Raw genomic sequence first — 144179 nt, forward strand, 5'->3', positions numbered from 1 at the left:
TTCAGTGTATATAACCCAATGATGTATATTAAAACCCTGCAGAGTTATTTTGAATGAATTTAAAACGTAAAAACTAAGTAAAAATCCAAAAAAGAGACTGTTATGAGAGTCGTATCAACCAGCAAAATCAGTGTTTTAATTTACATCATTGGGTAAATTTCTGAGGATAGTGATATTACGATCAAAAAAGTCTATTTCATCACAAAGACCTTATAAAGTTACCTCAAGAAATTCTAAACTAATTACAGTGACGAGGTTAACAATATTTCATTTTTGAACATCTTAAAAGAAGATCCAAATTATGCACGTCACAGATTTCTTTAGGGGTAAATCATTGAACAAAATTTCCCGTAATTCGTTCTAATAAATTCGGTGTAAAAACTGTGTCACTAACTATAACTGAGTAGAGGCATGGAGATTTATCGGACTTTTAAGTTGTGAACAGGAGTAATCACGAACACTCTGGATCAACTTAAGGTCTTGAAGAAGAAAGCAAATTCAGTCGTTACTGTCAAGCTTGCGATCTATTTTACGGTCATCATCAGGGCAAAGCAATCTTAAATATGTCTACATATTGACATATTTAAGTTTTTTACTGTCGATCTTTTGGTAATAACACCTCGGTCTTTCAGGCAGAGGTCTGGGCCATCAATGTTTGCTGCAGAACATTTATGGATAACAAGATTAAGGGAAAAGATATTAAAAATTTTTCCGACAGTCAGGCCAGTCTGAAATCATTTCAAAAAGAACTATCAACATCTAGACTGGTAGAGGAAACCGTTGAACTCATTAATAGGACTATCACCAGAATAGGGTAACCCTCATATGGATACCTGCTCATAAGGGGCACTATGGCAACGAGGAGGCGGACAGTCTGGCAAAGGAAGGATCAAATACTGCGTTTGTCGGGCCACAACCGGTATTACCCCACTCTTTAAGCACAGCGAAAGAGAGTATAAGTAGCTGGGGCATGAAACAATTCCTTAAGGAATGGAATATGTCCCCCGGATGCAGGCAATCGAAGGAGTTTCTGAAGGAAATCAAACCTAAAGAAACGAAATGGTTACTCTCTAACTCTAGGAGGGGAATAAGGAGGCTGATAGGTATCCTAACGGGCCATTGCCCCTTGAGAAGACACCTCTTCATAATGGGTACTCTACCAGACCCCTTCTGCCGCTTCTGCGAAACAAAAGAAGAAACGGCTCGACACTACCTCGCAGAATGCGATAGGTATGCTAGGGAAAGATTTAATACTTTCGAAGGAGAGGACATAACCAAAACACTCCCCAGGATAAAATGGTCCACAATCCTGGGGTTTGTGAATAGGTCCAAAAGGTTTATGCAGGGCTCGTGAGCCGACCAGGTCCCGGACCTTTTAGGAATGGGGTACGGGCCTACTCAGGCTTTTAACCCCTCGGGTCCTGGTCGCTCGCCCTGTGTAATATATGTATTCTGTCGATCTCAAATTTCTTTGAAAACCGACCCAGTCGCAACATTTTGCCAAGGTGCGATCATTCGTCATATTCGTTATTATCCCACTGAAGTCCTAGCTTGTAAATTAGATATTTAATAGGTTTCCTCTAAACACCTTCAAGTAGCGAGGTTGGATGCCCAAGGGATACTAAACCAAGGGACAGTACTCTAGTATGCTCTGAACCAACCCAAAATATAAACATTTTAACACAATGATTTCCGGAAACATGAAGTATTCCTCTTGAGAAACCCCAAATTTATATTACTTTAGGCTAGAACTAAATTAACATGCGGAGAAAATGAACAAGCAAAGTCAAAAGTTACCCCCAAATCGCCCATTCAATTGCAGTAAAGAGTAAAAAGAGTTGATGTTTCCTCTTATAATAACATATAACCTGGTATTTGGCAACATTAAGAGACATATACCATCTGCCAATAGTAAAAATTCTAATTATCTGAAACAGGAGGACACATCTTTGATGAAAATTAAAAACAAAATTAGTCCAAAGTGAGATCCTTGGGGGACACCAGATGTTGCTCTAATGGTTCTGGAAAGTCTAAACTTTACCTTAAGATTTCTATTGGACAGATAGGATTTAATCCATGCCAAAAAAAATGCCACAAAACTTAAACTGTTGGGCTTACCCAAGAGCACTGCGTCTAGTCGATCATCGTTCTCAATGGAATTAAAAATGAGTTCCTTGTACATTAACAGGTTAGACTTAGTAGTGCGTCCATTCAAAAACCCGTGCTGCTCGTCAATTATAAATGGCCTGCAGAAGTCCTTGACGGTCAGTAATAATAGACTCGAAAACCTTTGGCATTGCATTTAAGTTACATACCTGGCGATAGTTATCAATGATCCGTTCACCCTTCTTAAAATAAAACAGAGCTTCGGTGAATATTAGATCAGTATGTTGTCCCTAACGTTAGTTGTTTTGTATGTTCAGTTAAAAGGCTAGCCTATTCTGCACCTTGGCAAACGCACTAAAAATCTGCTGATAAATGTTTTTTCAGGTTGGAAAACAACTGCCAATATTTGCCAGTATTCGAAGTTGACGGACTTTTGTTAGCAGTGGAATCAAAGTTATGGCCTTGAAGATTAAATTCGTAAACGTGGAACCTTAGACTTTAGGAAAGGGAGCGAGTTCAGGCGGACCAGATATGTATATATCGACGACCATTCGATTAGTTCATATAATAATACCGAACCGTTCCTACGTTTTAGCGATAAAACGCATCCTTTTATCATCGCGTAACATGAAATAATGATTTAAAAAAAGTCGTAATTTCTGCACCATCAGTGTTCTGTTTAATTCGTTCTCTGTTGCAGGGTCAGCAGCCTCTTTCTTGCCACTTGTTGCTTGCAAATATGAGTCTCGAGTTTGCTGTATGCAGTCGATGCATGACTTGATTATTATAATTATATCTTTATGGATCTGTAAAAATTAAGGAAAAACGACCGACCCCAAGCTAAAATGCTATGATTCTCCCTAACGCTTCTTGTTTTCAGTGCGTAGTAGCGTACGACAGGTGTGGTTTGGACTTCCGAAGCAAACGACCACCGCTCCACCTGTCCGTTTACGCACGTTGCTCTGAGGCTTCACACTCATGATCATTAATTCATGATTCATTCGCCAAGATGAACCAAGGACATCCGCGGCCAAGTCCGTGACCGGCGGGCATTGACGGACAAAACCTACTAAAATTTTTCTATTTGTGTCAGTTTCACCAATTTTAACAGATACAATAGACTTTAGTTATTTAATGTTAAACTAATTTTATATTCATATGCACGGATATATAGGTCACTGCAAGTTATTTATTTTTTTAATATACATATGTAGAATTTTTTTCAGTATCCTGTTTGTCCTTGATTTTTATATTAAGTTTATATTTATTTTATGTTAAATAATGAACATAAAAATTGATATATTACATACACAAAATTCATCAACAAAGCCAACAAAGATTTTCTGCCCTACAACAAAAAGTAAGACGTAGACGAAAAGACAGCAGAGTTTATAGTCGATTAGAAACATCGAATGATGTCCATCATCCCAGGAAAAACAAAATTGAAATTGGATACTCGATGTTCAAAAAAATCGAAGGTTCAACATAGATGAATTTAGCCTAAAAATAGTACATCGAGTAAAAAACATGGTAGTTTCACAGTCTAAATACCAAATGCTGACAATCAAAAACAAACACTACATCGCATGTTGACAAACAACAACTAATAGACCACAACTGGCAAACAATCAAAGGTTAAGCGTCGAAACAACGTGGAAAACTATCAAAATGTGATGACATTGAAAATGTCCCTCAATGTGTATTCATTGCTATGCATTTTTTATTATTTTTATAATCAGACGAACGTATCGAAGCATATTTTTGAGAGAGAGAGAGAGAGAGAGAGAGAGTGAGTAAATGAATGAGTGAGTGAGTGGCTGAGAGAGAGAGGTAGAGAGAGAGAGAGTGAGAGAGAGAGAGAGTGAGTGAATGAATGAGTGAGTGAGTGGCTGAGAGAGAGAGGTAGAGAGAGAGAGAGAAAGAGAGAGAGCGAGAGAGAGTGAGAGAGAGAGAGAGAGATGAGAGAGAGAGAGAGAAGGAAAGAGAGAAGAGAGTATTTTGACCCACTGGCACAACCGAGGGCACAATACACATTGTTCTGAAGCGTCTCTTGACAAGCAGTAAGAATAGGCGTCCCACAAGTCATCGGACTTGATAAGTTCAACTATCTGCCGCCCCCAATTCAACTGACAATTTTTAAATAAACGCAAAGCTGATTACTATTTTTGGTATATCTCTATCACAGAAATGAAGTACAATTCTGCTGTAAATTTTGTTCGTGCGTTGTTCGGTGATTTCGTCGGTGTCGAGGAGAGGAGTTCGGAAAAATATTTCCACCCAACGTATTAAACAATAGCCTGAGTCGGCCGTTTTTCAAATTTCCTCAGCGGAATGCCTTTTTACGGTTTGAACATTTCCAAGAATGATTACAGTCGGAGTCATTGCTGCATTTTCCAGGAAATAATGTAAATATCCAACGGAGATTTGTGTTTCGAATTAAAAAGGCCACGCGTCATACGGCCTCCAAGCTTTGATCGGTGCTTGACCTTCACGGGGCCGTTTAACATATTTCGCTACCCGTGGAACGATGAAAACTTTTGAAATATCTTTTCGACACGTATACATTTTCTTCGGTAAAGGAAGAAAATATACAAGCGGCGTTGTTTTTCATAAATTATTAAATATCCCACTCTCCGCGCCTTAAAAAATAAGCAAAATATTACGATTACATTACTCAGTAAATAAGCATCCTGTAAGTTTCAGAGTGAAACAAATATTCCGAAGATATAAAAGAAAAATCCCGTTCCTAGTCAAGGACTAACATCCTCGGCAACATCCAAAGACAGAATTCCTCGGTGGTCGACTAATAGAAATTCTATACACACTTATATAAAAACTCGAGATTTGCAATCAATTAACAAATCTAAAATGCCGCCCGATAAATAAATTTTAAATGGTAAAAACCTAAGGTGAGGTAAGTAAATCGGCATCCCAGATCACTGAGAAAGGCAAATTCTATTAATGCGGATTACATTTGATCGTTTCCAAGGGTTTTTTCTATAATCCATGCAATTAAATTATATTACTTACATCAATAACAATTTAGACAATATAAGAGGAATGACTTGGGCTCGGCTAACTATCCTCTTAAATCTATTCACCTAGTAAATTCACTAATCGGAAAAACTCGGGGGAACTGGCAGTTGACCTGTGAAATCAGGCAAAATGGAAAAAAAATGAAAACTGGTGCACATAAAAGGTGAGAATATGCTGGAGAATACCGCAAATCATTTTTTAAAAAATTTAAAAAGAAAGCAATCGATTTATGTAATAGCGAAAAGAACATCAATAAAAGTTATTTATTTGGACAAGTATCTAGTCGAAAGGCAAAATGGAAGCAAAAAATTAAAACTAGTGTACATAAATGATGAGAAGATGCTGACAATACCGCAAAAGATTGAAGAAAATATATAAAAATGGAACAAAGAAAGGAAAAGTAATTAAAAAAGCAATTTCATCACCGAAAAGGATATTAAATGGAGAACGTTTTCTGAAATATGCTGGTCTCTAGGTTTGGAAATATTAGTTTCGAATCACCATAGTAAGTTTTTCAACTTTGAAAAAAAAATTATTTTTGACAGTTCTCGCTACTAAAACGCTTATTTCACGAAGGTTTACAAGTTTAGTATTGATACATCTTATTGTTAATTTAATTAATTTAACGTAGTTTTCAATCGTATCAACGGATTTGTCCAAAACCTTTTAGTTTTGGAGTTATCATTGTTTATTTCAAGCAAGGACGTGAAATCTTAAAAAAGAAGATTCGGACCATAGTTAATTATGACCTTTTTGGTTCTTTTTTGAATGTAGAATCTACTGGCAAAGTCTGTAACACGAGTAGCCGAACACCCTGTATAAAAATAGAAAAAAGAAGGCAACCGATTTTTATAATAGCGAAAAGAACATGAATAGAAGTTATTTATTTATTTGGACAAGTATCTAGTCGAAAGGCCAAATGGAAGCAAAAAATAAAATAAAAAACTAGTGTACATAAAAGGTAAGAATATTCGCTAGAATACCGCAAAAGGTTTAAAAAAGATATATAAAAATGGAACAAAGAACGAAACCGAAACCGAATTTTATAATAGTGAAGAAAAACACATCAATAGACATTATTCCCTTATTTGGACAAGTATCTAGTCGGATTAAAAGAAAATTTGATAAATAAAGGTTGAAGGTCGGTGAAGAGAAGTAGGTGGTTGAACACATCTCCATCTCCTATTCTCGCGTTTAATTTATTCAATCGGATTCTTCATGTCAACTTTTGTATCGATATACTTTTAGCATTAAAATTAATATAGAATTGTATTTTATTTAACGACCGGTTGTCCAATAATTTGCAAAGGGGTGAGGAGCCGTCAGGAATGAGGTATTTTAGATAAACACCTTTTTTATTTTTCTGCCGACGTTTCGTCTTTATTCGGGTCATCATCTTCACCTGGGTGAATTACAATGTTCATTGGACAAAAAAATTATACAATAAATGTGTAAATAATATATATTTTGAACCAATTATTTCGTGTAACTGCAAGAATAGCATCACACTTTATGTGAGTACGAAATACTTAAACAAATTAATATAGTATATTATTAAAATTACCGTTATTCGTTGAGGAGTAAGGGTCAAAAATTCGATTGTTTCATTGAAAATTTGAAGATTTAATTGCGCTTGCGTATTTGAAAATAATTTTCGACCAAAGCCTTCAACAAAAACTGCTTCAGAAATCAACAAAACTGTGTTTATGTCAGTTCGTCCTTTGCTCTGACCCAACGTTCTTTGTATTGTGCTAGACTTATAAACAAACTGTAAATACAGTGGCCGTCTCGGCCATAAACCAAAGCGGTTTCGTTTAAGGCACGAACATGCGGCGAAATATTTCTTTTTTTTCCGGAATCGTTTACAATTCTAACAGACAAGTTGCAGCAAAATAATCCCGAGGCGTATTAACATTTTTCAACTCGATAAAACTATCTTTTAAAAGCATTAACCTTATCGAGAGTGGGGTCAATGAGGAAAAAAACTCATTTGTTTTTCATTATAAATGTTTTTCTTATCCCGAGACGACGAGAAAGGAACATTTTTTATTTGTATTTTTATCAACCGATTCATGGAAATTTGAGAAATAAATATAGACGTCATACATAAAATGTTGCTGTGTCATCGTTGTTAGTTGATCAAAATATTTATCACTTGGAAAAAAAAAAATCCTAACTTAGGTCACTCGCCCATTCGTAGAAGGCTGTCCTAAGGTCGAATGTGACCTGGTACTTTTGGCATTTCCTTCACGATCAGCCGGTGATTAATGATTTGGAACGGCGGTTTCCTCGTTTCAATGCCGCTTTCCAAGTTCCCAGGAAAAAATCTTGACTTTATCGACCAATTTTTCCTTATGAAATACTCCAGAAAGTAAATCTAGTGTTTGTGCTGGTCTGCCTATTAGACCTCTTCAAAATTGGCCTGGGTATTATTTTAACAATAGCGTCATCGTGTGAAAAAACGTAGCAAAAAGGCGAGCTATTCATTTTAAATAGTTTTTATTTAGAGCAGGGAGGTGATGAACCAGTCTGATCATCTCCGATCATCCTGGTCGGCCCGTCCAATGCCATCTTAAAGTGGTTGGTTGGTCTGTGCCCTTTTTCACACGTTTATCCTTTTTATAGGTAATTCACTAAGTTTGTCCTTTTGGATTGATTATCTACGCATAAATACGCTGACAATCAAGTTTTTATTTCTACTTCTCGCAACGTTGTATCTTATTTATGTATTCTCGCTCGTTTCTTCTGTCAGACGCGTTTGCGTTTCACCATCCTCATTGGTTGGTCAGTGCGTTATTTTACTAATCCTGCCATTTTTATAAGTTTGTAAAATGTCAGTAACCGACCGATTAAGATGGTGAAATGCCTAAACGCGCCTGACAGACGAACTAACGAGCATAGGCGGACAGGATGATGAAGCACAGAGACGATCACGACTCGCTGACATCAACAAATGTTAAATGTAAAAAAATTATAAAGACCACATCAAAAGTGTTCAATTGAGAAAAATACATGATACAAAAGGATTATTACATGTGGATTAATTTTATGCTACTTATTACAATTATTACATATCACTATTTTATTGTAAGTCCTTTTCCAGAACTTTAATTACTTACTTCATTTACTTTCTACTCTTTGTTTAATTTACTTTTTTTATTTACTTACTTTTTACAATAAACTTGCAAAAGAACATTACAAAGAAAATTATAATTTTATAAGTATGAACACAGTTATATTTGATTTCTGAATGTGCGCGTGCCATAAAAAAAAAGGAAAAATAAATATATACAAATTACTTAAATAAAACTTGCTGTGTACTTATATTATAACTCTATTATATTTCGTGGTCTATTGGCCAAATTACTTCGTTCAATTAATTAATCTTTTTATGTAAGGTTTTGGTTGAAATGAAAAACTTAGTGTCACGAGCGGGATTCGAACCCGTAAGTCATCAGATCATAAGCCACAATAGCTTAAGTGGTTAGAGCAGCGGCGTATTGAGCCTAAGGTTGTAGGTTCGAATCCCGCTCGCACCAACTTTTTCCTTTCAACCAAAACCTTGCATAAAAAGATTACATTATAACGTAGAACTTTAAATATTTTTCTTCTACCTTTTGGAAAGAAAACTATTTAAACTGAGAAGGCTGATCAATCATCAAAAAAATATTAGTAGAACTTTAAATTAATTATACTTTTAATCTAAGGCCTAAATGAAAAAGTTAGTGTACTCGTGGGATACCAGCTTTTTTGTCTCAACCAAGACGTTAGATAAAAAGTATAATTAATTAAAATTATTAATAGAACAATTATGACTTCTAAATAAGTATATGGAATAATGTAGAACAATGCACATTTGTAGCTCGGTCGTTCATAATTATTCCGGTCTGCCTATCCTCGCTGACTTTAGTCTCTCAGATTTACAAGCAGAACGAATCAAATACAATTCACGGGCAAAATTTGGACAAATAGCTTAAATGACTTGCTTTTCCATGTAACACTGGCCTAACACTGTACATGGGAAAAAGCCAAAAACAACGAAGATACACCAAAATAATCGGAGGCCCACCTTGACAAGAAATCTGATTATGAACAAATTGGACACGTCATAATTTTTCACGTTCATAATTTACTAATATGTAGTTTTATCAGTACACAAGCCGTAGTTTCTCGAATCCTCGGACACGTCCTGTGCCTTAAACGTAGATACCCAGGAATGATACAACATCGTCTTTTGTAAAGCATTTCTTTCACGTTTTCGTTATGCTGATTGTCAAACACTTTCTTTGCTACCGTGCTAAATGGACCTGTACGACTTGGATATGTGGAGTATTATTACAAAATGTTATAATTTCACCTGATTGACTCGATAGTATTTCACCCTGTGTCACTGGTCAATCAGCGTTGCAAGAGCTGGAATCATACTCGGCAATAAATAAAAAACAAATCTCAATACTTGGTGATTTTATGGTTTTATGAGTTAAACATTTCTACCTTCCACTCGGACTAGTGAAACTATCGTAAGGAACTTTTATTTTTTTTAAATGGTACGAAATAATTTTAATATATTCTAGTATTATTTCTGGGATGTAGTGGAGACAAACACGCATATTTTTATATTTATTGTTCATTAATTATTATTTGGAGATCGTGAGATGCGGTCTGGTGTGACGTAAGTTTTAGAAAAACATTTTCTTTGTCGTGCCAACGTTTCAATCTTGATTGAGATCATCATCAGGGCTCAAAGTGTTTGTTTTCTGTGTTTATATTTATTGTAACTAGCTCGCCATTAATTGGAGTTTAACGTTATATTGAAGTATTACAATTAAGGTTTTCTGTTGAGATAAATTGGTCAAGCGGACCACGAAACTAGTGAAGAGTTATATTGAAGTTAGAAATTGTGACTTTTCATGCTTGTCATTAATAATATCAATATTTATATCACTCATTTTAATTTGTAACTCAATAAGGTGACGAAGTAATTACTGTTTGTAAGAAAATATGTATGTAAATATATATGCGGTCCAATTAATTATTCTTTTATTTAAGGTTTTTGGTTGAAATGAAAAATTCGGCTATTCGAAGTTAGAGCAGCGGCGTATTAACCTTAGATAGAAGAATAATTAATGGGGATAATTAATACGGTCAATTATGACCACTAAACAAATATGTATTAATTTATATATGTAATTTCAAAGAACGTTCGATTTTAAAGTCTGGGGATGTTAAGAAAACCTCACATGGACCGGGCCTATGTAAAAATCCATATGGATTTAACCATGAAATTATAAGAAAAGGTTTGAAAAGAAAGGTCACGCTTTGAAACGAGAAGAATGCGGCGCTGCGTCCCTCCAGGGAGCGCTGTAAAGAGAAACATTCTCGTTCCAAGACAAATCCAAGGAAGTCTCGAGTTTTTTCTCACAAATTCGTCGATAATCAATTTATTGAAATCTGATTTTAACTGATGAACACTTTGTTAACGGATAAAACATAATTTCGAAAGGTAGTTAAGTTATGAGGCCACGTTGAATTTGTGGCGCAGCGAACAAAAAACAAATGGGACAATTCCACTGGACGATTTAGAACATTTTTTTTATCACTACTACATTTATTGAAATGATTCGGTCAAAATCATATAGCTTAATGATTTATTTGATTCTTTTTTCCTTTTAACATGAGTATACACCTTGAAGGTCCTTAAGGGCTGAATAATTGTTTTAAAAAAATTGCCGCTTAGATATTTTTTCCCAGTAGAAATAATTCCCTTTAGAGTTTAGCGGAAGAAAAAAAAATCAGAACCGTACCTTATCACAGAAAGCCGATAACTTCTACAAACGTGTCTTGACGCATTGGGTGAAATCGGAGATAACGAGGGCCTACAAACTCATATCAATTCTGAAATACCAGAGAATTTTTTTTTAATTTTGACTCAAGAATAACGAGAGCAATTTTACTATTATGATACAAACTCCGGATGTTGTTTAAAACTCGTTTGGGCGACCGGTGTGCAGAATTCAACAAAATTTGAAGCATTCCAGTGGGTTTTTTCTTTCCTCCAAGATGTCAAAATGGCCTGAGTTTTGCAATCGAGAAGGCGAAGCGTTTTGCTGATTCGAGTTGATGAACTCTCGGGCTCAAGGACAAAGAGCAAAAATAGACGCGCGCATACATGATATTTCTGTGTATATCTACAAAATACATCAAATGTACACATAAGTGCATTTCTAGGGAAAATTCCAAGGTTAACGACGAGAATTGAACCTACGACCTATGACCAATCCAGATTGAAGGACAAACAAATACAATTCTATTTCTAGTTCATTAATTCAAAGTGTGTGTGTGTATATTTCATAAATATGTTTTATGGCATAAGTATTGTTCAAACTCGATCCACCCGAAAGAATAAAATCTTTACAGTTTGTCTAACTTCTGTCAAATAAATTTTCTTGTTGGCGAAATTTTTACACACAGAATAGAGCAAACTTTTATCGAATGTGTGTAAACTTTTCCATCAGTTTGATCATACCTGGGCAGGTGCTCCTCCATTTTCGCATGTTCGTGAACAAGCTCATTACCAAAGGTGAATGAATTTCTTTTAATTCGAAAAATATCGCAGAATCCAAAAAATTAAACCTTTGCTGATTTGAAAAGTATTTCTGTTGTTTGTTCTGAAAAGCATCACGTTCATTTAAGCCCGTTGAAAATTTCTTAAATTTTAAAACTTACAAGTTCCTTTTCAAAAATATACACCAACGCCACTACGTTAACATCATAAATAACTAATAACTATTAGACTTTATTTCTATATTTATCTTTCTTTCGTTATCGTCCATAATAATTTCTTTTCTAACATTCAATAACTGATATTATGAATACACCCCGAATCACAAATCCAATGCAGAAAATTCTCATTCTCGATTGCCTTTGAGTCAAATAAAACCGCCTATGATCAAAGAAAATTTTCCAGGTTTAGAGTTCCACATCCTGTCATAATCGTACAAAAACAGCAGAATACAAATTCACTCAATTTTGACACCACAAGAATAGCACCACCCTCTATGGGAACATGGATCATGGAACATTTGGTTTAAAAGTTATATTATTTACATCTGCATTGTATAATTTTTTTTCCAATGACCCCCCAATAAAGATGGACACGTAGGCACAAAATCAAAAAGGTAGTTTTGTATAATACGTCATTCCTGACCGCTCCTCACTATTTTAACACGTTATCTTGTATAGAACATTTAATATTTCAAATGGAACATGTTGAATAAAGTTATTTTAAAAAAATTCAGACATACATGACGAGAAAATAATAAGCATATTGGGCAAGATACTTGTTTGTCACATTTTTTTGTGTATGGCCGCGATTCCCCAGATGAAATATTCTTTCTTACATGCTTCGTTTACTAACACAGTACCTATGTCATACAGTCATTAGCAAGTACGTATTTATTATCTTGGAAAATTAAGTTTTCTAACTCGATACATTAAAGTTCCACAATGTTGAAAATCTAATTTAAACGTCTAACGTGTACGACCGTTGGATAAAAACTGGACAAACTATAGATACACATCTGTACGTTATGATTATAAACAGTACCTGACAGTATCTTATAAATTGAGCCTAGACGTTGTTTTAGGCTAAGGTTTTTATTTGCATGAAATTTGGTTACTTATAAACTATTGTTTGGAGATCGTGAGATGCGATCCGGTGTGATGTAGGTTTAGAAAAATATTTTCTTTATTGTGACAACGTTTCGATCTTTATGTGCATCATCTTCAGAGCCTGGGATATACAAACATTGTTTGGATTCATTATAGTTCGTGGTTTATTGACCAAATTACTTTTTTCAATTAATTAATCTGTTTAAGCAGCGGCGTATTTAGCCGAAGATCATGGGTTCGAATCCCACACGTGGTACCAGCTTTTCCATTTCCACCAAAACCTTACATAAAAAGATTAATTATTTGAAATTGTTTAGATTATTCAAATACATGTACGATGTGAAAATGAATTAATACAATGATGTACACGATATAAAATTTTTAGGTTTAATCTAAGTCCAAAGTCAATCAAGTTCAATAAGTAAAACGAAGCATAATTTCACTAATAATTCCCCGTGGCCACTTTTTAAGTCGCCGAGAATCGAATCCTGATAGAAAAATGGCAAAAAGGCGGTAAAATTTGAAAGTTTGTACGTTGAGATGGGGAGGTGTCTGAATGGATTGAAGTTGATAGCTCAAGCGGTTAGAGCAGCGGCGTTTCAGTCGAAGGTCGTGAGTTCGAATCCCGCCCGTTCACCAACTTTTTCATTTCAACCAAGACCTTGCATAAAAAGAATAAAAAAGAAAGAAGAAAGTTAATTGGTCAATCAGACCACTAAATATAATGGAATTAATCAAAGTATTTATACTCACTCTATGTGTGTTTTCTGTTCTACGTTGTGTACATCATTGTATAAATTCATTTTCATTTCAATTAACGGTCACTTAATACTACACATTTACATACGTTGACGATTTTTTTTATCTAAATCTTCCTTTTAATTTTTGTATCTTTTAATCTGTTCTTCTCCTCTCTCCTTCTATTTTTATTGTTAGCATTTTAAGCAATAAGAAAAAAGTTCAATTGAAGACAAAATGGCGACAACTCACAATTTTTATACGCTTGTACCAAATTACACTCGCTGGCCTACATTGCGTAAATTTAATTCCATATACACTGACAGGCAAAAAATTCCACCCAACTGATTTTTTTTTTTTTCATTTTCTCGATAAAAGAAAATTCTTCCCTTAATTTGTCTCATTGTTTTTATCAATAAATATTTGTTTCTGCTATGTTTTAAATGGGGAACATCAATTAGAAGTAAACTCACTTAATCCTTAATCCAAAACCAGGATAAAGGATTTTTCAATATTTAATTTTTACGTAATTTAAAATGTTTATTCAGCTTTAGTGATTATTTGGAGATGGTAAGATGCGTTGATTAACTGTTTATTTAGTTTTCATCTTTGCTTTCTTAATTTTAAATTTTTAACTTAAAAATGCCACTTAGTGCTGAGGATGTGGTGCGTGGTATGGCATTTATTGATGATGGACGTAACATCAGTTATGCGGCTATTGCTATCGGAGTTCCCTACAAAACACTGCGACGCTGTTATAGGTTTTCGAGAAACGTCCTACCATAGATGGGCGGGTTCTAGACGCTCTAGGGTAACAGAACCACAGCATGACCGCTCTTTGACTTTTTGACAATTTTGCGAAACCGGCAACTAACTGTATTTCAAGCGATTCATCAGCTCCAGGAAGTTCGACGTGTCCACACTTCTGAACGCACTTCTCGAAGAAAATTAAATCAGCATGGACTTATGCTTTTCGTCCCGTAAGAAGACCAGAACACACAGAGTTGCACGGCTCGCATTTGCTCAAGAACACAGCCGTTGATCTTTGGACGATTAGACTGCTGTACTTTTTACAGATGAGTGCAGATTTGGTCTACGATCTCCAGATGGGCGTGAAAGAGTGTGTAGAAGGCGAAATGAAAGGAACGAAGCTTGTAATTTTCTCCAGAGCCAACCTTTTCAACGAAGCTCAGTGATGGTGTGGGCAGGAATTTCAACGGAGAATAGCACGCAGATTGAATTCGTGGAGAGTTTTGACGGCCGTAGCTATGTGGATGAAATTCTGAGACATCATGCGTTGCCTATCCTTGATGAAATCTACGATCCTATTCTAATGCACGATAATGGCCACATGCCGCTCGCATAGTACAAACGTACCTTCAACAGCATAACATGTAAGTCTTAGCCTGGCCAGCCCATTCTCCATACTTGAACTCCATCGAACATTTGTGAGATAACAACAAAAGACGAATAAGTTCGTCCATCACTTCCTGATACACACCAGGATCTTGAAAGGACACTTCGTGAAGTATGCCGAGGTGTCTTAGAGATGTACTTACGGCAAGAGGAGGAAATACGCTATATTGAAATGTTAATTAAAAATCTACAACTAATTTTATCTGTCCGTCATTTTTATTTTTTTTCAATTTCCTTAGCAATTTACATTTTTTTAAACTTTTTAGACAAAGACACAATTATTAAAGGTTAAAAAACGTGAAACTTCGATTAATATACAAAAATCAAGTTATGTTACAAGTGGGTGGAATTTTTTGCCTGTCAGTGTATTTAAGCCATTCTTTTCATGTTTAAGATCAAAAAGAATCAATCCTTTCCGCCAAAATTTTATCCTTTTATAGATCAGATTAGCCGACAATGTGCCCGCAGCCCGTCCTATCGACAACCACGACGCTCCACATAAAAAAAGGGGAAAAAAGAGAAAAAAACGGAAGTCCGAAAAGCCATTACCCAATTCTGGGAGACACCGTCGACGATGCGATAAAGGATATCTCGGTGAGTCAATAAGTGAGCGTTGTGCGATGAGGACAATGGTGCGCTTGTCCTCCGACGACCAAGGCCGAGTCGGCCCCTCTTTCGTAGAAAAAAGCTAAGAAAAGAAGCCCGAGGTACCAGGTGCCCCCTCTCGTGAAGGAGCTAATTGCAAGGCACAGGTAAAAGCGTTCCCACGGGCCAGGTTCAACCCCGGAGAAGGGGCTGGAGGCGGGTAAAAAACGACCAACCCTCGGCCGGATTGACGAAAGAAAATGGACGGAACCCCCTTCTCTTTCAAGTGAGGTTTTTCCATCCTATCTCACCTCTCGCAAGACGCACGCCGGTATATCAAGGTTTTTTGGCAACAAGGATAATAACAACATTCTTGTTTAAAAAAAAAATTCAATCATGATCACGTCAAGAATAAAAAGTTCTTAAAACTAAATTTTCCCGTGAATCATGAGATGCGGGGCTGGTGTAACGTAGGTTTTAGAAAAACATTTTCTTTACCGTGCCAACGTTTCGATCTTTATTGAGATCATCTTCAGGGCTTAAAGTGTTTGCTTTCTGTGTAGATGTGTCATTGGGTATCGTGTTGGGAGTGAGCATTTCAAGCTTCCGTAATCAATCAAAGAACGTTTTGTTGAAATGCAAGCAAAACAAGGCCCTGAAGATGATCTCAATAAAGATCGAAACGTTGGCACGATAAAGAAAATGTTTTTCTAAAACCTACGTCACACCAGATCGCATCTCACGATCTCCAAATAATGTAACATTGCGGTTCGGCGATTCTCGCTTGTTTGAATCGTCATATATCGAATCCAGCAAATTAAGAATCTCATTCTCGAGTTGGAAATATCAATTTGAAAAACTGACTTGTGTACTCTTCAAACCAATAAATAATTTACCCGATAATTATACATCCAGCAAAGAAAATAAATTAGTATAGAGTACAAATACATTGACTGAGTCTAAAATTTCTATCATTGTATAAACTCATTTTTTGACATCTTACATGTATTTGTATAATTTAAACAATGTTTATAAATCCCAGGCCCGGAAGGTGATCTCAGTAAAGATCGAAACGCTGGCACGATAAAGAAAATGTTTTTCTAAACCCTACGTCACACCAGACCGCATCTCAAGGTCTCCAAATAATCAATAAAAGAAAATAAAGTAGTAACGTAGTCATCGAGGAGCGGTCAAGAATGAGGTAGTTTAGAAAAACACTTCTTTCATTTTTTTTTTTGCCGATGTCTTGACCTTTATTTGGGTCATCTTCAGAGCCTGGGTTCACATAACATAGTTGATTGGAAAAAATACAATTTAAGATGTAAATATAAATTTTCAACCATGTATTTTATAGTCACATAAATTGTGGTGCTATTCTTGTCGTGTCATATTGGTGTGTGAAAGTGTTTGAAACGTGAATTCATACACTTTCACCACCAATATGACACAAGAATAGCACAATGAAATACTTGGTGCAAAATTTATATTTATATCTTAAATTGTATTTTTTTCCAATCAATATTTTGAAATTTACCCAGCACCTGTAGATGACCCGAATAAAAATCGAAACGTCGGCAAAAAAAAATGGAAAAGGTGCTTTTCCAAACTATTTCATTCTTTCTTGCTCACTCACGACTTGAACAAATTATGAAATAGCAGGTCACTAAGAAAAACACATAGTCATAGAGATTTAGTTGAAGGTCATAATGTACAGCTTTCTTTCTATTCAATTTAAAAGAGTCAAGATGCATATTGTCATGTCGTAACGAATTATGATAAACATTAGTTCTTTCCCAATAAATATTCTTACAACTTATTAGTAAACACTTACTGTTACTATTCTCGCTTGTTTGATACAAGTAATAAACTGTATGTTTAATGACTGCTGTTGATTTCTCTCAAACTCGCAGTACTAGCCGTGTTGTTTTATTTTCTCCCCAAACGTCGAACAATCGTGGATTAGGAGTTTTCTCACAATATCAAAAATGAAACTTGTACAAGTGATGATCAAAAACCAAATTTACCCGTTATAATATGAAAAACCTAAGAATGATTTTACATGTAATTCTTTTCACTGATTTAGTGTACGCTGGGGTTCGTCTATACTCGCTTGTTTGTAACGCGTTATAGGATCGTGGCAGACCTTGCCAAAGTCCATAAACCTATTTGTCCCCCTAAAATTAGTAAAAGTGGCTCACTTGTTTAACATGACGCCAATGAGTCTGTTCATCGGCAAGATTCTTTCAAGATTCATTACACAATCATCAATGGCAGCATTTATTTTTTATTTTTTAATGTGATTAGAAGAATACGGCGTTGTGATTCTTTTCAAAATGGCGGCTTCTTGGCCTCTACTAATAATACGAGAGGAACGTTTAACGTATTTACCTATTTTACATCTTACTTATTTACACGTATGAAATCGATATTTTGTCATGATCGACAATCTTATCGGTCCAGCTCACAAACTAGCCTTTCCATGGTTGAACGCTTAATTTTTTTTTCGCTCCACGACGATCCTTCACATAATTTATCACTGTCACGTCGAAATATATAGATATATTTTTTTCTTTTTTTTAATAATTTACCTACAGCAGTTCCAAATCGAAGAAATGCGGAATGGCGATCAACTGTGTATAATGAAGTGGTCAAGAACCAACACCGAAAAACAAGACGACTAAAATTTATTATTTAAACATTCATCTTGTCTTTAAAATTAGACTACATTACGAAATTGTGACAAAAAGTGTAAAATTTTGATTTATAAATTTATTGAGAAACTGGCCCAACTGTGATAACAATTGTACAGTTGAGGAGGCACTGTTCCCAAGACTCTTGACGTGTAAATTATTTTAAAAAACTGATTTTACTTATTTTGTACGTTTTAACTTAAAAAATAAATAATATTTATTGTAATGAGCTAAAATGGACAAGCACCTTGTAGGCACCGTACAAGAAGTACAGTTATAGTTTGTATAGTATTATTACTCTAGTAATAAGTAGTACTAAAATATTACAGGCTCATACAATTTTGGCGATGTACATGAAAATAAAAGATAATAACAAAAATATATAATAGCAATTTTGCAAAAGTTGGTTGCGTGGCCAACGCGTTAAACTGGCTCGTCAGCAGTTTGGGTCCGTCCATTCTCACCGTTACAGCTCTGGCGCTTTTAACGAACAATCAATTTAAATTAACCGACAAGCTTATAAATGCACGAAGAATCTTTTATTTAATTTTTTTTTTAAGTTAAAAAAATACATTTTCTATTAATATTTTTGAGTTCTGGAGTCCACTTCGATCAATTAACCAAATTTTATAATAATAATTTCACCAAATGGCCCTGAAATTTGATTAATTACAATTTAACTTGTGACTAATCGTGGACTTTTTTCAAAATAAATACTACCCAGTGCTGTTTGCTCAGAAGTTTCATTAATTTAAAAACCCTTTTCACTCCTATCGAAATATATGATTAAGAATTAAGAAGGTTTTCAGTGTAAGAGATCTGATTAAAATCAGTTGTATCATGTTTTTCGGTGAAAAATGTTTGTAAATAAAATTTGTAAAATAAGATATTGGCCGTATCGATTGTTAAGATAACTAAAGAAAGATTTACGGTTAGTATTTATCATACAATCCCCAATTAAGCACGATTTAAAAATAGAATAGTAGAAAAAAACCTGTCAAAAATTTCATACTAGTGTTCATCTTTTGGGGAAACTTCCTAAACACCACAACATTATTCCATGTACATAGAATTATATTAAATATAATTGTTCTTCCGCAGAAAAAATGTTTGTTTTGTACAATAAGTATGTGGAATGTTCATATTTGATAAGATTAATGGATTAACTCTACCAAAAAATTAACCACATCCACTAATCGAATTTAATGATCTCAAACCAAATTGCGAAAATTTCTTTGTAAGAATTATTCGTCAGATCAAAAATTAAATTGTAAAACCTTGTCAAGTGAATATCGTAATCACATTTTCTTAACGACTCAAGATACATATTTATAACTTAAAAATACACAGCCTGTCCAAACTTTAATTCTTAACAAAATGGCGGACATTCGAATCTACATGTATAAATGGTTTCTTCAATAAACAACATAATATAATATTCAAATATGTATTTAGTCACAATTGACCGTATTAACTATTTTAATCAATTATCTTTCAATCTAAGGTGTGTAAGCAAGTGTCACGAGCAGGATTCGAACCCAAGACCTTCGGCTCAATACGCGGCTGCCCAAATCTCTTGAACTACCGAGACTTTCATAACAGGCTTTCAGGTCGGATCAAAAATTAATTTGAGCAAATAAAACGTATACTTCATAAATTGAGTTTATTACTTGTTTTAAAATGTCAACATACTCAAAACGAAAGCTTCAGAGAACACGGTCGAACTAAATGGCAATTCTTTACAAAATGGCGGCTTTTCGTGGATTTATACAGTAAAGTTTGGTTTGTGAATTAATACCAACATACGTCCATAATTATGTAGACTTTATTTTAGTAGATCGTTTAAAACCGTGAGTTAAATCGATTTAATCTCATAATCGAGTATGCTGATTAATAGTTTTTAAAAAGGGCTTGTATAATAAATAATTAAAAATTTCCAGGTCGTTAAAGGTCGGTTTCTAAATTAATAAGCAGATAAAATTGTCATACCTATATCTTCACAATATAAATCCGAAACGAAATGTTAATTTTTTTAATACAAAATTCGTTTTTTATATATAAATGTTTGGCTTCCAAAATAAAAACATATTAATCCTTATACGTATTAGGTAGTCATAATTGATCGTATTACTTAGTATGATAAATTATATTTTTGATTAGTCTTGGTGGAGATGAAAAAAGCTAGTGTCACGGGAGGCACACTAACTTTTCATCCCAACCAAGACTAATAAAAAGTACAATTAATTTAAATAAAAATATACCTATTATATTTAGTGATCCGATTGACGAAATTACTTTCTTTGAATTAATTATTCTTTGTATGTAAGGTCATCGTTGAAATGAAAAAGTTAGCGACACGAATAAGACCTTATATACAAAGAATAATTAATTGTATAGAAATATACGTTGAAAGTTCACATTAAAACAAAAATTATGATTAAGGCCTAATTGTGTATTTAAAACATTAACCCCATCCACCAATTGAAGCTGTCTAAAGTGATGATGTGTATAAAATTAATTTTCTTAATGTCAACTGTTTTAAACATAAAATTGGAAAAATACGACATGCCCAAATGAAATTTTGTTATGGCACGCACAAAATATTTTTGGTTGTATTCATTCACAGACGACAATTACAATTTTTCGCATATAATATATGTAAAAAAAATCCTTCGTTCGATCCAGATGAATGATGATGTTGACTTTTTACCCATAACAAAAACCACATGTCCTGGAGAGGCCCTCTAGGTACCATCAACAAGGGACAATGAATCGAATTTGTTATGAGCCTTTAGAAAGAATATACGTACTACACCTAGAAATTGTACAAATCAGTAGATCCTGTTGGTCGCCGTCCGTCGAGGGCCGCTCCATCCCTGGATGAGTGTGGATCTAGTCATGGATATGGAAAACATGGACTAAGACACACACCCATCGAGGGCCGGAGGGAATTGTCACGCTTGGTCAAGATGGCCGCCGAAGACACCTACGCCACTTTTATCCAACGAAGGCGCGCACACCGCCTCAATCCAATTCCCTCGAAGGTAAGAAAAAAAAAGGCCGAGCCACTTATTTGCGCACCCTTCATTTCCTAGTACTTTCGACAAAACGGTTGGATCGACAAGAAAAAAGTTTCGTCTTGGGAAAAAAAGGGGGGGAAAGAAGTGACTGGGCGTCTGTCTGAGGCGGATATGACGTGGAGGCTGAACACATGGCGTTGAAAACCGGGGATGTGTACAATGGCATCGTTACATAACATATCAATCGCGACTTCAAATCATCCCGGTCTTAAGACAACAAAAAAGACGTAAATTATTTCACTTTTCACACACTCCAAAAATAAAGACGTTTTCTTTTTTTTATTAAAAAAAAACTTAAAATAGATACTCACTCTTCATCCCAAGAGATATGAAAGAAGGAAATAATTACGAGCACACCACACAAGCGGTTGAGGCACACCAAAACACGAGGCGTCTCAAAACCAGGCTCATTCTTGACCCAGAAAAAAAAACTTGGCGTGAACCATACACAAAGAGAATTGAAACAGAACTAGTGTGCGGAGTAGGAGGTTTGGAGGGATGTCTAACCGAGGACAAAGAGTGGCCGGGGCACCGGTTGGAAGGGGCGAACGCCTCATGGGGCACCAATCCGACTTCGCCCAGCCCCACCAACGACGAACGTTTTCTGGCCTCGGACGCCTGGTGGGGAAGCAACCGCCGCCGCCGACCGCCGACCGCCGCCCGCTGCCCGCTGCCCGCCGCCGCTGCCCGCCAACGAAGCAAGGCGAGACTCACCAATTTCTCAAGGCCTGACAGATCGACCGTAAGAAGTTTTTGTTGTGAATATGCTGCCCATTTTCCAGGGGCGAGAAAAACTTGCGAACGTGTTTTACTCCATGAAATGAAAGGCGGAGAACAAAGGGAGGCAAAGTATGTCCTAGTTTTAAACTTACACGACTAGGGAGTTAATTCAATTAATCCATTACTGGAAAAATGACTCATAACTACACATTTTTCAAAATATTGAAAATTCCCAGTATCAGTACTCAGCGTTTCCGATCATTCATTCATCTGCGATTTGTATCTTCGTCATATTAATTACACAATCAATTGATAGAAGTAATTTGGCCAATTAGACCACGAAACATAAATGGATTTTAGTTTAATGTTTAATCAATCACAGTGTGATCAATGTTGATTGTTAAAGAGATTTTTGATAAGTATAATTCCCATGAGCTCAAGACGCCATGGCAATCCGGATATTTTTGAAAAATAAAATGTTAAAGAGCCAATAAAAAAATTCCCATAAATAAATTTCTACACCTAACAGGGAAATTATATTATAAAGACGAATACAATAAATATAATACATTTCAATTTCACGAAGAGGAAGGATTTATGAGCTGAATTTATACACAATTACGTCGAGGAATATCGAGTAATCTGAGGTAGTGTGAATCATATATGAATGCAAATCATGTATGAATGTAATTTATTAGCGTGAATGGCAGGGTTTATACACAATTACCCCGAGGAATAACGAATTCTCTGAGGTAGTGTGAATGAATGTGTGAATGTAATTTATAAGCGTAAATGGCGAGGTTTATACACAATTACGTCGAGGAATATCAAGTACTCTGAGTAGTGTGAATGAATGTAATTTATTAGCGTGAATGGCAGGGTTTATAAACAATTACCCCGAGGAATAACGAATTCTCTGAGGTAGTGTGAATGAATGTGTGAATGTAATTTATAAGCGTAAATGGCAAGGTTTATACACAATTACGTCGAGTAATCTGAGGTAGTGTGAATCATATTTGAATGTAAATTATGTATGAATGTAATTTATTAGCGTGAATGCCAGGGTTTATAAACAATTACCCCGAAGAATAATCGATTACTTCGGGCCTTGGGTAATGTGAATGCTGACCAGATTTGTTTTTTTCTTGCCTCTGTTTATCTCTTTGTAATTTGTGTTATTGTATCCACAATTGACGAGAGTACAGTGGGACCAGCAATATGATAAAGAAAAGAGAGAGTTGGTTACTGTTACATCATAAATTGGCTGCAGAAACAGTAAAAGAAATTAGTATATTTAAAACGCGTGAAAAATAAGAAAAGAAATGCGAAGCTAGGAGAGACAGGGTGGACGATTACCAATGTAGTTTATCCGCCATAACACTACGAACGAAAAACAGAGAGAGAGGAGAGAGAGAGAGAGAGAGACAGAGAGAGAGAGAGATAGAGAGAGAGAGAGTGAGTGAGTGAGTGATAGAGAGAGAGGGAGAGAGAGAGAGTGAGAGTGAGTGAGTGATAGAGAGAGAGGGAGAGAGAATTAATAAACATAATAGTTTAACTTATGATTTTTCCTTGTTGAAGGTGGGATAATAGGAATAATAATCAAGAAGGAAAAATCATAAGTTAAACTTGAGGTCGAAATATAAGAAAATATAATAGTGTAAAGTTAAGGGGGACAACTTTATTTAAGTTCACAATTTTGAAAGTTATTATTATTAATTACCTGGGAGACGTTAACCCGACCCCTTCAACCATTTTTTAAATTAATTTATTTATATTTATAACATTTATTTATATATAACATATCCTTTAGCACATTTCAAAGTATGAAAGCCAAAGGTCTTAAGCTGACATTTGCAATTTGAACACGATTAAGAACAAGATATGGCTGAAAATACATATTCACTGTTCTTTCTCGAGCGATTTATGTTCGTAATCTACTGTGTATGTATACAGACGCAACATATTTACTATTACACTTTGGACCAGAGGAGGGAAAGTAATACTCACGTAAAATTCTATTATTTTTTGAGGGATTTCCTCTTTTCTTTTAATTGAATCGAACGTGGAATTGTCCCGATTAAACAATAATTTTTTATTGAACGGAAGTTCTTTAATCTTAAAAAAACTTATATTGACTATCACCATGGGAGGGAAAGTAGGAAATTTCCAAGATTTACTGTTAAATTATCTCGTTTTCCATTCTTCAATTTGTACAGTTATAAATTACAACGTATTCTTGTGTGAAATCTTCTTAATTAACAAGACTTATTAAATTATCCCGAATTTAACATAGTGTAATAAATAGATGAGTTTTTCCGTTGGAAAATTCTAAATTGTCGTTTATATATTTTGACACGAACCCTTCAAGCGTTAATGTGTCATGCTGATTGTTTACACGATGTACATAATCAATTTAACATTGCTTTATTGTCGCGAGTTGTAAAATGTTATAATTATACCATTTGATATGTATGATCAGCGATGAGTGTTACAGCCATTATCAATGACGACGGACCTCCATTGTTTTTATAACAAGGTGCGAAAATGTGTGGTGTTTAGTGACCGTGTTTTCCACATCCTACATGTATTTGTAAAATTTAAACAATGTTTATAAATCCCATGCCATAATCCCCCCATAATCATAGGTGCAAAATATATATTTTTTTATATTTTTTTTTACAGGATAATTAAAAGATAGGTACAAATATAAACCACTAACGTTCCAAGAGTGTTTCTAGATAATAAATATTTAATCCCTGCTAGTTTTGTCAATAGTGGATAACATTATCGTATATTCTGTTTTCCTCGTTTCTTATCATATTCTCATAACCTTCGTACGAAAATTCATTTTGTAATAAGGAATAATTCGAAAAAAATTGAGATAAATATACAATTAAAAAGTATATACCTGAAAATTTAAAATGTAATGCCTACATAAATTATCTATAAATGTGTACAGATTGTTAGGATTTGCATATGGAATCACGCTTAGAAAGCTATGTTGCCCTTTTGAACAAAGAAATAATGTCCAAATGCAGTATCTAATAATAAAGCTAATACGCTTTTCAAAAAATACTTTGCGTATTGCTAAACACGATTGAACTAGTATTGAAAGGAAATCACTTTCATCTCTGATGGAGGAGGAATTTCATCCCGACCCCCCATCGAATCCCATACATCGGAACAGATAAAAAGCTGTCCGTACCTATTTCCTTTCCCGCCACACTTCGTGAGGAATGCGGGATGAGAATTTTCTGCGGTAGGGAAGTCGGCCCTGACCAGCATAAGTCGGGGAGACGGTCCCGAATCCGAGGAGGCGTAGGAAGGGAGGCTGAAACCAAAAGGAACAAATAACTACATCAGGGTCCTTGACCTCTTACAACGATCTTTCGTTCAACAGAACCGGTCTCGACGGCCGTTTTCAATAATTCCATCGGGCCCATCCTTCTACGGGGATCGAAACCAATCTCGTCCCGAGAGGAAAATCACGGCCGGACACAGTTAATCCGAAATTGGCGGGGGAGGGCTTTACGTATCAAGCCTGAAACGATTTTAATCTTCCACGGTCTCTCGCTCATCCAAGGCTGCTCGCCTTCGGGAAATTTTAGGACAGAGTGGAGCAAATCAACATGGGCTACCGTGGAGTCTTGTGTTTCGACTCAACTCGTGTGTTGTGTTGAGGTTTACAATGTGATGAACTTGTAACTCAATCGAACGCGTTTTGCCATATTCATTAATTAGCCTGGAAAGTACCTATAAAAAGGGCAAACGGCATGAGACATCACAGACGAACCACTAGGCGGATGATCAGAGACGAGCAAACTACAAGTTCATCCATCACCTCAACACAAATATATTATATTTACATGTAATAAACATAAAAAATATAGCACATTACGGTTGACCAAAAAAGAAAAACTGAAAATGAAACTGTTAGATTCATCATTAATTAAATTTTATGTAGGTACACTAATTTGTCGAGTTTTTACATAATTTGCGTAAAAAGTTATTATATAAAACCATTGCCGCTTTACAATTTAATGCTCATATTACATAATTATTTGTCATAGCTTTATAATTTTAAGTTTTATGTGTTCGTGAGTACATTAGCTCAGTTGTCTTAAGGACATCCTGGTCTGCCTATTCTTTTGGGCGGGGAAATTACCGACCTAATGTCTAAATGTTATTTACAGAATTGTGTCCTTTGAGCATATCTACTTCAGACAAGGTCACCTCACCTATTTTATAAAAATTAAAATAGGATAAAAATATGAGAAAGAACATACTTCTTTTGGTACACTTAAAAACAAATCTAAAATCTGTGTTGGCGTGTCGATTTGATCTGTAACGCTATATAATATAATGCATTGTGAATCTAAAACGCATTTTTGTGTTTTTATAAGCAGTTAATTGTTCTGTGCTCATCAAACTTCACTTATTACTTGTTTTATACCCTAGAAACTGAGTTTTTCTCTGGGAATTTCTTGGCCAACCATCGTTTTCTACCTACTCTATTCTTCGATTTGGCCGAGAAGAACGACTGCGGAACACCCGTCGGCGCCTAACAGTTTTAACGACCGGCCCAAGGGGGACTGATTTATTATACGATTTTCTCGGAAAACGCCTAAACCTATTTCCGGTATATTGTCCGGTTTGTTAGCCCCCTCGGGCTTCTCTCGGCCCCGCCGTACAAAGCCCGACTAATTGTCCGCAGTTAATTTACAATTAGAACACCGGGGAAAACAATTGGAAAAATTGTGGGAAAACAGAAACGGAACGGAATTAACCGGGGGGCCCCTGTATAAAAGAGGAACCGCATTTTTCATTCCAGGAAAAGTCACCTTTATAAAATAAAACCCACTTCCACACAGAGTAGTTTTCAACATTTACATTTTATTTAGCATTCAAAGTAGTAGTAACATACTAGATAGTAAAGATTTTTTAAATAAATAAAAGTTCACTCAAAACTAACATTAAAAAATAATACATTGTAGAGTTTTAATTACAAATTAAAACGTCATATCCTTGGTGTGGGAGGGGAAGAAAAAAGTAAATTAGTTAAATGCATTATATTTAGAGGTATATTGACCAAATTACTTCTTTCAATTAATTATTCTTTTTATGTAAGGTCTTGGTTGAAATGAAAAAGCTACTGTGACGATCAGGATTCGAACCCACGACCTTCGGCTAAATACGCCGTTGCTCTTACCACTGAGCTTCGATTCACTAGGACACCATGCGTTTCTGATGTGGAGAGCGTTTTCTCAGCGTCTCAGTAGAATGTAGGCATGTCATAGTCGATGGCTATTTTGCATCTGTCACAAGTTGCAGGTTGCACAAGGCACTCGTAACGTTTTGATTCGCACATTTCATTATTCCCTTAAAGGAACATTTCAAACACTTATCCTATTGTAATGCCAGTGTAGAAGGCACTTATAACCTCCAACGTTTTGGTTAAACTGCTTTCAATTATCTAGGTTTTGGTTTCATACTGTCAGAAAATTGATATGGTTTTCTTATAAGTACATTTATGATTTTTTTTTGAACAGACAAGATCTAGACGAATCAATCAAAAACTGTTAAAGAGCAAAGTACAATAAGTCTCTGTCTCTCTCTCTGTCTCTCTCTCTCTCTCTCTCTCTCTCTCTCTCCTCTCTCNCCCTCTCTCTCCCTCTCTCTCCCTCTCTCTCCCTCTTTCTTTCTGTTTTTCGTTCGTAGTGTTATATGGCGGGTAAACTATATTGGTAATCGTACGCCCTCTTTTCTACCTATCTATCTACTTCTCTTTCTCTATTCTTACACAAGCGGTTACAAAGAAAATTGTTTATGAAGGATGAAGCAATTAATGAATAATGCCAATTCCTGCGATTATATGTTGACGATGAATGAATATATTTCGAGAAATCTGAGTCACGGGTTGTACCATCTTAGTTTCAGATCCGGAACAAGGGGGCAACTGAAACTGGTTTCTGCCCTTGCCCACAAGAATAGGCCGTTTTCAAAGTGGGTCTGCATGGTATTGTAATTCTCATACCTCAGCAATCACCACAGCATGCAAAATATAAAGAAATATTCACTATTTTTCGTGGTCCGCTTGGCCAATTTATATCATTCAATTAATTAAGGTTTTAAGTTGAGATAAAAAAGTCAGTGTCACGAGCAGGATTCGAACCTCCGAAGTCACGAATTTCAAGTGGTTAGAGCAGCGGCGTATTGAACCGAAGGTCGTCGGTTTGAAACCTGGTCGTGACACTAACTTTTTCATTTCAACCAAAACCTTATATAAACAAATTAATTGATTGAAATAACTATTCGTAAGATAGAACTGGTAAAAAGATACCCTTTAAAATCGGAAAGACCTCCGTCACAATTCCTTTGCACCTTCAATCATTGAGTAAATAAATCATTTAAAAACAAAATTGCACTTTCGAAAAACATGCTGAACTAATAAATGAGTAGTTTAAAATTTAAAAAAATGTTATAAACTAACTTTTTCCAAAATATAGTTACGCGGCTAAACGTTAATGAAAAAGTTTTTTTTTTTTTTTTTTTTTTTTAAACCTTAGAGCAGCCAGTCATGAAATTTTAGAAATCGTAAGTAGATCTTTACGCCATCAATTTAAATTCATTGTTGAAATTATTGGATGAAAAGACAATTTCAAAATGTCTCCTTTTTTGCTAATTACGGAATATTAGTGGTAAAAGTTCATGTTTGGAATTACGACTTGGTTGCAAGCTTAGAACTGGCAGCAGTGTCCACAAATGTTGCTGAATCAATTCATTAGACACGTAAAAAGTTAAAATTTCTTAAGCAATGGTAAAAAAAATTATCATCCACCTTGGCTTAGTGAAGAACGATAGCAGTCTCAATAAATTACCCACAAGCTTAGGGATTAATTTTAAAATTTTCTATGTATAGAAAAATTTGAAAGTAATGACTGATGAAACTTAATTTTGCAAATTTCGAAATGTTGGTATTGAAAATAATTATTTAAAATTTGAATGTCACGTAACGCGTATAATACGAAAATCACGCACAATTTTCAAGCCTATTCAACGTACCATAAATTGGCATTACCTATGTAAATGCACTTGGTTTGATGTGGGTGTCAACATAAATAAATCATAGCTTAATCTATGGTATTTACAGAAACGTTCTATAGTTGTCTTGCTGTGAGGAGGAAGAGAAATGATCTTATAAACAATTTTTGAATAAGGAACGCATTGTTTTCGATCAAAGGAGTCTGTTTTAAGTTGTAAGGCAAGAAAAAGAAAAAAAGGCCTATAGCTTCTGGTTATCCAGACATTGACTTCCTGTACCAGTCAAATTTTTCTTTCAGTTTTATTTATCACCGATTTCCTCAAATCAACGTGTTTCCATCAAATTTGCAAGAAATCGATAATATAAATATAAGGTATTTAGTAATCATGTTTGAAGCGTATGTCAGCTGGAATGAGCAAAAAGTTGGTTAAAATGGAAATTAGAAAAGTGATCTATTGACAACAATCTTCGTTGATAATAACAAAATTTAAACGCATTTTTATTAGTGCTTTAAGACATAGATGGCGGTCGTTTCTTCGTACTTTTATTGCGTTGTTAACGTTGAAATTCATAAGCATATAGAAATCCCCATTAGCATACAATCTGACGGATTGTCGACCATTAAGCCCTAGGGACTTTACAGCCCAATTCAAGTTTGGAAGAAATAACACGTCCCCCTTATAGATCTAAAAAACACCCGCCTCTTACCGAAGAGCATCCGTTTTGGCCAATTGGTCACCATTAATTACCGAGTTGGATCAACAGGGCCGATTATAGTGCACGAGACCGGAAATATATTGATTGCTTCCGGATGTTTTTGGGGGCTGGTTTGTCACAGGTGTTGAATATCTTCGACAGGTGTTTATAACATACATATGGTTGGAATAGGCAACTTTACACAGTGGAGGGTTTGGGTTCCATTTCTGGATCACAAAACAAAAGAAATTAAAAGTTCTTTGAAAATCCACTATCGTCGAAAAATTTATTTTATTTCATTTCCACTTTTCTTTATTCCTGTAGGAGATGAAATTAAATCCACATCTCTTAAAATAAATTTTGAATAATAATGGGTTTAATTGATGAAACAAAGTGTAGTGTTCAACAAATAAAAAAAGAAAATGGTTGATTAACCAAGTACTAAAGAGAACTTTGGACTTCAATTTTTAACAAATTTATAAAACTGTTAACAAATTGTAATTCCAAAGTTTAATGTATCGAAGTTTTTGATCAATACGGTCTGGAAGAAGTCTCACGATTTCTAAATAAATATCGATTACTAGTTGATATTGATCGACCTCCGTAGTTTAAATTGATGTATTGTATCTTCTTGAGGTCATTTTATTTATTAAAAATGACATTAAAATGACCTCAAGAAGATCCAATACATCAATTTAAATATCGATTAACGGTCACTAATCACCACACAGGCCCTGATGCTGCGACTATATGACACGAAAGCTCGGCGAATTGTAGGCATAAATGTGTGATGGTTAGTGACGTTAATCGATAATTATTCAGAAATCGTGAGATGCGGCCTGGTGTGATGTAGGTTTCAGAAAAACATTTTCTTTATCGTGCCAACGTTTCGATCTTTATTGAGATCGTCTTCAGAATTTGGGATTTACAAACATTCTTTACATTTAACAAATACATCCAACATATATAAACACAAAACAGCAATATCTTGCTGGCACTCTCAACACAACACGCAAGAATGGCACAATTACACAGAAGACAAACACTTTGAGTGAGTAGAAATACTTTGGTTGAATATAAAAAATATACTTTGCATTGTATAAATTCACTTTTTTCCACATCCTACATGTATTTGTTAAATGTAAACAATGTTTGTAAATCCCAGACCCTGAAGATGATCTCAATAAAGATCGAAACGTTGGCACGATAAAGAAAATGTTTTTCTAAAACCTACATCACACCAGACCCCATCTCACAATTTTTGAAATTTTTTGTAGGCATAAATTTGTAACTTCATTCAAGACCATAAACCTGACCCTTTTCAACATCGAAAAAACTGGTCGATCCTCTCCGTAACATTTAAACTATTATGAATAGTTTTAAAAAATCCTTTATTAAGTAAAATTATAACATATTATCCACAAATAACTTCCCTGAATAATTATATTTTGAGGAACTATCTTGTTATTTCATAAGCGTATTAGATTTTCAAGCGAGAATTTATGAACAATTTGTTAAAGTTCAGCGATGAAGTAATTTGATTTGACAAATCGAAAAGTCTTCTAGGGTTGATTAATGGTGGTACGACGCCCGTTGAAACGGTGACATGGGCGATGATCTTAGAATTTTTTCTCCCTTTCATCCATCTTTCATTTACAGAACACAAACGGGGTCAAGAAGAAAGGCGAATTGCGAAATTAAGGGCCGGGGAGCGGTAAACGAGGATTTAATCCCTTGGGCCGTTTTATGCGAAGAAAATCCGACGAGGGGTTTCGTTGAGGGACCATCCATCGGCCCTGCTGGTGCGACCGTCGTTGAGTGTGGGAAAGTCTCTGCAACCGTTAGGGTCTCCTTGTACAAAGGGAGAGCAGGTGCTTCTCGAGCCGTTATTCTCGCCCCAACCTATCGCAAGCAAAGGAGCCCTTTTCCTCCTCAAACTACGCCTTAATTCAAGAAGTACACGTTTCCAACATTCAACGTTGGATTCCTCGATGGAGGAAATGTTGGAAACGTACACGAACGAACGGTAAAACCGTTTAATTCTGATACTTGGTGGTTAAGAAATTTTACAAATTGTGCACCAAAGCAGTATTGTAATGTAAGGAAACTCTTAGATTAGGTTATGATAGTAATGCATAAAATTCTACATGAGACACATTCCGTTCTTTAATGACAGAAAAAATCACAAAATATTCCGTCTTCAGCAGTTTAGAACTGCTCTGCACTCTAGTTAACTCATCAACTAAAATCAAAATAAATTTACCATCTTCCTTTGTCCACATTACTAGAAATCACTGCGATATATCAAGGTAGACGTCTGATAAAGAATTGTTATATACAAAAAATAAAGCATTTACTTTTACGCTAATGGAGAGTTGTAAGCAATTCAGGAAGTCTACAAATGTAGGATTAAAGCATAAAAACAAAATTTATAACAATAAATAAAACAATTTATAAATGTGTGGTGTTTAGTGACCTTAATCAATGATTATTCGGAGATCGTGAGATGCGGTCTGGTGTGACGTAGGTTTTAAAAAAACATTTTCTTTATCGTGCCAATGTTTCGATCTTTATTGAGATCATCTTCAGGGCCTTGTTTTGCCTGCATTTCAACAAAAATTTGTTTGATTGATTGCAGAAGCTTGAAATGGGCTCTCAACACTACATCCAATAATGACACATCTACACAGAAAACAAACACTTTGAGCCCAGAAGATGGTCTCAATAAAGATCGAAACTTTGGCACGATAAAGAAAATGTTTTTTAACACATACGTCTCACCAGACCGCATCTCGCGATCTCCGAACAATCACAATTTATAAAACTAATCTTTTTATGTAAGGTTTTGGTTGAAATGAAAAAGTCAGTGCCACGAGAGGGATTCGAACCCACGACCTTCGGCTAAATACGCCGCTGCTCTACCACTTGCGCTACCGTGGCTTCGATCCACTCGGAATGGCCAAAAATGGCAAAAAGGAGGTAAAATCCGAAAGGTAGGTTCAGATGGGTACTCGGACACCAACTTCGGACGTGGGTTTATAAAATATATTTTATTTATCATAGAAGTTTCAGCTCATTAACATTTATATTTTAATAAGCCAGAAAATGCTTCATCAAAAGTTAATAGCAGGTAATAAATCATTAAGTATTAAATTGGGGTAAATTCAATCGTGATTTTTGATTTATGATTTCGAGTGATTTTACTTCGTCAAAAACCTTTCCACTTATTTACGTTCATTTTCATGCCATTATAATATTCAATTTTTTGCATGTAAGCTTGCCTTTATTTTTTAAATATTTCATTAAAAATAAGATCAAATTTTATATGAAGTAACTTTAATTACAGATGCAAAATTATCATATATCTTTTAAAGATCTTGAAATTTTTGGAAGGTAAGCTTTGTAATAAATTGTTGTAAAATAACAACTACTAATAACTTAGTGATATTTATATTTTTCAATAATGTGGGTGATAACAAAAACAAAAAACTTAAAAAAGAAGAATTAGTTTTAAAAATTTTCATGTTATTAACAAAACACCTATAATTAAAATTTTTGTGAAATATAAGTTAATATTGTGTTAAATTGGGAATATGACTATTATTGTGTTGATTTTTGTTAATTGAACGCAATTATTAGTAAAATTTAAAAATAAAAACCCTGTCTGTCCATAAATTGTGGAAGTCTATCAAAATCAACTGAAATGTTCGGTTTTATTGCCTTACTAATCGAAATGTGACGATCGGATGTTGCATAAATGCCCCACTTGCAAGACGAGTTTTGAAAGTTTATCTTTCGCTATGCTAAAATACGATAGAATCACGCAATTTAATTCAATCAATCAACCACTCTCTGATTCAATAAAATACAAAGTCAATTTCTCCATTTTCTCTCTCTCTCTCTCTCTCCCTCTCTCTTTCTATATCTATCTATCTATCCATCTATCTAATCTATCTATCTATCCATCTGTCTAATCTATCTATCTTTCTTTCTCTCCTTCTATCTCTCTCTCTCTCTCTCTCNCTCACTCACTCTCACATTTAATCACTTATTCACTCTTTCACCATACTCACTATTTTATTTACGCTTAGGTTGAAATTTGTTCGTACATTCAATCAATTCCATTAATCTATTTTTTCATTCGCTTTATTCTGCATCAATCAATCACCAAATCCGTTGGGCAATCTCTTTACCATCAATCCATATTCAATACCTGTCGCTCACTCGCTCTCATTCCCATTCAATCTTTCATCCACCCTCTCACCTACTCCTTCAAATTAAAGCTTACATTGGATGAATCACTCATCAAATCCATCCCAAACTTTTTTTAAATGTTTCACTTGTACTCCTTTTCGTACCGCCTCTCACCCTAATCCACGCTTTCAATCACCCAATCAGTTTTATATTTTTTTCTCGTTCACTCATTCATTCATTAATTATTTAATTCTTATTCCCCCACTCATACTCTATGATAAAAATAATTATTATTCCTGCGCCCTTGCAATATCTTACACTTTTACTCCTTGGTAATTTCAATCAACCATCCATCCAATTCCACGCTCTCACTCATTTCCTCTCCATCTTTCTCTTCTCCTTATACACACCCAAGAAATATTGGAAGAAGTACCATGCTCTTAGGTTTTAGAACATTCGTGAATTTAATATATTGTTGCAATAGTTTAGTGAAATTAAAAAGGAATCCTACACATGGATTTGCGTTTGATGTCTCGGGACCAGACTCGATTTGTTCTGCAACTCTCGCCGTGCAGAGCAGCGAAACGGGCTCGTGAAAGCGAATTCCCGATAGCAGAGTGGAATAAACTTTCTGGGTCATATCCCCTGATTACACTTTCTCTTTGGCAAGGAGAATTTTCGTGAATCAGAACCCATTTCTAAAGAGAAAAATAAAACAAGAACAGGAAAGAAAATAAAATGTGGCTCCAGTTCCTTTTGAGGTAGCCATCGCGATCTCTAAAAACATGGGAACAGAAAACAAAGAAGAGAAGGAAAGATCAATGAAGGTAATTCTCAGATCTCAATACGAAATCCCCTACCCGCAACTTGATCTACAATCTCGATATTCAATAGTACTACAATTTACACGCAATATACTAAAAATTAAAGATAATTTCAACATAATTAAGCTTTTAAAATAATAGAAACGTTCATGAATTACAACTACAGCCAACCGTAGCTGAAAATTTGAATTTCCACTAAATCCAATAAAATAATATTTTAGCATAGTATTTATTTTTTTAAAAATTCGGTTTTGTCAAAACTTTTCATGTTCAACCTCTTGGATATCATATTCTCGGCCCAAGAACAATGAGTGAAATTTGATCAGTCGTCAAAGAAAAATAAAACGCAAGACGCTGGAACCGAATTTCAACTCGCGCGTAGTACAATAATTCTCAACTTGTACCGAATTAATTTATTATTTTTATCTTCCTCTGCTGGTTTGTAAAAAGGAAGTGCTGTGCCGGATGACGGCACTACACGCAAACCTGGTTACCCAATATCATATATAAAAAGGTTTGTCTAACACCAATGCTAACGAGCTAATTTATAATCTAGAATAACTTTCTCTCTCTCCTTTCCTACACCAATTGACTCACTAAAGCTCTCTCTCCTCTCTCTCACTCACTCTCTCTCAGTCACTCACTCATTCATTCACTCTCTCTCTCTCTCTCTCTCTCTCTCTCTCTCTCTCTCTCTCTCTTTCTTTCTTTCTCTCCCTCAGTCACTCACTCACTCTCTCTCCCTCATTATCTCACTCTCTCTATCTATCTATGTACCTTTCTACCTCTATCTCCATCTATCTTCTTAACTATCTATCTCTTTGTTTATCTCTCTTCCTCTGTCTACCTCCCTAACTATCTATCATCGACCTATATTTTCATCTCTAACTCAATCTACGTTCCTAACTATCTTTCTCTCTGTTTATCTATCTATCTCTCTAAATACCTATCTTTATATATGTTTTGTATCTTTACCTGTTTCTATATTCCTATCTTTCTACCTCTATCCTCATCTATCTTCCTAACTATATATATCTGTGTTTTCTCTATGTTTCTATGTTGTATGTATAATTATTCAGATACAGTTGTATGTTTGTTGGTATGTATGCATATTTCAAAACTTAATTCTACTGTCGGAATGGACCGGACAGCCGGACATAAATTGTTAAGGAGTGTGTACACACTTACAGCGAAAACCCTTAATACTAATTTATAAACAAACAATTACTTATTCGTAAACTACTAATGTTAACTGGTAATTAATGTGTATTATTGTTCAAAACGTTTTTTAAATGTTAGCAGATCTTTTTTGCTGTATTTTTGTCCAATATAGTACAAACACGAAAATGTATTAAGTCCATCAATAATAATAGAATTGTGTGGTGTTTAGTGGTACTCTCAACATGGCACACAACAATGACACATCTACACGGAAAACAAACACTTTGAGCCCTGAAGATGATCTCAATAAAGATCGAAACGTTGGCACGATAAAGAAAATGTTTTTCTAAAACCTACGTAACACCAGACCGTATCTCACGACCTCCAAATAATTAATAATAATAGATTTAACTGGTGTGAGCCATCGACGAGCAGAAGAGTTTGGCTTTTTCATGACAACCGGTCCTTGAGTTCTTTGAAGATTATTTTCATTAACGGCCGGCGTGTTTGGCCGTTGTGAACCGAGATTTGGCCTTCGGTCGTAAGCTAGGAAAACGAGTTTTTTCTTCTTCTCCTATTCGTCCAATTGGCCTTTTTGGGGCAACGACGGGGCGGGACGTTGCGGACGAAAAGAGGCCGTTGTTTTTACCTGTCCCACCCTCTCAGGAAGGATTTAACGTCTTTCCAAATGCCGCCTTTGTAAATTCGATGAGGTAAATCAGGACGGACAGGTACCTAGTACCTATACTCTACAATTCCCCTTAAAATCCCGATTATCGAAAGCTTTCCTTACTTAAAGAAAGAAGTCTTTAGTTTTACGGCCCTTACTACTAGATATTCACAATAATTCTTGGTTTTCCTTGAAAAGGTTTGAATGTTGTACTGTTATTTAGTGTTTTTTCTTATCTAACATGAGGTTTTTATTTCCTCAAGCTATCTGATATTTTTTTAACGAATTTGCTCTTTTTTCATCATGCGGTCATCACAACCTGTTCGATCGTCCTAAATTGGGATGTTCAACCATGACATACCATTACAAAAGTTTGCATATACTTTTAAATGATATCGCGATATCTCCTGTTTCTCATGTGAAAGCGGTGAAACTCGTGAGCACGACAGCCTCTCGCGTTCCTGCGGTTCACGTGGAGGAAGGGAAACTTCACCTCCCACCTTTGCCCGGACAGGTATAAACGACCCTGGAAAAATAGTGGAAACCAGATTCCTAACTGTAGAAAACAAGTGCTGCAGAAAGGAATTTGAAAATTTCTTCAAATAGATCATGCTGGACAAATTGGATTAGCAAAATTGACGAAATGGCAGATCGTAAACTCAAAGTAATATTTATTAAATTCACTAATTTCGTGGTCCGCTTGACCGATTAATATATTAAAATTAATTAAGGTTTTTAGTTGAGATAAAAAAGTCAATGGCACGAGCGGGATTCGAACCCACGATCTTCGGCTAGATACGCCGATGCTGTACCACTTGAGTTATCGTGACCTCGATCCACTCGGACACTAACTTCCCATCTCAACCCCACCTTTTGAATTTTCCCTTTTTTTGTTTTAACTGGTGTCGGGTCCTAAGAGGCTGGTTAATAACCACAGAAGGACAGGATATTTGGGAAATCCAAAAACCCAATTATCTTTTTCTTTTTTAATTCAAATCATTATGGAAAGATTTAGCAATCACAATTTATCTCTGGATGTGGTCCCAGAAAATAATTTTAAAAGCCGTTTAAAAAAATAACTCAATTTTGTACAAAAAGAAGAATATTTGTTACAAAATCACATCGATTTCGGTTGCTGGCTGAAATGAAGTCTCCTACACTATACCTCAGTAAAGTAAAAACCCAAATTTACCCTGCAGAAAAGTGTCCTACGTGTTTTGAGCATGCGCAGGATTACGTGGTACATTTTTTACTATATTGCTATTTCTACTCTAACATTATATCTCGATGTATGTACAGGCAAGAAGCATTACATCCCACTTTGAGATAAGAAATGAACAACAAACAACAGGCCCTGAACAAAAGAAATTACTTACTTAAAATTTTAAATCTGCCCTAAATATATAAATAAATATAAGGAATAATACAAATTTGCATTCGAACCCGACATACTTACAAATGTTTTTTTTTCTAAAACACCGGCACTCTAGGGTTCATATTAACCTTGTAGTTGACATACCCGCGTAAAGAAAATTATAAGCTTTTTTCTTCTAAGTTATATGAATTAACTTTATTAATAAGTCTAAACAGTTGAGCTCAAGTCTTAAACATTCTATACATAATATAAAAAGAAGCTTCTTCTTCCATTGTTTCTTATCTTACGAATGTGCTTGCATCCTTGTGAAATACATGTGCATACATGTATAATATTGTGAAGTTTCCCATTGTAAATAAATACATTATAACAATTTCCACACCGACGGACTTCATTTGATGTCGAATGTTATTTATAAGTGCAAATGAATCAATAAAAAAAAGAAGAGACAAGTTCTTCTTGACCCTTGATTAACGATTGATAGATCGCACATCATTTCTTGTTCAGCAATTGTCATTAATCATTACCTTTAAATTTTTGATTAATTTTTTTTTCTTTAATCTTAGTCTTGATAATTTTATTCTCTCGTAACTTAAAGTCCTTATCAGGAAAATTCCCTAGCTTTATCCTTTCTAATCAAAGAAATTTAATCCGGTTTATCCATTGATAACAGAACTTTCTTGACGAAGGTCACAATCCCATTCCAAACATTTTTAGATATCGTCAATGTTTATTTTTTCAACATCATTATGAGTAATTATTCGGAGATCGTTAAGTGTGGTCTGGTGTAACGCAGGTTTTAGAAAAACATTTTCTTTATCGTGCGAACGTTTCGATCTTTATTGTGATCACCTTCAGGGCCTGGGATTTATAAACATTGTTTAAATTTTATAAATACATATAGGATGTGGAAAAAAATTAATTTATACAATGCTAGAAAATTTTAGATTAAAAGAAATAAATGTGTACAATGCTAGAAAAATTTTTGATTAAAAAAATCTAGCATTGTATAAATTCATTTTTTTTAATATAAAATTTTTTAGCATTGTATAAATTCATTTTTTTAATCTAATTTTTTTATGTAAAATTTTCTAGCATTGTATAAATTCATTGTTTTTCGACATCCTACATGTATTTGTAAAATTTAAACAATGTTTATAAATGTGTGGTGATTAGTGACCGTTAATCGATAACTATTCATAAATCCTGAGACCGCATCTCACGATTTCTGAATAATTAATGTTTATAAATCCCAGGCCCTGAAGATGATCTCAATAAAGATCGAAACGTTGGCATGATAAAGAAAATGTTTTTCTAAACCCTAAGTCACAACAGACCGCAACTCACGATCTCCGAATAATCATTCACTAACGGTCACTAAACACCACACATTATGAATTATGTTGTTAGTTGTTTTCAGATATGAAAAAAATATTTTTCCTCAAAATAATTTTTAGAAATGACCACATTGTAATGAATTGACAAACTTGAACACAAACTGGACCTGCATTTTGGGGAGTCCACTATCCTTAGGGAAAAAACTGAAAAAACTTCGTCATTCTGTAATGTTAATATGAGAAATAGGATGCTGCCCTGATGATGGTCTTATAAAGGCCGAAAGCTTGGCAAGTGATCACAGAGTCTACTTCTTTTCTACCTGACCAGAAACCAGATCCCAAAGACATTAATCGTTATGATCAATTTCTTCTTCATCAATATGCTCTTTATGTAGCAGACGTACTGAGTCTCCTAATTTCTCGGCGAGTGTCGTGTTTTGGCAGCATTGAAAGGGCGTCTTTTACAAGAGAACACCTAATTTCCTCTTTAAATAATCTCTTATTGTTTAAATTTAGTAAATTTTGTGAAGGACACTTGGAACTACAGGTCAGAATTAGTTATTTTACCTGGAATAATATTAGAATTTTCAATTATAGGTAATAATCGTAAGAGAAGTAGTTATTTTAAAATTTTGACAAGGATAGATAGGACTAATGGGCCGATAGGAACTAAGAAAAATCAGAAGGTTTATTTAGCTTATGAATCATTTTAATTATTGAGTACTTCCATTGCAATGGAAAATAGGTGGTCCTGAGTATAGTGTGCATAGATATGTTAAGTAAAGAAAGTCTGTGAGGCTAATTTTATAAGATTTGTGTTTTAATTAAACCATATATGGCTCTTTTTGAGGAGATAGTTGTTTAATAGTGTGTCGAATGTCTGATGGAGTTAATGATTTAGGAAGAATAGTTGCAATATTCAAGTGTATCATGGTGTAGAGTGCATACTGTTTAAAGATGCTCTGAAAGCAATTTAGCTATGTCGGAATACCTACCTATAGGGGAAGTGTGGTCATTACATCGCAGGATCTTACAGGTACAGTACCATAAGGATTTGTCTGTTTTATAAGCGAAATAGAGTATTTGAATTGATTTTTTCGTCATTGATCGAATTGGTTACCATTTCTAAAACTTATCATAAAAGTTCTAACTTTTTTTTTCAAACTTGTTTACTTGTTGTAAGGACATTAAGGGAATCAATGAATTTATGGTTTTAGATGTGGATACGTTAGATTTGTGAGGCATTCGAGATGAAGTTTTGTTTAGTAGGGACGAAGGAGGACGCGGTCATCACACACCACAATTTTCCTTTTCCTTTTTTTTTTTTTTTTTGTCGCACCTCCGAACGTGCAGGTAAACAGTCTAATGACGACTGCCAGAACGCGGGGCCGCAGCCGTAGAATTATATATTCATCAAAAAGGGATTTTCAAGTCAACGACACTTGAAGGATCGTGACTTGCCGAGGCCCGAAAGGCGTCCCGAGTGGGGGCAAGGACTGGTTATTGTAATTGTATATCTACAACTCACGGTTGGCTGCCCTCCCCGGCTCCCTTTCCCACGCAACATCTTCCACCCGATTCACCCTAAACAACGCATTTTCAGCCCGTTCGAAAACAACTTTTTCAATTTCGCTATTGTCCGCTTTCCGAAGAGCTGTGACAAACAAATAGGAGCATAGCACTGCTTCTCCATCTCGGACTCTTCTAAGCAAGAACATTGGGCTTAGAAAGTCCAATAATCATGCTTTAAAGATACTTAGACACATAAAGTTACTCAGATACTCAGTTTCATAGCTATATACGTACTAAAATCCAATAATCATGCCTTTTATACTTTAAAGATACTTAGACACATACACAGGCACACAGTTTCGTAGCTATATATTTACAGTCATAGAGAAATGTACAAACACATGCATAGATACCTAGATGAATAGATGAAGAACTTTGAGCTTAAAAGTTCAATAATCATGCCTTTTATACTTTAAAGATACTTAGACACATACACAGGTACACAGTTTCGTAGCTATATATTTACAGTCATAGAGAAGAATATAAACGCATGCATAGATTACCTATATGAATAGTTGAAGAACATTGAGCTTAAAAAGTCAAATAATCATGCTTTTTATACTTTAAAAATACTTAGGCACACAAACAGATACTCAGTTTTATAGCTATATACTTACAGTCATAGAGAAATACATAAGCGCATGCAGAGATAGCTAGTTGAATAGTTTAGATTTATGTGTGGTGATTAGTGACCGTTAATCGATAATTATACAGAAATCGTGACATGCGGTCTGGTGAGATGTAGGTTTCAGAAAAACATTTTCTTTATCGTGCCAACGTTTCGATCTTTATTGAGATCATCTTCAGGGCCTGGGATTTACAAACAAATACATTTAGGATGTGGAAAAACAAGAATGAACGCTTATGAAATAACAAGATAGTTCCTCAAAATATAATTATTCAGGGAAGTTATTTGTGGATAATATGTTATAATTTTACTTAATAAAGCATTTTTTAAAACTATTCATAATAGTTTAAATGTTACGGAGAGGATCGACCAGTTTTTTCAATGTTGAAAAGGGTCAGGTTTATGGTCTTGAATGAAGTTACAAATTTATGCCTACAAAAAATTTCAAAAATTGTGAGATGCGGTCTGGTGTGATGTAGGTTTTAGAAAAACATTTTCTTTATCGTGCCAACGTTTCGATCTTTATTGAGATCATCTTCAGGGTCTGGGATTTACAAAAATTGTTTACATTTAACAAATACTTGTAGGATGTGGAAAAAAGTGAATTTATACAATACAAAAAATATATTTTTTATATTCAATCAAAGTATTTCTATTCACTCGAAGTGTTTGTCTTGTGTGTAATTGTGCCATTCTTGCATGTTGTGTTGAGAGTGCCAGTGAGATTTTGCTGTTTTATGCTTATATACGTTGGATTTTGAAATACTTTGATTGAATATAAAAAATATATTTTTTTGCGTTGTATAAATTCACTTTTCCACATCCTAAATATATTTGTTAAATGTAAACAATGTTTGTAAATCCCAGGGCCTGAAGATGATCTCACTAAAGATCGAAACATTGGCACGATAAAGAAAATGTTTTTTTGAAACCTACATCACACCAGACCGCATCTCACGATTTCTATATAATTAGTTTAGATTTATGTTTTGACTTAGATGCATAGACAAAATAGTTAGATACAGGAAGATACATAATATGTCCTAATATATAATGTATTATAGTGAAGATAGGGAAATGTAGATTGTTATACATTAAGATGAGTAAATAGATTCCTATATAGATTTAGAAAGATGGTTCAAGTCCTCCCCATAACACTAATTTTTCAACTCAACCATACTTTGCATTAAAAAAATCAAATAATGTGATTTACTTATTTACTCCTATTACTTTGTTTATGGTAGCAACTGAGACATATAACATAGATTCATTCATGAGCACTTTGATGATGTGATAAATAAATACATTATTATATACATCGATAAATACTTTTATTCAAGTATAGATAGACATTAAACAACAAAAATTTCATGCTTTTATATCATATCTTCAATTCTCTGTCTAATCATATTCCCAATTTTTGTAAATTATCATTCTTGTTGTTTTGAATGCTTATTTAAGACAATTCTGCAAAATCTTTTTTGAATATCTAGTCTGTTAATATGGAGTATGGATGGGTTGTTGATCTGTAGAATTGAAAATCTCTAATTTTATATCAACAAAGAAATGTGAGGTGTTTTGTTAAAGTCTACAACATCCTGTGTAATTTATAAGATTAAAGGAACCCTGAAATCTTAATTGTATTTAAGAGGTAAAGAAGAAACTTGAAAAATTAAGTGACTAAGCAATAAAAGTAATATAATTTTATATATTAATAAAAGGATTGCATTTTTTGTATGTGTAAAGAAATACTGGTATTCTATAACTGCAGGCAGTACATTCCAATCTGATGCTATCTATTGTCACTAAACAATACTAGCGGAGGATTTTAGCAGTCATCACCCTGCCAACAGAAACAGAAAAATTTCACAGTTCAAATATATTAATAAAAATAAATATATAAATACTCAATTAATTATACACAATTTTTTCATTTCAAAACAAATTGTGTATAATTAATTGAGTATTTATATATTTAATAAAAGCTGATAAAATGTAGTATAAAAAATAAATATATACATCCACCCTTAAAAAGTATTTTATTAAATTCTAGCAAAATTACACTCAGAGTTGTAATAAACAGTTTATTTAGAATATTCATTAAGAAAACCCTAAATTTATTGGTAAAATTATTAAGAAGCTACTAAAAGAAAGGAGAGAGAAAGTAACAAGAAAAAACCGCCGCATTTAAGCTTTGGTCAAAACCACAACATATGTTATAGCCTTGTTTTATTGTAGAAAACTTAAAAATATATACTATAAAATAAAGTATAGTACAATTTATACATAATACCTATCTGTATTTTTGTTAAGGCAAGTTATACATTGCAATGCTATCTGTTGTCCCTAAGCTGTATGAGCAGCATCAAATATTGGATTTATCAGTCTAACAAATATTTACATTATAAAGATGCAAATTTGCATTTTACAAGCATAATAATAATTGTTAATTAACAATCAGCTTCTTATAAGACTTTAAATACATTTAATCCCAATTGGGGAGAATTGTAAATGAAAAATGGAATAAATCTGATTTTTCTTTTATTGAGGAAATTCAAAATTCTTTTATCAGAAAGGAAGAGACTAGAAGAATAAAGTGAAAAGTCAAATAGGAAACAAAAACTTTACTCAAAATTTACCTTCGATTAATTACAAAGGATTTGCATTCGGTAGAATCAAAAAAAGTTATTTATGCAAACAGCACGGTAGCTATTATATCGATAAAGAATTTTAAAAATCATAGCTTCTTGTGCAAGGACATTAGGGTCCAAGCAAAGCAGCACAGCAGTGAGAGAGAAGAATTGGCTTTACATTGGGTAAAATTGCATTCAGCATTCAAGACAATGAAGCTAAGGGGTTGTGCAAGAACATCTACTGGTCGACTACAACTGAAATCCCTCATTCCTTATTAGAATACATTTTTTTGAGGAGACTGTTAAAAAAATGGAATCTTGCATGGGGTAGTTCAATAAAAGGGGAAGAAACAAGAACATTTTTTTTCCATTTTTTGAAGACTGGGTTGGGTTGACCTTTACAAGCGCCACACCTCAGCTAATGGAAACACTCACCAGATATGTACATAACATGAAATACATACACAGATTTGGACTTGCAACATCGCCTGCTTGCGTTTATAGCCCCATTCAAGGATCAACTCTTGATCCACTGCCCAGTGTTGAGGGATGCAAAAGTGAGGGTCATTCAGCACCTCATCCTATCGGGCATAGTCCGCACCACTAAATTCACCTTGGTTCAAAAAGAAAACTTTTTTTATTTACTACAAAATTTTTCACCATTTTATCAATATGTAATGACCTTAATCTTATTTTAAAAATAAGATAAAAAATGTATAAGTACTTCTATTACAGGTTATACTATTTGCGAAGTATGTAAGGAAATACAAAATAATTAATTTAAAAAAATTCAAAGGATGTGAAATGAATGAAACTCAAAAGAGTGCTACCATCTCATAGTACTAATAAATTAAATATACAAAAGGTACTAAGCTTTTTGCATGTTAAGCTTCAAAATAAATATTTAAATCAAGTAAAAATTCTGAAATAGAATTTTTAATTGAAATCATATAGTTGCACATTTCATGATTTATTAATTTTTTATTTAAACCATGTACTCTACTTTTAATTTGAGATTGTTTTTGAAAAATAATCACTTTTCTTGACGCTATAAGTACTCTTCTTATTATTATTATTATTATTATTATTATTAATTTTTAAGGGCGTTTTAACGGCTAAGGTCATCTTATTATTAATAAAATAACCTTTGGAATTATGAGTAATAGAGTAAATTTCTCAGATAAATAACTTATCAATTTTATTTTTTTTAAACTAATTCTTGTTTTATTGAATGATTAATTGAATATTGACAAATTGAAGTGTGTAAAAAGTTAATTAATATTCAGCTTGATAAATTATAAATTTGGTTAACCACATTATTAAACAACTGTGAAAATCAAACTATTTACTGAAACGATTTTCAAAAATTAACATTCTCCGATTATGGGAAAACATGATATCTTGACCAAATAAGAAAGAAATAATAAGAAAAAATATTTATTTGCTATTCAGGAAATATTTACAATTAAGAATGACAGACAAATCATGAAAGTTAGTATTGTTATAAATTTTAAGGAATTTAAAAAGATATATAAACCCTACATTGAACTTAAAATAACCTTATATACCAATTTTATCAAAAATAAAGTTCAACAGAATTCAATATTTTTTTTTAAGAGACTAGAAAAATGGGATCAGTATGTAAAATAAAATTGGACACAGAAATAATTATTAATTCATTAGCCCTTCCTATGTAAGTTCCCAATCTATATAATTTAAATTTATTTGCTATTTTTTCTGGTGATGTCAGTGTCTTTCTCAAGAAACTTCAAATTCCGTGATGACTGGAAAATACATGAAATGACAGAAAATATATAATTTATATATCTGTGAGCAGTAAATAATTAAATGAAAATATGACTGGTGGGCAAAATAAATATATTTGTCTGTTTCTTTTTATACAGAAAATAGTTGAAAACAGTTAAGAGCAACAATTGTAAAAAGAGTTTATCACAGAAAAGATTACACTATTTAATGAAGTGAATTTTATAAAAAAACAAAACAAGATTTAATATTTATAAATTATGCAACTAAAAACAGCTATAATCTAGAAATAAATTAACAACAGGACTATTATTAAGAGTGTTACAACCATTAAAGCTATTAGAATGTATTTATCTTCTATTGCTCTCTTCTCTATAAGGCGCATAGTCGTATTTGAGAGGCCCAAAGTACTCGCAATGTCCATCATTCGCTTACGCGCCCCCTTCAGGGTGTTTCTTTGGTACCTCATGTTTTCAAGGATTGAAGAACCAGAGTTCAGCATGTCATCCATGCCTCGGTGGGCATTCTAAAAAGAGAAAAACAAGCGATTATAATATTCAATATCAAATGTCTTGTTAATGTTGCACACCTGAAGTGACATGTTATGTTGAAGACTATGATCAATCATTATTGTGGTGTCTTCTTCGTTCAATTTACTGTTATGCGTGAACCGTCTGCTGAGAAGTTCAGCCCTTTCGTTCTCTACTTGCTTCCGTTTGTATGCTTCATACTGATATGCCTTTAGGGCGGTCTGAAACATTAATTTCCATTATGAATATCTGTCCGATCAAATAAACTAATAAACGAAATTGAGAATTTTGGATGATGCCTGTATTTCTTAAAGACAAGAGGTTAACTCCTCTGCATAATCTCAGTTAAAAACAGATGTACTGCCTTTAGAAGAAACATTTGAAGCATTTTTGGATAACCTACTTAAAGGCAAAAATAGATTTCAGCTTCATCACAAGTTAAAATCCATGATCATAAAAGACAGATTCAAGAGCTTCTGCTTCAAACTGCAAAAAATGAAAGAGTAGCAAACCCCATTAAGGATTGGCCATAAGTGCTTGACACACAGGTCAAAGCCCGCACAGGTACCCCTTATGCAGAGAAAGGTTGCTCCATGTGTCTCACAAAATAGAGGCGTGTCATTCCTTGACTCCATACAGAGAGCGTGCAGGCATGCTGCCAGATATAAGAATGGTCCTCAGGCACAGTAACGTGTTTGTAAGTCCTCTGTTCCGTTTTTAGAGGACACAAAGTTTTTTATTGTATATAGTTACAAGCTTTTGCCTGCGACTTCGTCCACCCAGAACTCTGTTTTAATGTACCTGTATATGAGTAGGTTGACAGAGGAATATCCAGTACCAAATGAGTGCAATGCATGAATGTATTTATTTGTGCGACTAGTATTAGGCTAGATTATAGTTTGAATGAGTTTAGGGCTGAAATGGCCTAGTTGTCGACAGCCCCCATCAGAGCCTAATGACGCCCATTGGTAGGAAAACAACGATCTGGGCATCTGGCTTAACGGGTATAACAACAACCCAGCACATAACAAGGTGGGTTGGAATTTGGGCATCATCTGCGTTGGAGCGTCGAAAAGGAACCACACGAAGGTCTTCCTGAGCATCAACAGTCGAAAAACCAGCCCTCCAGCAAGGTTAAACTTTTACACAACCCAAGCCCTTAGCGGATACAGAAAGAATAGGGCTTATTTACACCACTTTGGCATCATGACCGATCCCATCTGCAGCTGTGAGCAGGTGCCTCAGACCAGAAGCACATTTCATTCGAGTGTCTTTTGTTTAAACGTCGACGTTCTGAGCATATTAAAAGGTGTGCCCAAGAAGGAATATTGTGGCCTATGAATAACACATTTCTATTATAACAAGGCTTATGTAAATATTTTGTTTATTTTCTTAAAACTATTGACCTTCAGTTTTTGTAAATATTACTTATGCACTTAGTAATTATATTTTTGCTTAATTTAAAATAAGTTCAGTTTGTTTTATATATAATTAAAATAAATTAAAAAAACCTGATGTCTAGACAATAGGGACAATACATCGGGGAGTAACAGCCCTTCAGAGTAAATGACGTAATAGCATCTAGGAAAGTGCTTAAATTCTTAAAGGAAAGCCTACTTTCTATGTAAACTAGATTAAAAGCGACTCCAGACATGTAGTATTCACCAAATGACGGTTGCCACCGAATATTTGCCAAGTCTAGAGATGCTCGTCTTGTCATTTGCCAAATAGCATGCCTATGTGTTCACACATGCGAAGTTTGCACAACCATCCTGTTTGTGCGGAAACAGCAAATATTCACTAGGAGTCCTCAACTTAAAACCAATCTTAATGGACAACAGTGAAGTGGTTACCGTTCTTTGTAGTAGCTACAAACTAGACCACAAATCAGTCACAGAGTGTGACTACATCTTACTTTTGATCCGTTTCCAATGAACAACTTTCCAATTTTCGCGATTCGGAAGATAAGCGTTCCAAATTATTGGTTCACCTTGATCAAGGAACTCCAAGACTGTTATGTTGTGCCAACAGAAATAAACCTATGCTGTTCTTTCATTAATACATCTATACTAGTTAGAAATTGTTTATTATTAAAAAATAATAACTGTTGATTGATTATTACCGTTGATTCTGTACAGTACAGTTGATGACCGAATATTTTAGAAATTTTCGTGCACTTTGAAGAGGACAAGAAAACCGACAATTAGCTGATCAAGTGAGCACCGAATATTGTTGCTTAACAAATCACCAAGCACCCATGGCACAGACCTTTGCTTGGCCTTCGGCGAATCCCGCATGTCTGGAGCCACCTTAAGTCATAACTAACTTACATAACATTAAGAAATGATGTACCTAGACTCAATAAAGTAAATATAAAGTATGACTTAATAGATTACATGGACAGAAAAGTTTTTTTAAAATCACCAGAGACACACAGAATTATAAACAGCATAGATTGTATTCTGTGTCGCAGATGTGACATACTTTTGCAAGCACCGTATAACATCAGACTTTGTTATGAAACACAGGCAGGGTCAACGACGTTACCTGCAAGTGTTTGTTGTCATACTTGAGCTGGTCAATCCGAAGTCTGGCGTTTTGCCTCCTGGTGACGGGTTCTTTGTGTACGAGTATGTCCAGCCTTTCACAGTTGCTGCAGGGCAGAAATGATATTTTATTATTCGACTATCGACCGTGTAAAAGTTCAAATCCAAAATCCGACCTGGTGATTGTGTCTATCCTCGCCTGGATTTCAGCTTCGATCGAGTCAGTGTCGCTCCCCTTGAGCTTCTCCAGGCGTTGGAAGCAATCGTGGGTCTCCTGGACGAGCCCGTTCGTCTTGTGATACAAAGATTCCATGCCGAAGCTTTTTTGTTCTTCGAATGGACGTCCTTCAAAAGTTCGAACAGTCCACCGACCGACCGACGAGCCGAAGTGTTACGTGTCACCAACTACACGTGCGATTATCTGTCAACGAGGTTGATATTCTCCCACTGGCCGCTTGAAATGATAAGGATATGATTTTAAAAAAGTGCCGCCTCTCAAGTCGCCCCCTGGTCCTAATGAAATTCAAAAATCAATTTATTATTGCAATTTTAAATCAAGGATAGATATTTAACTAAAGAAACACGAAGCTATTATTTAAAAAAAACCACTTGCCACTATGGAACGGGCAAGGAGTTAACGTTCACTCATCACTGTTACAAACATCAGTAAACAAAGTCGTCTTCACATCGTACTTAAGTAAATCAAAATGTAAGGTCAACACATTCAATAAAGCCCCATTAAGCAAATAAGGTATTTCATGATGTCCTGTCAGGCATCGAATCATATCGCCAAGAAGTTTTCAAAAGTCTTCTATTCCAAAGTTTCAAATTGTGATGGTAACGTTAAATTAAAACGTTAGATAAAACTCCGGACTTTGGCAAATATGAAATTTGGCCTCGGCTACAATGAGACGTTGCACTTCGCTCAGTCTGGGTAAGATCAATCAAACTTCATTTGTTGGCATTTTCCATGTCTAACAAAAATCCTTATAATAAAATATAATAAGCGTGGCAGTTACTTTTTACTGACTTATATAAGCTCAAATCTGCACATTATGTACATATGTACACGTATGTGTACAGCGTTGAGCCTATGACTTTTTGCAGTCCACCGACAATTCCAATTTTACTACTTTACAATGAATTCAATTGTATACTCCATCCTTTAACCTAATATACACTGATGGACAAATTTAATGCACGACTCAATTTATTTAGTTTCAAATAAAACCTATTATCTTTCTACATTAGTTACAGGTAATTAGAAGCTAACATAGTCAAAACAAACAGTAAATAATACTTTGTTTGCTTTGTACAATTTGCACAAAAAGTAGCATTATGCCATTCCATTCTGTTACGATTAATGATCGTTTTCAATTAATCTGTTTCCTTCATTGATTTCATTTGATATTCATAAAAACTGTATTATCAATTCTTGATTATATTGTTATTTTTATATTAATCCATATATGTTTAGCGGTCATAATTGACCATATTAATTATTATTTTTAACTAATGTCTTGGTTAAGATGAAAAAGTTAGTATCACTTGAACTGTTGTGGCAAGTGGTTAGAGCAGTGGCGTATTTGACCCAAGGTCATGGGTTCAAATCCCACTCATGGAACTAACTTTTTCATCTCAACCAAGACCTTAGATAAAAATAATAATTTTGAAATTATTATTGTTATTCCATTCTATAGGTCATTTGAGTCTAATGTCTAAAACCTTTTTCAATGGCTCCAGTCAGGCATTTGAGTGATTATGACAGTGACAGTCATAACGTTATTAGAGGAAGGATACTTTCAACGCAAAGTCACCAGGAGACTGAATGTAAATCTCTCTACAGTAGGAAAGGTTCTTCAGTGCTTCTGAAAACCGGGCTTAACACTGGAAGGCTAGGACAGGTCGATCTAGGTCTATAGATGGGACGGACAATAGATTCATCCGTCATCAGGCTCTACAAAACCACATTGCTATGGGAAATGAGATAAGAAATGTAATAAGACAGGTCAAAATTGTTTCAATTTCCTCCAGGATTGTAAGAAGGCACAGTGCCCTCAGTCCCAGTTACCCAGGTCATGGGCCTCTTCTTACTACAGCTCAAAAACTGGCCAAGCTCGCACGGGAATATGTGAATTGGACATTGGCAGATTGGGGACGAGTTCTTTTTACAGATGAGGTGAGAGTTGACCTCAAATCTTCAGTATCATATGAACACCCTCAGGAGAAAGGTATACCCCATGCTATATTCAAATGGCATTCTATGGCGGGTCATTGTTGTTCTGGGGTGTCATTTCCTTGGATGCCTGCACCAAATTGGTTGTTGTGCAAAGATCTCTTAACTTCATAGAGGTACTTACAAGACATAATCAAAAAATATGGACCATTCCCCCCCCCCACATTGGTGAAAGATTCTTACTAATGCAGGATAATGTCCGGTCCTATAGACATGCATTGTACATGACTACCTGAATGCAGTTAGAATTGAGTTCTTGGTGTGGCCAGCTCAAAGTCCAGATTTGCACCCAATCAAACTCATTTGGGACCAAATTAAGCGACAAGTACAATAGTGAAACTAAGGTCCTACACCCTAGATGAGTTGGAAACGACTGTCCTTGATGAATAGGAAAGAATTCCTCAGGATTTTATCAGAAATATTTCCACGGGATTGCAAAGCATTTAACGAACGATTCATGCCAGAGGTGTAATACTCGGTATTAAAGAGAAGTTTTTAATTTGCTATAATTAGGTAATAAACATTTTCTATTTAAATTTTTATTTTTACAACCAAATCTATTTTCGGTGCACAAAATAAACCTAAATACAATTGAAAATTAAGGGTGGTGCTTTAATTTTGTCCATCAGTGTATAACACCTAATTAAGGAATATTAAACACCCTATCACTCTTTCACACCTCACAATCATGTATTCACACTAATAAATACATTCACATGCTAGGGACACAAAGCTGTCATTGCTATATACAATAAAACGGTCCTGTTTCCTTCACAAATCTGCACAAGGGACTAGTACTCACCACATGCTGAAGCACAATTCTCATATCAGATGACATTCCTGTTCGCTCTCTATATGAACCTAAGGAATTGCCCCCTTTAATTATATGGGCTGCAGAGCAACCTTCTCTTCTTGCCGGACACTTGAGCATGTCAATTGATCATGGAAGTGTAAGGTTGGTCATCCGTGATAATCCAAGTCTGCCTGTCAGACGCGTTTCAGCATTTTGCCATCTTCAGTGACAATGGTTTAAAAAAAAAAGTGTAAGAGTCAACCATTGAAAATAGCAAAACACTGAGACAACTGACTAGCTTAGTTAGGCAGACTGGTAGGCTGGAAACAACTAACATAGATTTATCACCTCACCTGAAATTTTTTTTAGATGTTGCTACAGCATTTCTCATCGGTATCATCGGCGCCCTATGTTTTCAAGCTTCATTAAATGGTAAATTCGTTTTTGATGATGTCGCAGCAATTGTCAACAATAAAGATGTCCATAGCGAAGCCTCGCTTTCACAAGTCTTCAAGAATGATTTTTGGGGCACAAGCCTATCCCATAACTCTAGTCATAAATCTTACCGTCCTTTCACTGTGTTGTCATTCAAGCAAGTTGAATAACATTTTTGAGACTTTTAAAGCAGTAATTAGAACAATTATGTTTTTCTAGGTTTAACGTGTGGTTACGTAATGGTAAACTTGAACCGTACAGCTTCCACCTGTGCAATATCATCCTTCATGGAATCTCATCGGCGCTTTCCTTCATTTTATTTATTTTCATGTTTCAAAGAAGGAATGTCAAAGATCTTAAACCGCTTTTGGCAGCTGTATTATTTTCTATCCATCCTGTGCATACCGAAGCTGTCAGTTTTTCTTTTATCTCTTCAAATATTGTTTTGGTTTATTTTCTTTGGTTTTAGGTGGCAGGGATTGTCGGTAGAGCAGATCTTTTATGTGCAATATTTGCATTCCTTGCTGTTATATGTTATGCATTCAGCATAGATTTCAACAATGGTGTTTGTATCAAAGAAGTGTTACTTTCTTCAATTTTTGCTTGCATTGCAATGTTGTCAAAGGAACAGGGGATTACTGCTCTAGTAAGTATCAAATTGACATTACAATGGCGATTTAAGTACATTTAATTTGTACCCTCTTTTTTTAGGCTCTGTGCGGTGCATACGACATAATAATTGTGAACTCTGTCCACCCGACCAGCCTCCTGTTGACGGTGTTGCAAATTTGCAAAGAAATGAAAATATGCAAATACGGTATTGTCTTATTCAGTCGCAGAAAGCAGATCACATTCTTTTTAAAAAGAGAACACCATTTCATGATATTGCGGCAGATTATTTTATTCACAGCAGGGAGTCTAATGGTGTATTTTAGATGTTGGATTATGAACTTTGAGGCGCCCAACTTCCAAAAAATAGACAATCCTGCTTCATTTGCTGATAGCATTTTTACTAGGGTAATAAACTCATTAATTACATGCTTTATTTATTTATTTTTTCATTACATCTTCAAAAGTTATGTGAATTAAAAAAGTCTTAGTCATACAGATTTTTCTGCTTTATTCCTTGTCAAGAGGACATCTACTAAATTAAATGAAAATTAAGCAATAAATTAGTAAAATGAGTAAAACTGGTATTTACCTTAAATTCATCCCTATGCAAGTGTACAGTTCAATTTATTTCAGGACAGACCCCCCACACACACACACAAAAAAAAAAAAAATAAATAAATAAACAAAAATTTAAAAAATTGGATGGGACAGTGTGATCTGTTTGTTTTCTTCATTCTGAGAACTTTACAAGCTTTAATCAAATAAGTAAAGAAAACTTTCCTACTGCCAGGGGAAAAGACCACTTTGTTCTATGCTGTGTAATTGACATTATTATACAATTGTTAAAGAGCCATTTTAATGATTTATATGAAATTTATTTGTGGTTCAGAAATTGTTTGAAGATTATCTGATGTGCGACAAGCCACTATGCTGTTTTTATGAAATGAGGAAAGAAAATCATTTCCTTCTTCTGCTCATCCCCTGTTTTCTGAAATATTCCATTTTCACATGTATTTAATTTATATAAATTAAACATAAGAATATTTCAATATAAAATAATTGCACTATCATCCGAATCTGAACCTGCTTATTATCACTGATTTGTGTGACTATGCCTTCAGTGGTGGGCTTGTAAAGTACCCTCAAAAAATTCGAACACTTACATGAGAAAAAGCATAGATTAAATAATTGATAATAGACAGACGAGACCAAATTACAGATTATATCAGTGTTGAAACAATGCCTGATCTATTTTACATAAAATTGAATGATTCCTCTCTCCTCTGCCCATGTAAAACAAAATAATTTGTAGTGAAGCATCTTTACAAACTGCACCATCATATTTTCCTTAATTGTATTTATTATTTTTAGTTTATAAACTACAACTATGTATATGTTATGAACACTTGGATTACGATATGCCCGTACTGGTTGTGTTTTGATTGGTCGATGGGGTGCATTCCATTAATAATGAGTCTTTTTGATCTGAGAATACTCTTTGTCCTGGTCTATTGGCTGTTTTGCTTAGCTTTGCTCAACCGGACTATCCGTCTCGGCAAATGCAGTCTGGCACAGTGAGTACTTTGATTTTTTTAAATTTTACTTAGTTTTATTTTATAATTGTTTTTTGTTAATTTCAGGCAAATCATCATGGCTATTGGTTTTGTAGTCATATCCTTCTTTCCTGCCTCAAATATTTTATTTCGTGTTGGATTTGTTATAGCGGAAAGAAATCTCTACCTCCCCTCTGTTGGATTTTGTATGCTTGTTACTATAGGGATTGAACAACTGTACTTAGGTTTAAAAAGAAAAGCTGTACGTTGATAAGAATTTTTGTTATACCTTCATTATTATTGATTGATTGATGATGTAATTAACACCAAATAAGTTTTCCCTTAATTTAAAATGAGGTTCATTTATTTGAAGTTTTCCTGTTACACAATGAATTTTTTTAAGGCTCTATTTTACTTATTGGGATTACTCCTGCTAACTAATGTATACCGGTGTCACCAAAGATCTTTAGACTGGTCTAATGAAAAAGTGCTTTTCTTTTCTGGACTCAAAGTCTGCCCTTTAAATGCCAAAGTCCATTACAACGTTGCTAAATCTTCTTTCAATGTGACAACCTCCGTGAAGCACTACCGAGAAGCCATAAGGTAAAAAAGAATATATATATACACATATATATTTCTATCAAAATGTTTCATTATCTTATTTTCCTTCAGGTTGAACCCGGAATACGAACAAGCATTGAACAATCTTGCGAACGTACTTAGAGACAATGGAGATATTAAAGAATCCGAAGAATTGCTGAGAAAGGCAATTAAAATCAGGTAAAATCTCCAGGGATGATAGATAAAATTGAGATTAAATGATAAAAATCTGCAGGCCAAATTTTGCCACAGCTTGGATGAACCTTGGCATCGTGCTGGCTCACATGAGGCGATATGACGAGGCATTGGACAGCTACAAAATGGCACTCAGCTACAGGAAAAACTATCCCGACTGTTATTATAATTTGGGCAATTTGGTAATTTGTTATTTTATCCCAAAAAAAGTTTTCCTTATATTTTTTGTGTGGTGATTAGTGACCATTAATCAATATTTATTTAGAAATCGAGAGATGCGGTCTGGTGTGATGTAGGTTTCAGAAAAACATTTTTTTTTAAACAACAGGCACGATAAAGAAAATGTTTTTCTGAAACCTACATCACACTAGATCGCATCTCGCGATTTCTAAATATATATTTTTTATATTTTTATTTCAGTATTTGTCACAGAAAAAACATCTGGAAGCTTATGTCGCCTGGAGAGAAGCAACAAACCAAAAACCTAAACACTCAATTGCTTGGAATAATATGATAGTTTTAATGGATTCACTTGGTAATTATGTAACTAGTAATAAAGTTTGATTATCATTACTCGTGTCAACTAAAAAAACTATTATGTATTTTATATAATTTAACTATTATTATCCAGGCTAAATATTCCTTGTTGAAACAAAAATTATATTAATTATTAATGTGATTATAATTACAGGTGAATCAGACAGAGCAGAAGAATTGGCTCTTGAAGCTTTAGAAATACTACCAGATGATCCAAACCTTCATTTCAATCTAGCAAACACTCTCGGAAAGAAATCACAGTATGAGAAAGCAGAAGAGCATTTTAAACAGGCCATAAAATTAAAACCGCAACAAGCACTCTTTCACACTAACTTAGGTTTTATTATCATATTTTATTATTAAGTTGAAATTTTTTGTTCTAATAAATTGACTCGTTTCGCAGGTGTTTTGTACCACAGGTGGAAAAAATATAAAAAGGCAGAGGATCATTACTTAAAAGCACTCAATATCAACCCTGACCAGAAGAATGTGGAACAAAACTTAAAAAGCGTTCAAAAACAATTACTGAAAACAATTTACAGTGAAGTCAAATAATTTTTTTAAATATTATTTTTTACTTGAGTTTTATTACACAATAAAACTTCTTTTTACAACAAAAAAAAAGCGTTTCTTTGTGAAAATATGACATCCAGGAATAATAACAAGTAATGGATCTTCATGTTACTAATTGTTTATTTTTAACATTAACAGCTAATAAACATAAAAATACCTTTTATCGCTTTATATGTTTATTGTAATTCGACAAAACGGAAATTTGTATGTGTTCTGAAAGAGCAATCACATTTGTTCATTCATACTAACAGAACATTTATTTCAATCCTGACTCTTGACAAGTTTCTTTATCTGAAACAGAAATAATTGAAAATAATAAATATGACAATTATAATAATGTTTAATGCTGAAATAAAACAACAATAATAATGGAAAACAATAGTTTAAATGCAATGAGTGTAACCACAAAATTGGATAAATGTTTCAATTAATTGGTAACACCAGTTCAAAGAAAACTGCAAATTTGATTATCAATATTTGCAGATAAAAAAAGCAAATTCTTCATGCAAAGACAAAAACAAAAGCCGCACATAAACAAAATTTATATATTTTTGTCCAAAAGAATTTTCTAAGATTATCCTAATTCAAATTAGGTAATTATAGTGAAACTAGCTTTGTTTAAAAATTATACCAAGCAAGAAATCTTTTATCCGTAACGTCCATGAACAGGGCACCAGTTTTCGGATTGTTGTTCTGGACTTGAGACCGGATTTGTAGACAAAGTATATCCCGGGGGACAAGGCGGAGGAATACATGAAGGATCAGAGGATGGTGGAGGTGGAGGTAGATTACATGGTGGTGGAGGTGGAGGTTGGTCTTTGGGCGGTGGTGGTGGTGGAGGTTCGCTGGGTGGTTGTGAAGGATCCTGATTGTCACATTGGCTATCGTGGCTGAATTTATTATCAGATTTCGAACTAGAAGATCCTTTTTTCCCTTCCTTTTTGTGACAGTCGGCTAGAGCCAAATGTTTCTCCTCGATCTCATTACATAAATCTCTGTTTAACTTTTCATAATTGACTTGATCTGAAAACAAGGTTACTTGTTAAAATTATTTTTGAAAGGAAAAGATCTATACAGTATTAACCTTATGTCATTTAGTATACTGCTTAATAATGAAAAATGTTCTTCAAGTACAATAGATAATTAAACTTAAGAATTCAAAATATAATAACTTAGAAAATGTAGGAACGAGATGCCTGGGAAAGAAGGGAGAATATAGGATTCATATCGTTAGAAATTATAAATGGTGCAGTGAGTGTGCTGGTCAATCTTTTTAGAAAGATAGTTCCTATTCACAGTTAATTATTTTCAACGATCTGGATTTCAAGCTTATAGCTCTTATCAGGTTGAAGGAATTTACAACCATGCCTCTTGAAAAGAATTGTAAGAGTGACTTTTAAATGCTATAAGCTTGAAATCAGGATCATTGAAAACAACTGACTGTGTTTAGGAAGTATCTTTCTAAAAAGATTCATATTGTTAGTCACGGATATTTTGAAATTGGTCATATTCATTTTTAGTAAAAATTGTTCGTTCATAAAGGGTAACACAATAATCCAACAATATAGCAAAATGCAAAGAGCTCTTTTCCATTTTGAAAACAAATTTTACACCCAAAAAGAATTTTTGCTGTGGAGTGCAGTCTAGGAATGAGATATTGGAACTACAGAAACACACACCTTACACCAATGCACCAATCCTATAGAATGGTAATGATGTTTACAAATAAGTACATAGACAACAAAAATATTTTTAAAAACAGCTTCAAAGCAATCAATGTTTCGTTAATGTGCTTTTTGGTTATGAAAAATATAAATAAATAAAACTGCTGCTCAAATTTATTTAAAACAATTTTTTCTTTGAATCCACAATATAAACAAATATGCATGAAAAATAAATAAATAACAAACAGGCAGTAAATAATAAACAGAATAAAGCCAAAAAGAAGCGTACACTAAATTGTTTTATGTGAACCAAGCCTAAGCCCAAACCATCATGCAAATTTTTTCCTAGCTTTCCTAAACTTTTACCTCGTAGACATGTGGATCTTCATTTGGTAACGGTATGTGAGTCGGGGTAGCTACGGGTGGTAAAAGGTGAACGCTAGAAGGCACCGCATCTGGTGGTGGATGAGGTTCATCAGTGACGACCAGATGTCCCATCGGCAAGGCCGGCAGTTGGAATCCGAATAGATCGGATGTTACTGGTCATAGCGCGCGCAAGTTAAACGATAATTTTTTTAAGATATCGTTGAACAATACTGTCTAATTTTACTACTGATTTGTCTTTTATTTTTATTTAATTTTAATCTATAATTGTTTTAAGTTTTAAAATTGACTTACCTCCATTCAATAAATGGTAACCAATAACAAAATATCTTTTTGCATGGACAACAGCTTCGCCAGCGAACTGTTTCGCTTCACATGGGTAGCACAGAGCTGCAACTGCAGAACCGCCTGCAGTGGTGTAAAGGAGTCTTTTAAAAATGCCCTTCCTCAGTGCTAAGATGTAGCCAGAAGCACTTCCGATCGCAATGGCTCCGTATCTAGGGACGGAATTTTCATCTTTTCGGAGAAATTTGATAGTATCTAACAACAGAATTTGTTAAAAATAGTAAAGAATTTTATAATTAATATACATTTCATACCCTGAGTTACAGCAGAACTAGTGTGGACAAAATCACTAACTTGGGCTTTGACTATTTTCCCTTGAGAGATTAAGATTTCAAGTTCCTGACGTAAGCAGCATATTGTCTCTTCGATTAATGACTTCGGACAATCGTTCGCACTGTGAACAAAGCCGACTCAATGGAAGCTCCATTCACAATTTTTTACATAATTTATCAGTAAATTAATTACCATTTGACGACTTTATCCTCTTCCGCATAAAGTGGAAGGTCAGATGCTCTGACTTTACCACTTTCTCCATCCTTACTTTTGGCATGTACCACAGGAGAGCCACATGAAACAGGGAAAAGTAGGTGCCTCAAGATCTGTTAATACAAAGTTTTTGAAATTAACACTAAATCTATCACAGTATGAAATTAAAATGTGAAAGTAGTAGAGTTGGTGTTTTGTAATTTGAATATACTGCAACATCAGTTAGCAAAGTTAAAACGTATCCTAGAAACGACCAGTCAGACCATCATCCAAAATATTCAACACCAGACCTCGTTCATTTACTCAATTGACAATTGGAAAATGCATCGGAGTGCATTTATACCAATTAATATTAATTTTGTCTTTGTTGACTTCTAAGCTTTTTTAATCTGTCAAACAGTTTTCTATTTCACATCTTTCAAACCGAGTCTAGATCAAAATCACATGGGTAATGCACATATGCCCAAGGCACGTTAGTTCTTTCAGGTTGAGATGCAAGAGGCTTTGTGACCTTTTCTTTTATCCCGTTCCCTTTACATGTCCAACTTCGACAATGGAAGTGGCACCATAAGTTCGGAGGATGGTATATGAATGTGCTAGCTATTATTTAAAAAAGAGTGAATTACAATTGGTCCTTTGAGAAAGCCATCAACAGAATAAAACTAACCAAGATAAATACAAAAGTATGTCAGGTACAAAAATAAGACTTAATTTTTTCAGACCCTTAGGTAGAACAAAAATGGAACAAAGAGATAGATTGAGTAATAAAAGGACTAAATTTCCCCCTAGAAAAATTGCTAGTCTTCATTTCAACTGTTCAAGCTGAATGTAGATTACTGAAGCTTGCTAAAATGCCAAGTAGACTTTTACTGATGTGAGTGTAACAGACAGCCTGTATTCCAGCAACAGCATATAATGTGGTCTAGGAAGTTATCAAATTCTTAAAACAGCACATTATTTAAAAGAAATGTCAAACCACAAAAATACATTAGGAAAGGAATTAGAAAATAAATAAATTAAAGGGGGCGTCGGTGGCCGCAACGGTTTAGGCATTGACACAACACTCATCACTAAGGTGGAGGTCCCAGGTTCGAATCCAGCGGCCCTGCATTCGAACCCGACATACTTACAAATGGGCTTTTTTCAAAAATGCCAGCACCTCTGCTGATTGATTTTATGTTGTCTTTTGATTTTCAGAACATTGTGCTACCTTAATTAAAGTATTGAATGTTGGTCTCTTTTAATGCCACCTCAGTTGCTTTACTCAGGGTGATGTGCATTTTCAACAATGGACTTAATATGAGTTGATACCAAATTGGGAAGAAGCAATCTTTTTCAATGTCCAATGCTTGGAATAACAAACACCTCGTTTAAAGCCATTGGAATGGCTGTGGCAAGGAAAAAGTATAGACCCTCCGAATGGATTTTAACAATGCTGAACTTGGTCATCAGACAAACAGCAACTACCCAAGAATGCCCCCTAGAAGTATTATTGCCACTTGGACCTGGTAACAATAAGTTGGAATCCCGCTCGTGACACTAACTTTTTCACCTTAATCAAGGCTTTAGATAAAAAGAATAATTATTTGAAATAATAAATATGACCAATTATGTCTGCTAAACGTATACTCTAAATATTGTAGGAAAGTGAGAGAAAATGGGTTTCACCATAAACCAACTCATACTTTTTACAAGAGAAGAAAGCTAAATCTAAAAGCACCCACTAAAAGAGATGAAAAATTTCTCCAAAGAAACAAAATACCTGGGTAAAGCCCTTGACCAAAGGCTCAAATGGATAAAACAAATGGCAACATTCTGCTGACTCTTCTAAGCATTGGCCAGAGATTATGGAGTGAAAACAAGGGACCCCCCCCCCAGGTTGGCGTATTCTTTATACGCCACAACTGTCAGACCCTTGGTGATGTATCAGCTTTAGTATGCTGGCCAAAAATACTGAACAAGAAGACAAAGAACAAGCTACAAAGTCTACAAAGACTAGAGCGTCTCAACATAATAGGAGCAATCGAAAACGCACACGACCTTTCATATTTACATACAAAAAGTGGCTTTTGAGAGTGCCAACTCCTGAGATACAAGGAATAAAGACAGATCTAAGAAGAAGCCACCACCATAAAATGAGAGAAAAACAACGTTAACATCTTTCCAAGTGGTCATAGATAATGGACCTTTGGTAGAAAGGTAGCTTCGTTTAATGAAGAAGGCGTAATGTGGTACACTGATGAATCGAAGATAGAATAGGTAGTTTAGGGGTAAAAAAGCCAAACCATACACTAGCCCATTGGACTAATCCTAATAATTTTCCAAGCTGAGGACTATGCAATACAACTCTGGGCACAGGAGTTAATATTATAATTATTTACATACTCTCAGACAGCCAGGCTATAAAGGCAATAAATGTGTATGCTTTCAACCCTAAACTTGTCTGGTTCCTTGCTTGGAATTGGTAAAGGAAACGTCCGGCCAATTTTTTTAGACTTTAGGAAAGAAAAGGATGAGTTCTGGACTCTCAAAACCAACCTAAGTTCGCCAAATGAATATGTGGTAAAATAATATAAATTATAATTAAACTTCAGTGGGAAATATTTTCCACGTGTATTTGAATATGAATTAATTTTCCATTTTTGTCAATTGATATCAAAGGATGGACAGTGCTATCATAAAATGAACATCAAAGGTAGGTTATTTCTGATAAGGAAAGAAAAAAGATCGGTCTTTTAAAAATAAGCGTATAAAATGATAAAAATAGTTTTAAAAAGACCGATCCGATTTAAACATTTACCTACCTTCCTAAAAGACATATTTAACTATTTTAAATCGAAGTATGGAGTATAAAAAAAACAAATGGGATTAAAATTTTAACTATTGATTACGGGGTCGGAATTCGGATCAACAATGCCAGCGGGCTGACAAAAACGAAAAGACTCGTTCGTTACAGTTCGCCCCTTTTCGTCAGAGACTCGGCTCTCAGGGTTGGGGTTTTTATTTCACTTTCTGCATGTGTGCGTGTAACAAATTTAATTTTTGTTGATTTTTTATTAGTGATGAAGACGTATTCCGGTTAATCCTGTTGGAAAGATACGTTATGAAATTACTAATCTTAGAATTTGTAACACAAAATGGACGTAAGAAAAATACTAAGTTTAAAACAATTATCTTACAGAATATTATGCTATAATAATAGTAATAGCATTGTTTTATACCCTTATTCCCATATAATTGAAATTTGTCGTGCCATGGCTCCGTACAGAGAGCGTATAGGCATGACGCCGGATTTAACATCTCGGGCAGAGTAGTGAGTTTCTAGGTACTCTTCCGCTTTTTAGAGAACGTGGTTTTTTTTTATTGCGTATAGATCTGTTTTGTGGTACAAAATAAAAACACAGAATCCTCCATCAAACACAGAATTGATCCAATAGGAGAAGTCGATTAAATCTAGAATGCTAGACACAGTAAGCTTATTAATAGAACTAATTTGAAGGTGGGTGTGAAGAGCAATTCACTTTTTGGAAAAGATAGTTCTACTCACCTATGCAGCTATCCAGATTTCGAATATTCACGTCGAGAGACGTGTGCCTTCTGCCTGATGATAAATATTTATTACTCGAAATCCGGATAACCTCCTAAAACTTATGTGAGCAGAATTATCTGTTCCAAAATGTGAACAGTAAGCTTATGTTATAACAACCCTCACCATTACTGGCAAATTCTCTACTTCAGAGAAGGCTAAACTGACAGGACTATATAACATGGGTATGTTCAATGATGATTTGAGTATATTAAACTTCGAATGGACTTGTGACATTTTAACTATCATCTTTGTCCTTAATAATTGTTGTAAGAACCTCTGACTTCAATTATGATAGTCTCTCAATACGCTTGCTATTTCTTCCAAACTAGAAATCATCTATTCTTTATGAAAACTGAATAAAACTTTTTAAAAAAAAATATATATATATATATTCCAATAATTGTCGTCTGTTTCTTTTCGACCGTTGGTTCGTGAAGAGCCTACAAAAAAGACAAACACCTGATAAAGAACCTAGCCCTTAATATGGCGAAAAGGAGAAATGTGTCTGGCAGACCAAGCAAATAAGAAATGTGTACCAAAATGAATAAAAACGACGTTGTTCATCACCTCGCAGACCTCAATAAGGCATCTCAAAAATTTTATCTATATATATAAAACAGTTGCGTGACTGACTGACAACGCACAGACCAAACCGCTGGAGCAGTGCATTCCTATAATGACATGGTTAACCGCTAAGAAAGAATTTTTTCAAATTCCATCTCTAAAGGGATCGTATGGACAATTTTTTACCATGTATAGGCCGAATTGAACTGAAGAAGAGAAGAATTTGAAAAACGAGACATTATATTAGAAAGCCATATAGCACTCTGCAACGCATTAGAAAGGTACATTAAAACAGAGTCCCGCGAGGACGAAGTCGCGTGTAAAAGCTAGTTAATAAATACAATTCTAGTTTTAGATTACAATAGCTTTTAAAATTGCCTTTTGCTCCAATTGTTGCGTTTTTAGAATATAACACATACTATTTTTTTCCTCTAAAAGACGCAGATTGTCGCCGATAGTATGAAACAGTAACAATTTGCCTTACCGCAATCCAAATCAGTCCGAGTTTAAACAATGGTCTGTAAACGCAAGAGACCTCTTGGTTGTCGATGTCTGGCAAAGGGCATTTCCTCCCGAACCATCCTTTTCGACAAGACCGCTTCTTTTCCTTGACAGGGGCGCAAAGGAAAGGAAATCTGCAGTCTGGGACGTTAGTTTCGTGGACGCGGATCCCCGGATAGCAACCGTCTTTGTTGGATGACATAGTGTCTGTTGTTTTTGTAAGCTGTCGGCTTTCCTCAAATGTACATTTGTCCTATTTCCCGACTCCTTGCTTGAGGGCGAAACATATCGGCTCAATTCTACATATCCGTTTTATGGAATTTGTATGACTAACATGTGTTCAAAGTTTAGTTTTTCTTTTGATTTTTTTAATTAATAATTTTACCATTCACAAAAGCCCTGATGTTTCCATTCATCAGGTCACATCTACAATTTTGGCTTTTGACCGACTTATTGTCCTAAATTTGGCCAATTATTGTTATTTATATAAATACCAATGCAAATTTACAAAAATTATCCTACACTGCTGGGCTGCTGAAATGCCAATCGTTCAAAAGACTTGAAACATAAAAGACACAATCTTTAGAAATGTTGACATGCAAAAAACTACTTTACATCAAACCTTTTGCAAATATTTACTCTTTCATTTTATCAAATTTTATCTTTTATTTTTAATGCAAGTGACAAGTAAGTGGATTCTGTGATTCCGTCCACTGACTCTGTTTAGATTATTGGTTGTATTTTTTTTATCTGGATCCGCTCTGTCTCGCTATTTAACCTCACGACTTGAACCGAGAACTCATGTTTTATGTCTAAGTTATAGCCTCATTTGTGAAGTAGAGGAACCGAGGCGGTAATAAAATAGCTGTTATATGCGGACCCATGCAATGATGCAATGATTTGTTTTTATTCCATTATAAACAATATTTTTATAGTTTATTTTTTTTTTTAATCTTAAATCTGAATTGTTTTAGCTTGTCTCTTAACTTTAAACGGTCACAAAATATATAAATATATTTTTTTCTTTCTTTTTAAACTGAGGCCCCTTACCATCAACATTGAAATTCAAAGATGAAAACCGCGGAACCGACATCTGAAAGGCTTCGGTGCTCTTCTTTTACATATCTGCCAAAAATATTTTGTTACACCCTATTGCAGTAAAGTTTAAATTTTGTGTCTGTTAAAATAAAAATTCTCCGAACAAAAAAAAAGAAACAAAACAAAAATATCGATTTGGCCACTGTTATATCATTGTGGGTGCAACCTTTTCAGTGTTTACTAACTAAAAATCTATTAAAACAAGGTTGTTTTTTATGAAACGTTTAATGTTTAATTGATATTTTTTGAGAAATGGACATCGGAGAGCTACTTTCCTTCAAGGTATTAAACATTAGATAAGAATATCTGGTAAACATGTGCTTAGCCGTTGGAAATTTCCGTATCTCGACTTACCAACATTGAAGTCCAAGATGTAATCCATAAAAACTTTCATTTGACCTGGTCGATTTTAATTATTCCTTTTTATTAGGGCCTGAAAATAAACTAATTTTTTACTCTACTATATACTTATCTTTTGATTTTACTTTACTGACAAGTCAGGTGCACTACATTTATTTAACAATTCTGATCTTTTTTTGGCCTTTTCGAATCTAAAGCTGGCCTTTATTTTTGAAATTCCTTCATTCCGTTAAAAAAATTCGATCTAAAAGCCAAATAAAAATTGATCTTTATTTTAAATAAAATGAGCTTAGTATGAAAAGCTTTTAAAATGAATCTCTCTTATTAACCTATCACAACAGTTTAATCAAAAATTCCAGTTTGATAAAAATTGGCTTTAACTACAATAACTAACTTATATCAATATGAAATCTGTCACACTGAGTCTGACAGACTTATATGTTAAGGCGCTTACACACTAAACAAATCCCGTCCAACGAATACATCACTCCAAACATTGGCCATCCTAACTCATCCTCATCAAACCAAGGGATTTGGCCATGTGAAATCACAGTCAACAACGTCACCCATTTTGATGTTACGATCAGAAGTCCAAACTTGACCAAGGCCAACTGCTTTGTTGGTTCAGATTTGCAATCGCCGCCAATGAAGTGGTTGGTTGTCTTCATTTGGCCGATATTTACTTAGTGTGTATGCGCCTTTCAGTTATTATTATAAACCATATCGATAGTTCCCCCATGGCTTCTACCCACCCCTAAAATACTACTATTGCTAACTATATGTAATAAAGTCACCTCCCCCAGCTTCATTTATAGCCAGAAGTTTCTAAAACCTTACCCTCATCTACATTTGTTTTTATGGATGGCTCCAAAGGAACAGGAACTTGAAGAATGAAAAGATCTAGTTCTGCTAAACCCCATATTGAGCAACTATAGCTGAGCTAGTTGGACTTTACTCTTTGGAAGATAGAAGAATTTTGGCTTCGGCATTGATCTTGTGGAAGATATTTGACAATACGATTGACTCCCCTTAGATCTTGTCCTGCATCGGTATAGAGTCTCCCAGCGCCAACTACGCTCCTGTGCACTATTTTGTGTTCCCCAACATAGGATGAATTATGATTCGGAATGTTGCCTATCATGGATAGTTTGGCGCATTAATCGGTATGGAGATTTCACAGCCCCTTTCTCAGATTGTTTGTCGGTTTTCTAAAAGAAGATTTTACGAGCTTTAAAAGAGTGATTCACAGAGCCGTGTTCATTTTTATGTATTTATTCAAATATTTTTTTCATCTTGTAGTTATTCTTTCTGTTTCTTTTTTCCTTGGCCACAAGTTATTATTTACTGCTATCTATTGCAGTTATTATCTATTTGTAATCTATTTTTTCGTTATGTTAAGTTTTTAAATTCTAAATTATTATATATGTGTGTGGTGTTTAGTGACTGTTAGTTAATGATTATTTGGAGATCATGAGATGCGGTCTGGTTAATGTGCATTTGGATTTCGTTATCATAGTTGATCCATAATGTTTATTATTTATTTTTAAAGCCTTTGAACACCCCAAAACGTCACCAGCCAGGTGACTTGGACGATGAAGAAGAGAACGAATTTGATCACAAGCAGAAAAAGATGAGAAAGTTAGCTAAGATACGAGCAGCTGAGATTGAAAAAATGGAAAATGAGAGGAGAGAAAAACAGGAAAAGGAAAGGTTAAAAAAAGAAGAGAAGCAGGATGCAATATTGAAACTGGTCGAAAATAGCGAACCGACAGAGGTTGTTGAATTGTTTTTTTCTTTCTTTAAAACAACTTTTCTAAAATTATTATACTTTACAGAATGATGTTCTTGATGAAGCAACTTTGAAAAAGATGCTGCTCTTATTTGAAAAGAGGGCTTTAAAGAATCAAGAGATGAGAATAAAGTTTCCCGATACACCAGAAAGGTTTATGGAGTCAGAGGTCGAGTTACACGAAGCGATTCAAGAACTGCATGCCATTGCAACGGTTCCTGATTTATATCCAGTAATGGTTGAGCTTAATGCAATATCATCCTTGCTTGAACTTTTATCACATGAAAACACTGACATCTCTGTTGCTGTTGTCAACTTGCTCCAGGTTGGTTTTTAATTTTTCAACTTTTTTAACTGCTGACAATTTTTATTATCGGTTATGTACAATTCAATTTTATTTTTTATTTAAAGGAACTAAGTGATGTCGATATCCTGAACGAAAGCGCAGAGGGTGCAGATGCACTTGTGGAAGAACTCTTGAAACACCAGATCACCTCTCTTCTTCTTCACAATCTCCAAAGGCTTGATGAAAACGTTAAAGAAGAAGCTGATGGTGTCCACAATACTTTAGGTAAAAAAGAAAAGAAAAATTATATTTGACTTTTGATATTCTTATATTTAATTTTTAGCGATTATTGAAAATTTGCTGGAACTCAGACCTCAGCTTGTCACTGAAATAGGCAAGCAGGGTTTAATGCAGTGGCTTTTGAAGAGACTCAAGGCAAAGCTCCCTGCTGAACAGAACAAGCTCTACGCCACGGAGATACTATCAATTTTACTGCAAAACAATAACGACAACAAAATCCTTTTAGGAGAATTGGGCGGGATCGATATTCTGCTCCAACAACTTGCTGTAAATTATTTTGACATTTTAAATCTGGTGTTGAAATTTAGCATGTTGTAATCTTTAAATTTGACTTATCCAGCAATTCAAAAGGCATGACCCGAATTCAGCTGAAGAATGTGAAATAATGGAAAACCTTTTTGATGCCCTTTGCTGCAGCCTTATGATAACAGCAAATAAAGATTTCTTCTTGAAAGGAGAAGGACTACAACTTATGAATTTAATGTTGAGGTGAACCATAAAATGATAATTTTTTTTTAAGCAGTTTTCTAAAATGCTTATTTTATTGAGAATTTTCCCTATAGTTTAATTTTATTTTCATAATTTGCTCATATATTTCTTCAAGAATGATATATTAGATTCCATTAAACTAGTCTTAAATAATCATCTTAAACTAGTCTGTTCTGGCTGTATCAAACGATTTGGTCATAGCATATGTATTGATTGGATCATATTTGGACTGTTCGAAGCAATGACTTTTTTAATGTAAAATAAAATATCTAGCTAATGTATTTTGATAATCTGTGATAAATTCTGGTCTGCCTATTCTCATTATTATTATTATGTATTTATTTATTTATTTTTTTTTTTTTTTTGGTCAATTGGGTTTTGACATTTTCCCTACAGTGATCGGTGTTTATTCCTTTTTTAAAAAAGATAGTTAACTTAAGGAACTATCTTTGAACTCCGTACTCACTCCATCATTCATCATTTCTATGTGATTGGTGTTTTCTATCCATCCAAAAAATGTTATTTCATTGATACATGTTTAAATTTTGTATTGATAAAAGGTTTGCAAGTAATTAAAAAAAAAAATGTATTTAAACTAATAACAATTTCGTAAATTTACAGAGAGAAGAAGATGAGCAGGAACGGCTCATTAAAAGTTGTAAATTATGCATTAGTAGGACAAGACGGGAAAGAGAACTGTAATAAATTTGTAGACATATTAGGTTTAAGAACCATATTCCCTCTATTCATGAAGACTCCTAGGAAGAACAGAAAAAAGATTTTAACAGCCGAAGAGCACGAAGGTAAAAACCTTTTGTAAACGTTTAGACCTACTTTCTCATAAACAGTTTATTGCAGAGCATGTTGTCTCTATCATATCGTCCATGCTCAGGAACTGCAGAGGACCCCAAAGGAGCCGGCTATTGAGTAAATTTAGCGAAAACGACCATGAAAAGGTGGACAGGTTGCTCGAATTACACTTCAAATACATGGAGAAGGTCGATGCTATTGATAATGAAATTGAACAACTTGCAGCTGTAAGTTATTAACTATTTCACATTCACATTGTGTGTTTACACAACTCTAAAAAAAAATTTATTTTACGATCAGAAAGAAGAGGACCTTAATGAAGACGAGATGTATTTAAAACGTCTCGAAGGTGGGCTTTTTACTTTACAATTGATCGATTACATCATGTTAGAAATTTGCTCTGGCGGTCCACCGAGTGTAAAACAGAGAGTTACACTTATACTTAATCAGAGAGGGGCGTCTTTAAAAACTATTAGGCATATCATGAGAGGTAGGTATTTTAGAAAAGAAACTATTATGAAATAAATATATTTTATCACAATTTTCTTTCTAAAGAATATGCCGGCAACTTGGGCGATGAAGGCGATTCAGATTGGAAGGAACAGGAACAACAGCACATCCTGCAGCTTGTGGACAGATTTTAAAAACCCACTTTACTTGAGTTTGTTTATTTATATAAAGTTGTATATACAAATATTTGACATTGTAAATAAACTTTTTTTTCTATTTGGATTTTTCAGAAAGTAGAAACCTACTCAAAATGCAACAATCTGTTCCCTGTTTTAACAGAATTGCAAAGGAAATAGTTGAATAAATTAATTTTTTTTTCATTGTTTCAACAAACAATGAAATATCAACACAGTGAAAGTTATTCATCAAATGTGATTTCTTGTATTTTTATTTTTGGAATTTAAATAATAAAAATTAAACTGGCTCAAAATCAACAAAATTCTCTTTCAAATGAAAAAAAAGACACTACGGTTCTTAATGTAAACGATACTACAAATGAAGGGCATAGGGAGTCTAAAGTAAGTAAAGCACTGAGATCCCAAAATAATGCAGTGCTCTTGCTTATCCTTTAAATGTTTTCATCTTAAAGAGTACAAATGCTGAACTCAGAGTAGGACCTGTGGAAGAATTTTCTTCGTCGTTGGAACAAAGAAGAACCATGTGGTCGATAGTAAGTTTTTGAATTCCCATAAACATCAGTTCAGTTACTTTTTATTTATTTTGTCTTAGATATTTTTCTTCACATGTTTTATTCAAAATAAAATTAAGTTGGTTGTTTGAAGTTAGATTTGTTCATGCCAAACATAGTGGTTTGTATGTATGTGTATCCTGGCGTATGTAAAACTACAATTCATAATATGAAAATGCCTCACTGAATATTTATTTATAATAGTATAAAAAAACAAAGGAAGGATGAATCGACCATCAGGATATCACCAATAAATTGAAGATTAAGGATGCGGTAATCATCGACCACATCCCTGACCTTCAACTTATTAGTATGAAGAAAGGGCAAAAAAATTAATTTAGATATAAATAATTATGAATTTTGAGCAGAATTTTTTTGTTTAATGCTGGAAAATAGTGGTATAGGTTAAATTATTATACTCATGTATAACAATGTTTTAAACAAAGAAGTATATTTTAAGTGTATGATTAAAAGAATTAAGATTATTATTTAACTATAATTTGCAAACAAACACTTTTTTTCTTAATTTTTTGTTATTTTTAATGGATGTCTTTTTGTTAAGATGATAGCTTTAACCACATAATTGTATACATTTTGAGGCATTTAAACAATTTGGAAAAAACTTACTATTATCTAATATTGTTTACATCCGTTTGGAAGTCATAGTGCTTATACATTTTACACTGAATTGTTCTAAAATGTTTATTCATTTAAAGACCCATGGGAAAGTAGAATATGTTTCCTGCGGCAACTCTGGCCCAGATTTCTTCCTTCATACTGTTATCCTCAGTAAGCAGAGCTCCAAGATATTTAAAGGTCTTACAGGATTCATAAGCCTCACAGTTCAGTACAATGGAAGCGGAATTGATTTGCCCTTAACTTCTTGTGGAATGAACATAAAGAAATAATTGAGATGGGGGATGTCGATTCAATTTTTGTAAAGGAATTTCACAGGACAAGTAGTTACTAACAACAATTCTGTGAGTTGAAGTTAATGACCAATCTTTCTGCTTCAACTTTGGCAAACCCTCTTCAAGATTTATCAAATCTATTCTTTTTATGTAAGGTTTTGGTTGAGATGAAAAAGTCAGTGGCACGAGCGGGATTTGAATCCACGACCTTCGGCTTAATAAGCAGTTACTCTAACCACTTGAGCTATCGTGACTTCGATCTGCATGGGTTTTATGCTTTCATAAAAAGAATAACTAATTGAAATAATTAATATGGTCAATTAGATTACCAAGCATAAATGGATCAATATAATAAGTAAAAGAAGTAATCACTTCACTAACAGCTCGCCTTGGCCATTTTAATAAGTCGCTGAGAATCGAATTCTAATTACATGTTTGAAAATTGGCAAAAAGATGGAAAATGCGAAAGGTCAAAAAGTCATTGTCACAAGTGGGATAAGTGCTTAACCTAGTGCTCTGACCACTTGAGCTATCGTGACTTTGATCTGCTCGGACACTGTATTGAGACAAAGGTTATGGGTTCTAATCCTGCTTGTGACACTGACTTTTTCATCTCAACCTTAGATAAAAAAAATTATTAATTGAACTAATTAATATGGTCAATTAGACCACTAAACATGGGTTATTACTTAAATTATACATATATAAAACTTAGTAATAAATAATGAAAAAGTGGAAATAGATTAACTGTAAAACTGAACAGTGTTACGCATCATTAAAAAAATCATGAAGTGGTTTTTGTTTCAATGTTGTGTGATTTTCCAAAGAGACCAGTACTGAGTACACATTGACAAAACACTGACCGTAGAACATAGCAAACTAGAGAAAATTAAAATATACTTTAGGCTGTAAGGAAGTAAACAATACATGGAAATTTAGAGGAATATATTAACAACAAAAAAGTGTAAATTATAAAGATGGGAAGTAGCTTGATTAATAACATGCTTTTTCGCCCCTGTTGCAAAAAATATTTCATGTTACTGAATGTATCAAAATGCACAGAATTTTTTCGATTTGAAGTGACCTGCTGAAGAGTTCGAATTAACAAGTCAGTTGACTGTAGCTATTCCTTTCAAAATTTAAAAAAAAAAAAAAATTTTAAATAGGGGTTTCTTAGGAAGTAACTGTGTAACTTGACAGATTTTTAATAAAGTAAACAAACCAAACTGTGAAAAGAAATTGTTGAAATCAATCACATCGGCTATGTGTTTTAAAGAGATTTAAAAATTTAAATGAAGTATTGATTAAGTAATATTTGAAAGAGGAAGGAAGTGGCGGCGAAAGGGCCGGTTGGTGCGTCGTCCTTCCGTCACAACAGATCGTTACTCGTTACGCCTGCCTTCGTCGTCACACGTCCTTCATTTTAGTAAACATTCTTCAACTAACGAGAAGTGCTTTTTGTCTTTCTTCTCTGTTTATTTCTGTCTTAGGGGAAGCCAAGCACTGCGTGAGGCGGAAGAGCCCGTTGTACATTTTTGGAAAGCGAAATGGGTGCCGTACTCGGACTATTCTCAGCAGCGCAGGTGATTTTGCGTTTTTTAAAATGCCCTCCCATGTTTTTCTGTTCCTCCTCGACGTTTTACGTTCTGTCATCAATCACACCGTGGTTTTGCCCATCTATCACATCTCGACTAAATCGCATCATTTCATCAATCATATCTTCCCTTTTACCGTATAGAAAATCTTAAAAACAAATTACGACAATTGCGTAACATTTTAATCCCCTGATTTCAGTCAATCGATTGTATCTTGTTCGAATCATCATATAAACAGAATTTTTTTTCTATAAAAGAAACATCAATTGTAATACGTAATAAATTTAAAAAACCACATTATTTGTTTAAATAAACATACTTAAAATATATACAAGATAAGGTATCTTCTCGTTATCTCGAAACGTCTCTTTGCGTCTTGGACTAACAAAAATAAACTCCAATAATATAAATTAATCTATTGATATGCTCAAAATTATCCCCTAAATACATAAAACTTTAACCTTTATAATCGGAAGAAGGTAAATTGGGTCAAATATGTGCAAAAAAAAAAAAAAAAAAAAAGCGACCGTACAAGGCATAAATGACAACGGTGTAGATTGGTTTGTCCGGAGAATAATACACGTTTAAGGTTATAAAATAAAAACTGATTTTTAACATTTTTTATTCGTTAGTATTGTTCATTTTATTGCAGTTCATACTGGTCAAATGACCCATAACTGAACAGTCAAGGTGCAAGAACATACATAATTTGTTGGAAGCTGTGAGGAACTGTCAAGAATGAGGTAGTGTGGAAAAACACCTTTTTCATTTTTTTTTTTTTTTATACTGACGTTCGACCTTTATTCGGGTCATCTTCAGGGCCAGGGTAAATCAATAATTAATTAATCGCCAAAAAATAGCACTCTATGAAATACCTGGTTCAAAATTTATATTTACAACTTAAATTGTATTTTTCCAATCAACATGTTTTGTAATTTATCCAGGCCCTGAAGATGACCCGAATAAAGGTCAAAATGATGGCAAAAAATGAAAAAGGTATTTTTATAAACTACCTCATTCTTAACCGCAAATACATATATATACTGCCTAAACTCTCGGTTATGTGATGTTTTGTTGATTACAGTGTGATTTAAGCTTTTAGCAATTAAATATCACTTTTTTGAAACTCACATACAGACATTTACCGATCAGGCATGCTCATAAATGTCAGCATGGAATAACGGTTAATGCAATGTCATCACTCCGCACAATGCCGTTTGGAGTTGTATGTTCCATTTTCAAGCTGAACGGTATTGATTCACTGATTTATTCTTTCTCTCCGTCTCTCTATCTCTCTCACTCACAGATAATTCTTTGAAAAACTGTGCCATCGCCTCATTTCTAGAGAGTTTTAACAAACTATTCCAAAAACACAATTGCCTTTATAGGACCCCACATAGGCTCTCTTTGCTTGTTGACGACTTGCAATTGGAATCATGGGCCTACAACTTCTGGGAAGAAGTTTCATTAAATTAAGTCTTTCCCCTCATTTTTGTCAACTTTTTGTCAACTTACATAGCGGTATTTTTTTTTAACATAGTTTCAATGAATGAGATGCCATTTATTCACTTATTTTTACCTTCAAATGAATATATGTATATATTTTGTTGTGTTCTTTACCAAATTCGAAAGTACACTTCTTATTATCTGCTAAAGAAACATATAAACATATTTTATTTTAAATGCGGTGTAATATTTGCTAACTAATTATGCAATACAGTACAACAAATTATGAAACAACAGGTCACTAAGAAACGCAACATACATAATAATCCATTATATTTATGACCAAATTACTTCTTTCAGTTAATTATCTTTTTATGTAAGGTTCTAGTTGAAAAGAAATAGTTAGTGCCACAAGTGGGATTCGAACACACGCCCTTCGGTTAAATACGCTGCTGCTCTACCACTTGAGCTATCGTGATTTCCACTCGGACACCAATTCTCCATCAACCTACAACCTTTCGAATTTTCCCTCTTTTTGCCGTTTTTCAAATGGTTTCAAATTTCATTTCAACTGACATCTTACATAAAAAGATTAATTAATTGAATTGACTTTTCAATCAAATTCTCTGCAAGTTCTTGAACAGTTCTGGGATTTTATTTAACCAAAGTTCATAGAACATCATCATCTAGGGAAGAAATCTGTCCATGACCTTTGACTTCAAGCCTAAAGTCTCTCTCTTTCAGAATTTTTTAAACCATCTCAGAATGGGGCTCTCACTCACACTCTCATCGTCCCAGCCTTAATTAATGTTTCTGGCTGTTTGGCCACTGTTCCGACCGAGTTTAAACTTGTCAAACAAAATAACATGAAAATCGTGCATTGATAGCTTTCTACTGAATTATTCCCAATAACAAAATGCTATTGAGGTAAACAATCAATTCACTGATTGAAAGTATAATTCTATTCACAAACTGGTTTTTAATCAGGTATATTTTTGACTGCTTAAAGCCTGTTTGTGAGTAGAACTATACTTTCCAACCAGTGAATAATGCAGAGTCTAGTAATGTATATAATTATAACGTTGAGGCACAAAAACAACTTTCGAGCAAAAACATTTTTACCTGTCATGAATGGTGTGATAGGTCTATGTTTGGTATTATTCTCATCTTTAATCCATATAGAAAGCTTGTTAGCATTCTGATGTGAGATTCAGTTGGCATTTATGCGTTAAGCAGCAAGCTTTGGAGTACCCTGGTGTCAACAGGTCAATGTAATTTAATTATTGTACACACCTTCGACTGCTTCACAAATAGCTCTAAAATATTTTGTCATTTTTTATATATCTTGGTGTTGTGGTCATAATATATCTTCACTCGTTGGAAATGATAGTTCTACTCACAAATGGTTTTAAGCACCAATCCGCATTTTGAGCATTAAATGCTCATTGTAAGGCTGAAAATAAGCTTACGAGTAGAATTACCTTTTTCAACCAGTGAATGATATATGTACACCACCACAGTTATTTCTAATAATACATCTTTTTATAAATCTTCTTGTTTGTCTTTTGCCTAAACGTGGGTGAACATTATAGTGATTAATTCATTCATTTACATTTTTATTTTTTTATATATTTTTTTAATATATTGTAGTCTTTTTTATTTTATTTTTGCATATTTTCTTATTTGTTTTTATTTTTCCTAACAATTTTATGGTAGTGATTATAAAAATATATAAAAATATTTTCAAGTTTTAAAAATGTTATTGATTTGGATGTTTAATTTAATTGTGGAAACTGTCTTTATCTGTGATTTCTGCGGTCATTTTGTAATTTAACACCCAGAGTCATATTGGTGGATGTGTCGGTGATGTTGAACTTCTGATCGTCTGCTGATCACTGCTGGATCTGTCTATTCTTTTGTTAGTTAAGATACGATCAAGTGCCAATTGGCAATCAATTTAACAAAAGTTATATTAATTTTTAATTGTAATTTTATAAATCAGTCTGCAAACAATAATAGAAATTATCACAAATTTACAGCTAGCATGCTGCTGCGGGAGCACAGCCTGCAGTCTGTGCTGCGCAGCGTGTCCATCATGTCGCAACTCGACTTCTACGAGGATAATGTATGCCCTTATGCTCCTCATTGGGACAGTTGTTGGATGTATATTTCTAGCTCCGGGTCTTGAAGGGGCTCTCCAAAAGGTTTTGAAATCTTTAAAAAGTTTTTATATTTGACTATTTATTTATTTATTTTTAATTTCCAGGTACCGTTTTGTCGAAATGAGACGTCTGTGAGCAAATTTATACCTACCATAGACTGTCAAAATGCTGTTGGATACATGGCGGTTTATAGACTGTGCTTCGCTCTTTCCTGTTTTTTCTTCTTAATGTCGCTCATTATGATAAACGTCAAATCGTCAAGGGATCATCGTGCTGGTATTCAAAATGGGTAATTTTTTAAATTTAATTTAAATTTTTTTAATTTAAAAAAAAACCCATATATTGATTTTAGGTTTTGGGGATTAAAATATCTCCTAGTAATTGGAGGTATGATCGGTGCATTTTTCATCCCTGAAGAATGGTTTGGACCAACTTGGATGTACGTTGGGATGTTGGGAGGTTTTGCTTTCATCCTAGTCCAGTTGATTCTTATTGTAGATTTTGCACACTGCTGGGCGTCGGCTTGGGTTGAAAATTATGAAGAAACAGAATCTAAAAAATGGTAAGATAGTTTTACATTTTTTACACAAAATTTAAGATAATTTTGTTGTATATATAAAAATTTAAAATATGTAAAAACATTGAAATGATAAAATCTATTAATTAAATTAAAACCATATTTGAAAGTTTCACTTTATTGCACTGTCATTGTATTGTTTTAGGTATGCTGCATTGATGATTACCATGTTGATCAATTATGCTCTGGCAATCACTGGAATTGTTCTTCTATTTGTCTACTTCACTGCAGTAAGTTAATTGGTTCTAAAAAAAGAAATTAGCTAATAATATGATCTCATTTCAGCCTAACGACTGCGCTCTGAATAAGTTTTTCATCTCCATTAACTTGATTTTGTGTTTTGTCGCAAGTGCTATGTCCATCCTTCCAGCCGTCCAAGTTAGTACTAGAATTATTATTTTGGTCTAGTTGGATTATATTTTAAATGTACTTTTTTTTCTCTCCCCCCCCCCAACAGGAAGCCCAACCCAAGTCAGGTCTGTTACAATCTTCTATCGTAACCCTCTACGCGATCTATTTAACTTGGTCTGCTCTTTCAAACAACCCTGGTAAGTGTAATAAACCAAATAGATTTAACATTTAATATTGATTTTATTGTTTAATATTCAAAGACTTGAACTGCAATCCTGGTTTCCTTTTGAATCATGGTGGGAAACACGAGAAGTCAAAATTCGATTTTGAAAGCATTATTGGCCTTGTTATTTGGATGTGTTGTGTGCTTTACTCATCCCTCAGGACAGCTACAAAATCCTCGAAAATCACAATGTCTGACCACATTTTAGTTAAGGACACTGGTGGTGAGTAAACTTTTTATTTTTAAAACATTTCAATCTGCACATAAAGAGAACACAGTAGTTAGAAGTAAATAAAATTGTGATTTTTTTTTATATTTCGCTCATTTATCTTATTTAATTAAATTAATTAACTTTATTCTTAAAGCGTTGAATCCATTTTTCGTATCAAACTTCTTCCGATGCCAAGGCAAAATTAAAGTTATTATGGTGGTTGTTAGGTCAATAGAATAATATACATTATTCCCAATTTCTTACTTCAAAGTGTGATTAAGAGCAATATTATACATTTTTAATTTTATACTTTTTACACATATTATGAAAAAGCATTTTAATTTTTTATGTATTACATATTTTTATATAATAACTAGCATTGTTTTATGCTTCTCAGGTAGTTACTACAACAAAGTTCTATTTGTACCGTGTTAAAAATCGAATATAAGGCATTTTACTTTTTTATGTATTACATACTTTTATGTAATAACTAGCATAAAATGCTACATAAAGTGTGTCTAAGAGTGAAGTATATAATTTTTGATGTTTTACGCTTCTCAGGTAGTTACTGCAACAAAGTTCTATTTGTACCATGTTAAAAATTCAATATAAAGCATTTTACTTTTTTATGTATTACATATTTTTATGTAATAACTAGCATAAAATGCTATATAAAGTGTGACTAAGAGTGAAGTATATGATTTTTGATGTTTTGTGCTTCTCAGGTAGTTACTACAACAAAGTTAAATCTTTTCAGTATTTTAAAATGGTCGAAATTGAAGGTGTATTGTTCTGAATCGGACAAATATCATGCGGTGATATTGGATTGTAAACTCACTTTTACTGCCCATGTGAATGATGTACAAAGGCAAATTGGCTATCTGTATACATTTCCCTCTGCTATGTCCCCAGTCCAGTCTGTTGCCTGCCAATAATCTTCTACTGTACAAAGTGGTTTATTACATTTAAAATTCGAATAATTTTCATTTTAGTTAGTTGAATATTGCAAATAATGCGCATAAAATGCAGTATAAGGCGTTATGATTTTTACAGCATTTACTGTACATTTGTGAGATTGGTAGCACAAACTGTTCATTTTTCATTAACATCTCTTCTTTTAAGGGCCTCAAAAAGAGGAGAAGAAAAAGAAAAAAAAAAGGAAAAGAAATTTCCTTGGCATGCCTATTAAACAGAAAAAAGGCAAGTCCGATTTTGGGATAAATAAGGTTTTAACATAGTGTTTTGTTTCCGTAAGTGTTTTAACAATTTTCTTTTATGTTAAACTTACGTTAATATCCCGAAGTGTAAATCACATCTTGTTTGTTAACAAATAAAGCAGTGGTAAGACGACAAAGTTTCATCCAGTAATAAATTATTTAAAAATAGTGTTTAAATTGAATATAGATTATTTTCCTAACAGTTTATGTTAATTATAACATACCTCTAATCACTAAGGGCAAGTAAAAAGTCTGTGTCTTTATAGTTATGTTTTAACTCTTTAGTAGTAGAAATTCTTCCATGATTATCAGCTTTGGATCTTTATAGAGATTCACTGCTATCTTCAATAGATCGATTACAATTAAATTTAGACGTGATATAATCTTTATACCCCAAAACAGCATTTGAAAGGGTGAGAACTGTCACGGACAACTACCATCGAATTCTTACACCTAAAATTAATCACTCTTGTGAAAATATTGTGGATTTCTTTAAATTACTGGTTGTGTTGCGTACAGTTCAGACTCTGCACTACCTTTTGACCCTGTTAAATTTATAGTTTTATTAATAAAAGATTATAGAGTAAACATTTAAACTGGACCGTTATGACAGTTTTAAATTTTATAATGCTCTCAGTTATCGGGTTTGTGGTCAAGATATAACTGAGAGCATTGAATTAGCTGGTTGATAATCTACATTGCTAAATTTTGTAATGTGCCTAGTTTCCAGACAAGCACATTTGTATTACATGGTCACAAATTAAAAAAAAAAAATTATGTGAACTATGCTAATTTACATTGAAGGCTTAGTTAACTGCTTCAAGCATAGAGATAACATAAAGAACCTTAAAAGAAGATTAAATTTGATGTTTATATTAAAATATTGATTATGATGATTAATTGTATTAAGCTTGGTTCTCTGATATATTTGTTGGAAATTTGCAAACAACTGAAATGGGATTTTTATCGTAAGTCATATTCAAATATACCGTTACTTCTGACAAAAATGTTTATTCATTCTTTGAACTAATTTAACAATAGATGATAAAAGTTATTCACAAAACTTGACACATTATTTAAATTATGGAAAATAGAGACAAATGAAAAATAAATAAAACCCAGCCTAACTCATTATGTAAGATTACTTACTTAATTGTACTTCAATCGCAGTTCCTGACAGACTGTGTTTTTAGTCATTTTTATCAATAACCCATATTGATGCCTATATCCAATTGCCAATAGGCAATCAATAAATGTTTATAAAAAGTAAATTAATCTAATGATTAATTAATTTCAAGTGCATCTTTCCAACTCTACAAACTTTCAATTGTTACGATGACTGATGATGCAAAGACCAATCTTCAGACATCAATCATTAATTCAGAAGACCAACACCACAATTTTGATAAATTCTTGATTCTGTGTGAACAAATTCTGCTTGCTAATTAATAACTTTAGTTGAGTTTCCATTTATTTATGTTTAGTTAAAAATGCACTACCTTAGGTTTTATTTACTTCCTATTCAGCACTGTAAATTATAAATTTTTGTTGCTGTTTTATACTCTAGTATTGAATCCCCCTTGATTTAATGTAATTCTATATTAAAAAAGTTTTTTAGATTGTTTTGGACAACAGAAAATTAAATGAAACCTGGTTCTTGCCTTAAATTTCAAATTATTATTTTTATTTTATTTATTTATTTATTTATTTTTTTAATACAAAATTCAAGGGTGTGACAGCTTTAGTTGAAAATGTAGTTCTATCTTAATCACAAACATTGTTAGAATGCAACAAACTTTGCCTCATAAGGCGAAGTAACTAATGTTTGGAACTTTTTTTCTCTGTGCTCTTTATAAATTATTGCTTGTAACACTTGATTTATTTTCTTCAGCTCGGACTTCCTCTTCAAACCTGGTTAGCGAAGGTGGGTCCATCACTTTCTACTAAGCTTTTTTTAATAGAATGCCATCTCCCTGTTGACTTTGTGCATTAACAATTTCTGTACATGAAGTAAAATCAGAAACATTTTAATCATCTTGACTATCCTTAATATATATCTTTTAAATTAATCAATTAATTACTTTATGGGAAGTACCCTGTAAATTGAGAAAGGAGTTGGTTGAATGCTGGTCCGAAGTCACAATAACACAAGTAGTAGAGCAGCGGGGTACTATCCGGATCCGGTGTGATACTAATTTTTCATCTCAACCTCATTTTGCATAAAATAGTTAATTGATTAATTTAAAAGAAACATTTTAATTATAAAATAAAGTAACACTGCCCTTAGACATTTTCATTTCATTTGTAGCTTGTTTTTTGATGATTACATTTGTAATGTATTGTGTGATCATGCTGTTCCATTTTTTCTATCATTTAAGGTTTAATGTTTAAACATAAATGAGTTTATGTGTAAGGTTAATAATGCCTCACTTTTAATTCATTTGAGTAATTATGAATTTTAAGCATTAACAGTGTTATTAATGAGGAAAAAAAATTTAGTACAAAATTGTAATAATACAAGAGGTAAGTTTCTGATTGCCTTATCCTTGTATTTTTGGTTAGCTTTTGTCTGTTTCAATGGCTGAATCAAATAAAAAATGCAAATGCATTTCCTTGGATGGACTTAAAAAAGTTTTGCTTAAATTTAATCGAAGATACTTTGTTTGTTTGGTCATTTCCGTATTAAAAATGTTTTGTTCTGCTAATAAAATAAAAAGAAAGGTGAAATGTTTCAAAAGTGAGATTTATTACATTAAATCATAAAAGTTACTGTTGGCCTATCATATTCTTATATTTATCACTGCTTTGTAACATTTATTTAGTTTCTTGTTTATTTTAAATTTATTTTTAAACACAATCAATCAACAGAATGGGAATTTTTTTTTTGTCCAGGTTTTTTAAAGTTTTTTTTTACTCTTAAGTATGTGTGTAAACAGGAGGATATATGTCTATAGATGATGGAGGCGAACAAGGTGGTGACAAAGGTGACAAAGTCTGGGACAACGAGTCTGAAGGAGTCGCTTATTCTTGGTCGTTCTTCCATGTAATGTTCGCCTTCGCAACCCTCTACGTGATGATGACGCTCACCAACTGGTATTCGTAAGTATCTTCGAACATTCGATAAACGTATTTGTGTGACAACTCTGTTAATGTTCAAATCATGCACAGGCCGAAGTCATCGTTGGAAGACTTGAACAAAAATTCGGCCTCGATGTGGGTGAAGATGATGTCTAGCTGGACCTGCCTGGCAATCTATATGTGGTCCCTCATCGCTCCGATCGCACTTCCGAATCGTGAGTTCTCATAAAGCAGTTGGCCTTTCATCACTTAAATAAAACATCCTTGACATAACATTGTTGTTATTAAATATGAATTATTATTATTATTATTATTAAGTATTTTATGGAATATCTAGTTTATGTGATATACGTTTAGTATTAATTTTGTAAATATCTGTAAAATTTTTTAGAGGTATTTGTTTAGTTTCAATTAAAAGCCTTAACAAACTTAATTTGGATAGTATATAATAATAAAAAAATGTCGAATATCAATTTGTCTCAAATTTTACCTTGGCTTGTGAACATTTTTTTGTTAAACTTAATTATTAAAGCAGCTTTCTCTATCTACCAGTAAAATAAAAATTTATAATATTTAACTAGCTTTTTGTGGTTTTAGAATAAAAGGTTAGAAATAAGGTTTATGAGTGTTAATGAGTATAAAAAGAAGAAGTCTTTTCATTTTTAATGCATAAATTATAATACTTAGGAAAAGTCCATTTATTCCTTTATTGGTGCATTTATGTTGTAAAAATTATATACTTTAATCCCAATTTGAAAACATTTATTTATCAACTATTTTTAACAATAAAACTGTGATGTTCAAATCATGATTTTCTAGTTAGCCTGAAATAGTTTTATTAAAATTCTACATGGAGTAAAACCTCCATTATCCGAGATAATGATGTGGAGGGGGCTCCATGGAAAACTGAAAACCCTGGATAATGGAACTTATTTTTTTAATGCAATAATTAAAAGGTGAATTAAGAAGACACATTACTTTTATTAAAACCTATGTATGTATTGACAGAAATTTTTTTTTTTCAATTGTAAAAATTTTTAAGGTCAAATTGAAAAATGGTCTTCACAATAATGTTGAGACAACGTACTAAAGGTCTAGGACCCTGATTTGATTACAAAAATACACCCAAAAATAAGTTTTGAAAGAGGGGGGTTTTCTAGGAGAGATTCATCGTTCAGGCATGATGTCTGTAAATGGGTAAGGATTAGTGTCATTCTAGAACGAATGTGCTCAATGTAAATAGACCGGTGGGAGTTTCATGGGAACAAGACAAAAGAGGTTGTTCTTCAAATCAAAAGTGACTTGTTAATATGCGAAATATGAACTCGCATATGTAATATCTGTAAATGGAGACCCAGGGCCTCATAATTTGACTTTCCAGATAACAGAAGTTTTACTGATACCATTTCCTCATTATTAAAACATATTTTTCTATAAGTTTGCTATGTTGTTTTATATCACACATACATTTCACAGCAATTGTTCCAATCGTAGTTTTTTTGGCTGCTTACAATGCAGCAAAATTTGCAAGAATTTTACCCCTTGTGATGAGAGAGAGAGAGAAAGAGAAACAAAAGTGTTTATTATATACACACAAATATGACTTGCTTTTCGTGATCAACATCTTGATAAATCGATTATTTTATACTTCTTAAAATTTTTATGTACTTCCATAAGAGTCAAGTGTGTTGGATATTTTATTTAGCAGCTTATAATAAACATCTACTGTCTAATGGATCAACAAAAATAAGTGTTTTATTTTATTTTTTTCCCCACCAAATATAATATTTTAGTTCATCAGCCAAGTACCAAACATTATATCATTGTATTGTATTATATATAACCATTGCAATAAGTTAAATAATAGTGCATTTACATAATCCATATCTATATATTTTTTAAAGTATAATTTCATTGTATTTTCTTTGTTCCTTTTAATAATGAAAATAAAAGTTTTTTTTAATGTTTCACTAGTTGATGTAATCACCCATTATTTCAAAATAATGATAAGAGAAATCAACCAATTTCGTACACGAATTCATAGATCCATTTCTCTTTCATATCTCATGCATTAATTTTTTTGTGATGTAAAATTAATTAATTTTAGTGTATTTGGGTGATAAGTGATTAAAATATGAAGGGTGGGATGCTGGTGCCAGAATTCAGACTTTGTATGCATCCTTTGGCTGTTGTATACATCTCTCCAAATTGCAGTTACAGTCCCAGTACTTTTCAGTAATAATATTGTGTATATTTTTTACTGCTTTTTTTTAGTATTAAAAAGTTCGTACTGTAACTGCACTGTACTGTACTACACTAATTGCCACAATGGCCTTATATTTTACTCCCAGAACCACAAATCAATTTGGAATTAGTAACTATTCCTTAATTGTATAATTTTCTTCAAGGAAAGAAATTACAGCAGTTGGACCTTGCTGTTTTAAATTACAAGGATTCATATCCAATTTATTGCCAATGAGGGTGAAGTTCCGTCACACAGTCAATTATATTTTATAGATGCCCAGAAAATGAAAAACTAGACAAAGCAGTTTTAACAGCCCTTGATGGCTTTGGCTAAAACGCATATGCTGAAGCATAAAGGACTGCACCTGAAATTTTTCAATTGACAAATTTTTTAACTTTATCTTGCATTTTGTTGTTAGTGTACGGATGGATGTGCTTAGATTTAACAAACCAATAAATAGTTGTTTTCCATTTTTCTGAAGTTGTATCCGAGGTTATTGACACATCGATGTGCACTATCGTCAAAGTTAATTTCTGTTTTAAGTAACTTTTGTTTTCAACTGTAGTGAACCTGGAAGGGACTCAAAAATTACTCAAACTGCATGGGAAAACAAAACCATAGTGAACGGTTTAACAAACCTAGAGCAGAAGAAATAGCTGGAGTTTTCCATTTTTCAGGAGTACCGCCAGGCCTTTGACACATCGTTGTGCACTATTGTCAAAGTGATCCAAAATTAATTTCTGTTTTAAGCCCATCATTAGTTAATGTAATCACCCATTCTTTCAAAATAATAAAGAAAAAAAATCAACTTTGTAGATGGATTAAATTTTTTTCTCCAAAAAGGTTAAATTGAAAAATAGCCTTCACAGCAACATTGACAAAGTGGTATTAGAGGAGTAGAGAACTGTGACACTGAATCAGTTTAATCAGTTTTCTAAAAGAGGTGCATAACAAATGTGTTAAGTTTTAAAAGTAAAGAAAGTATACATTTTTATTTACAATTAATACAAGGATAAGTTTACAAGTTAGATGAACATATTTTGTATTAGCTGGACAGGCCTCCTTTTACCTTGTGATACTTGAAAAACTGAAACATTAAACAATAATTTAGCTTAGATATGTTCGATTCAAACGTAAAATTAAATATTAAGTGTAAAACCTTAACAAGGTTTGCCAGGACAGGGCCGAACTTTGGTTCAATTTTCAAAGACGACCTAATCCACGTTGGCAAAAGTTCTTGTATGTTTTGCTTTCCGTATCTGTGATCTAAGAGGAGCATGGTCGAGTAGTCTGCTTTATGTCTAACCGCCCTCCCGATCGATTGATTGACCGCTTTCATGCAAAGGTTTTCATAATGTTCCCTGCCAGCTTGAGGCCCCTGAGAATTGAAAAAGAAAAAACAAATTTGAAACTAAAAGACTAAAATGAATTTGGATAAAAATTACATACAACATTTTCCTTGAGAAAAAACATTTTTTCCTGCAACTCTGGTGACTTTATGTTTGGGTAAGGCATCCCAACGACAATAACGCACCTTCCGAGGTCATCACTAAAGTTGAGCCCTTCACTTAATTTACCGCCTGTTAAATGATTTAATTAATAATTATTATAACTACAAAACACTTTTTTAATACTTGCCAACGACGCTGAACAGCAACGCCCCATTGATGGGAGAATTTTTTGATTGGATGGTTTTTGCATACTCCGCCAGCACGGTATCGACTTTCGATGACATCTTCGGTTCTCTGAATAACTTTTTTTTCGACGATATTTGTTGCAGCATGTTGTTCTTTTCTAGATGCTCGAACACCTTTGACTCATAGTCATATGAGGGAAAGAAACAGACAACTCCAGCCGGTACGACAGTGCAAACATTAATTAAAAGTCGGCCTAATTCATTCAACTGAAACGAAAGGTGGGAATATATTTAACAATTTTTTACTTATTTTGTTAATGATTATTTTACCACATAAGTGTTTTGATTTATAACAAACAAATGCTTTTGTTAATTGATAAATGTTTTTTATTTATTTATTTACAATTACACTTTAAATATGCAATAAGTAAATATGGTGAAACAAAAAGCATAATATGTGAATGTGCACACAAGGTACATGGGGCATGGACACCCAAAAGGACTGGAAAGGCGAGTCCAGTGATAGGAGTCGTTAGTTCACTAACAGGATGACATCGCTTGTCAACCATTCCTGGCCAACGTTCGGCAGCTAAATTGTTTCATGCCATTGACGGTCCAGTCTCCAACAAGGACTGGCGAGCAATAATATTGCGGATGACCATTCTTGGATTAAGGGGTTGGAGTGATGAGGTAATTTAGAATGGAAAATTTTGTAACAGAATTGGGCAAGGTCAATGGGATTTTTAAGTAATAATGAATTGAATGGTTTGAGAAAGGAATGCTATTTTTAAATAATTATAGCAGCATATAATAATACTTATCTACATTATAACAAATTTACATTTATTAAGTTTCGTGGTCCGCTTGACCAAATAAATTCTTTTCAATTAATTAAGGTTTTGGTTGAGATAAAAAAGTCAGTGTCACAAGCGGGATTCGACCCACGACCTTTGGCTAAATATGCTGCTGCTCTACCACTTGAGTTATCGTGACCTTGATCCCTCGGACATCAACTCCCCATCTCAACCCCACATTTTGAATTTTCCCGCCCTCTTGCCATTTTTCAAATGTCATGTAATCTATTTGATTCTCAGTGACAAATGAAATGGCCACGGAGAGCTTTAGTGAAGTATACTTTATTTTGCTTATTACATTTATTAGGTATCGTGGTCTGCTTGACCAAATAAATTCTTTTCAATTAATTAAGGTTTTGGTTGAGATAAAAAAATGAGTGTCATAAGCAGGATTCGAACCCACGACATTCGGCTAAATACGTCGCTGCTCTACCACTTGAGTTATCATGACTGATCAAACACCAACTTTTTTATCTGACTTTTTTATCTCAACCAAAACCTTAATTGATTATAATAAATTATGGTCTGTTGTGGATTTTGCATAACACAATAAAATATAAATCAAAGGTTCCAAAAGTTCATGACCAACAACAAATTTGTCATGGAGGAAGGATAACTTTATCCAATAAAAAAGTTCCCTTTTTAAAGTTGAAATTGAAAATTAATAATTAATTTATGGAATACAACATTTCATATCTACAGATTTTATTACCATTAATGCAGAATCTCTGTTATTAAAAGAAAAATCAAGCTGCTTCCCTGTAGGCCCAGCACTAACAACAATCGGCAATATGTTCTCAGGTGGGATAACATGTCCACAGGAAAATTCTAAAATTCGGTCGTCACTGGCCCCACATGCAGAAAATAAACGATCCTTGAATTCCGACACAGGCTGCATTGTGCCACCGGCTAAAATAACACACCTAAAAATTAAAAAAGAATGATGTTTTATATGATAAAAACATATTTAAAAAATTAATACCTTGCTTTATTTATAATATCAGATACCGACGATGCAGGGTCCAGGAGCAGGTATTTTATATAACTTTTTCCAATGATCATCTGCCGGCTGACGACGACTCTTCCTTCAGCGTAGTTTTGTGTCAGGTTGTTCAAAAAGGATAAAATTTGAATTAAAGGTTGGCCTTGAATCACTTGCTCTGCTTCTGCTGCTGTTTAATTTTCAATAGATTGACAATTATATACTGTTGTGTTTTGGTAGGCAGTGCTTTATTAGATTTATATTTAGTAGAAATCATCAGTACTATTCCTTTTTGAAAATATCTATTTTGACAATTTCGTTTTGGACTTTTATGAATTAATTTTTTTTAACTAGGAATGTGTGAAACAAGGGTCTAAAAAAAGTTTAGCAGGTACATAAATTTTAGTTAAACAATAATATTTTATGTACATAGTTTAAATTTATTATTTATAACAGTTTCTTTTAATGAAAATATATTTATCATAAATTATTTCTATTTATTTTTTAAAATAAATTTCAATTTCTTACTTCCTCAAATAATGACAATGCAACCAATTATCGAAGTTGGTGCACTATAAAGAAAAATTAGAAAAGAGAAATAATAATTTAAGTTTATTTTAATAAGTTTTCCAAAAATTGGAACGACGTTGTGCAGGCTCAATATTTCTTTTAAAGTTTGTACACCTTTACAATGGAACCTCGTTGCTGCATAATTGGGAGATCGTTTGAGGTGGCAGGTCTTACGAGACCCAAAAATGTTAAGCTATTTGAGATAAAAAAAATTTTAAAAATTTACCATCTTTTATAATTACTATTAAGGCCATCTATGAAACGAAAAAGGAAAAAAAAATTGCCGCCCCAGAGGGTCAACAGTTTTTCAGTCTCCCACATTCAACATGTTAAAGATAGAAAGAAAGATGTGTAGATTTTTTGTGTACCAAGTGTCATGTCAGCTCTAAACCAAAAGATGTGTGCACACATTTTCGGTTAAACTGTTGTGGATTTTATCATTATTGTAAAGTTTTATATTTTATAAAATTTTATTTTTTAACTTACACACAGGTGAAGGCTTTTGTTCTTCTATTTTCTTATTTTTCTTGTTAGAAATATCTTGTATAAAGGCTTTCATACCAGCACCAGGCTTAGGCTTCAGCATATTTTGTGATTTTACCAATGGTGTATACCGTTCAGTATAACCATGTAACTGTAGAATATATATATTTTTCATTATTAAATTTAAAAAAAATAAAAAAACTTACTTTACGAGAAATTTTGGTCTTTTCACAAAAATTTAACAGTGTGTAGATATTGTAGTTATCAATTTCCGCCAACATTATGAAATCGGCAACAGAATATATTTTTGCGTCGAGAACTCGCAAAGATGCTTCTTCATTAGGTCCACAACCGGCTTTTCCCCCTTTAAATTTAAATTTTGTCATCGACAATCAAATGTTTACACTCACTCAAGCAATTATTAGTTTTACCTATAAATTTTATTAATGCGCCAATCACAAATATCAACTGGTTGAGATGAAGTAAATTGAAAGGAGTGAACCTTTTTTCATATTTGTCTCTATATTGTGTAAGTTGACTGTAGGCATGTGTTAGCTAGAAAAAAATGAATAAAAAAATAACAATAAGTCAAATATTACCTCATACAATTTACCTGCAGTCCTGTCACTTGTGTGCTGTGGATATGTGAAATTGTTTCGAGAAGATTATGAGCCTCGTCGATGATCACAACATTATTTTCTACTTTAATATCACAAGCTTCTCGTGTACTCTTATGCAGGAGTGTATTGTATGGTACGACAACTACCTGAAATATTCAAATTGATATGATCAAAAACACACTGATAGGGTTTAGAACCTGCAAACTATTAAAACACCTACGAGGTGGATTTTAATTGTGGCTCAGGCAATGCTGTTAAAATAATTAAACTGAGTTTTATTTACCAAACCCCTATCTGAATTCATACATACCACACGTTTACAATTAAAAAAAAAAAAAAAAAAAAAAAAAAAAATGGTTTGAAGCAGTGAAACCCAAAATGTGCATCATGACTCCCCAGGGCGCCGTGAAAATTTTCTATAAAAATATTATTATTTTCATATTTATAAAAAAATATAAACACTAAACCTCCACTTTATAAAACACCTAAAAGACTCTGGTGGCCATCCAATTTGTTAATGACAGCTGCAATTATGTATTTTATATTATTGCAAAAAAAAATAGTAGCTTTTATATTTTTGCTGTTAAGGGCATAGTCGCTTTTCAAAAGGCGAGTTTTTCAATTTCACAAGAAAGTCAGGAATTTTGATTATTTATTAAAGAAAATTGTAGACAAAATAGAGGTTTAGATGTTTCAACGCTTTTCTGAATTGAAAATGAATTGTTATAAGTTCATACTGAGATAGAGCATTGTTTTAATTTGGGGCCTGCGGAAAAATTCTGATATATTAAGGGCACCGGAAATAAAAAAGTTTGGGAACCGCTGGTTTATAGGATTACTAGTTTTACTTTATCTTATGTGAAAAATTTGTATATTTTAATCCATTTATGTTTAGTGGTCTAATTGACCATAATAATTACTTCAATTAATGGGGTTGAGATGAAAAATCTTTGAAAAATGGCAAAAAGAGGGAAAATTAAAGTTTGTAGGTTGGGATGGGGAGTTGGTATCCGAGAGGATCGAAGTCATGATAGCTAAAGTAGTTAGAGCAGCGGCGTATTGAGGCAAAGGTCATGGGTTCGAATCCTGCTCGTGACAGTGACTTTTCATCTTGTATAATATTTCAGCTTATATAAAAAAAATAATTTGTATATTCTGTTTTGTATACCTGAGCAAGATCTGAGACCATCTGCCTGGACGCATAATAAGGGCAAGAACCAAGTTCTTCCCCTAGTTTCAGTACTTCTTCGACATCATGTATATCCGATATTATCCTTTCACCCAGTTTTGTAACGTTTTTCAATTTTGGACAACAACCACCTTCACCCTTCTTGCGCCTTTTTGTGTCTGCTCCGTCATCTGATTTCGAAGTAGCTTTCTTACTTGAAGACTTCTGCATCTCCAAGCACCTATGGCATCTTTATTTGAATACAATACACAACATTAATGTAAACACTGACTTTTCGTTTATTAACGACTGAATGTTCAACTTCTGCACTGCCTTATTTATACAGTACATCTGTCTAGAGGCTAAGTGGACGACCCTGATGTTTTCCTTGTAGATCGTCCTCTTGATTTCATGAATAAACTGGGAGAGTTGAGAATGCGTTCGACTGCAGAAAATTATCTAAAATTTTTTTTTTCCTGAGAAGAATAAAACAATACAAAACGATAATGACATCTTAATCTTAATACCTTAACACTTTCATCCTTTATTTCATTTTCTTTGTCATCCTCTTCCAGTACTTCATCGTAACTTTCATCAAAGTCTTCTAAAATAATATCACCATCTTCTTCAATGACCGGTTTTAAGAATAAATCATTTTCTTCGATATTTTTGTTTTCATCCGGTTTCTCCTTTCTGATTGTGTGGATCTAAATTTACATACAGATATGTAAATATATAAAGAAACACAAAAGGTTAAAAACATACTTTCTGTTTTTCTTTTATGCGTTTGACCTGCTCACTTTTCTTGGTGATATTGTTCAAACGCAGTTGAAGCTCCCTGCGACAATTGTCATTCGCAACATTTTTTATTTGTGCGGAAAGCCAGTCCGTAGAACTCTCGACTTTATTGAGTTCGAGCTGTGAAATCGCCTTTTCAAGAGCATGTATCTCCCTCTCTTCATGATCTTTCAGCCAAGCAAGAGCTCCACAAATTATACTTAATGTCTTTCCCTGAAAACCAAATTGTTGAGAACAAATAAATAGATAAATAGATTACAAGATTTTTTCAAAAATGGTTAAGGAAGGTGATAAACATACCGACTTTGCCAATGGTATAATGCTTATAGCAACAATTTCAAGAAATGGCTCAACCTTTAATTAATTACAAATGCCTTTCTTTACTCATGTTTCTGATTTGAGACATCAGATCATGTGTAAATATAGTCATTTAAAAATTTCATCTCAATGGAGCATCAAGCTAAATGAACAAACGAGCTTGTACGTAATGTTCATACTTAGAAGTACCTGTCGACTAGTGCACATATACAGCACAGAAATCCCTCTATCCAACCAAATCCGCATTTTCTGGGTTCTACTTCCACAGCAGACTTACACAGGACATATACATAAAACAAAAATGGCAAGAACTGAACCAAAAATATGGACAACTCAGACGCCTACTCGGACACAAATCCACAATTACACACAACCGACTTATAATATACAAGACACTAATTAGATCGATTCAGACCTACAGAGTTAAGCTGAGGGGTTCAGTTAAGCCATCCAACTTCTAAAAAATCCAATCCTTTCAATCAAAAGTCCTCCATCCTCAATGCTCCCTTCTATACTACTAATCAAACCATCCATTAAGACCTAGACATCCCATTCATGATGGACATGATACATCAAGCCCTCGCACCAATAATCCTAAACACTTAAAGGTTCAGAAAGGGATGGCTCCTTTTACCCCATTGCTGACAAATTCCTGATAAATCTTTTTATTAATTGCTGCCAATAAATTGTTAAATGAATAAATTTTGTGACTAGAAAAACCGGTAAAAATACATACTTCTTCAATATTTTTTTTGTATATTTATTTCTTTTTCATAGATTTTTTTTAACTTTTAAACATACCAAATATTTTGAACTTGAGACACACAAACCTTACGAGATACTGTGATGAAAATAAAAAGTGCAGGGATGAATGCAGCTTAATCATCTGACACGTATGCAGTTATGTGTCTATTATGAAGTGGATTTAATTGATGCCTAGGTTTTTGAATTTAGTTTCAAGACCCCATTTAGGCAATCAGGTGTACTTCATGAGTAAAAGGTGAACAATGGTTAAGTTGTTAAGACTGTAAGGCCCGCCCTAAATTGAACCCAGCCCTCGGACAGCACACGCCCAGCCCATACATGGGCTCTTCTGTGAAATGCAGTTCCAGGTAATGTAGCGCAAATTGAACCCACTCCAGGGCCAGCACAGTTTGACTTCAACCACGCTGGTTCGTTTGCGAGAGCTGCACAGATTTTGTGTCTTTCACATCATGGGTTTGTCATAATGATGGAACGTGGCGAAAGTTTAATTGAAATTGTGCTGAATAATCCTGTATTGTTTGACACAGTTGCATTAGATCAAGGATCTTTACAAGAAACGCAAAGTCAAGCAAGAACTTTACAGCCCCTATAGATAATTCTGATATGTAATTCAGTGGTTAATAAAGTAGTAATGATAAATCAAGTAGTTGTAACTTTTTCGGGTTTTTTTTTTCTAATTTACAGTATTTACAATAGGCCAATTTTTCTTCACTCCTGATCAGTTGTTGAGTGTTACAATGCTGTAATATCGTTTTTTATTAATTCGTGCACTTTGTCGAACTGTGTTCTGTTTAGCTGGAAACAACCCCTTCCTCAAACTTCCTCAGATACCAAATACTATCCACAAATACTTCGCGCACCTAAGTAGGCACCTCTTTTATTTTATTTATTTAGAATTAGAAATACTTTGATAGGATATATATTATTATTATTTTATTTTAAGTAACCTAGTTGGTACCACCAATGCAATAACAAGGCAATTAAATCATACATTAATTATTTTTTTACTTAATCAAAATGAATGGTGTAATTTTATATACACTCAGTGAAAAGTCTTTGGTCAATTACTGGTTTGCCCAAAATATGAGCTCCAAATTCCTTATTATCATTGGAAAAAACGTGTAGTATTTAGCGACCATTAATTAATGATTATTTGTTGATTGTGAGATGCGGTCTTGTGTGATGTAGGGTTAGAAAAATATTTTCTTTATTGTGTACATAGAAAACACTTTGAGTTAGTATAAATACTTTGAATACACCTAAAATTTCTATATTGTGTACATCATTGTATAAATTCATTTTCACATCTTACATGTATTTGTTAAATTTAAATAATGTTTGTAAATTCCAGGCTCTGAAGGTGATCTCAATAAAGATCAAAACATTCTACACTATAATACATTATATATTAGGACATATTATGTATCTTCCTGCATCTAACTATTTTTGTCTATGCATCTAAGTCAAAACATAAATCTAAACTAATTATATAGAAATCGTGAGATGAGGTCTGGTGTGATGTAGCTTTCAGAAAAACATTTTCTTTATCGTGCCAACATTTCGATCTTTATTGAGATCATCTTCAGGGCCTGGGATTTACAAACATTGTTTACATTTAACAAATACATTTAGGATGTTGAAAAGTGAATTTATACAATGCAAAAAAATATATTTTTTATATTCAATGAAAGTATTTCAAAATCCAACGTATATAAACATAAAGCAGCAAAATCTCACTGGCACTCTGAACACAACTTGCAAGAATGGCACAATTACACAGAAGACAAACACTTTGAGTGAGTAGAAATATTTTGATTGAATATAAAAAATATATTTGTTTGCATTGTATAAATTCACTTTTTTCCACATCCTAAACGTATTTGTTTGTAAATCCCAGGCCCTGAAGATGATCTCAATAAAGATCGAAACGTTGGCACGATAAAGAAAATGTTTTTCTGAAATCTACGTCCCATCCGACCGCATCTCACGATTTCCAAATAATCAATTTATTTATTTTATTGGACGTCGCGTTGGGTGGCATATATATACATATATATTCCATCATTTTGGATAACAAACACAATAAAACAAAATCCTCAGTTTCAGACTCAGATTCTAAATCTAGAAAGATTTGCTGAAAAGAGGACATCGTTACAGGGTTCAATGTGCGGTACCCCCGGTACAAAACGTGTCGTGGGATGTGTTGGTGCTGTCTGTGGGTTAGGTTCAATTTGCAGCGGGCCTAAGCGAGGACTCTTTAGCACATGTCACCAGTGCTCACAAAATAGTCAAGATTCAGACTAAATGATCATTGGATGCTAGAGCCCAGGGGACAAGTATGCACCTCATGTCCTACGGTTCTTTGATATGCTCATACTAAACTAATAGCCAGTGTGTTACAATAGTTTTGAGTAATTGCATTCTACATCTTATAGTTGCTAATGAAGGATAATGCCAGTCTGTATGGAGTGAATACTAATGATTACATTAAATTATAATACTTTCTCCATCGGTGTTGGTTTACATTTATTGTCCAAATGGTAAAATATTGACTCAACTGTTCCTGTCGGACTTTCAAATATTGCCAGTTTTCGCCCTTCGATCGCTTTGTAAAGATTGGACATGAAGTCTTTTTGGATTTGGTAAGGATGGAACGGGAACCTGAAATCATCCTTGGGCTCCAGAACTTGAGTGCAACTTTCCAAATATTTTCTGGAAAAGGTGTTAAATTCATGATTTTTATCTAATTAAAATATCTATGTTGTTGTATAATCTTACAGTGAATCATCCATGCCGAGTTGCTTTTTTTAAAATTCTCTTTAAGGATGAAAATTGAAATTCAACCCTTGAAGAATCCTCTGACAGTAAACTGTGATATGTTATCATTTGCCGCCAAGGCGGCAAAATATGACAACTACACGAGCGACATCACGTTTACTCTTGTTCAATTCAAGATGATCAGGATTCAAAAGTATCCATTTGACTTCTAGACATAATTTTATGTGAAAATACCACCAAGACGTGAACATAATTTATACAGCCTCAGACATACAGGTTGGTATTATTCAGTTCATTACATTCAATCATTTACAATAGTAATAATAATTAAATTAATCCATATTTGCTTAGTGGTCATTATTGACCATATTAATTATTCCAATTAATTATTCTTTTTATCATCTCAACCAAAAATCTTAGACAAAAAATATAATTAATTTGAATAATAATAATAATAATAATAATTAATTAATTTTTATGTAAGGTATTGATTGAGATAAAAAAAAGTGAGTGTCACGAGCGTAGTGTACATGTAGGAAGAGAAAAAAAAAGAATTTATACAAAACTAGAAAATTTTAGATTAAAAAAAGGAATATTTTTGAAAAGATATATATTGTTTTAAATTTTATTATTTTTTTTTAATCTAAAATTTTCTAGCATTGTATAAATTTTTTTTCACATCCTACTTGTATTTGTAAAATTTAAAAAATGTTTGTAAATCCAGGCCCTGAAGATGATCTCAGTGAAGATTGAAACGTTGGCATGATAAAGAAAATGTTTTTCTAAAACCAGACCACATCTGATGACCTCCAAATAATTAATAAAATTAATAATAATAAACATTTAGAGATATCATAAAGATTATACAGCAGCTTTATCCTGGCATAAATAATACAATATAACACACCAGTAATAATAATAATAAATTAATTAAAAAAAGAAAATACATTTATGTATTTAAGGAAGTTTAACTGATATTAAAATAAAAAAAAGTTCTTATACAACATTGATTATTAAACCGTCTACTGGAGGAGGTGGTTGGCTGAGAATCTCTTCAGTAGAATATAATATGCACATACAAAGATAATAATAAAAATTAAATAAACAATATTAAACTGCTCCACTACCTCTCTGAGATACTCCTGTGCACGCTTTGCAAATCCGACCAGGTCTGAGCAAACTGAGGAATTAAGTTTTGCAATCAAACGTGGTAACCAAAAAGAAAACTCAAAACTCTTAGAGAATGGGACACTCAGGCAAAAAATGGAAGAGGTCTTCCCTCACGCAGGAGGTACACAGGGAGCATTTCTCAACAGGACCATATCTCAGAGGGGAGCAATTAAGGTAGATAAGTTTGCACCTGCATTTGAAGAACCGCTTAAATGGATAAAGGAAAACATTGCTTTTGAATGATTAAGTTCTTTGCAGAGCAGAAATCTATTGGATCTAAGAGCCAGTTTGGTACAACTTCAAAATGCCTAGGACAAATAGATGATTCAAAAGATGAAAATTTAGAGAACCAGTCTTCATTATTATTAAAGCAAAACAAATAGTAATATTAAAATCTCGGGCTAGAGAATTAAGTGCCTTAAACCATGATAAATTAGCGTTAATTATTTTAACTCCCATAATATTGGGGCAGTGAGATGCTTAGATATGAAAGGTGGAGTTTGAAGGTGTAAACAAGCAATAGGTCAGCTCATGTTTCTAAGTATAACGTGTAGCTAGGTGTGAAATTCAGGAGGTGAAATTTTTCAAAACTCAGGACTTTTGTCCTCAAAAATATGAAAAATTTAGAATTTAAATTTACTGTTAGCACGGATAATATTCCTGTGCTGAAGTTTTGGTTCTTTGACACATCTATTTAACACCTCATTAACCACTGGGAATTTCCCCTCAATTTGGAAGACCTTTATTATTTCTATTTATAAAAACAAAGGCAAATCTAATATTGAAAATTACCGTGATATCACTAAACTTTCCTCTATTCCTAAACTATTTGAAAGCCTAGTTCATGATTATATTTCACAATTCTTCAAAAACATCGTCATCTCTCTTCAACTTGGATTTACCAAAGGGGGTTCCACTGAAACTAACTTAGCAGTTTATACTAATGTTTTGTATACCAATTTAGAAGCAAAAACTCAAATTGACAGTCTATCTAGACATGGCCAAAGCTTTTGATCTAGTTAATGTAACATGTCTTGTCTCTAAACTCATGTTTTATGGAATAGGTAACCTCTCTTTCATGGATTCAAAGCTATTCAATGGATACATTCTTATCGCCTCCATAAACATACTCTAAACAATTTGAAGGTACTAATGGTGTGTCTCAAGGGTCACACCTCGGTCCTTTATTTTTATGTAAATAATATTGCAGATGTTTTTTCTGTTGTGAATTTTGTACTCCTCACAGATGATATAAAAATCTATCGCTCGATTAAATCTATTAATGACATGCACATTCTTCAAGAAAATTTAAATCATTTTAGTCTGTGGAGTGCTGACAATGGTTTAAAAACCATTGTACATGATGTTCATTTATTAGTTTCTCTCGCTCAAAAAACCCTATCCCAAGATCCTATAAATTAAATAACCAAGTAGCAGAAAAATCCTCAACCATTACTGATCTAGTATAATCTTTAATGATTGCTTATCCTTTTCAAATCAGATAAAGCTATTAGCCAACTAGGTTTTGTTATTCGAACATGTAGAGATTTCAAAACTAAGTTAATTATAAAAATACTTTATAAATCTTAGTCACATCCCTTTTTGTATATTGCTCAATAGTTTGGTCTTCTCATATAATAACTCAAAATTTTTCTGGATTTTCATTTTTTTTTAATGGTGTAAATCTGGAAAATTGCATTTTTAAAAAAGATTGTGGGCCAATTGTTCTCTTTTCTGTTTAGAAATACTCACTTCTAAGTGAGATAAATGCAACATTATTCTTATATAAATTATTAAAGAATTTAATAGATTGTCCAGAATTACTTTCAAAAATTAATATAAATATTCCCCGCAGCTATAACTTTAGAAATCTAAATTCTTTCTGCATTAATTATCACAGAACTAATTACACTTATCTTAATCCAATAGGCAGATTTCAAAGAATACCTAATAAACTGCCTGGTGACATTGATAGTTTTCCTACTTCTTTACTGTTTGTTGTATATTGTTCATTTCATTTATTCATTTTGTTTGCGCTATTGTTCATTATACTATTATTATTTGTGTTTAATGTATGGTTAGTTTAATCTGTGAGTTTGTATTATAAACCTGACTTTTTCTTTTTCATTTAAGTAAAAGGCTTAAGGTGTTAATTATTGTAAATAACACAAAATTAATGGGACACACTAATTTTGTAAATCAGGATAGATTTTCATTTTTGATTGAATTATTTTAATTTGTCTGGTTGAAATGGAAATTCTTGATGCGTTGAAACAAAGTTCTGTTAGTAAATATATGTGAATTTTGAAAAAGCAAATTTTTTTTCATATCTGATACGTAAATCGTTTCAAGATTGATTTGAAAGGCTGAAGATAAAAAGGTAAATTACACCGGGACTAATGAATTTCCTCAATTAAAAAAAAATGTTCCACTTTAATCTTTATTTTCTTATCCTAGTTTGATTTTTAAATTCCCCACTCTTGCGTAGTTTTGTCAACTTGGTCCGACCTTCGACGTGGTTGCACCTCATTCGCGAACGGTGAACCTCGCCGTTTTGATTGCCTGTCACCTCGGAGCCGGCGTCGCGTCCGCTTTCCCTCAAAAAAAATAGTCGACCATCAAAAATTTTGAGGAAAATTATGAAATCCTTTTCACTCCTTGCCATCTTCTATTTCTTCTCGGCCGCATTCGGCAAAGGATGCGTTCAATTTGACAAATACACATTTGACAAGGTAATCAACAAACATATTAAACTAATTAAATTCACTAGTTTTCGTGGTCCGCTTGACCCATTAATTAATTCAATTAAGGTTTTTAGTTGAGATAAATGATAGTTCGAATCCCGCTCGTGACACTGACTGTTTTATCTCAACTAAAAACCTTAATTAATTGAAAGATATTAAACTAGTTAGATATTTTAGAATTTGGTTCACCATGCAAAATTGCTTTTAATAACAATATATTACACTGTACATTAATAACATTACAGTCTAAGAATAAGGCACGTAATTACCCAATAAACCTAAACCCACCCTTGCTAGTGACTATCGCCCTATTATTTTTTTTTTTCACATGAAATGTCCGATTTTGTAGTTTCAGAAATGCAGAGAGGATATAGCGATTTTCTATTGTTTACTTCCAATTGTTTGCGTATTATAATTAAGCAGTTATTAATCCAACATTTGTGTCTATAATGATGAGCTCCCGAATCCATTACACACTTTTTAATATACCTCAAAATATGAACAATTTGAATGAAACGCGATTTTCGTGCAATATTCCTTTACGAGTTTAAACTCGGTAATTTGGCAGCAAGAAACATCAGTAAGGGAATGTAAATGAACAGACCATTCGCTGTTGGTTTGCTTAGTTTTCGGAAGGGAATACCAAATTGGAAAACGAGCCCCACAGAAGACCTCCAGCTTTAATTGATAATGATTTCCTTTAGCTTCAGGTGGAAGAAAACCACTATCAAACAGTCAGAGGATTTGCAGCAAAACTAAATGCAAGTGCAGCTACCGTGTCAAGACAATTAAGGAACATAGGAAAAGTCAAAAAGCTTGGTCTATGGGTCCTTCAGGAGCTCACTGAGCGACTGCAATTAAAGTGTTTTGAGACATGCATTTCGTTGCTCACCAGGCAAAAAGCCGAGCCTTTTCTTGAAAGAATAATCACTTGTGATGAAAAATGGATTGCATATGACAATCTTGTTGGTCAGGGCAGGGGTTAAACATCGACGAAAGAACAGGACACATGCCAAAACCAAATTTACAACCAAAAAGTTAATAGTTACCGTATAGTGGTCCATGGCTGGAATTATTCACTACTACTTTTTACTAGAGGTGAGACCATTACCTCTACAATGAACTGCAAGGAAATTGACAAAGTGCATAAAAAAATACTCAAAAAACAACATCAGTAAGGTAAATCAGAAAGGGCCTATGCTCCATGATAACGCCAGGCCTCATGTTTCAAAACATAGTGTAAACAAATTGAAAGAGCTTGGGTACAAAATTCTTCGGCATGCACCTTATTCTCCAGACTTGTCTCCAACAGATTTTCACCTGTTTAGGGATTTAGAAAACTTCCTGAAAGGAAAAATTTTTGAAAATGATGTTCAAGACCAAAAACCGTTTTCAGATTTTTTTTCATTTCAAAACTCAGAATTCTTCAGTTCTGGCACACAAAAAAATGGTCACAGTTGGGAAAAATGTGTAGAAAATGAAGGTAAATACTTCTAATAAAATGATTTTGTTTTTATATAGTAATTTTGCTTAAAAAAAACCTTTACCTTGGAAACGGATATTTCATATGAAACAACCCAATATTTATTTGTGTAGTGATTAGTGACGATTTCTGAATAATCCAATATTTATTTATTTTGAAGGTACAAATAGGGCTTTATGCCCCCTGACATGTTTTATAAACATAATAAAATAATAATAACAGTAATAATAATCATATAATAAAATATACAAATCAATAATATATTTTTAAATACGTAGTTAATAATTAATGATTATTTATATTAGTTATACCACAACTTCCTTTCACATTAATTTTCCTCACTAAATATATATATATATGATATATTGACAGCAGTTCCCACAGATCAAATTCAAACCAAATTAGATACATTTAATAGCTTTCACCCCATGCTTAAAATTTACCCATGAAATTGAAAACAACAGATACCAGTTTTAGATACACTCTAGACTTATAATATTAGATAATGAAACAACCAGATGGCAAATTAATCAGTTGGTATCAAAAACCAAGAAACACAGATCGCTACCTCAACTTTACATCACACCATCCTCTTCATACAACATACAATAATAAACACAGCCAAAGGGCTACTTCACAGAATTATTATCGTAAGCCATGAATCTTTTCACTACAAGAACATAAAGATATACAAACCCTACATAACAATCACTATCATAAACACATAATCAACAGAATAATCAACAACTACAACTCATCACTAACACCATCCACTATCACTAATAACACATCATTTCTATCAAACACAGACAAACCAACATATATATTACTTCCATTCGTTCATGACCTAACACACAGATTAAGAACATTTCTTGCTTCTGATAACTTTAAAATTTAAAATAGTCTTCAAAAACTATAAACCTATTCACACCCTTTTTTTCCAAAATTAAAGATCCCACACCTGCAACACATAAGTCTAATGTAATCTACAAAATCACTTGTTTAAATTGTTCGGAATTACATCCCAATATCTGGATAAGAGGGTAAAACAACCCATTGATTGCAAAAATCCAAACAAAATCCTACAGCACTGGCTATCTACTATTTTGAACACCAACACAATTTTGACTTCAAAAATTCAGATGTTAAAAACAGAACAAAACAAAATAAACATAACTTTTTAGAAATGGTTTACATCAACAGATATAAACACAGCATCAATTACAGAACAGACACATGTGGAAACTCAGCTGTGGCTACACTAATATCATAAATCAAATTTAATATCAATAATATACATATAACACACAAAATATATAAAACAATAATTACACATCAAACAATTCTACATAGTCTAAATTCCCAACAATTTATCTCTCCTTCCCCTAATAACCCCGTGGTGTAGCCCAAAGCTTTGTTCTTGGGCCTTTACTCTTTTTCATGTTTCTAAATGATCTTCCATTAGTTCTCAGTTTCTCCCAATTTCATCTTTATGCTGATGACACTCAGCTTTACTTCCATGTCCTACAAGCAACATCTCTGAAGCTATCTCTCTGCTGAACCGTGATCTTCATTCTCTCAACCAATATTCAAGAAATAACGGCATTCTTTTAAATCCTAACAAATCTCAGTCCTTATTAGTTCCCAATAAATCCATTAGTACAGATGGCCTATTCTCCTCATATCATTGGCTCCCCTTTATTTTTTGACCTACTCAAGCCTCCATTCTCTTCAATGCCTCATCTTTTTCACTCCACAGGAAACTAGAGTTCTCTTTATTAAATCCCTAATATTCATTTATTCTCTTACTGTAGTGCTATTTTTCACTTAGCCTTAGGCTCTCAGTCTGCTCATCTCATCTCATAAAACTTAATTTATTTCTTGTATAAGTTCAGATAAGGGGATAAAGCCCTATTTGAGCCTTTAAAATAAATAATAGCAACAATTAGCATGAGTGAGTGAAAGGAAACTGCCTTCTAATTGGTTCTGGTTAATAATCATGAAAATTTATAACAACAAGTTTTTACATTTTATTACATTGGGCGTATTGAGAGATTTACAAAGACAGTTTGTGAGAGGCTTGAAGGAAGATGTGTACAAGACAAGTTTTCTAATGCTATGTAAATAGCAAGGTATATGTTATCATGTAGATTTATCAAAAGTTAGTCTAAATCATGTTTTATTATTTTGTTAAAACATAAGCTTTTCAAATATTTAAAAAAAAAAAAAAAAAATCAAATGCACAGTACAATAATCAATTAACTATGCATTAAAACTAATATGGATAACACAATCAATTATTTTTTGCTTAGAGTAAAACCAATAAATATTTTACTATTCTCAATGCAAAATTGATTTAAAATATCCATTTTCCTTCTCTTCCTAAACTCTCTTAAATCTATGTTGAAACTGATTCTGTTGAAAACTACCTCTTGACTTCTACTTAAATACTAGATTTTTATTGTTAACTAAATTAATTTCATTTATATTTACAGCTGATTGGACTGTGAAAACAAAAATAAAGAATTAGGTGGAATTTTTATGGAGGTATCTGCTGCCTATGGGCAGTCCTTATAAGATTTGAAGAAGAAAGCAAATTTGGTTGCCAAGCTTTCGACTTATTTTAAGGTGATCATCAGGGCAAAACAACCTTAAATATTTTACAGATTGATATATTTAAGTTTTTACAGGCAATCTTAATCTTGACGACTGATTCAGTCCCAACATTGCCAAGGAGCATACGACTCACAGCCCTTAACAATGTTGGGTCTGAGAATCAGTCTTCAAGATTTAAGATCGCCTGTAAAAACTTAAATATGGCAATCTGTAAACATATTTAACGTTGTTTTGCCCTGATAAAGACCTTAAAATAGGTCAAAAGCTTGGCAGTAGCAACTAAATTTGCTTTTTTTCTTCAAGACCATACCTTGATCCAGAGTGTTATAAGTGAAAAAGTGGTCGATACTTTTAATACTGAAAACTTATAAGTAGAAACATAGTAGATAAATCAAGCCATTTTTATCTGTACCAGGGTTTACAGATAATTGATCAGAATTTTTTTTCTTTTTAATAATTATACAAACAATTTTGTAATACTAAGTTAGTTGGCATTTTAACATTACTGTTCTGATTGCAAATATCACTTTAAATATGCATTCCCACAAATCAACACGGTTTTTTTTTATTGTTAAAGCAAAACATGAAAAGTTATTTTGTAAGGCATTTTTTATTTTATAGATTATTTCGAGGTTTGAAGCAGCTTTAATCAAATTTGACAGTGCCTATCCTTTTGGACCAAAACACGAAGCATTTGAAGTAGTCTGTGAGGATTCTACTACAGCCCCCGATCTCATAGTAGGAGAAGTGAGTGCAATTACATTTTAAATAAATTAACGTTTTATTTAACTAATCATGTAATAAAACTTCAAATACTCTCTGGTATATAGTGTCAACAACAAATCATAAAATATTACCATAATCTGCTGATAAAAAGAAGAATAAAGGGATATAAATAAATTGAAACATTGTGGCACTCTTTGAGCAAAATTGTATTTTTGTTTGTGAAATTTAATTTTGTAATCAAAATCTCAAGTTTATTAAATTGACATACCAAACATTTTTTTAAAGGTCCAAGTCAAAGATTATGGCGAGAAAGACAATGAGGATTTGGCTCAGAAGTATGGAGTTGAAAAAAGCAGTTTTCCAACTGTTCTTCTTTTCGTGAAGGGCAAGTCTGAACCTGTACCTTTCAAAGAGAGCGACGACTTTCCATTTAACGCTGTGAACTTGAAGAAGTTCATTAAGTAATTCGGCGAGAGTGGTATATTAATTGACTGGGACAGTTTTTATTTTAGTTTTTATTTACAGGACACATGCCAAACTTTACATCGGTCTGCCAGGTTGCCTCAAAGAATTTGACTTACTCGTCAAAAAGTTCAGCAAGGAACAGACGTTGCAAGGAAAGAAGAAGCTGCTGTCTGAGGCCGAAGCGTTGAAAAAAAAGGTCCAGACAGAAAAAAATAAAAAATCGGCCGACACTTACATCAAGGTAGAATTTTTACTCCTCTAATTGAAATATTTACGTTTATTTCTTCAATTATGATTTATTGCAGATCATGAAGAAAATTGTAGAAAAAGGAGATACATTCGTCGAAACAGAATCAACTCGTGTTGAGAATGTTCTCAAAGGGAAGTTAAACAAACAAAAAATGGAGGAAATGCAGGAAAGGATCAACATCCTTGGCTCGTTCAAAGAGCACGATGAACTTTAAATTAACAAAAAAAGTAACTTTTAAAGTGCCGTTGTGTGTTTGAAAATTGTAATCTATTTTAAAGAGTAACATTCCTTTTTATATTGGATTTTTAAAGGTGTGAAATAATTCCTACTATCACAAACTAGAACCAAGTATCACCTTGTTCTTCTGAACTGTCCTGATGGTTTCGTTTTAATTTATAAAACATTGTTAATTCTTTATTTGTTATATTTTATTTTAATATGTTAGTCCTTTATAATCAATCCTGTTTTATTTTGTATGTATATCTCGGGTATCGGTAGCATCAATTTGTATATTTTGATGACAAGATTTAATATTGTTGTATAGTTTGAAAAAAAAATGTAATTTGTCTATTTAATATATGACAAATTAATTAAAACTGGTGTAATTTTTTTTTTTTAAAAGAATGTCCATCATTTAATATTTGCACTTGGCCTGCCTACTTTCACTGTTTTACCTGTCAGATCAATGCTGACCTGTCTATCTTTACAGGTTGGCCTATGAACAACTTATGAAAAAGGCAAATTCATAAAACGAGAATAGACCTAGTAAGATAATGCTAAGAGGGGGTTTTCACCACAATATTGAACATCATAGCTTTATAACTATCGACATCTAAATCTACAAAGGAAGTTGTTAAAGAGACCTGAATAAGGCCATTTATTATTATTATTATTTTATTACTTTATTTCTAGACTGAAAGTGGTTATTGGCATATATTTATTTTTGTAATTATTATAAAATGAAATAATAAATAAATAGATGAAAACAGAAAATAAAATTAAAAGTTTCAATTTATTGATAAATTTGAGAATAACAAAGTAAAATAAAATTCAAAATAACCAAACCCAAACATAACTATAACAAATAAACTAACAACAATTAAACACAACTGAAACATCAGTAAACAAAACAAAAACAGAAAATATATTATCTGGGTAATTTATTTTTAAATATAATTAATTAACAAGACTTCTTGAACAGAGTTGAACAAATTTGAAAATTTAAAATTAAATTGCTAATTACTTCTTTGGCTCTGTTAAATCAAAAGTCTTTGATTAATAATAAAATATTTATAATGAATAAATTATTCTATGTGTGTAAACATACTAATTGTTTAAATGAGGCTTAATAAAACATTTTTTTAAAATTGTATTCCTTTGGGGAGAGAAGGAAGAGAAAAATTATTACTAGATACTATAAATACTTTTTTGCTGATTTAAAAGGCACATTGATATAAAAACAGTTTGAGCTTTTTGACATAACAAATTTACATTTTATACATTAAAAAGAACAGTTTACTTTTACAGTTCATATACATGTACAAAATGGAAGTCTTTCTAAATAAAATCTTTGAATGTTGAGTTCTATTAGAAGTGCTACATCTTCTGTTTATAACTCCTTTTGTATTGCGAGTCGACCTGGAGAAGGTACCACGTACCTGGAAATAACCAGTCAACTGATCCGACAGGCGTATAAGGTGCGACGTTATGGTTCTTTTCGCGGATTTCCATTATTTTAGAAAATTCCTCTGGGCTGACCTTCTTCCTGTTGTTAAGCGTTTCTTTCATGTACTCGAGACCTGACACAAGTTTGGCGAGTTTAGGTCCAGCTACTAATTTTGCAGAAAACATAGTTGACGCAAGGCCAGAGCCGTAGGAAAACAAGCCGATTCTCTGTCCCTCAAGTTCTTCAATGCTTTTACTGGTCAAATAAGAAACTAATCCTCCATATAAAGACGCGGTGTACATATTACCTACTTGGTTAGAGAGCAATAAAGATGGCAGAGTTTTATTTTTATAGAGATTTTTGCTGAATGCCATGAAACCTTTTTCAACGTTCCTGTCGAAGTAAGTGTCTGCTAATTTGACGTCGACAAAAGTTTCCAGTCCTGGGTACAACTCTACGACCCTCTCTTTTGGTGTGTTGAGAAAGTCATTCAACACAAGCCTTGCGAAAGATTTCTCAACAAGTTTGCAATAAGGAGAATGGAATATCATCGCATCAAAGCTGTTTATGCCCACTGCATCGTTCGACTCTCCGGTCAAGCCAGAAAACTTGCGAGCTTTCTGACAGTAGAGTTGATAACAGCTGTCCAATGCTGATAAATAACACTGTATAGAAAGTTTTCCATCGACCGTAGGATACTCAGAAGACAGATTCGGCTTATAGAAATCATATGCATGGGCCATATACGTTGCTCTCAACCCTCGCTCAATAACCAGTGGGGCGTTTGGACCGATGAGCATGGCAATCGCTCCAGCGCCTCCTGTAGGCCGTGCACTTCCTTCTGCATAAATGGCAATATCACCAGCTACGACTATGGCCAGGCGGCCATCCCAGGCACTCGATTCGACCCAAGACAAAGCATTCATAAAAGCAGCTGTGCCTCCGTAACATGCGTTGGTTGTATCCAAACCTTAATAAAACCAAAAACCTAAATTCGCATTTATTTCATTTCTTTTTATACTATACAAATAAAATAAATACCTTCTACATCATGATTACCACTCTCTTCAAAAAGCTGCATTAGCACTGTCTTGACACTTTTGCTTTTGTCAATTATTGTCTCAGTTCCAACTTCTAAGCGGCCGATGTCACTGTAAGAAATGCCCATCTTGCTGACGAGCTGGCTAACGGCAGTGAGACACAGTGAGTTGATATCCTCGAGGTCGGTGCAAAAACCCATTTTGTCTTGGCCAAGCCCGATTGTATATTTCCCAGTGCTGACGTTATGAAAAACTTCTAGTTCATCTTGTGCGACGTACGTGGAAGGGACAACCATATGCATCCCAATGATGCCTACATCTTCAGGCCAACTGCCCATCCTATAAAATCAATATTTCATAAAACAATTATCATTACTCTTTTCCTTAATTGTTCTATTTCCAGTCTCTATTAAAATATTATTTCCAAATTACTTCTGAAGTTCATAGCTTAACTGCCACTGGTTATTAAATTGACAATTTTGAAGAACAAATAAAATTAGCACATTCTTTGTAGATAAATGTGAAACAATAAACTATTTTTTAACATTCAACTGTTAATGCATTGTTGTGCAAAGTCTTTGAACTTTATCATTATTCAATTCATATGGTTTTCATAAATATTAATACATTTTATTTTTACCGTTGCGCTTTCATACGTTAAACTGATTAACATAGAAAATATCTCACAATTTATTTCAAGGATTTTAAATTGTAAAAAGTTATGTTGCAATCTTTTAGTCTGAGTTCCTTAATTGGTCATTTGTTAATTATTGGCTAGGTGGAATTAAAAATAAGTAAAAGTTCTTGTTCAAAAGAAACTGCAAACATTTCAAAAATTAATTTAATTCAAGCTGTGCTAATGTTCTGTTATTCTTTATCTGCTTATGAATGACAATCAATGCTAATTATTCTAAAAAAATTTGTACGGATGAAAAATTTGCAGCTAGGAGTGAATTGAATTTTCAACAAATTTTTACAAAAGCATAACGAAAACAATGTTATTATACTGTATTATATACTTTGTCAACTTTTTTAATTGCTTTCGGTAGTATGACATTAAAAATCACCTTCCCTAAATACAAGATAATATTATGTTAATTACATAAATTTGTTCATACTTTTTTTTACCTTTGAAAATACAGTGAACTGAACCAATACATTTTGAAACAGATTGGAAAGAAATTGCTTGCATAGAATCACAGTACTTACTTTTTAAAGTTCTGGCAAGAACGGTGTGTATAGCCACAATGATCTCCCATTACAAAGTATCTTTAGGAATGAAGGCTCTTTCCCCCACTAAAGCTCACCTGAAAAAAAGAATAAATAAAACGACTTGCTTAAAAGGATTTTTAGCTATGTAAAATTTATATTTATTCCCGTGATCTATATTCCCATGTTATGTATATACTATGAAACAATATCAGTAATTTCTTAATTTTAAAAAATGTAGAAATGGGGCAGATTTAAAAGAACATAAACTAAATTATTGAGCTAAATGAATCACCGATATGTTATACAATTCCTTTAAATAATATAATATTAAGACAATTGTTGGATTCCCTGTTTCACTTCTTAAGGGAAACAGAGGGAGTTTCCTCACATTTAGAATTGTGCATACTTTGTGGTATGTCCATGTACATGTATAAACATTTCACTGTACATGTGTTTATGTGTGTACATGTACAGTTATATATGATGTATTTGTAAATAATTAAAATTGTGGGAATGTGATTAATGAGAGGGCCAATGGCGAAATATTCATTACCCCATCGACAATAACAGTGCGAGGGGGGGTTGAAATGACTTCACTGTTGGTAGCCCCCGGGAAAAACATAAAAAGTAATTATAGTTATTCGGAGATCGTCAGATGCGGTCTGATGTGAGGTAGGTTTTATTTTCTTTATCGTGCCAACGTATCGATCTTTATTGAGATCATCTTCAGGGTTCAAAGTGTTTGTTTTCTGCGTAATTGTGACAGTCTTGTGTGTCGTGTTGAGAGTGCCTACTAAGTAATTATAGTCTTTTTCTTTTTTTACCTCAAATTTAGATCATTTTTGTTGTGAAATTTGTTAGCCCTGTTTCTTCTTTCTATACAGATCTAACAAATGACACAACAAAAGAGTATTTTATATTTAAGAATGATAATTGTCAGCAATTTGCCATTACTAACAATTTGTGATTATTCTATCTGTTGGTAAGAATTTGACCAGTAGTTGAGGTTTTTTAATGTCACAATTTCTACAACTGTTGCAAGAAACTACTTTGTGTAGCTTGAACAGTCTGTTTTCAATTAAAATCAGGATCAATGTGACTGCGAGTTAATGCATCACTTGTACTCTTTGCCGTGGTACCTACCATATAACCAGAAATGTTTGTGCAGTTTTTCATTTGTTATTGTTTGAATATATTCAATCCACATTTCTATTTACATGGGAGGATTAGGTGTTTACATCATATAATACCAAAAGGGTAATGAGTCAGCTCAAAGGAAAAGTGTTTTCGAGGGGGGGGGGGTCAATACATTATTAGAGAAAAGATACAGCCAGCAAAGAGACTGAATTTAAATCACTCTACAATAGGAAGGGTTCTTCGGCGCTTCAGAGAAGCAAGGCTTCACATTAGAAGACCAGGACAGGGTTGACGAAACCGCATCATTATGGGAAATGCGATAAAAAATCTGTTAAGACAAGTCAATATTTTGATTTCCTCCAGGACTGTAAGAAGAAAGCTCGATGAAATTAACCTAATAATTAAGATCAGATCAGCAAAGCTCGATGAACAAACATAAAATAACAAGACCAAAATGTTTTTAGTTTCTCCAGGACTGTAAGAAGAAAACTCAAAGGAAATAATCTAAGGCATATTTTATGGACCTCTTCTTATCATGGTTCAGAAAACGGCCAGGCTTCATTTTGCGGGAAGATGTGAATACAACACTGGAAGATTGGGGACATGTTCTCTTTACAGATGAGGTGAGAGTTGGCTTCAAATCTTCTGATGGGCGTAATTCAGATGGAAATGCTCAAGAGAAAGATACGCAGGGTTTGTGCTCCCCAGACACTGCATCCTTCTGGCTTATTGTACCTTCCTAGTTCCCTAGTTCAGTGCAATCGACTCAATCCTTCTCAGAACTATTAGGCCATTGACTGTTACTGCTACAATTTCACTGCCTCAACCTCAGACTCCATTGAATCGTTGCTTCATATTTGAAGATGATATCGTCCTCATTATACAATCGGCATATGGGATCATCATTATAAGTCAACAGACCTATCACTCCTCTAAGTCCAGCCCTCTCCAACTGCAGCAGTGAGTTTGACAGTCTTGGTGAGGGTTGTTTTAGCATAAGTTTACTGTGTCTAGCGCCGCTAGAGTTTATCCAGTTCTTTTGTTTTATGTGGATCCATTCTGTGTTGCAAGATTCTGTATTTCTTTGTTATCCCAGTATAGGCTTGGGGGCCTATGTATGGTCTTGTATATCCACCTCTGAGGAATGATAGGTACATGCACAGGAGAATAAAGCAGTTTAATGTTTGTTTGTAAATTTGTTGTTTCTGAGTCAAAGTTGTACATTAAAAGCATACCTCGTGAAATTAAAAGATGGGAGAGAGATGTTTGGAGAAACTAGGCCCAACGAATGAACAGCAGAAAAACTGTGGTGAAACAATTCCCTGGAATGTAAGTAGAAAGTCGTGACTTTCACTTTTCACTTGTCCGGGGGTGGAAACATAAAAATTTTTACCTCGTGCTTCGTATGAAATTTTAATCCAAATAGGGAAGATCCAGGGGGGGATCCAGATAGAAAGAAGGGCGAATTGATAGAGAAAAATATGAAGGGCGATGTAAACTCCTCGTGCCCTGCCGAGCCGACTAGAAAGTGAAATGCGACGAAAACTTTCTTCTACCACTCTGGAATTTCAGAGAATGGGTCATCGGGTCAAAACCGGGTTCTCGCCTCCGGCTCCTTTCCCTCGGCCGGCCAATCGACTCCCAGGGATTACAAAATCTGTGAGAATACGTGGTAATTATCCAATAATCCATACCATAGCGGTGACCCCGGTGGAGAGGACGGTGCGACGAGCCGGCGTACCTCCAAAAATTGATTGATCTTCGAATTGATTGTAATTGCGATCAATTGGATGATTGATGAATGGTTCGGCCAGTGATAAACCGGGTGAAGAGGATTTCTTCTGTTACCACTTGACCTGAGCCACTTGGAAATTTGCTAGCTGGCAGATATTGCTATCTGCTGGAACCTCGGCCAATCCTTGAGTTTAAGGTTCATTTTTCATAACAAAACTAACGATACATTTAATTTTTTTTTTCAGATTAAAAATTTAAAGGATAAAGTCTTTTTTAAAAGATAATCTGATTGTATTTAATAATAAAAACACTTTTATGATATTTACTCAAGCTTATAAAACAGAAGAGCGAGAGTCTAAAACAATATAATTCGTCATTGTGACAGTTTAATAAACTTTTTCATTTAATATGTTATAATCAAAAGTCAGAATGCTTGAAAAATTAAATGTTTAATTACAAAACTCTTGGCTTTATATTCTCAAATATCAAGAGCACTGCCGATGGGAGGCCCTCAGAGGATCTGACTTGTAGAAAAAGGATTGATTAAGAAGATAATAACAATATATTTTACAGAATTAATCCAATTGAAAAAAAGTTTAAATATAGGAATATCTTATGAAAATATAACAACATAAGAAAACAACAATTGTTATAACAATAACAATATAATGAAGATTGCAAACTTAGTTTTCATTTGCAATTATTAAAATGATTAATTCTCTTTTCAAAATAATTAACTACTGTCAATATAGTAGTTAATTATTTTGAAAAGAGTAAGTAAATCAAAGTGAAGTCTACAAGTCTACGTGTCTCAAGGAGAATATGTATATTAAAGCACTGTTCAAATTGTCTGTAATAATAGTTACTCCTGCCTTATAGGCAAGAATTCTGAGCAATTTAAATTGTGAAGCTGCCTTAATTGGCAATTCAGGTTCTACTGTTAAAGTTTTCAAGGTCCCTCAATATTTCTCGATATGTTCTGGGGTTAGACTGGGCTGCGTCCTTAACCCCTTGCTGTTTCTGTTATTTATTAATGATCTTCCTGATGCTTTAGAGTTTGGAATTCGCTGTTCTCATGTTTAATATGCTGTAATCAATATACATGTGTCAGAATGATTAAAAAATTAAATGTTCAACAACAAAACTCTTGGCTTTATACTCTCACATATCAAGAGCACTGTTGATGGGAGGCCCTCAGAGGATCTGACTTGTAGGAGAAGGGTCATCCTCACCCGATTAAGAAGACAATAATAATAATAATTGCGCAAGGCATTTTAGTATAATGTATTTAAAAATATTATGTAAATAATATTAGAAAACAATAACAAAAAGTATGTTGATTAAGTAAGTAAAAATAAAAGTATTTTGCGCATATTTAGATGAATTATATTTAGTAAAGTTTTTAATTACAAATAATATAAGTTAAATAAATGTAAATACATATTATTTAGTGTGTCAAGAAAGGAAAATTTTGTGTTTAGTAGTTAATTTTTGAACAATGAAGGGAAATTTATTTTGGGATCAAGGCCTACTCTCACCAAGGGATACTTGATGGCTCATCAGCCACCACCGATCTGTCATTTATGCAGTGTAGGGTTTCCAAATCAGTATTCAAACTGATCTTTCACAATATGTAAAGAATGATTGGGTTGAGATCAGGAGAGTAATGGAATAAGAAAAACAGCATTTTTAAACTAGACGATGTAATATGATTGATGTTGGCAATAAAATGTAATTTGTGGTCAAAAATAACACCAAGGTCTTTAGAAGTGGTTTTAAAAGAAAAGCAGTATTATGAAAAAGTAAGTAAAGGTACAATTAATTTTATTTATGGTAAAAGCTCATAGTATAATTTAGAAAAGTAACCTTTTAAGAAGAAGGAGAGTGGAGAAAAGTAAACTTTTATACACATATTAATATATAGGTGCTAAAGCAAATAAAACTATAGGATTTATTACACGTCATACTAAACATTTCTTTACATTTTTTAAATATTATAAATTTCTATATTTAAACATTTTTCTAAATTGGATTCCTTAAAATTTGTGTTATTTCTGTGGATAGTAAATTTAATAATTTTCTCTGTAAACACTTTTATTGCTACTGTACTATTTTGACAATTTGAAATTTAGGATTTTTTTTCGTAATTGAATGAATAATTTTTTTTGAATGTGGAATAGACCGTACTAAATACTATTAGTGACGCAATTGACGACATGTAGTAACCTCCGTCTCAAGGCAGTCGTTCGTTTTTGTTTGTGTTTTGGTTCCTCCTTTGACAAAACTCACAAAGGCAGCCGCCCTTTGACAATCAAAGGGATGGAACGAAATGCGTTTTTGTAGATTTGTCTCGTCGTTCTTCGCCTTTTAAACAGTAAAAGTCTTAAAGTTCGCCATGGCTCTCGCCTCGATCTGCTGCTTCAAGGCCTGCTTTGAAGGGACTGGCTTCACGCTGAAAACTGCTCCGGTTCGCAACAACAACGAAAGGATCTGCCTTGACGGAAGACACGTCGGTAAGGAATATTCACTGGGATCTTTTTAAAATGTAAATAACTTATTTTTGACTATTCGACCAAATATGAAAGTCAGAGAACTCGAAGTGTTTGTGTTATGGAATTGAATAAGGCTTTGGAATTTAATAAATCCTAGACAAGACGTTCGTTAGATGATTCAAGATGATGTGGGATTTCATAACGTCACGCCTGATGAGTATGAAAGTTTGATGCCAACTGACCAGATGGTCTATTTTGACCTAGCCAAAAATGTTGTCATTGAAGTCATATCCAATTAGACTACATGTCAACATACTGCTCTATGTGGTGTTTAGTGACCATTACTTAATGATTATTTGGAGGTCGTGAGATGCAGGCTGGTGTGACGTAAGGTTTAGAAAAACACATCGTGCCAACATTTCGATCTTTATTGAGATCATCTTCAGGGCCTGGGATATATAAACATTGTTTAAATTTTACAAGTATTTGTACTCAATCAGTGACACACTTTCATTATCCTAGTCAGTCTCTTAGAATAGGCAAACCATGATGATTGGAAATGATAGAGCAAAATAGTAAGATATAAACATTAATTTGGATTAAATATGTTTTAATTGTATTTTAGGACATGAAGTTGTGCTGATAAAAAACTTAGTCAGGGTTTGTGGTAGTGGTGGGACACTTTGCACAGCTCCTTTGGTTCAGAACAAGTCGTACTTTGAAGTCAAAGTTCAGCAAGGAGGTATGGTTTTATTTTCAATGTGTAAAAATAAGTCTACTGATTAAAATTAACTAGGAGTCTGGGGAGTTGGAGTGGCGACGAGGTCGGCTGACTTGAACAAACCACCAGGTGGTCTAGACAGTGAATCATGGGTGTTTTGCAGTGACGGTAACATCAGGCACAATGGCACCATTGTCCACCAGATAGCTGATAAACCGATGGAGGGTGATATAATTGTAAGAATGGATATGATGATGAAAATATAATTTCAATTAATTTGTAATGATGACGTTTAATGATTGTTGTTTCATCTTTACAGGGTGTCACTTATGACCACATTGATCTGAACTTTTTTGTGAACGGAAAACCTTTAGAAAAACCCGTCAGTGGCATCAGAGGAACAGTTTACCCTACTCTTTTCGGTAAATCAAAGTGATCTTTCTATATATTTTTTTCTAATTGAAATTTTGAATTTGCAGTGGATCAAGGCGCTGTTCTGGATTTTATTCCGGAAGACTTCCTCGAGACGCAGCCCAATGGATTCGAGCCAATTATGATCGAAAAGTCCCTCCTGTAATTGTTTTACTTTCATATTTGGTGTATATAAGATGAACACTATTGCTGTTTAAGTTCATTTAAATTTGTGTAAATGGACTTAATTTGGATAAAAATCTTAAACTGTGACCATTCCACACTGAATCACTTTTTTGACTGATTGGATCTTGATTCCTCCCCACTTAATGAATCACTTTACGTTGTACTTATTTTAGTTTTCACCTCTGAGATTTTAATTTTATTTATTTTTTTTAAGTTTTATATTTTTTTATGGTTTATCATGATTTATATATTTATTAATAAATGTTTGTGTATAGATAAATGTGAAATTCCATCAAATGGTATGGTTTAAAAAACAACAAAAACCTATATATTATATCACAAATAAAGTACAATAATGAATGATTAATTTATTTCTATCTTATTTTATATTGCCCGTTTTGACACAGGTGATAAATAATAAATGACAGAAAATAAACTGTTGGCTGCAACGGTTAAGACATTGACACGGCGACATCACTGGAATGGTCCCGGGTTTGAATTTGAACCCAACATACTAACGAACGTATTTTTTTTTTTTTATAACCAAAAAAATTACAATTAATGTTTTGAAAGTACATCATGACAAGCATATGTAAATTAAAAAAAAGATTAAATATTAAGTAATAAAACACAGGGGCCCTGGGGCAAATAATTACATCATAAAAAGTTTATTTACATCTTTATAACATATAATTACATAATTGTTACAAACATAAAGGGTATGACATTACTTTTCTTAATTGAATCTATTTACACTAGCTGATTACTAATTTAAAAAAAAACTTTATACATTCACAAGGACAATTATTTGATTGTGCACACATTTGAGATAATAATATTTAGAGATCGTGAGATGCAGTCTGGTGAGATGTATGTGTCTTACGATCTCTAAATAATCATTACATAACGGTCACTAAATATTACACATTTGAGATAATAATGGTCAAAATTAAAACAAAAATGGTTGTACACCTATTTCTTCCTTTGCACTTAAACAAAATTATTTCCCACTATGATATAAAGTGTTACATGTATCAACCAGTTTTTTTACTCGCGAGTAATCTGGATTTCAGTCTAGATCAAAAAATAAATTTAATTGCTACCTGCCAAGCTCTCGACCTATTTTGAGGAAATAATCAGGGCAAAACAGTGTTAAAGATGTCTACAAATAGATACGGACAAAATTTTTAATATATTAAAATAAAAGAAATTAAAGCTATATTGTAAGAAAATAGAGATAATATGAAGAATGCTCAAATTTTCCGAACCAGCGGTAATGTCTGACCCTACAGAAGTATTATCATAAGCGTATTTCTCTGCCATACTAATGATGATTTTACTATCTAAAGGAAGACAATTGGAAAAAAAATAAAGGAATGAAATTTAACATTTAAGAGAAACAAACCACACACAAAAAAAACTGATTATAAAATGCAAAATAATGTTGAATTAGGAATGTGACAAGAGAGTATCAACAAGCAGTTTTTTTTTAAATTGTTTACTCAGAAGATCAGGTTAAAAGGAGAGTGTATATTCAATTTACAAATTTAAGAACCAAGGAAGTAAACAAGTTATAAAACATATAACAAAGAAATTTTGTCAGAACAAACACTAAGACTAAAAGAGCAAAATCCAATTATCGATAATTCAATTCCAATAAGTAATTTATTTTAAAATTTAGCATGCTTATTGCAATCTGTAACATTGTTGGATCATATGTCGTGAGTGGTACCAAACGATCAAAATCTTCCTTCAGAACTTTTTTTTTTAACTAGTCTGCGTATAGGAGAGTTCCCTAACCCAATTTTTGATGTAAGAAAATTGAGAAAAGACAAAAGTTTTTCAAGCTAAAAGGTGTATTGGCATGATCAAGGTAAGATATAGGAAAAGGTCGGCTCTTGGTGAAGGCACAAATATGTATACTCGCAATCCTCTGTTCCCACAACTTGCTTGTTCTTCTTGCTGTCTTTTGTAATGCCAGACAAGATCGCAAGGCCAGCACGATATCGATGATGCTTGACATTTGATTCCAACATAAATATAAAAGAAATAACTACCCAAAGACACTGATTAAGAGATTGTTAGATATTAATTCAAGGAAGTTAACAAACAGTGAACAAACAGATAGAAATATAAATAACCCTTTCACAGTCAAGAGAATAACGCATGCTCCAGTGATTTTGCCCAAACAAAAATGGCAATAGTGTTACTGTCCTTGGCAAAGTTCGTACTGAGTCGGTCTTCAAAGAAATTTGAAATAATCTATTAAAACCTCAATTATGCCTATTTGAAGACATCTTTAAGATTATTTTTCCCTGATGATGACCTTAAAATAGGTCAAAAGCTTGGCAGATAACAATCTTGTTTTTTTCATCCAGAACATACCCCCCAGATTATTCATCACTATTTCTAGCACAATTTCTATAATTTCATTCACTCAATAATAATGTACATATTTACACACTTACTCTTTGTTAGACTCTAAAAAAAAACTGGTTTCAATTAACAAAGTTAAAATAACCAATATTAATTAAAATATATCTTTGGTAAATAAAATTCAATTACAGTCTCATATTTGGTTACGTATGCTATAAGTATGTATATCTCTACACTTTTTTTCCCATAATGGGAAACACGATGCAGTTCTAATGTAAATCTCAAAGTAATTTATCTTTAACTGAGTTTACTCATAGCATACACTAAAGACTAATTTTAGTTCTTGACTCAGTTTACAATCAATTTTTGTTTTTATGTGTTATATGAGATTAACAGCAATTTTTAAATTATTGGATGATAAATGTGTAACAATACATTATTAATTTTTTCCCCATTTTAACACGTTGACTGCTTAAGATACAACAGTACGTCATGTCAATTGTCTTTTTGAGTGCAGCAGTGCATCTTCCCCTTTATATTTGTTCAAAATTCATAGGGCCACCTCAAAAAGGACAAAAGTGTCACATTCCAAATTTGTTCAACTGGAAGTGAATTAAAAAAAAAAAGTTATTTTGTGAAAACTGCTGTAAGAAGAAAAAAAGGATTGATATGGGGGAATTAAAATATTAACAATAGGGAAAGAATAATACTTATTTATTAAGGGATTAACAATTTTATATAAAACATGGGGAGGTAGAGGAGCCTCTTACCAAAATTGTAGGCGTAAAGGCGTCCACACTAGGGTCAAAGTTACGCGTCTTTATTGGGAACAGTTTATGAACAACAGATTCAATGTTGCGCATCTGTTTGGGGGCTGCCCTGCAACAAGTCATGCGTACACTACAGAAGCAATTCCCTAGAAAATTTCTCAGGAGTTAGGCCTCGGTGTTTCTCTGTCATTGTTATTATTAATTAATAATAGAAATCAAAGATGTTGGGTCCGAAAATTGTTTATAATAACAATGTTACATGCCCTGATCTTTTGGACATATTAAGGCTAGAAGATGGTATGGGATTTGTCAAATTTTTAAGGATGACACCTAAAGATTTTGAAGGTGTTTAAAGAAAAGACAAAATTTAAAAATTCCATTTCCTTTACCGCGAAACTCACAACCACACCCCGGCTGCCCCAGAACATGCGTCTACAGTTATTACTTTTATTCAACTACACGCCAAAATTGAACCAGAACCAATGTTTTATTTAGCACTGTGGGGGATGCAACTCATATAATTTTTATCACTGATAAACATTTTAAAAAAATTTATAAAATTTTTAAGTACCAGAAGATTGGCATTAGCAACCAATGGTCAAGCATGGGTCACAGTCAACGTGTTAAGTTAGCAATCATCATTAATTAAAAATGCCAACAGCTTGATTACCTCTGATTATCCTGGTCTGTTTATTTTCACTGATTTTGCCTATTGACACATATTTTGACATTTCATCTTTTTTGGTGGATGACCTGCGTCCTTTATCGAGCGTTTGTAATTTTTTTTAGGTACTTCATACACTGACTCAAGTATATGTAGGCAAATTCAGTATGGAGGATATTCTAGGATGATCATACACGATCAAGCTGCAGGTTAAGTTTATCACCAATCAATCTTTTAAAAAAAAATATTGAAAATTTTATGTTTAAAATTTGCCAATGTTTAAAAACAAGACTTAATCAGATCAAGTGTTAACAGGAAAATTACACATACATATAATACAAATGTAGATGAAGGGGAAAAATACTTTAGATTATTTCATCTTTAAAACTTTTACAAATGGATGGTTCATTATTGTCTTAAATTATTTATAAACGTGTATAAAGACAATTTTATTTATGTCAAAAACTGAAGAGAAGATACACAGATCACATTTTCCAAGGAAGACCGCTAGCAATGCAATATTGAAAACAATGAAAAATTAATAGCCATAAATCACTTTTTCAATTTCAAATTAAAGCTTATTCATGAACAAAAAGGAAATAAGTACATCTGGGCAAATACGATATTTCCTGTTATATTAAAAATAAAATATAATAATTCAAGTTATTATTTAATTAATACTGCATTCATCGTTTCAGCATAAGAATTCATACACTTTCCATGTGTGTATGAAATCCCATTAATCCATTTTTTTATAATTACTTTGTTTGAAGCAATATAGAACTACAACATTATTAGCAACAAACTCTAATTTGAGCGTTAAATCCAGTACAGGCACAAATCAACTGGCTTTCAAGGACCGAATAGAGTTTAATTTTAATTTTTAAAGCAAGGGAAGACAACGAATGAGGTAATCCTTACTGCAATGATAAAAATGATGCAAAGGTATCACCCTTTCTCAAATATTTTTTTTAAACAAGTTTTATACCAAAAAAGGGTTTCCACAGAGAGATAATAGCTCTTAGGGAAAGAAGCACAAATAGAGGTAACGAATATCTTTAAATAACTAGCATTACTTTTGAACAAATCAGTTTGAAAAGCTAATGATTATCATGAGATCATAAATAAATAAAAATGGTCTTGTTAATAAAATGTTACGATAATAAATAAAATGTTTGATAAAAAAATTTAAGGCACAATGATTCTTTTTGTGTATAAATTTCAATGAGCCTCAATTAAAACCCTACAATTATTTCCAACCTTCCCATGGTAATTATTTAGAAGGTGTTTGTAAAGAAATGTACATTGATATGCCACGTTCAAATGCATGCCTGGACATGCTGATTTTGAAGACTAATGACAAAGGAACAAAAAAAACCTTGTAAACTTTCGAGAATGTAAGGACAAGTGGATGACATAGTAAAAAGGTTTTAAGTATACCAACTCCATACGATTAAAAGCTCAAGTGTTGGTGGAATATGTAACATCCTCGATCGCCTGGTCCCAGTTAAATTCCGTTCTACCCGGCAGCTTGCCAAGGTGGGCGAACCTCTCTTCAAACTGCGAGTCTCGAGATTTCAGCTTATTGAACCTCCTGTGGGGCAAATCGTTACAAGACAGAACTAAAACATACATATGTAATTATACATAACACATACTTGTACATGAGCGTTTTTGCAAACTCATAAAGTTCAAGGTCAAGAGCGTTCAACTCTCGAATTTTTGTCAGCTGTTGTGCAGACAAGGTGGAAAGTGTCGAACTTGACAACGTTGCATTGTGCTGCTCAAAAGGCACGCCAAACCTGAGATTAAATGTCTCTTCAAATACATATTGCCCTATCTAGAAAAAAATAAAACATTTTGATAACAGAACTTCTTAAATTTAATTTTCATCACACAATATCTTAAAATTAATTTAAAAAATACCTTCTGATATTCAGTCAGAGCAAAGAATGCCATGGCAGCAAGGTTTCTCTTCGCACTGGCCAACATGACACTATTTCTTTCTGTGGGTGACATGTATGATGTGTTGTAGCAACCAACAAGAGCTAGATCAGACATCATACGTGTTTGTCTAAAACAAAACAAAATTCAATAAAAGAAAAATCTCTAAAGGACTTTTTTTAACATACCTGTTGTGAGCTAAGTTGAAAGGACAGCTCATAAACTCATCTAGGGTAACGTCTGTCCATGATTCGCCGCGGTAGCAGAGTGGCAACTCGGCTTCTGTCGCCTCTCTTCCTCCACACCAGTGCCGTGAATGCTTCCATGTCGCTCCTCTTTGCACGTGCCGGAACTCAGACAAGTAACGTGAAATCGGCTCACGCAGCAGTGTGATGTAGAAGTACCTGAATATTGAATAAGCAATCCTTTACAGATAATGAAAAGTTATTCTTGAGTCGTAAGCCCAGAGTATAGGAATTGAAGAAATTTTTATAATTTTCCAGGATAAAAACTCTTTGGCAATCTAATCATACTGTCAAAGGAAGATGTAAACTGTCACTGTCACCTCCTCAGAACATGTCAAGCTCATCATGGATACCTGAGATTGATTCACTTCTGGCCATTTCTCCCTCCATGAATACATAAAAAGGTGACTACAAGACTGAATAGCCAATTAAGGAAAACTGAGTTGAGGACTGGCAATTAGTGAGGAAAATCAACCCAAGGCTGAAACAATAAGGAGGACCTGTTGAGCTGAGAACAAGACTACCGGTTGATGTGCCTACCTAATTTGTTAGACAAGTAGACTAATATTCATTTTTATTTTATTTTGTTAGGGTATGCGCAAAAATACCTCATTAGTTGAGGTAGATAAGAGATATTAAAGGCTATCAACCATTTAGATCATATTTGCCTTGTCATCAAACAATATTTTTCTTTTATACGAAGATAATATGCTCGAGGTAAAGTGCAACCACCGACAAGATAATAGCACCACCCCCAGCGGTATAAGTCAGATAAGCTTAAATGACTAGTTTGATAGCAGCACATGTTTTTGCGACATGATAAAAGTGATAGTTTACTCCCGATTTTGCTAATTATTTGCATGATTGATCAAAAGCAAAAGTAGGGGAAAAAAGTAATCCAGTGTGATAAATTGTGGTTATGAAATGAAAAAATATGATATAGTTACTGGGTGTGTAATTTGATATTGCAGGAAAAAATAAAATGATAAAACAGCAGAATCGTCAAATATGTAATTCTGCAGACAAAGCAATACCGCCTAATTACAGTGTGACCCATAAAGCAAACCAAAACCATTCTGTAGAGGGAACTTTTTAATTTTTTAACTTTTTAAATTTTTAATGATTTAATTGCTTATATATAATCTTTCACCAACAATTTTTCCATCTGTAAGATTTAATGATGAGCGATGCCTGGATTGATATCAATTTTTAAAAATTCAATTTCATTTCTCCTAATATTATAATTTATAACACTTGGATAGGCCTTACAGGGAACTTTAAAATTTTGGCATAAGCCTATTCAAATTTTATCTATGGTTCAAATTAAATTTAACCTGCGGCATCTAATGAAGTGCAAGGCAATGAGGTGCATTCGTGTGCAAAATCGTCCGGCAATTATCCACTTTGAACAAAATGAGTCCTTGTGGTTAATTGCGATTAATTGGATTTAGTTTGCTGATCTGGTGAAAACCCTCATGTTATCAACCAACCGTAGAAAAACAACATTTGTATTTTCTTATAAACGGAGTCACATTTTGAATGTCGTTAACACAATAAGGTTTATCAAAAGGGTCAAGGCTGAGAGAAGTGAAATACAAACCACACCATACGTTCATATGAAACCAAGTTTGATTTTGTAATTTACCACTCAGGGTAAAATAATATATCAGATTTATAGAACAAAATTATCAAGTATATTATTTTAGTACAGTATCATTGATTTATGAGTATTGTGGCCACAGTTTGTGGAGTTCAATTCACATCTGAAAAGAAGAAAAATGGTGGGAAGATGACTTCATTTTTAATGTAACATTGATTACAACAATTTATTTTTATTACTTATTAAGTCGTAAACTTATTCTTTTACCCTGGTCAATATATTCTCACAGTCGAGAATATACAACAAGGTAGTTTTGAGCCTTTCAGCAAATGCAATCATAAGGGTAGGTGGGCTATACTATCTATAGCAACTCTATGTTTCTCATCACAAAGTAAAAGCCATTTGGTTCTTACGTGTTTACATTAAGTTTAAGGCTTTTTAGATAACCAGATATCTATCTATCAGGACTTATACGTGTGCAATGAGAGTTTATGAAACAATTTGTGATGACACTGATAGGAAAGCGCACAAGGATGTTGATAATGATGATGATAAACAGTGAATATTTTCTCATTGGACTTTTGGTTCCTCAATCTCTGTTGTTTCCTACCATTATTCAATAATTTTTTATCAACTTATTGTTCTTCTCAATAAATCCGGGGAATGTGGTTAAGTTGTTCGACTTATATTTGCGTTGCTAGTGGTTCTGGTTTCGAATCCTGGCAGAGCCCATGGTATTTTAATGATTATAGTATGAAAATTGTTAAGTGGTTTGATCGTTGGACGTTATGGCCTACTGTATGGAATGAATTACCTTATTTTCACTTGCAATATATCTTATAAAATTTGAAAATGCCAACAGAAAACAAAATTTTTTGCTTACCAAAATCTGCAAAGAAATACTTGTAAAGGCCCACTACTTATCACAAAAAGTACATAACCGATTCGCAGAACTAATTTCTGTTTCCGAAGGGCCAGTTATGTTTTGAACAAAACTGGGAATCTGAATTGTAAGGCTAGGGCTCATGTGATTTAGCATCAACCTTTTTTTTTGTGTGTGTTCTCCCCCTGCACCCATATTGAGCAGCAGCAGAAAGTGAGATTATTTTTTTTAATTTCCCCTTTTATTATTATTTTTTTTCATTATATAATCCATTAAAACCAAACAACAATGGCTGTTTCAAGTCTCCTGTATAAAATAAATAAGGTTTTCAGATTTTGACCTATAATGAATATTTATATAAAACTTTATCGTCCAGGTACTCGCTCTTTTGGCTGCCTTTATAACCTCTTTGCAAGAATTAAAACAGTAAGTGGTCTATGTACATAAAAACTCCCAAGTTCTGCAATTTCAGTCTTTGAATGGTAGCAATAAAAAATATTTAGTACCTACTTTCTAGGTACCACAGCTAGATAAAAATATTTAAACTTGACACTCCTCTACAGAGTGGATGCAGTTGTGTGGATCTACCAGCAGATAGAAACTAGTCTTTGTGTATCACAACTCCCAAATCCTGTGGTTTTGGACAATCGACGTATTGATAAATCCTATAGTTCTAAGCAATATCTCGTTAATATGATAAAGTCAAAATAGCATCTACAATATCTCTCAAATAGATCTATCTCTCAAATTTCAATACTAGCAAAAATGTATGATAGCATAATATGTAATATTTTAACACCTACACTAAAAACTTATACTCCTGACGAGCAACATGGGTTCCATTCTGGTCGATTTTCGACAACAAATTTATTAATTGTCCAGTATGATATTCTAGATGCTTTTTCTCAGCACAATCAAATTGATGCTATAAACATAGATTTTAGTAAGGCATTTGTTAAGGTCAATCACAGTGTTCTGGTTCAAAAAATGTGTTTAATGGCCTTTAATAAAGACTTTTTGAGCTGGTTAAGATCATACCAGAGTGAACGACCACAGGCAGTAAAGTGTGAATTCTATGAAACCTCAGGCTCAAGGTGGCCATTTTTCCCCGTTACTTTTTAAATTTTTTATTGCAGATCTGGTTAAATACATTGTATGCAGTAAAATACTTGTATTTGCCGATTACGCCAAAATATACACATGTATTAAATCAATTGATGATTGTTCTGATTTGCAATAGACATAAATTATCTGTATTCATGGTGTGTAAGAAATCTTTTGATTCTAAACATTGTTAAGCGTAAATCCTTATCTTTTATCCTGTATAATGTATGATTATACGATTAATGGTGTGTCGCTAGAAAGAACAAATACAATAAAAGACTTAGGAATATATTTAGGCATATCAAGCCGAAGGTCGTGGGTTCGAATCCTGCTCGTGACACTGACTTTTTTTCTCAACTAAAAACCTTAATTAATTGGTCAAGTTTATAAGAATTTGATCAGCATATCAACTTTGTTAAAAGAAAAGCTCCCAAGGTGTTAGGATTTATATTAAGAATTTCATGTGATTTTATGACTTATTGAAAATGGTTATATTGTTCTTTTGTAAGAAGGAAATTAGAGTACGTCTATGTTGTCAAATCCCTTTTGTAGCTCCTGAATTGGTCGGATTGAACTTGTACAGAATAAATTTCTCCAATGTGTTATTTGTTTCTTATAAATTTAAAATTTATAGGGATCCTTACTTATGAAACAATTCTAAGGGAATTGAGGTTGCATAGATTATGCACTAGAAGACTGGTGTGTGACTGTTTTTTCCCTTTTTTTTATAAGCTGTTAAATAATGTAATAGATTGTTCCTACTTGTTAACCTTAATCCAGTTTAAAGTTCCTACTTTTTGTTCAAGGACTAAAGACCCATTTCAGGTGAAACGTGGTGATACAAATTATTTTATAAATCAGCCGCTGCTAAGAATATTAAGACAAGCAAATGAATATGAGAATATCGATTTCCTTATTATACATTTATAAAATAATTTTTGGTTTGTTATGTGTTTAGTAATAGTATCCAACGTATATGTCTATGTAAAATGTATATTGTTTAGTATACCACCAGTGTATCGTATTTTCTGTATATATACTATACTGGTTGTGGGCATCTGCCTGATGATAAATAATAATAATTCATTAGTTTGTGGTCTGATTGACCAAATAACATTTTTCAATTAATTAATCTTTATATAAACTTTAATAATATAATCTTTTATCTTGACCAATGCCTTATATAAAGATTAATTAATTGAATAATAACAATGTAGATAAATAAAATAAAAATAATAAATAAAATTGGCAGATGATTTGAAATTTTTTTTAACTCCATGTCTTCTGCTCTCGATTGTGTTAGTTTACAAGGGGAACTGGACTGGTTCGTTAATTGGTGTGAGCAGAATCATCTTTCTTTGAATAATAACAAATGCAAGGAAATTAAATTTACAAAAAATATCCTATCTCGTGACTTTGATTATTTTGTTGATGGGCAGAGATTGGAAAAGGTTGACACTATCTCCGATCTTGGTGTCGTTTTCAACTAAAAGGGTGATTTCAGTGACCATATCAAACAAATTCGATGTAAGGCTCTACGCAATCTTGGTTTTATTACTAGGTTTTCTGGAGATTTTAAAAATTGATTATATCAATCCCTCGTGCATAGTCATCTGGAATATGCAAGTGTTGTGTGGTCCCCTTACTACATTGGTGAGATTAGCGAGTTAGAAAAAGTACAAAGGTAACCAACAAAGATAACGGCCTCCAGACTTGGTCTTGCAAATCTGAATTTCTTGGAAAGATTAAACTGGCTTGGTCTGGAGTTGCTTAGCACAGCAGGATTTCTGCTGATCTCATTTGGGGTTGGAAATTGTTGAATGGGGCCCTTGATATCCAGAACTTTCATTTGATCACTAACAAACCATAAATTGTTCTTTGTCCCACATTGCAGAACAGAATATGGACTCCCCTCTAATGAGGATAATGAGATTGCTGAATTGCTATTCCAATGAAATAGATGTATTTCACGATTCCTTGCACTTTAGTTAAAAGTTAAAATTAAACTCAAACGTATACATGTAACGAATCCTTAAGCCGTGGTTGTTATTATTGTTTAATTACTAATTTGTTTCTTTATGTTATTATTGCTTTTTTTTACTACTCCTCTTGTAGATTCATTCTATTGTAGTTACAAATAAATAAATATGTCAATGAATTACGTACCTTCTTTTAACAGAATCTCCTTCGTTCTTGTCGAACTCGTTGTCGACGCAGCTGGTGAGTTCAGTCCAGTCGGCGTGTAGGCCGCATTTCCAGCCGGTCGAGTACCTGCTGAAGAGCCAGTTTTCGTTCCTGTTCGGCCTGAAGCAGTAGCAGCGCTTCCTCTTTCTATGGCAGGTGCACGGCTTCTGGAGGTCCAGGTCCAGTACAAGGTGCTTGCCAAAGGAGGTGCCGCCCGTTTTCTGTATGTGGAGGAAGACCATGACGTCGTGTGCGTTCATGTCGAACTGGAAGTTCTCGTTGAGGACGTCGTCGTAGCTGAGGCCCGGGTTGGACGTCTTCGAGTTGAAAGGGCTAGAATGGAGGCTCAGTGGTTTGCCGAGGTTGTCCTGGTCCGGGAATTTCGGGTTCCACTCTGTCCAGGACGGCTTACGAGCCGCCATCGGACACAGCTTGTCCGAGCAGAAGTAGCTGAAGTAGATGATGCCGGTTAGAGCGAGGAGCATGCACAGCATGACGAAATTCCGCAGCCTCGTTTTCGACCTCGATTCCATTTTAAACTCATAGGTGACAGACTCGCGCAATAAAACTGAGAAATCGCTATCTAGTACTTGAACCTCTACGCTTCTCTTCGCCATTATATTCTTTCTGATTACATCGGAGCTCGTCTCAATCCACCGGCTTACGAGGGACACGGATCGGAAACATTACGACCGAGGAGCCGACCGCTTCCGCATCTGACACGAAAACTGACAGCCCGCTTCCAAGTCTCACAGACTCACAATGCCCAGCCTGTACCCGAAGCGAACTGAAGAGAAACAACATTCGAGACGAAGACGGCTACAATTTACAACACGAACCGTGCCATCTACCGGACCCCATGAAAACCCGATTAAACGGGTAATAGCCTAGTTGGTACCACCAACGCGATAACAAGGCAATTAAATCATTCATTGATTTTTGTTTTTACTTAATCAAAATGAATGGTGTAATTTCATATACACTCAGTGAAAAGTCTCTGGTCAATTACTGGTTTGCCCAAAATATGAGCTCCAAATTCCTTATTATCATTGGAAAAAACGTGTAGTATTTAGCGACCGTTAATTAATGATTATTTGTTGATTGTGAGATGCGGTCTTGTTTTACACGATATTTGAAAAATAGGGAAAATTCGAAAGGTTGTAGGTTGAGATGAAGAGTTGGTATGAAAGGGCATTTTTTCTTTGGATTCTTGGTCAATCGGTATCCATTGCAATGAGAGAGCAGATACGGCTGCCAAGGAGACAGTTGGAGATGGAAACTTTGTTGTGGAGGTATGCGAGGATGACCTCATTGCGGCCTTTAGGGACAAAATATATTTACAATGGCAAAAAACCTGGCAGTCAGTTACAAACAACAAGCTTCGTGAAATCAAGTCCACCACAAAGCCATGGCCTTCATCGTTTAGGATGGAGAGAAGGTAGAAGGTTGTATTGAGTAGATTGAGAATAGGACACTGCCGGATCACCAAGGGTCACTTATTGGCATGTATGCAATGAAGTAATAACAAAACATATTTTACTATCATGTCTCATATATCATGACTTAAGAAAATTTTATACTCTCCCGAATAAGCTGTATGAAATATTAGAGGACTACCAAGAAAATATTGCCAAATTATTCAGCTTTTTGACAGCAGAAAATTTAATAAATAAAATATGGTGTACTATATTGATAACGTGTAGAGATTAGTGACCGTTAATCGATAGTTATTCAGATATCGTGAGATGACCCGACTGCATCTCACGATATCTGAATAACTATATTGATAACAAGGACAGAAATTAAATAAATAAACGAATAAAAAGCATATAAAATAACTGGCGCGTGGGACCGGCTGGATTGGAGCCCTAGGCCAAAGTTTCGGGGCGAAAATGACCTTGGCGGTTCCTGTACATTAAAAAAATTAGTGTTTGAGGGGATCGACATCTCAGTCACGATAGCTTAAGTGGTTAGAACAGCGGCATATTGAGCTGAAGATAGTGGGTTCGAAGCCCGCTCGTACACTAGCTTTTTCATCTAAACTAAGACCTTAAATAAAAAGAATAATGATCTCAATCAATATTCATTTTTAAATGTTACTTCACTACAAAAGCAACAAACAATATGAATTTAGGCAGACAGGGAGCCGGTAACCTTCGTTTAAAGTCTTAACTCTAGAATAAATTTAACCATTGGTAAACGCATAAACGGCTTAACCAGCGGGTAGGGTTATTCGAGAAGTGTTTTTGGATATTTTCAACTCCGAAAGCCTGCTGACAAACGCAAAAATATTTTTGAATGGTTTTCAACTCCGCAAACCAGCTGACAACCACATCTAATATCACTCACTACTAAGGTACGATACCTGATGATGGCCTTATACAGGCCGAAAGCTTGGCAAATGATTGCAGCTTCTTTCTTCTTTTTTGCCCATACAGATTCATATCTTACAAGAAAATATTTTGTCAGAGAAAAATGACGAAACTGGAATATTGTCGATTTTTCGATCGATTGGCGTCTGATGATCGATGAAGCGCGTTTGTACGTGTTGACTTCGCTAGTGTAGTGTTTGAGTACGTAACTACGTACATGTTGAGTGTCAGCTGACAACCAAAACAATCCTTCCATGTCGGAGCAGGACTCGAACTTCCACAAAACGTTTCTCATGTAGCTGTATAAAAAAAGTTTATATATTTTATTATAAGTATTATTGAGAAAGTTAGAAATTTTTTTTGTCGCGTGAGAATGGAAAGCAATGAGTGCACGATGGAATTGCATGACGGAGCCGATGCGGCGGAGAAGGCGGGCGAATCCCCGCAGTCCGGCAAAGCGGAGGACGAAGCTGTCGAGGACGACGGCGACGACGAGTACGAAGACGTGCCGGACGAACCGCCGAGGGCCTGGCCATGCCCTGTCAACAGGCGGTTTCGCCTCAGGCCGAGGAAGCGGACCGAGCCCAGCTACGAAGGGAAGCTGAAGCGGATCGTCATGACGGGTTTCAAGAAGAAGAACGTCCGGAGAGAGAAGAAACTCGAGTTCCTGCTCAGCCGGGAAAGAAACGTCGTCGTCGTCAGGAACACTCGGTTTTCCAGCTTCGTCAGAAAGACGAGGAGGAAAGAGATCGCCGCCCGAGCCCTCAACATCACGCAAAACAGGAGGAACATGCAAGAAGTCGAGATAAAACTCTGGCAGCTCAATCTCTAAATAAACCGCACCTCCTAAAACTTTTTTGTGCTAGATATAAAATCTCAGGGTTTGTTTATACTTTTTTAATTGATAAGTTTCAAAAGACTGATGTACTTCTTTTGTATGTCCAAAAAGATAATACATAGTTCAACCAAATAATGTATTATTGTAGCCCTAAAATTCCCTCAACTATCCATGGAAGCTGAAACTCATAAAATACACATTGGTGAACCATTTTGTGGGGGGGAACAAACAATATCATATTTCTATTGAAACTTTGTTCCCGTGTGATTTGTTATAGAATAGAATAGAAAATTATTTTTATTTACAATTTATACACATTGTACACTGACAAGCAAAAAATTCCACCCACTTGTAATATAACTGGATTTTGTATATATNGTTTGTATATATTTATTATTTTACTATCTCAAGTACAGGCCGTAGTTGAGAGAGTGTCAGTAAATAGATTGAGACACTCGTATGGTTGAAGTAAAAAAAGCGAAAGATAAAAGGAGGAGCGACAATGCGTGGAAGGCTGGAGATGGCAGCTGTTTGTTAGTCGCTAAACTACATTAAATGAGACAGTATATACACTGACAGGCAAAAAATTCCACCCGCTTGTAATATAACTTGATTTGTATATATTTATTATATTTGATATTTGACTATCTGAAGTACAGACTAAAGGCTACCACACTATTCTAGGATATGGATTTAGCACAGGTACAAGACATAGAGAGTCGTAAATAGATTGAGGTGGTATTATGGTTGAAGTAAAAAAAATGCTTGAAAGATAGGAGGAGCAACAACTTGCGGAAGGCTGGAGATGGCTGTTGTTTGTTACAGTTGATACAGTATATAAACAGAGGCAAAAAATTCCACCCACTTGTAATATGACTTGATTGGACTATGCTGGATCCGAGGACATGGAACTAGGAGGCAACGAGAAAGCCGACACCCTTGCAAGGAAAGGAGCTGCTACAGCGCTGATAGGACCCGAACCCACACTCAGACAGAAGGACAAAAAGAAAATGAAGGAACGATGGAATTCACTCATTGGACACAGGCAATCCAAGAATCTCCTTACAAATTTCAGATGAAAAGAAATTATAGAATGTGTCAAAGGAAGCAGGAATAAAATGTGAATCCTAATAGGATTCTTAACAGGACACTGCAAGCTAAATGGACAATTAAAGAAGATTGGAATAATCCAAGATGGAACATGCAATTTCTGCAAAGAGGCAGAGGAGACACTAACACACCTATTAACAAACTGCGATGCTACACCTGCCCGCAGGAGGAAGTGCTTTGGGATGTGACCATAGAAGAGATTCAACCTCTTAAACCAGGCCTATTAATCAAGTTCTTGATGAAAAAGGACTCACCGATGTGCTATAGGCTCAGAATGGGGGATACAATAGCTCTTAAAATATAATCTACATCTATGATATGACATGATTTTTATATATTAATTGAAGTTTCATGTTTTTTAATGTTTAATAATTGAGTCTTTACCAAAAAAGTTAATTGCTAAGGAAAATGAAAAAAAAAAGACGGACAGATAAAATTTGTTTTAGATTTCTAATTAATATTTCAATATCGTGTATTTCCTCCTCTTGCCTCAATTACATCTCGAAGATGCCTTGGCATACTTTCTACCACTCTGGAAATATCTCTTTGCTGGAGTTTAGCCAATTCTTCACAAAGAGTCCTTTCAAAATCGTGGAGTTGGAAGTGATGGACATACTCTTATTCGTCTTTTGAGGTTATTTCATAAATGTTCGATGGGGTTCAAGTGTGGTAAAACGGGCTGGCCAGGCTAAGACCCTGATGTCATGCTGTCGTATGTACTATGCAAGCGGATGGGCATTATCGTGCATTAGAATAGGATTGTCGTTGATTTCATTGAAGATAGGTAACGCATGATGCACATAGCAAGTGGCCGTAAAAGACTCTCCACGAACAACAAACAACTCTATGCGGCTCTCCATTGAAATTCCTGCCCCCACCATCACTGAGCTACATTGAAAAGGTTGGCTCTGGGAAAAATTACAGGCCTCGTCCCTTTCATTTCACTTTCTCCACTCCCTTTCACGCAGCCATCCTGTGGTTCTATTACTCTACGGCGGCCTTCTATGGTTCTATGGACCCAGTTTCTTGAAAACTTCTAACGGCTTCTTGTAGTGTTTCGTAGGGAACTCTGATGGCAGTAGCCGCATACCTGATGTAACGTCCATCATCAATAAGTGCCACAACATCCTCAGGACTAAGTAGCATTTTGAAGTTGAAAAACTGAAATTGAGAAAACAAAGATGAAAACTAAACAATTGGTTCAGAATTCAAATGAGACTGAATAAACATTTTAAATTCCTGTTAAAAGCAAACTGAAAAATCCTTAATCGTTTTGGATTTAGATTGTGTGTTTACCTCTATTTATATTCCCAATTTAAAACATAGCACAAACAAATATTTATTGGTAAAATCAATGAGACAAAGGTAGAATCTTATTTTATCAAGCAAATGAACAAAAAAATCAATTGGGTGGAATTTTTGCCTGTCAATGAATTACAAAATATAAGTTGTATTTACATAAGATCAATACAACTTGGATGAATTGTGGCTTACCGGTGTGCTTTAAGTACAGAACAGGGGATACAAAAGCTATTAAAAAGGGTGTAGTATAATACACCACACCCTGACTAATACAGCTATCTATCTGGATGTAAAACTGGAGGCAGTTTTTGAGTGAATAGTTAGGTTATAAAAATAATATGAACTTATAAAAGTAAAATTAAGTTAAAAAAAGGGAAAAGAATGAAGAAAGATAATATTTATTAGTTAAAGGAGAAACTGCTACTGCATTCATTTATTATTTCACTGAAACATTTCTGGTCAAACCTGGTTTTTTTCTATAGAGTGCTATTTACTACTTTAACCGTAGCATAATTTTTTGTCAGTCATATTAATTCACTTAAAGAATATTCATAATCGACCCAACTGTTTTAAGCATTTGGTCTTGATACAAAATCCCCAACAAAATTATAGGGTACCCCATATATTATTCGTTATTAGTTGTACGAAATATTAAAATTTAACCAAAAAACGTTAAATACAAAAGTACAGTTATAATTATTCTTTGATTTTATCTGATTTTTTGTTTACGAATATTTAGTATTATAATGTAAATATTTACATGCGACAAAAGTATAGGCCATTCTTAGTCTTTATCTAAATCTCTTGTGAAAATCATCTTTAACTGTACCTACTTTAGGACTTAATTTCAACTGTAAACAATTTGTTCTAGGAGGATGAATACAAAATTTAAAACTAAAGTTAAACTCTACAACAAAATTATAGGCTATCCAAATTTTTTTCGATAATCATATTTCTAGAGATCAAGAATTTATAAAATGAATTTAGGTGTACAAACTTGCAGATAAAACAATATATAAGTTAAATGCAAATAATAATTGAACAATAGCACAAACAAAATGAATAAATGAGATGACAATAATATAAACAAGGATCTAAAGAAAAATTAAAATATAACAGTAAACATATTTTAAAATATTTTAAGAAGTATAAAAAATATCTAAGTCACCAGGTAGTTTATTAGATATTCTTTGAATTATGTTAAGAATAATTAGTTCTGTAATAATGAATTAAGAAAGAATTTAGACTTGTAAAGTTATAGCTCGAGGAATGTTGTTATTAATTTTTCTGGACAATCTATTAAATGATGTAATAATTTGTTTAAGAAAATGAGTGTTTATTTCTCTTAGAAGCGATAGAAAGTATTGACCCATAATCTATTTTAAAATTGCAATTTTCTAGATTTATACCATTAAAAAAATATACATATATATAAAGAATTTATGTTGAACTTTTTCCAGAAATTTTGTTAGTTATTACATGAGAAGTCCAAACTGTTGAGCAATATTTGAAAAGGGAATTATAAAGTATTTTTATAATTAGTTGATTTTTGAAATCTCTACAAGTTCGAATAATAAAACCTAGTTGACTAATAGCTTTATCTGATTTGAAAAGGAAAAGTAATCAGTAACTTAGATCAGTAATGGTTGAGGACTTTTCCAGTACTTGGTCATTTACTTTATTGCATGTTGGGATAGGGTTTTTTGAGTGAGGAAAACTAATAAATGAGCATTTATTTACATTGATTTTTTTAAGCCATTGTCAGCACACCACAGACTAAAATGATTTAAATTTTGTTGAAGTACGTGCAAGTCATTAATAAATTTAATTGAGAGATAGATTTTTATATCATTTGCGAGGAGTAAAAAATTCACATTGGAAAAAACATCTGCAATATTATTTACATACACGACTAAAAATAAAAGACCAAGGTGTGACCCTTGAGACACACCATTAGTATCAATGTTTAGAGTATGTTTATGGAGATGATAAGCATCTATCCACTGAATAGCTTTGAATCCATGAAAGAGAGGTTGCCATATTCCATAAAACATGAGTTTAGAGACAAGACGTGATACATTAACTAAATCAAAAGCTTTCGCCATGTCTATGACTGTTTCAACTTGAGTTTTTGCTACTAAATTGTTACACAAAAATTCAATGTAAACGGCAAAGTTAGTTTCAGTGGAATGCCCTATGGTAAATCCTTGCTGTTGAGATGATGTTTTTGAAGAATGGTGAAATATAATCATGAATTTGGCTTTCAAATAGTTTAGGATTAGAGGAAAGTTTAGCAATACCACGGTTTGTTTTTAAAAATAGGAATAATGTGAGAGGTCTTCCAAATTGAGGGCAAATTCCCAGTGGCTTATGAGGTGTTAAATAAATGAGTCAAAGAAAGAACTAAGACGTCAGCACAAGTTTTTAAAACACAATAGGAATATTATCTGGGCCATCAGTGAATTTAAATTCTAAATTTTTGTGGTTTTTCGAGGCAACACTATCTGATAAGAGAATATCAGAAAGATTGATAGAGTCACAATTATTATTTAATTTAGGAGGATCAAGAGAACATTTAGTGAATGCACCAGAAAATAAATCGTCAAAGAGATTACACATATCAACACTTGAATTAGTATCAGCCTTCAGGACAAATTGTAAAGTAAAGAGATCAGGGATGAAGCCATGTAGGTGAAAGAACCAACTTGTTTTTCTGCTGTTGAGCTTTCAGGTGTATGTGACGCCTTCCTCAAGACTGAAAAACTGTTTAAAAAACTTTACAATCATTACCTACATGGCTTCATCCCTGATCTCTTTACTTTACTTGAATTAGTATTTTATTTCTCAAATGCATTTCACTAGGATACCCATTATCATTTTACCTTAAATAATTCGTATTTCAAAACTGCATGCATTTTTATGTCATGAATGTAATACTTTAATGAATCTATCAACTCTGCTTTACACACAGTTAGAACATGGGGTGAAAAACCAAAACAAATTGTAATTAGAAGGACAGTTCAATTTATATTAGGACTGTCATTTTATATCATGTATAGATTGCAACTTTGCAAATTACACATCAACCGAACGTAGAGATGTGAATAAAACTTTTGAAATAGTGCTCAATGGAGTGGCAAAATACAACTCATAGGATATATAAATTTTTAATAGAATTGTCCGTTTATTTAATTTATGTATCGATGCAAGAAAGGATGCTGCAAAACTCATGTACTGCAAAATACAACTCATAGGATATATACATTTTTAATAGAATTGCCCGTTTCTTTCATTTATGTATCAATACAAGAAAGGATGCCACAAAACTCATTTACTGCAAAAAAACAACAACATCGAAACGCATCAACTTCGTTATTCGTCCGGAAGAAAATACGCAATCATTGTTTTATAAAAAACGTTCGAGTCAGATCTTCGGCGGAGTGAGTCAGACTCCAGTGCTCTGACGTCTTTGGCGTCCCTCGACTCACGAGCAACGAGGGCGTAGCCAGGAGAAAGGACGCGTTATGTCCTGTGACTCATCCGTAACGTCACAGGGAGGGCGACGTCGACTGATAAAAGGAAAACGGAAAACTGAAAATTTCCTTTTCCCAATGGAAAAATAAAAACAGTTCATTTCTTTTTTCGTTAATGGAGTTTTATTAGTAGGTATATAAACGAGTTGAACTATTTCGCAATAGGTGCCAGGTGGCCCGCTCCCCACCAACTGTCGGATTGTCAGAGAAACGAAGTGGGGCGGCTGCTGGTATATAACCTAATTTTCTAGGGATTGAAAGAGTTTTTTTTCAGGTCAAAACTGAATTAGTAACAGTTTTTTTTTAAAAGAAACGATTTGAACGATTACAACGATTGTTTGTTGTAATAATAGTAGGTTTTAAGGTTTAAAACAAGTGTGTGCTTTTTGAAGGGCGTTTCCGACTCGAGGAGAAAATGAGTTACCCGGGATATCCAGGATACCCGCAGGTGAGCACTCTACATTGACGATAAACAATCAAGAACGTTTAGAACGACGATGATAATCATCGGATTACACAAATGGCGCCCCTGATGATTATAACAGACCCACTGTACAAGTGTCAGAGTTTTTCTCTGACGAATATTGCGAAATTTGACTGTGAAGGCTGATTGTCCAACATATTTGGTTAAATTTATAGCGATTAGCGAACGACGATAAATAACATTATTTTTATGATATTATTCCATACTGCAAGTCCGTCCAGTCCCTTTTAAAGTTACGTAATAGATAAAAGAGCATAATTATTAGTGATCGGGAGAGAAAAAAGAAGATTTCCTCTCTTTAAAATAACACATTTTCGGTCTGGTATTCACAGTATTATTGAATTATCCAAACGTAAAATGATAAGTGATTAGAGAGTTACCGAATAAAATATATTAATTAAAAATTAGGAGGAGCCAACTTCTAAAATATAAATGTATTTATGCTATAAAAAAGTTTAAATTCATTCTTTGCATTTTGGCAATTCTGCCAAGTCAAGAAAATGTTAGAAATGACAGCCAACCTTTGTTTATATCGGCTGACCTATGGTGTGCAGATCTACTAGTTTAGTCTTTTATTGAACTATTTACATGTTTTTTAAATGTTTACTTATTTTTTTGTAACATATCCACGGTTATTTTATTATAGTTGAAGCAGGTTTACTTTTTTAGTTACAACTTAACTAATACTGCATGAATTTTTTTTTCTTTGCGAAGGCTCCAGGTCAGCAGCCTAACCAGCCTCCGGCCTACAATCCGACTTCATTGTCCTACCCTTTGTACCCCGGCTCTTCGGCGCCCTCTTATCCGCAGTATCCTCCCCAATACCCGCCCGGCAATTCGATGCCGTATCCACAGCAGTCGTGCCCGTATCCGAGCGGTAACCCCAGCCCTTACCCGAGCGGTAATCCAAGCCCTTACCCGAGCGGTAATCCAAGCCCTTACCCGAGCGGTAACCCCAGCCCTTACCCGAGTGGCAACCCTAGCCCTTATCCTGGTGGCGTTTCAGTCTATCCTCCGAGCTCTAGTCCTTATCCGCCGGTCACGACTTACCCCAGCATGGGCGGTACCCAGTCCTCTCCTTATCCTAGTGGAAACCCGTCTCCTTATCCTCCCCAGACCAGCGGGTACCCCGCACAGAAAAATGTCTCTTACTCTACCCAGTCTTCCCCTGGCTGTGGTTATCCTGGATCCATGGCTCAAGTATCACAACCGGGAACAGGGTACCCTAGTGGACCTCAAGGCATGGGGCATTCGGCTCCTGTATATTCATCTCCTGCACAAGCTAATATTAAAACAGTGAGTAACAATTCATTTATAGCTGTTGCCTGGGCCTTCTTTCAAATTTACTAAAATTAAATCTTTAATGGTTAAACAATGTAATAATCAAATCAGACTTTTTTATAGATGACAACATTACTGTGATTCATACGTTCACTTTAAAATTATAGCTGATTGCTGGCCCAGTTTTTAAAAAAAGTTTTTCATTTTACAAAATTCTTCTACAATTCTTTCAAGTGAACATGTATTTAAAGGCAATTTTATATTTGAGGAAGTATTTAATCTTGTTTGTGAGGATATTATTTTGGACAGTAATTATAGCCACCTAACAAAACCTTGGTACTGACTTTTCTGTCCTTGAAAGTTTCATTCCTAATTTCCAATGTAACATTTTCATTATGTTGTTATACCAGTAGAAAACACGGCATTCGTTACTTTTAACTTATTTTTAATTTTCCTCTTTGTTTAGAAGTGCTTGCTAATTTTAGAAGTTGGTTTAGAAAGTTGGTGAAACTCGTGGTTAGATAACTTAGGGGCTAACACTTTCTTTCAGCCTTATATCCACTAAGAATAACACATACATAAATATGCTAATAAAATAAAATTTAAAAACTAAAGGTGTGACTAAAAAAAAGTAAATTTTATAAATATTTATTGAATCTGTTTCCCACTGGTCCTCCAATGAGGATTAATATTGGTCTCGATAAATTAGATATTTACAGCTGCCACATCTACTGTTGGATATGTGGATTTGAAAAGATAGACTGGATTGGGAGGGAGATGATAAAAAAAAATTCTTGATAAAACTTGTAAAGGGCACAAGGTTTAAGCTTAACTTCTATAGTAAACTAAATTATAGATAAATCTACAAATTAAGTTTCTCACATTCCAGAGCAAACAGTCATTACACATGTTACGAAAATGGATAAAGGCATGTTCAACAGTGTTTGAAGGAATTAATCCTCAGTTTGTCCCAGAACATCTTATCAATGCTGATCTCTATAGAACAATTGGAAGGTACAAGGTTTATAAAGAGGTGTCGCTTCGGCGCATAAACAGATAGTTTTATTGACGCAGGACAACCCTCGTTCTCTTTAGCTTTTATTGCATTCATTCCATAGTCCTGACCCCCAACAAACTACTATCTCGTTATAGTAATCGACCACTTCCTTAAAGAAAAAGAAAGTTTCATATATTGAAAGACATATTTGTAATAATAAAAGTAGAAGCCTTTTTTGAATTAAAATTATTATCAAGGAGATCTAGTTAGCAATTGACTATTATCATTTATTATGGCTATATTTCTATTTTTAAAAATAATTTATTGAACAAAAAAAATAAATTTATTTATCTCTTGAAAAACAGAAATCTTTTTATACATCTGCACAAAATTGTTTATCTACGTAATTATTTTGTTTCTACTAATATACACATATCAGTTAATTGGATGATTAAAAAGTCATGTTTGAGGTATAATTGTGTCACGTCAATTATTGTAATTCTTTTGCAAAAAATTGGTACAAAGTTCCCATATCAAAATAAACAAAATTTTATTATATTAACTCGTATATTTAGGAGTGATAATTGGCCATATTAATTATTCAAATTAATTATACTTTTTATTTAATGTCTTGGATTGTGACAATAGCTTTTTATATTGTCACAATAGCTCAAGTGGTTAGAGCAGTGGCGTATGAGTGTATTGAGCTAGTGTGCTTCATTCAAAATATCCCGCTTGTGACACTAACTTTTTTGTCTCAACCAGGCATTTAGATAAAAAAAGTATAATTAATTGAAATAATATGGCTAATTATGACTGCTAACCGTTTAGGGATTATTAATGTTTCTTTAATGCCAACATCCAATTTGTATTTTTAATTGTAATCAGTATTTCACTTATTTCTTCTAACAATAATATTTTCTAACAAATGAACTTCTTTGTTAAATTTGGTCATTTTTCAGTATTTAGATATGGTGGAAGTTAGTTTTTTCCAAACAGTAAAATAAATTATTTTTGGTACTTTTAATAATGCTGTTCAATGATTATTTCTTTTACTGCTGTTCTGCATTTTTTGTTTGCTTACAGGGAAAAGTATTCTCTAAACATTGATAACACGTTCATAATAGGCTCATAAACTCACTTCATTCAGTATATTCACTATTCACTGCACATATTTGGAATCATGCTTGATTAGCATTTCTACCCTTTTAAAATAAACCAGCTTTAAATAATGAAAATAGTCTTTGGTTTTATTCTTTTCTCTGTAGTAACTATCTAATTTTTGTGAAAGTACTGTCAAACAAATATTCATAATTTATGCTCAGATAGTATCAAGGAATGAAACAAGGCCATCAAGATTTCATAATTCATTTTGCTTTCAGAAGATCTATTCTCTTGATTTTAATTTGTACTAACGATATTAAATTTCAAACCTCAAAATATGCACAAATATACTCACAAACAAACCAACAACAAACCAAACATATTCATGCATATATATGAATACAGTTATCTTGATTTTAATACTAGGCATGGGTGAATGTTACGCCTCAAAATGTATCTATACACAAATAAACAGATTAACATATTCCCACATACATTAATGCTATCCTTTTGATTTTCATTTGTATGATTACAATACTGATTATGATACTCAAACTTAAAATTGTCGAACAAGAAGCTCTATTAGCATATCAGATTATTATCACATTGTTTTTGCATTAGCACAATAAAGTAGACCCACAACTGTTATATTGTAATTACAAGTAATTAAAACTTTCTGAAAAAATTAATCTTATTATAGCCAACACCCACTGTCCGGCCTGCAAACCCGTTCAACCCAAGGGAAGATGCCGAAGTGCTACGTAAAGCTATGAAAGGTTTTGGGACAGATGAAAAGGCTTTGATCAATGTAATTGCTAACAGGACCAATGAACAAAGACAGAGGATAGCCTTTGAGTACAAAACTCTTTACGGCAAGGTACGAAAAACACACACAAAAAAAAGAATGAACTTTAAACAATTTATATTATTGTTATTATAATAAATTGTTATTGCCTTTAGGACTTGATTTCTAATTTAAAAAGCGAAATAAGTGGTTATTTTGAGGATGCTATTGTTTCTCTTATGACCCCACGACCTGAATTTCTTGCTAACGAAGTGCATCATGCATTAAGCGGAATCGGCACGGTAGAGGAGACACTCGTCGAAATACTCTGCACTGCTAGCAATTATGAAATCAAAACTTTGTGCATGGCTTATCAAAAATGTAAGGTATTATTCAATATCTAAATTTCAATTTACTAATTTTTTCACTTTGTAGTGTACGGCAAATCTTTGGAGTCTGATCTGGCTGGAGACACCTCTGGCAGTTTTAGAAGGCTTCTTGTGTCGTTGTGCCAAGTAAGTCATTAAAGAATTGATCTGTTTCTATTTATTTTTTTTTTCATTGTATGAAATTATGTTGTTTGTAGGGCAATAGATCGGAAATGTATCAAGTAGATCAAGCGGAAGCAGTAAATGACGCACAGAAACTTTTGAGAGCAGGTACATATTTATATATAACTATTGGGTTCTAATTATACTTATTCAGTGGGTTGAATAAAATCGATTTATTTGGAGAGTAAAAGTGTAATAAAGTCTCATTGACGTGTAGGTGAGCTTCGCCTTGGGACTGACGAATCGACATTCAATGCAGTTTTGTGCAGCAGAAGTTATACTCACCTCAACCAGGTTTTCCAAGAGTATTACCGGCTTACAGGAAATGATTTTGAACAGGCTATCAAAAGCGAGTTTTCCGGTGATATCGAAGCTGGGCTCCTCGCTATCGGTAAGTGCCTCATGAGCATCTAATTACTAAAAACAAAATCAATAAAACTTTATAAAATTTTCAGTAAGATCTGTAAAAGACAAGGCTGATTATTTTGCCAATGAACTTAATAAAGCGATGAGTGGCGTGGGAACAAGAGATAGAGCCTTGATAAGAATAATCGTGGGCAGGAGCGAGGTAGACCTCGGTGATATTAAGGTGGTGTTTCAGAGGAAATTTGGCAAATCTCTGGAAGAAGCAGTTGCTGTAAGTTTCGCAATCATATTACCTTTTGGAAATAAGTTTTTATTAATTATTATTATTTTTTCAGAGTGAAACATCTGGCGATTACAAAAGAACTCTATTAGCTGTTCTTGCTTGAATTAATTTATGTAATAATATATGTAGCATTACATATTATTAAAAAAAGTTAAACAACAATGTTATTAAAATAAGATGAATGAGCATTTAAAGAGCCTTGACATGTTGCATCAAAATGCAATTTGTAATATACAAATCTTATTAGAATTAAATTTGAAAGGCCTTTAAAACTGAGCTTATTTTTACATATACTGTTGCCAAACTGATTGTTCATCAATCTCTTCCTACTTTTACATCTACAGTTATGGGCCTTTAGTTTTTTTTAATGCTCTGAGTAAACTATATTTTGGAATTTTAATATGAAAACTTTGCTGTGTGTCAAATTGCCTTATTGTTTGTATTACAAAATCAATTTATGGAATTGTTCCGTGCCAATATGTATGTTAGCTTTGAAGATTTCAATTAAGGTTAACAAGAATAGAATATTTTATTAACGTTAGAAATTTTTAAATTTTAATGTTGTTTTTCTTGTGTAGTTTTAAGGTTGAGGTAAACCATTGAATTTTTTTTCTATATTATGCACTAATATTTACATTAATGTATTACAATGTACTTCAAATAAACTGTTCAAAATTAGCATGATTCAAACAATTTATTTTTCCATAATTTGTCCATGGCAACCAGTGTTATTTGAGCAATAAAGAAAACGACACAAAATCTTTCAAATACATTAAGAAATTACATTAACAATTACAAATTACATTAAGAAAATATGATTAGCGAACATGGAAAACAATTCACAATGATGTAAACATAGTCACAATTTGAGACTTATTCAATAATCAGAGAGTCTTCGATCATTCTCAGACACCCTGGTCTGCTATTTCTGTATTGTTTTGCTTGATAGGCATGTTTGGCAAGATGCCATCTAAAGTGGTTCAAAACCAAAAGTATAGGCATATTGACTACAGACAACCAAATTACCTAACTACAAATTAATTGTGAAATCCCTTGTTGATTTTTTTGTCTGTCTATTCTTACCGGTTGATCAGATTGATCATGGAATATGGTGAAATGACGAAACACACTTGTCAGACTAAAACAGGATAGGTAAAAATTGAACAAAATATGGGTAAGTTTGAACATCTGGAAAATAAAATTATGGGAAAAGATATTAAAATCTTTTCTGACAGTCTTAGGGCATTACAAAAAGATTTGTTAACCTCACGACTGGTGGAGGAAACTATAGATATTATCAATAGGATCTCTTTCAGGTTTGAGAACAAGGTAACCCTTATTTGGATACCAGCACATAAAGGACACCATGGCAATGTAAAGGCGGATGGCCTAGCCAAAGGTTCTAATACTGCGTTCGTCGGGCCACAACCGGTATTACCTCACTCTATGAGCACAGCGAAAGAGAGTATCAATAACTGGGGAATGAAACAATTCCTTAGGGAGTGGAATTTATCCCCCGGACACAGGCAATCGAAAGAGTTTGTTAAGGCGATCAAACCAGCTGAATCGAAATGGCTATTCTCTACCTCAAGGAAGGGAATTAGGAAGCTGATAGGTATTCTGACGGGCCACTGCCCATTGAGAAGACACCTCTTCGTAATGGGTATCCTACCAGATCCCTTTTGCCGCTTCTGCGAAATAAAAGAAGAAACAGCAAAGCACTACCTCGCAGAATGTGATAGGTATGCTAGGTCTAGATTTGAAATCTTTGAAGGAGAGTACATCACCAAATCACTCCCCGAGATAAAATGGTCCAAAATCTTGGGGTTTGTGAACAAGTCCAAGAGGTTTATGCAGGACACGTGAGCCGACAAAGTCCCGAACCTTTTAGGGATGGGGTATGAGTCTACCCAGGCATTTAACCCCTTGGGTGTTGGTCGCCCACCCTGCAT

The 144179-nt window shown here is 33.7% G+C and overlaps 11 protein-coding genes across 29 annotated transcripts; 6 read left to right on the forward strand and 5 right to left on the reverse strand.

Moving 5' to 3' along the window:
• The first annotated feature begins 22018 nt into the window (after window positions 1-22018).
• Window positions 22019-56599, forward strand: LOC106663618 (transmembrane and TPR repeat-containing protein 4). Of its 2 annotated transcripts, none has more exons than XM_014388568.2 (13): window positions 22019-22171; window positions 52413-52635; window positions 52698-52890; window positions 52948-53124; window positions 53190-53495; window positions 54462-54664; window positions 54731-54905; window positions 55047-55246; window positions 55316-55423; window positions 55479-55620; window positions 55859-55973; window positions 56130-56312; window positions 56379-56599. In XM_014388568.2, exons 3-13 carry the CDS (start codon window positions 52807-52809, stop codon window positions 56528-56530), a joined length of 1845 nt encoding a protein of 614 aa, XP_014244054.1. In that variant the 5' UTR covers window positions 22019-22171; window positions 52413-52635; window positions 52698-52806; the 3' UTR covers window positions 56531-56599. The 2 variants fall into 2 exon arrangements, with proteins under 2 accessions (XP_014244054.1, XP_014244053.1); XM_014388567.2 differs by lacking the exon at window positions 22019-22171 and adding an exon at window positions 49532-49948.
• On the reverse strand, window positions 46036-49633 carry LOC106663622 (Golgi SNAP receptor complex member 2). Its single transcript, XM_014388586.2, has 4 exons — window positions 49191-49633; window positions 49016-49121; window positions 46528-46689; window positions 46036-46464 (listed from the first exon to the last, which is right to left on the reverse strand). Exons 1-4 carry the CDS (start codon window positions 49325-49327, stop codon window positions 46222-46224), a joined length of 648 nt encoding a protein of 215 aa, XP_014244072.1. The 5' UTR covers window positions 49328-49633; the 3' UTR covers window positions 46036-46221.
• A 107-nt stretch (window positions 56600-56706) lies between the features above and the next one.
• LOC106663621 (MICOS complex subunit MIC27-like) lies at window positions 56707-65558 on the reverse strand. 5 transcript variants are annotated; one of them, XM_014388584.2, is made up of 6 exons: window positions 65534-65558; window positions 59407-59540; window positions 59196-59335; window positions 58891-59136; window positions 57180-57571; window positions 56707-56839 (listed from the first exon to the last, which is right to left on the reverse strand). In XM_014388584.2, the coding sequence occupies exons 1-5, from the start codon at window positions 65537-65539 to the stop codon at window positions 57195-57197; spliced, it is 903 nt and encodes a 300-aa protein (XP_014244070.1). In that variant the 5' UTR covers window positions 65540-65558; the 3' UTR covers window positions 56707-56839; window positions 57180-57194. The 5 variants fall into 5 exon arrangements, with proteins under 5 accessions (XP_014244070.1, XP_014244069.1, XP_014244066.1 ...); XM_014388583.2 differs by lacking the exon at window positions 65534-65558 and adding an exon at window positions 65132-65324; XM_014388580.1 differs by lacking the exon at window positions 65534-65558 and adding an exon at window positions 64065-64456.
• On the forward strand, window positions 63126-70043 carry LOC106663619 (beta-catenin-like protein 1). Of its 3 annotated transcripts, none has more exons than XM_014388571.2 (11): window positions 63126-63198; window positions 67089-67313; window positions 67375-67653; window positions 67740-67899; window positions 67958-68181; window positions 68255-68403; window positions 69025-69206; window positions 69262-69440; window positions 69514-69703; window positions 69769-69874; window positions 69954-70043. In XM_014388571.2, exons 2-10 carry the CDS (start codon window positions 67170-67172, stop codon window positions 69855-69857), a joined length of 1596 nt encoding a protein of 531 aa, XP_014244057.1. In that variant the 5' UTR covers window positions 63126-63198; window positions 67089-67169; the 3' UTR covers window positions 69858-69874; window positions 69954-70043. The 3 variants fall into 3 exon arrangements, with proteins under 3 accessions (XP_014244057.1, XP_014244055.1, XP_014244056.1); XM_014388569.2 differs by lacking the exon at window positions 63126-63198 and adding an exon at window positions 65340-65461; XM_014388570.1 differs by lacking the exons at window positions 63126-63198; window positions 69954-70043 and adding an exon at window positions 65340-65461 and having other exon boundaries at window positions 69769-69939.
• A 3-nt stretch (window positions 70044-70046) lies between these two features.
• LOC106663620 (serine incorporator 1) lies at window positions 70047-83152 on the forward strand. 7 transcript variants are annotated; one of them, XM_014388573.2, is made up of 13 exons: window positions 70047-70241; window positions 70313-70393; window positions 72813-72905; window positions 76403-76567; window positions 76630-76814; window positions 76878-77087; window positions 77248-77332; window positions 77388-77480; window positions 77560-77650; window positions 77714-77899; window positions 79010-79087; window positions 82059-82203; window positions 82273-83152. In XM_014388573.2, exons 3-13 carry the CDS (start codon window positions 72870-72872, stop codon window positions 82409-82411), a joined length of 1413 nt encoding a protein of 470 aa, XP_014244059.1. In that variant the 5' UTR covers window positions 70047-70241; window positions 70313-70393; window positions 72813-72869; the 3' UTR covers window positions 82412-83152. The 7 variants fall into 7 exon arrangements, with proteins under 7 accessions (XP_014244059.1, XP_014244060.1, XP_014244058.1 ...); XM_014388574.1 differs by lacking the exon at window positions 72813-72905 and having other exon boundaries at window positions 70053-70241; XM_014388572.2 differs by lacking the exons at window positions 70047-70241; window positions 70313-70393 and having other exon boundaries at window positions 72703-72905.
• Window positions 83153-85386: 2234 nt separating this feature from the next.
• On the reverse strand, window positions 85387-95552 carry LOC106663698 (ATP-dependent DNA helicase DDX11). Of its 2 annotated transcripts, none has more exons than XM_024227902.1 (16): window positions 95400-95552; window positions 95180-95333; window positions 91506-91751; window positions 91268-91447; window positions 91033-91199; window positions 90741-90981; window positions 89566-89718; window positions 89384-89507; window positions 89159-89316; window positions 88956-89103; window positions 87900-88086; window positions 87630-87840; window positions 86066-86330; window positions 85877-86007; window positions 85587-85805; window positions 85387-85514 (listed from the first exon to the last, which is right to left on the reverse strand). In XM_024227902.1, the coding sequence occupies exons 1-16, from the start codon at window positions 95411-95413 to the stop codon at window positions 85473-85475; spliced, it is 2640 nt and encodes an 879-aa protein (XP_024083670.1). In that variant the 5' UTR covers window positions 95414-95552; the 3' UTR covers window positions 85387-85472. The 2 variants fall into 2 exon arrangements, with proteins under 2 accessions (XP_024083670.1, XP_014244230.1); XM_014388744.2 differs by having other exon boundaries at window positions 87900-88089; window positions 95400-95549.
• Window positions 95553-99055: 3503 nt separating this feature from the next.
• Window positions 99056-105270, forward strand: LOC106663699 (endoplasmic reticulum resident protein 29). Its single transcript, XM_014388745.2, has 5 exons — window positions 99056-99301; window positions 104034-104159; window positions 104424-104599; window positions 104664-104844; window positions 104909-105270. The coding sequence occupies exons 1-5, from the start codon at window positions 99209-99211 to the stop codon at window positions 105065-105067; spliced, it is 735 nt and encodes a 244-aa protein (XP_014244231.1). The 5' UTR covers window positions 99056-99208; the 3' UTR covers window positions 105068-105270.
• A 998-nt stretch (window positions 105271-106268) lies between these two features.
• LOC106663707 (hydroxymethylglutaryl-CoA synthase 1) lies at window positions 106269-111824 on the reverse strand. 4 transcript variants are annotated; one of them, XM_014388757.2, is made up of 5 exons: window positions 111302-111490; window positions 111144-111230; window positions 108769-108866; window positions 107561-107898; window positions 106269-107489 (listed from the first exon to the last, which is right to left on the reverse strand). In XM_014388757.2, exons 3-5 carry the CDS (start codon window positions 108816-108818, stop codon window positions 106450-106452), a joined length of 1428 nt encoding a protein of 475 aa, XP_014244243.1. In that variant the 5' UTR covers window positions 108819-108866; window positions 111144-111230; window positions 111302-111490; the 3' UTR covers window positions 106269-106449. The 4 variants fall into 4 exon arrangements, with proteins under 4 accessions (XP_014244243.1, XP_014244241.1, XP_014244244.1 ...); XM_014388755.2 differs by lacking the exons at window positions 111144-111230; window positions 111302-111490 and adding an exon at window positions 111603-111824; XM_014388758.2 differs by lacking the exon at window positions 111144-111230.
• Window positions 111825-113865: 2041 nt separating this feature from the next.
• Window positions 113866-115815, forward strand: LOC106663708 (SPRY domain-containing protein 7). The gene is made up of 5 exons (XM_014388760.2): window positions 113866-114155; window positions 114760-114876; window positions 114931-115091; window positions 115175-115277; window positions 115335-115815. The coding sequence occupies exons 1-5, from the start codon at window positions 114038-114040 to the stop codon at window positions 115430-115432; spliced, it is 597 nt and encodes a 198-aa protein (XP_014244246.1). The 5' UTR covers window positions 113866-114037; the 3' UTR covers window positions 115433-115815.
• A 288-nt stretch (window positions 115816-116103) lies between these two features.
• LOC106663693 (heparan-sulfate 6-O-sulfotransferase 1) lies at window positions 116104-128084 on the reverse strand. Its single transcript, XM_014388732.2, has 5 exons — window positions 127205-128084; window positions 121395-121610; window positions 121189-121336; window positions 120921-121102; window positions 116104-120856 (listed from the first exon to the last, which is right to left on the reverse strand). The coding sequence occupies exons 1-5, from the start codon at window positions 127837-127839 to the stop codon at window positions 120724-120726; spliced, it is 1314 nt and encodes a 437-aa protein (XP_014244218.1). The 5' UTR covers window positions 127840-128084; the 3' UTR covers window positions 116104-120723.
• Window positions 128085-136556: 8472 nt separating this feature from the next.
• On the forward strand, window positions 136557-142741 carry LOC106663713 (annexin B9-like). Of its 2 annotated transcripts, XM_014388770.2 has the most exons (9): window positions 136564-136825; window positions 137576-138157; window positions 140944-141120; window positions 141204-141408; window positions 141463-141542; window positions 141614-141686; window positions 141796-141969; window positions 142034-142215; window positions 142280-142741. In XM_014388770.2, exons 1-9 carry the CDS (start codon window positions 136793-136795, stop codon window positions 142328-142330), a joined length of 1557 nt encoding a protein of 518 aa, XP_014244256.1. In that variant the 5' UTR covers window positions 136564-136792; the 3' UTR covers window positions 142331-142741. The 2 variants fall into 2 exon arrangements, with proteins under 2 accessions (XP_014244257.1, XP_014244256.1); XM_014388771.2 differs by lacking the exon at window positions 137576-138157 and having other exon boundaries at window positions 136557-136825.
• Window positions 142742-144179: the final 1438 nt, after the last annotated feature.

Source organism: Cimex lectularius, unplaced genomic scaffold, assembly GCF_000648675.2.
Source record: "Cimex lectularius strain Harlan isolate CLEC.00 unplaced genomic scaffold, Clec_2.1 scaffold135, whole genome shotgun sequence".
Taxonomy (NCBI): domain Eukaryota; kingdom Metazoa; phylum Arthropoda; class Insecta; order Hemiptera; family Cimicidae; genus Cimex; species Cimex lectularius.

Bases quoted from the DNA above. Each gene is read 5' to 3' on its own strand.
- LOC106663622 (XM_014388586.2), bottom strand. From the start codon at position 49,327: ATGGAATCTTTGTATCACAAGACGAACGGGCTCGTCCAGGAGACCCAC. The intron at 46,690-49,015 runs GTAACGTCGTTG...TTAATGTTTCAG, and splicing joins ATGACAACAAACACTTGCAG to ACCGCCCTAAAGGCATATCA. The intron at 46,465-46,527 runs GTGTGCAACATT...TTCTCTTTTTAG, and splicing joins AACATAACATGTCACTTCAG to AATGCCCACCGAGGCATGGA.
- LOC106663618 (XM_014388567.2), top strand. From the start codon at position 49,921: ATGAGACGTTGCACTTCGCTCAGTCTGG. The intron at 52,636-52,697 runs GCAAGTTGAATA...ATGTTTTTCTAG, and splicing joins TTCACTGTGTTGTCATTCAA to GTTTAACGTGTGGTTACGTA. The intron at 55,621-55,858 runs GTAATTTGTTAT...TTTTTATTTCAG, and splicing joins ATTATAATTTGGGCAATTTG to TATTTGTCACAGAAAAAACA.
- LOC106663621 (XM_014388580.1), bottom strand. From the start codon at position 64,283: ATGTCATCCAACAAAGACGGTTGCTATCCGGGGATCCGCGTCCACGAA. The intron at 59,137-59,195 runs GTATGAAATGTA...TTCTGTTGTTAG, and splicing joins TAGTTCTGCTGTAACTCAGG to ATACTATCAAATTTCTCCGA. The intron at 57,572-58,890 runs GTAAGTCAATTT...CCTTGTTTTCAG, and splicing joins TTACCATTTATTGAATGGAG to ATCAAGTCAATTATGAAAAG.
- LOC106663619 (XM_014388569.2), top strand. From the start codon at position 65,432: ATGGACATCGGAGAGCTACTTTCCTTCAAG. The intron at 65,462-67,088 runs GTATTAAACATT...TTATTTTTAAAG, and splicing joins GAGAGCTACTTTCCTTCAAG to CCTTTGAACACCCCAAAACG. The intron at 67,900-67,957 runs GTAAAAAAGAAA...TTTAATTTTTAG, and splicing joins TGGTGTCCACAATACTTTAG to CGATTATTGAAAATTTGCTG.
- LOC106663620 (XM_014388573.2), top strand. From the start codon at position 72,870: ATGGGTGCCGTACTCGGACTATTCTCAGCAGCGCAG. The intron at 76,568-76,629 runs GTTTTGAAATCT...TTTAATTTCCAG, and splicing joins TTGAAGGGGCTCTCCAAAAG to GTACCGTTTTGTCGAAATGA. The intron at 77,481-77,559 runs GTTAGTACTAGA...CCCCCCCAACAG, and splicing joins CCATCCTTCCAGCCGTCCAA to GAAGCCCAACCCAAGTCAGG.
- LOC106663698 (XM_014388744.2), bottom strand. The intron at 89,104-89,158 runs GTAAGTTTTTTT...TATATTCTACAG, and splicing joins AGACCAAAATTTCTCGTAAA to TTACATGGTTATACTGAACG. The intron at 86,008-86,065 runs GCAAGTATTAAA...ATCATTTAACAG, and splicing joins GTTGCTGTTCAGCGTCGTTG to GCGGTAAATTAAGTGAAGGG.
- LOC106663699 (XM_014388745.2), top strand. From the start codon at position 99,209: ATGAAATCCTTTTCACTCCTTGCCATCTTCTATTTCTTCTCGGCCGCA. The intron at 99,302-104,033 runs GTAATCAACAAA...TTTATTTTATAG, and splicing joins ACAAATACACATTTGACAAG to ATTATTTCGAGGTTTGAAGC. The intron at 104,160-104,423 runs GTGAGTGCAATT...ATTTTTTTAAAG, and splicing joins CCGATCTCATAGTAGGAGAA to GTCCAAGTCAAAGATTATGG.
- LOC106663707 (XM_014388755.2), bottom strand. From the start codon at position 108,818: ATGGGAGATCATTGTGGCTATACACACCGTTCTTGCCAGAACTTTAAA. The intron at 107,899-108,768 runs GTAAGTACTGTG...TTGATTTTATAG, and splicing joins TCTTGCCAGAACTTTAAAAA to GATGGGCAGTTGGCCTGAAG. The intron at 107,490-107,560 runs GTATTTATTTTA...GGTTTTATTAAG, and splicing joins TGGTAATCATGATGTAGAAG to GTTTGGATACAACCAACGCA.
- LOC106663708 (XM_014388760.2), top strand. From the start codon at position 114,038: ATGGCTCTCGCCTCGATCTGCTGCTTCAAGGCCTGCTTTGAAGGGACT. The intron at 115,092-115,174 runs GTAAGAATGGAT...TCATCTTTACAG, and splicing joins CGATGGAGGGTGATATAATT to GGTGTCACTTATGACCACAT. The intron at 115,278-115,334 runs GTAAATCAAAGT...TTGAATTTGCAG, and splicing joins AGTTTACCCTACTCTTTTCG to TGGATCAAGGCGCTGTTCTG.
- LOC106663693 (XM_014388732.2), bottom strand. From the start codon at position 127,839: ATGGCGAAGAGAAGCGTAGAGGTTCAAGTACTAGATAGCGATTTCTCA. The intron at 121,337-121,394 runs GTATGTTAAAAA...GTTTTGTTTTAG, and splicing joins TTCAACTTAGCTCACAACAG to ACAAACACGTATGATGTCTG. The intron at 121,103-121,188 runs GTATTTTTTAAA...ATTTTTTTCTAG, and splicing joins CTCTGACTGAATATCAGAAG to ATAGGGCAATATGTATTTGA.
- LOC106663713 (XM_014388770.2), top strand. From the start codon at position 136,793: ATGAGTTACCCGGGATATCCAGGATACCCGCAG. The intron at 141,543-141,613 runs GTAAGTCATTAA...TGTTGTTTGTAG, and splicing joins TTCTTGTGTCGTTGTGCCAA to GGCAATAGATCGGAAATGTA. The intron at 141,970-142,033 runs GTAAGTGCCTCA...TAAAATTTTCAG, and splicing joins AGCTGGGCTCCTCGCTATCG to TAAGATCTGTAAAAGACAAG.